We start from the raw sequence: 140123 nt of genomic DNA on the forward strand, positions 1-140123 counted from the left end.
TGCCTGCACCCCATTGGACTTACCTGTGTGGGTTAAATCCGGGTTATTTGACAACCTATGGCGGTGATGGTTCTGCTCAGGCAGAGCAGTGCTGATGCTCCTCATAAAGCTGTCGCTGCTGTGAAGGTTCTAGGTGACATCACAAATCCCTATGGTTACATACACAACAAAGCTGGGTTGTTGTTGTTTACACTCTGCAAGGCCTGTGGAAGTGAGTGACATCATAGCACTGTAGTTCTGAGGGTTCAAGATGGATGCAACAATCTCCTGTTGCTTCTATGAAGGCCGTAATAGACGACATCACCAAACAGCTCCATAGTCACATACACAGCAAAGGAGAGATGTTGTTTACACCTAGTGATGTCAGTGGTATTGAGTGACATCACAGCACAGTGCTAAGGCTCCTGGGCCTGGACACAGCAGCGGCTGCAATATCTCAACGGAGAATACGTTTATATCTATGTGTGTGTGTGCGCATATATATATATATATATATATATATATATATATATATATATATTTCTCCGCCGAAATCACTTTTAAACCCATTTCCACCTTTTTTTCCCTTCTCTTCCTCTTACTTTTTTTTCACGTTTTTTTACGTTTTTCTCCTTTTCGCCTCTTTTCTGGGCGTATTATTCTTCTTTTTCTTCTTTTTTTTCGTCTAATGCATACCCCATCAGTGCAGCAATGCTTATTCAATACCGCCAGCAGATGGAGACACTGGGGGATAATTTTCTAAGGATTTATACTGATTTTTCCTGTCTGAATTTGTCGCACAGAAAGTTGCAGGCCAAATATGTGTGACATTTCTGCGACTTTAGCTTCTAGAGCATTTTTACAACATTATACATAGGTGCTGAATACATAAAAAGCGACTGTTCAGCGACAGACAAGTCGCATCGGCTGAAAGTAGGCCAGAATGTCAGTCCATGTTGGAGCAGGTTTAGATACAGTCTAAAGCATAGATCTCAAAGTCTGTGCACAGAATTTAGCAAGGGCCTCGCACCTTCTGATGCATCAGGTAGGTGCACAATAGCATAGCCTAACCCTCTGTACTTTGGTCTATATTGATGCGGGACATAGACAGCCAGCTGATGACCAATCCATTAGTGCAATGGATGGCTGGAAGCATTTGTCTTTGCCTTTGCAATACCACAGAAGCAATGCATGGTCAATGTACAGCAATGACACACCTGTGTGAACAGCCAGGAGACCCCCCCCCCCCCCATGTTATGTTACATAGTTACATAGTTAGTACGGTCGAAAAAAGACATATGTCCATCAAGTTCAACCAGGGAATTAAGGGGTAGGGGTGTGGCGCGATATTGGGGAAGGGATGAGATTTTATATTTCTTCATAAGCATTAATCTTATTTTGTCAATTAGGAACATTCAGCACCCACCCGCTATCAAGGCAGCTGCCTATCATGTCATGCCCTACCTGCACAGGTGTGCTGGCTACTCAAATGATCCAATTAAGGAGGCCATTTAGTCAGCAGCAGCAGAAGTCCTGTGCCTGGACGCTCCAACAGGGGCCAGACACAAGCAGAAGCAGAAGCAGCAGAAGCAGCAGCAGCACCACCTTTTGTTTTTTGGCTGCAGCAGCAGCAAGGCCCACAGGGCTGGCTAGCTGGCTAGCCAGCAAGCAGGTAGCAATGAAAGTAGGAATCTTTCTTTTTAACCCTGTAAGGGGGTGGTGCACTGTACCCGAAGATACTGCCATATCGGGTCAATGCATAGGGCGACGGAAGCAAGCTTCGAAATCGGCCCCCGTTCTCAAAAATCCATTTAATATATGGTCCCCAGATAGGGGACGTATCAGATATTAAACTGATAAGAACAGATTTTTTTTTAATCTAAAGCCGAGGAACGTGCTTTCGATTCACCCAAAGTGCAAGAAAAAGTGCAAACGTGTTACACTAAAAAAACGTGCACAAAGGATGCGGTCTATCGCAAGCCCTTCTCCGATAGGAGAGAGGCCCCCCAACAAACCTTACCCTTTGCCTCCGGACCAAAAGGTACCTGCGAGGTTCCAGGTTCGATGTCCCTTTTCGCCGAAGCTACTAGGGGACCACAAATGCTCCCGGCATCCCCCTTGGCGTTAGCCAAGGTATCTGCCCGCAGAGCCGATTACGGTAGGTACCCTGCCAAAGCAGGAGTACCCGGGGTGTTTGCAGGGAGGTGCGGAACCTAATGGCCACACACACCTCCCCTAGACCGCCAGGAGGGACACCCAGAAGGGCTACCGCATCCTGACAAATCCTGTGAACACACAACACGCAAAAAGTGACACAGTGAGACAAAAAAAGAAATAAATAAGTGAATGTGAACTGATAAGAACAGATACTACACTTGATCTTAGCCAAAAGGCCGAGAAGCGATAACCGTGAAAGGGGCGGGCCCAACAAGGTCCCCTTCATGGGCACTATCACTGCTTGCTGTCAGGGAGGCTGCCAGACAATTTTCCATGCACACTCTGGGCTGGGGGGCAGTCAACCACCAGTACACACAGCAGAACCTAAACCCATACCATTATTGCTAAGCAGCAAGACAGGGGCCCATTGCACTCCCACGGGGCCTTTTTAAATGCAATCCATAACCCGGATTTGCCAGGAACCCTTCTTACTCCTACTACTTGCATGTGACACTGGGCTTAGGATCTGCATAGGAAACACACACACAAGCACACACCTACCTTTGTTGCCTGCAGATGCCTCCTTGGCTGTCCCCAAACGGTATCAAACCAACACCCACGGGAAGCTGTAAGCATAGAGGACATGCCTGCACCCCATTGGACTTACCTGTGTGGGTTAAATCCGGGTTATTTGACAACCTATGGCGGTGATGGTTCTGCTCAGGCAGAGCAGTGCTGATGCTCCTCATAAAGCTGTCGCTGCTGTGAAGGTTCTAGGTGACATCACAAATCCCTATGGTTACATACACAACAAAGCTGGGTTGTTGTTGTTTACACTCTGCAAGGCCTGTGGAAGTGAGTGACATCATAGCACTGTAGTTCTGAGGGTTCAAGATGGATGCAACAATCTCCTGTTGCTTCTATGAAGGCCGTAATAGACGACATCACCAAACAGCTCCATAGTCACATACACAGCAAAGGAGAGATGTTGTTTACACCTAGTGATGTCAGTGGTATTGAGTGACATCACAGCACAGTGCTAAGGCTCCTGGGCCTGGACACAGCAGCGGCTGCAATATCTCAACGGAGAATACGTTTATATCTATGTGTGTGTGTGCGCATATATATATATATATATATATATATATATATATATATATATTCTCCGCCGAAATCACTTTTAAACCCATTTCCACCTTTTTTTCCCTTCTCTTCCTCTTACTTTTTTTTCACGTTTTTTTACGTTTTTCTCCTTTTCGCCTCTTTTCTGGGCGTATTATTCTTCTTTTTCTTCTTTTTTTTTCGTCTAATGCATATCCCATCAGTGCAGCAATGCTTATTCAATACCGCCAGCAGATGGAGACACTGGGGGATAATTTTCTAAGGATTTATACTGATTTTTCCTGTCTGAATTTGTCGCACAGAAAGTTGCAGGCCAAATATGTGTGACATTTCTGCGACTTTAGCTTCTAGAGCATTTTTACAACATTATACATAGGTGCTGAATACATAAAAAGCGACTGTTCAGCGACAGACAAGTCGCATCGGCTGAAAGTAGGCCAGAATGTCAGTCCATGTTGGAGCAGGTTTAGATACAGTCTAAAGCATAGATCTCAAAGTCTGTGCACAGAATTTAGCAAGGGCCTCGCACCTTCTGATGCATCAGGTAGGTGCACAATAGCATAGCCTAACCCTCTGTACTTTGGTCTATATTGATGCGGGACATAGACAGCCAGCTGATGACCAATCCATTAGTGCAATGGATGGCTGGAAGCATTTGTCTTTGCCTTTGCAATACCACAGAAGCAATGCATGGTCAATGTACAGCAATGACACACCTGTGTGAACAGCCAGGAGACCCCCCCCCCCCATGTTATGTTACATAGTTACATAGTTAGTACGGTCGAAAAAAGACATATGTCCATCAAGTTCAACCAGGGAATTAAGGGGTAGGGGTGTGGCGCGATATTGGGGAAGGGATGAGATTTTATATTTCTTCATAAGCATTAATCTTATTTTGTCAATTAGGAACATTCAGCACCCACCCGCTATCAAGGCAGCTGCCTATCATGTCATGCCCTACCTGCACAGGTGTGCTGGCTACTCAAATGATCCAATTAAGGAGGCCATTTAGTCAGCAGCAGCAGAAGTCCTGTGCCTGGACGCTCCAACAGGGGCCAGACACAAGCAGAAGCAGAAGCAGCAGAAGCAGCAGCAGCACCACCTTTTGTTTTTTGGCTGCAGCAGCAGCAAGGCCCACAGGGCTGGCTAGCTGGCTAGCCAGCAAGCAGGTAGCAATGAAAGTAGGAATCTTTCTTTTTAACCCTGTAAGGGGGTGGTGCACTGTACCCGAAGATACTGCCATATCGGGTCAATGCATAGGGCGACGGAAGCAAGCTTCGAAATCGGCCCCCGTTCTCAAAAATCCATTTAATATATGGTCCCCAGATAGGGGACGTATCAGATATTAAACTGATAAGAACAGATACTACACTTGATCTTAGCCAAAAGGCCGAGAAGCGATAACCGTGAAAGGGGCGGGCCCAACAAGGTCCCCTTCATGGGCACTATCACTGCTTGCTGTCAGGGAGGCTGCCAGACAATTTTCCATGCACACTCTGGGCTGGGGGGCAGTCAACCACCAGTACACACAGCAGAACCTAAACCCATACCATTATTGCTAAGCAGCAAGACAGGGGCCCATTGCACTCCCACGGGGCCTTTTTAAATGCAATCCATAACCCGGATTTGCCAGGAACCCTTCTTACTCCTCCTACTTGCATGTGACACTGGGCTTAGGATCTGCATAGGAAACACACACACAAGCACACACCTACCTTTGTTGCCTGCAGATGCCTCCTTGGCTGTCCCCAAACGGTATCAAACCAACACCCACGGGAAGCTGTAAGCATAGAGGACATGCCTGCACCCCATTGGACTTACCTGTGTGGGTTAAATCCGGGTTATTTGACAACCTATGGCGGTGATGGTTCTGCTCAGGCAGAGCAGTGCTGATGCTCCTCATAAAGCTGTCGCTGCTGTGAAGGTTCTAGGTGACATCACAAATCCCTATGGTTACATACACAACAAAGCTGGGTTGTTGTTGTTTACACTCTGCAAGGCCTGTGGAAGTGAGTGACATCATAGCACTGTAGTTCTGAGGGTTCAAGATGGATGCAACAATCTCCTGTTGCTTCTATGAAGGCCGTAATAGACGACATCACCAAACAGCTCCATAGTCACATACACAGCAAAGGAGAGATGTTGTTTACACCTAGTGATGTCAGTGGTATTGAGTGACATCACAGCACAGTGCTAAGGCTCCTGGGCCTGGACACAGCAGCGGCTGCAATATCTCAACGGAGAATACGTTTATATCTATGTGTGTGTGTGCGCATATATATATATATATATATATATATATATATTTCTCCGCCGAAATCACTTTTAAACCCATTTCCACCTTTTTTTCCCTTCTCTTCCTCTTACTTTTTTTTCACGTTTTTTTACGTTTTTCTCCTTTTCGCCTCTTTTCTGGGCGTATTATTCTTCTTTTTCTTCTTTTTTTTCGTCTAATGCATACCCCATCAGTGCAGCAATGCTTATTCAATACCGCCAGCAGATGGAGACACTGGGGGATAATTTTCTAAGGATTTATACTGATTTTTCCTGTCTGAATTTGTCGCACAGAAAGTTGCAGGCCAAATATGTGTGACATTTCTGCGACTTTAGCTTCTAGAGCATTTTTACAACATTATACATAGGTGCTGAATACATAAAAAGCGACTGTTCAGCGACAGACAAGTCGCATCGGCTGAAAGTAGGCCAGAATGTCAGTCCATGTTGGAGCAGGTTTAGATACAGTCTAAAGCATAGATCTCAAAGTCTGTGCACAGAATTTAGCAAGGGCCTCGCACCTTCTGATGCATCAGGTAGGTGCACAATAGCATAGCCTAACCCTCTGTACTTTGGTCTATATTGATGCGGGACATAGACAGCCAGCTGATGACCAATCCATTAGTGCAATGGATGGCTGGAAGCATTTGTCTTTGCCTTTGCAATACCACAGAAGCAATGCATGGTCAATGTACAGCAATGACACACCTGTGTGAACAGCCAGGAGACCCCCCCCCCCCATGTTATGTTACATAGTTACATAGTTAGTACGGTCGAAAAAAGACATATGTCCATCAAGTTCAACCAGGGAATTAAGGGGTAGGGGTGTGGCGCGATATTGGGGAAGGGATGAGATTTTATATTTCTTCATAAGCATTAATCTTATTTTGTCAATTAGGAACATTCAGCACCCACCCGCTATCAAGGCAGCTGCCTATCATGTCATGCCCTACCTGCACAGGTGTGCTGGCTACTCAAATGATCCAATTAAGGAGGCCATTTAGTCAGCAGCAGCAGAAGTCCTGTGCCTGGACGCTCCAACAGGGGCCAGACACAAGCAGAAGCAGAAGCAGCAGAAGCAGCAGCAGCACCACCTTTTGTTTTTTGGCTGCAGCAGCAGCAAGGCCCACAGGGCTGGCTAGCTGGCTAGCCAGCAAGCAGGTAGCAATGAAAGTAGGAATCTTTCTTTTTAACCCTGTAAGGGGGTGGTGCACTGTACCCGAAGATACTGCCATATCGGGTCAATGCATAGGGCGACGGAAGCAAGCTTCGAAATCGGCCCCCGTTCTCAAAAATCCATTTAATATATGGTCCCCAGATAGGGGACGTATCAGATATTAAACTGATAAGAACAGATACTACACTTGATCTTAGCCAAAAGGCCGAGAAGCGATAACCGTGAAAGGGGCGGGCCCAACAAGGTCCCCTTCATGGGCACTATCACTGCTTGCTGTCAGGGAGGCTGCCAGACAATTTTCCATGCACACTCTGGGCTGGGGGGCAGTCAACCACCAGTACACACAGCAGAACCTAAACCCATACCATTATTGCTAAGCAGCAAGACAGGGGCCCATTGCACTCCCACGGGGCCTTTTTAAATGCAATCCATAACCCGGATTTGCCAGGAACCCTTCTTACTCCTCCTACTTGCATGTGACACTGGGCTTAGGATCTGCATAGGAAACACACACACAAGCACACACCTACCTTTGTTGCCTGCAGATGCCTCCTTGGCTGTCCCCAAACGGTATCAAACCAACACCCACGGGAAGCTGTAAGCATAGAGGACATGCCTGCACCCCATTGGACTTACCTGTGTGGGTTAAATCCGGGTTATTTGACAACCTATGGCGGTGATGGTTCTGCTCAGGCAGAGCAGTGCTGATGCTCCTCATAAAGCTGTCGCTGCTGTGAAGGTTCTAGGTGACATCACAAATCCCTATGGTTACATACACAACAAAGCTGGGTTGTTGTTGTTTACACTCTGCAAGGCCTGTGGAAGTGAGTGACATCATAGCACTGTAGTTCTGAGGGTTCAAGATGGATGCAACAATCTCCTGTTGCTTCTATGAAGGCCGTAATAGACGACATCACCAAACAGCTCCATAGTCACATACACAGCAAAGGAGAGATGTTGTTTACACCTAGTGATGTCAGTGGTATTGAGTGACATCACAGCACAGTGCTAAGGCTCCTGGGCCTGGACACAGCAGCGGCTGCAATATCTCAACGGAGAATACGTTTATATCTATGTGTGTGTGTGCGCATATATATATATATATATATATATATATATATATATATATATATATTTCTCCGCCGAAATCACTTTTAAACCCATTTCCACCTTTTTTTCCCTTCTCTTCCTCTTACTTTTTTTTCACGTTTTTTTACGTTTTTCTCCTTTTCGCCTCTTTTCTGGGCGTATTATTCTTCTTTTTCTTCTTTTTTTTCGTCTAATGCATACCCCATCAGTGCAGCAATGCTTATTCAATACCGCCAGCAGATGGAGACACTGGGGGATAATTTTCTAAGGATTTATACTGATTTTTCCTGTCTGAATTTGTCGCACAGAAAGTTGCAGGCCAAATATGTGTGACATTTCTGCGACTTTAGCTTCTAGAGCATTTTTACAACATTATACATAGGTGCTGAATACATAAAAAGCGACTGTTCAGCGACAGACAAGTCGCATCGGCTGAAAGTAGGCCAGAATGTCAGTCCATGTTGGAGCAGGTTTAGATACAGTCTAAAGCATAGATCTCAAAGTCTGTGCACAGAATTTAGCAAGGGCCTCGCACCTTCTGATGCATCAGGTAGGTGCACAATAGCATAGCCTAACCCTCTGTACTTTGGTCTATATTGATGCGGGACATAGACAGCCAGCTGATGACCAATCCATTAGTGCAATGGATGGCTGGAAGCATTTGTCTTTGCCTTTGCAATACCACAGAAGCAATGCATGGTCAATGTACAGCAATGACACACCTGTGTGAACAGCCAGGAGACCCCCCCCCCCCCATGTTATGTTACATAGTTACATAGTTAGTACGGTCGAAAAAAGACATATGTCCATCAAGTTCAACCAGGGAATTAAGGGGTAGGGGTGTGGCGCGATATTGGGGAAGGGATGAGATTTTATATTTCTTCATAAGCATTAATCTTATTTTGTCAATTAGGAACATTCAGCACCCACCCGCTATCAAGGCAGCTGCCTATCATGTCATGCCCTACCTGCACAGGTGTGCTGGCTACTCAAATGATCCAATTAAGGAGGCCATTTAGTCAGCAGCAGCAGAAGTCCTGTGCCTGGACGCTCCAACAGGGGCCAGACACAAGCAGAAGCAGCAGAAGCAGCAGCAGCACCACCTTTTGTTTTTTGGCTGCAGCAGCAGCAAGGCCCACAGGGCTGGCTAGCTGGCTAGCCAGCAAGCAGGTAGCAATGAAAGTAGGAATCTTTCTTTTTAACCCTGTAAGGGGGTGGTGCACTGTACCCGAAGATACTGCCATATCGGGTCAATGCATAGGGCGACGGAAGCAAGCTTCGAAATCGGCCCCCGTTCTCAAAAATCCATTTAATATATGGTCCCCAGATAGGGGACGTATCAGATATTAAACTGATAAGAACAGATACTACACTTGATCTTAGCCAAAAGGCCGAGAAGCGATAACCGTGAAAGGGGCGGGCCCAACAAGGTCCCCTTCATGGGCACTATCACTGCTTGCTGTCAGGGAGGCTGCCAGACAATTTTCCATGCACACTCTGGGCTGGGGGGCAGTCAACCACCAGTACACACAGCAGAACCTAAACCCATACCATTATTGCTAAGCAGCAAGACAGGGGCCCATTGCACTCCCACGGGGCCTTTTTAAATGCAATCCATAACCCGGATTTGCCAGGAACCCTTCTTACTCCTCCTACTTGCATGTGACACTGGGCTTAGGATCTGCATAGGAAACACACACACAAGCACACACCTACCTTTGTTGCCTGCAGATGCCTCCTTGGCTGTCCCCAAACGGTATCAAACCAACACCCACGGGAAGCTGTAAGCATAGAGGACATGCCTGCACCCCATTGGACTTACCTGTGTGGGTTAAATCCGGGTTATTTGACAACCTATGGCGGTGATGGTTCTGCTCAGGCAGAGCAGTGCTGATGCTCCTCATAAAGCTGTCGCTGCTGTGAAGGTTCTAGGTGACATCACAAATCCCTATGGTTACATACACAACAAAGCTGGGTTGTTGTTGTTTACACTCTGCAAGGCCTGTGGAAGTGAGTGACATCATAGCACTGTAGTTCTGAGGGTTCAAGATGGATGCAACAATCTCCTGTTGCTTCTATGAAGGCCGTAATAGACGACATCACCAAACAGCTCCATAGTCACATACACAGCAAAGGAGAGATGTTGTTTACACCTAGTGATGTCAGTGGTATTGAGTGACATCACAGCACAGTGCTAAGGCTCCTGGGCCTGGACACAGCAGCGGCTGCAATATCTCAACGGAGAATACGTTTATATCTATGTGTGTGTGTGCGCATATATATATATATATATATATATATATATATATATATATATATTTCTCCGCCGAAATCACTTTTAAACCCATTTCCACCTTTTTTTCCCTTCTCTTCCTCTTACTTTTTTTTCACGTTTTTTTACGTTTTTCTCCTTTTCGCCTCTTTTCTGGGCGTATTATTCTTCTTTTTCTTCTTTTTTTTCGTCTAATGCATACCCCATCAGTGCAGCAATGCTTATTCAATACCGCCAGCAGATGGAGACACTGGGGGATAATTTTCTAAGGATTTATACTGATTTTTCCTGTCTGAATTTGTCGCACAGAAAGTTGCAGGCCAAATATGTGTGACATTTCTGCGACTTTAGCTTCTAGAGCATTTTTACAACATTATACATAGGTGCTGAATACATAAAAAGCGACTGTTCAGCGACAGACAAGTCGCATCGGCTGAAAGTAGGCCAGAATGTCAGTCCATGTTGGAGCAGGTTTAGATACAGTCTAAAGCATAGATCTCAAAGTCTGTTTTACAGAATTTAGCAAGGGCCTCGCACCTTCTGATGCATCAGGTAGGTGCACAATAGCATAGCCTAACCCTCTGTACTTTGGTCTATATTGATGCGGGACATAGACAGCCAGCTGATGACCAATCCATTAGTGCAATGGATGGCTGGAAGCATTTGTCTTTGCAATACCACAGAAGCAATGCATGGTCAATGTACAGCAATGACACACCTGTGTGAACAGCCAGGAGACCCCCCCCCCATGTTATGTTACATAGTTACATAGTTAGTACGGTCGAAAAAAGACATATGTCCATCAAGTTCAACCAGGGAATTAAGGGGTAGGGGTGTGGCGCGATATTGGGGAAGGGATGAGATTTTATATTTCTTCATAAGCATTAATCTTATTTTGTCAATTAGGAACATTCAGCACCCACCCGCTATCAAGGCAGCTGCCTATCATGTCATGCCCTACCTGCACAGGTGTGCTGGCTACTCAAATGATCCAATTAAGGGGGCCATTTAGTCAGCAGCAGCAGAAGTCCTGTGCCTGGACGCTCCAACAGGGGCCAGACACAAGCAGAAGCAGAAGCAGCAGAAGCAGCAGCAGCACCACCTTTTGTTTTTTGGCTGCAGCAGCAGCAAGGCCCACAGGGCTGGCTAGCTGGCTAGCCAGCAAGCAGGTAGCAATGAAAGTAGGAATCTTTCTTTTTAACCCTGTAAGGGGGTGGTGCACTGTACCCGAAGATACTGCCATATCGGGTCAATGCATAGGGCGACGGAAGCAAGCTTCGAAATCGGCCCCCGTTCTCAAAAATCCATTTAATATATGGTCCCCAGATAGGGGACGTATCAGATATTAAACTGATAAGAACAGATAAGGTTTCAACAAAATTTTATTGAATAAATAAGAAACCATACAAAATTTAAAATGCAAAATAATAAAAGGTTCACAAAAGTTTTAAAATACAAATAATAAAACCAGTAATAAAAGGAGAAAAAATAAAAATGGCAGGATAAAACATTATACAAATGTCATAAAAACTGATTATACTGTTATTTCGTTCCATAGAGGCAGACACCACATGGATGCTGCCTCGCTGGCCCCCAACTGTTTCTTGTCTCTTAGGTAATAGATGTACATCTCACTCAGGGCCAGCTTTATACAGTTTTTAACATCAATAAAATCATGTTTAAAAAGTAAGATGTTCCTAACTTTCCAGATGGCATTTTTAAAACAATTAATAATCATCCAGCAGATCATCTGCTGTTTAAAATTGGGGCAGTTAAAAAGACCGTAAAAGACACATTCGTGACTAAAATCTTTTAGGCCGCAGGCCCACTTCAAAAGTGGGCCTACCTTCCTCCAAAGCTCCCGTGCAAAAGGGCAGTTCCAAAATATGTGCAGCACCGTTTCGTCCACTCCGCAGCCATCTCTCGGGCACTTGGCTCTCGCCACCAGTCCTCGCCTGTGCTGGAACTCACGAGTAGGGAGGCACTGGTGGACGATTGCCCAGGCAAGATCCCTGTGTACATTCGCCAGAAACTTCCCGTACACGTTCCGCCATACCTTTTTGGATCTTGCCTGTGTGAAATTGGACACTGCCAGGGTAACCTCACTCCGCCTGAGGACCTTTGATACCTTTCTCTGGTCCCCCAGTATGTCAGGCTCCAAATCTTGGAGACCTAGGAGCCTGACTGTCTTTTCCAACACCACATAATGTTTTGGGGGACACAGAAGCACCGGAGCGTTCAGAGGGATGCGCAACCATCTTTTAAAAACCATGCCCGCAGCGTACCTTAAAAAGCAGCTAAAAATGCCATCGGATTTAATAATTTTAAAACAGAAACAGAAATACTTTATGTAAAAGAAAGTAAAAAGGTTAGGAACATCTTTCCCGCCATTATCTTTACTTTTGTACATAAAATCACGCTTTAATTTCTCCATTTTTGAACCCCATAAAAAAGAAAAAACAATTCTAGTTACTTTTTTAATGTATAAAATAGATGGAGGAAATACCATGGCAATGTATAGCATAATAGGGAGTAAAACCATCTTTATTATTAAAATCTTCCCCTCCATGGTAAGGTTTCTAAGATTCCACATTAAAATCTTCTTCTCCATCTTAGCTATAGCTGAATCCCAGTTAGGGCTCCCATCATTGACCTGGTTAAAAACAATACCTAAAACTTTAATTTGATCCTGTTGCATTGTGACTCCTGGGGTGATGGATGAATCCCAGGAGCCAATATAAAAACAGTCACATTTATCTGTGTTTAGCTTAAAACCAGAGACCTCGCAGAAATAGCTGGTGTTCCTCAATGCCCCCCTCATGGATGGAGAGTCCGGGCACAGTATGGTGACATCATCCATGTACCCCAACACCTTTAGATGGGTCCCTCCTCCACCAGGTATCGGTACGCCTCTTACTACCCGGTCTTTTCTGAGGAGGGCCATCAGTGGTTCGATTGCGCAAATAAAAAGGAGTGGGGACAGGGGGCAGCCCTGTTTGACACCTGATAAAAGAGGAACACCGCTGGTTAAAAAGCCATTAACAGAGACTTGACTAAAACAGGATCGGTATAAAAGCATGATTCGGCTTAAAATCGTTTCAGGCACTGCCATCTTTTTAAGAACTAAAAACAGGTATTCATGGGAGACCCTATCAAAGGCTTTTTCAAAGTCTAAGGATAAAATTGCTACAGTTTGATTTCTATCCTTAAAATACCATAAAACATCTCTTAAAATATTTAGGGATTCAGCTATAGACCTTCCAGGTACCCCACAAACCTGATTTGGGTGAATTAATTTATGAATAAAAGGTTTAAAACGGACAGCTAATAACTTGGCTAAAACTTTATAATCGACATTTAAAAGTGTGATGGGGCGCCAATTTTTTAGCATATCCTTTTCACCCTTTTTAAAAAGTAATGATACAATCCCCCTCCTCCAGGAAGGGGGAAGTTCATTAACAATAAAAGTTTCTTTATACAATAAAACCATATCATCCTTTAAAATATCCCAAAAAGCTAAATAAAATTCGATGGGTAAACCATCTTCCCCAGGGGCCTTCCCACTAGAAAAACTTTTAAAAACAAATAAAAGTTCATCTAAGTTAAGATCACGGGATAAAACCTCCTGGTCTAAAACATCTAGCTTAAAATCAAGGGAATTAAGAACATGTTCTAAAAAGGATGGATTAAGATCTTTCTTATTAAAAAGAAGCTGGTAGAAGTTAAAAACTGCATCTAACATGCCTTTTGGAGTGGATTCACCCTCAAGGTTTTGGATGATATCCCTCCTATTCATCACTTTTTTAAAAAAGAAACGGGAACATTTCTCGCCCTCCTCCAGGTGCTGCACATGTGAGTTAAAAATGATTTGTTTCCCTTTCTTTTCTATGGCATGTTTTATTTCAGTTTTAAGGTTTAAAATATCATTTTCTACATCCATACCAGCTTCTTTCAATTTAAAAAGTACATTTAAACGCATGTTAAGAACATAAAACCACTGTTTTTCCATTTTTGCCTTCTTCTTACCTGCTTTGATAAAAAAAAATCTGATTTTAGATTTGGTGCCCTCCCACCAGTGCAGCATAGGCTCGTGGGGTTTTCTTTGTGATTGCCAGCATTGGTAGGTCCGCACAAACTCCTCTTTTATCTCAGGGTCCTCTAGGAGTGTGGTGTTTAATCTCCAGAGGCCCCTTTTTGCTTTTTGCTCCCCCTCTAGCTCCAGGCCCACCAAGAGGAGCTTATGATCAGAGAAGATATTCTGCTCGAGCGTGCATTTCAGGGGTTTAAAAGCTCTAGAGGAAAAAATAAAATCGATTCTGGAGCTCACTCTTCCATTGGACCATGTGGCGCCTGGGTCCTCCGGCAAGAGATCCTTCCAGCAATCTTTCAAATTAAAATCATCAATAAAATTTTTAAGCAGGTAAGAAGTGCGGTCTTTACGATTAATATCCCCACCCTGCCGGTGTTCCCCATCACGTATGCAGTTAAAATCACCTCCCACCAGCAGGGGGGAAGACCCAACACAAAACAGTGGTAAAATTTCAAATAGTTCTGCCCGCTCCTGTTTATCAGGAGGGGCATACACATTTAAAACACGAATTAAAAGTCCATTAAAATATAGATGAATTAAAAGAGCTCTGCCAGGCACAATCTCAGTTACTGTATGAATAGAAAAGGACTGGCCTCGGCAGAGCAGCCCAACACCCACAGAACGACAGTCATTTGCACCGGACCATATGGATGGGCCCAGCTTCCAGTCTTCTTTTAAGTCTTTATAGTCCATTTTACTAGGGATTCCACATTCTTGTAGCAGGCAAAGGTCAAAGTCACATGTCTCTAGATAAGAAAATAAAGCAGCCCTGCGATCAGGGCTCTTTAAGGACCTCACATTGAGTGAGGCAATTTTTACAGGGATAGGCATAGTTTATGGAGAGTCCGTGCTTGGAGAATCAAAGTCAATAATAAGCTGCGTACCGTCATCCCCCGCCTGCGGGGTCATCAGCTCCTTGATGTTCTGAGGGTCGGAGCTTGAGATCGATGATGCCCCGACCCTGAGCTCGCTCTCGTCCGAACTACGGCACGCCGCTTTCCTTTGAATGTCTTCCTCTTCTTCTTCTCTTTGTCTTTTAAATGTCACACTGCTGTCCATATCCTCTGTGTTGCTCTCACTCGATGTAATCTCTGGCCCCCGGCTGATGGATCTGCGTCTTCTTTCATCATTTGACGACTGGAACTGCTGCACAGGGGCCTGTGAGGCCTCTTTTCCGGAACCTTTGCCGCTACCTTGGGAAGTTTTCATCGCTTGTTCCCCAGCAAGCGTTGCTGAGGACTGTTGCTCCAACTTCCCCATCGATCGACGATGGCCAGTTTTACCCACCGGGTCCACTGCTGGCGGGGCAGCAAACCCTGGTTTGGCGCCACTTGTCTTCTTGGCCCTGTCCTGTATAGGCGGAGTAACAGGACCGGGCTCAGACCTGGCCACCTGGCTCCCCTTCCGGCGGGCTTTCACCGGGGCCTCTTCGTCCGGAGCAGGGCGACCCTGGGCCAAGCCAGTACCTGGCTTATGCTGCAATTTTGGGTCCACTTTTGCCCCCACCGAGGCCCGTCGGCTGCCACCCGCCACAGGTGAGCCCCCTTCAGAAGTTTCGGCGGGCTCTTGAGCCAGGTAGGAAGTCGATCGACGTCTTTCAATTTCCCGGGCAGTAAACTCGATCACCCGCCCGGGCTTCGTGGAATCCCCATGGCCTCCCCCTAGCACTACCACCGGTGGGCCCCCCGATGGAGCACCAGAGGTCTTGGGCCTGGACCCATCAGTACCTGCCATCTGGGGTTTGGGCATCTTAAAAAAGGACGTCTTTTGTCCTGTCCCCTCTTTGGGTGGGCCCAGCCTTGACCCACCCATCGTAGTTTTTGCTTTATGGGGACAGGAATTAAAATCGTGATTTTCCTCTCCGCAGAGGTTGCACCTTATCGTATGGCTACATCTTGAGGCTATGTGACCTTCTTGGCCACACCTATTGCAGCGAATCACACGCTCCGCGCCGCAGGTCTCCTGGGTGTGGCCAAACCTCAAGCAATTTCGGCAATACATAGGCATTTGAGGATAGAACAGGAAGCCCCGAACTCTCCCGATGGCAAAATTTGGGGGCGGATGGCAAAGACCCCCAATACCACCGGGATCCTTACGGAGCTTGACCCAGAACTTCCTCTTGCCGTTCCAGAACCGCACGGAGTTCAAGATTTTGTTTGCGAATCGCACCTCTTCGCAGTATCGCCGAAGAAAAGTGGCTATATCCTCCGTGGTCACATGAGGGCTGTGCATAGCCACCACCAACGGTATATGTTCCTCACCATAGAGGAACTGGAACGAAAGACCGTCGAGTCGATCGTCCCTCTGGTCCGCACCAGACAAGGTTGCATAGATGTTATCGCAACACGCCGTGGCCGTGAAGGTGACGGTATACAGGCCACGGCTTTCCTGGTCATTTAGACACAGGATGTCCTCCCTATTGAGGCGGAAGTAGTCAAGAAGAATCACCTCCGCAATGAAGCGGAGGTTCTTCAACTGACGATGGCTCTCCGACACCTCTATGCGGATGGTATTTCGCATCGACATTTCCCCAGAGGGGAAAGCCCAGGAGAACGGCATCTTCCACACCCAGGGACTAAGCCCCTTCCCCAATAGCAGCAGGGGCTCGGAATCCCGCTATAAAAGCGGAACCCTTACCCAAGGCAGAGGTCGGGGGTACCCTAGGTGCTTCCGAAGCTACAGGTAACGCTCAACGTACCGAAAATGCCTTCTGAGATACAAGGTCCCAGAGACAGGGGGATCGCAACCCGTTGTCCGTGGACTAAGCCCGCTCCCCAATAGCAGCAAGGGGGTGAAGTCCCTCCGTAAGGAGAGACAATCCCCCAAGGCCGAGAAGCGGGGTACCACAGACACCTTCCGACCAGACCAAATGCAGATACTACACTTGATCTTAGCCAAAAGGCCGAGAAGCGATAACCGTGAAAGGGGCGGGCCCAACAAGGTCCCCTTCATGGGCACTATCACTGCTTGCTGTCAGGGAGGCTGCCAGACAATTTTCCATGCACACTCTGGGCTGGGGGGCAGTCAACCACCAGTACACACAGCAGAACCTAAACCCATACCATTATTGCTAAGCAGCAAGACAGGGGCCCATTGCACTCCCACGGGGCCTTTTTAAATGCAATCCATAACCCGGATTTGCCAGGAACCCTTCTTACTCCTCCTACTTGCATGTGACACTGGGCTTAGGATCTGCATAGGAAACACACACACAAGCACACACCTACCTTTGTTGCCTGCAGATGCCTCCTTGGCTGTCCCCAAACGGTATCAAACCAACACCCACGGGAAGCTGTAAGCATAGAGGACATGCCTGCACCCCATTGGACTTACCTGTGTGGGTTAAATCCGGGTTATTTGACAACCTATGGCGGTGATGGTTCTGCTCAGGCAGAGCAGTGCTGATGCTCCTCATAAAGCTGTCGCTGCTGTGAAGGTTCTAGGTGACATCACAAATCCCTATGGTTACATACACAACAAAGCTGGGTTGTTGTTGTTTACACTCTGCAAGGCCTGTGGAAGTGAGTGACATCATAGCACTGTAGTTCTGAGGGTTCAAGATGGATGCAACAATCTCCTGTTGCTTCTATGAAGGCCGTAATAGACGACATCACCAAACAGCTCCATAGTCACATACACAGCAAAGGAGAGATGTTGTTTACACCTAGTGATGTCAGTGGTATTGAGTGACATCACAGCACAGTGCTAAGGCTCCTGGGCCTGGACACAGCAGCGGCTGCAATATCTCAACGGAGAATACGTTTATATCTATGTGTGTGTGTGCGCATATATATATATATATATATATATATATATATATATATATATATATATATTTCTCCGCCGAAATCACTTTTAAACCCATTTCCACCTTTTTTTCCCTTCTCTTCCTCTTACTTTTTTTTCACGTTTTTTTACGTTTTTCTCCTTTTCGCCTCTTTTCTGGGCGTATTATTCTTCTTTTTCTTCTTTTTTTTCGTCTAATGCATACCCCATCAGTGCAGCAATGCTTATTCAATACCGCCAGCAGATGGAGACACTGGGGGATAATTTTCTAAGGATTTATACTGATTTTTCCTGTCTGAATTTGTCGCACAGAAAGTTGCAGGCCAAATATGTGTGACATTTCTGCGACTTTAGCTTCTAGAGCATTTTTACAACATTATACATAGGTGCTGAATACATAAAAAGCGACTGTTCAGCGACAGACAAGTCGCATCGGCTGAAAGTAGGCCAGAATGTCAGTCCATGTTGGAGCAGGTTTAGATACAGTCTAAAGCATAGATCTCAAAGTCTGTGCACAGAATTTAGCAAGGGCCTCGCACCTTCTGATGCATCAGGTAGGTGCACAATAGCATAGCCTAACCCTCTGTACTTTGGTCTATATTGATGCGGGACATAGACAGCCAGCTGATGACCAATCCATTAGTGCAATGGATGGCTGGAAGCATTTGTCTTTGCCTTTGCAATACCACAGAAGCAATGCATGGTCAATGTACAGCAATGACACACCTGTGTGAACAGCCAGGAGACCCCCCCCCCCCCATGTTATGTTACATAGTTACATAGTTAGTACGGTCGAAAAAAGACATATGTCCATCAAGTTCAACCAGGGAATTAAGGGGTAGGGGTGTGGCGCGATATTGGGGAAGGGATGAGATTTTATATTTCTTCATAAGCATTAATCTTATTTTGTCAATTAGGAACATTCAGCACCCACCCGCTATCAAGGCAGCTGCCTATCATGTCATGCCCTACCTGCACAGGTGTGCTGGCTACTCAAATGATCCAATTAAGGAGGCCATTTAGTCAGCAGCAGCAGAAGTCCTCTGCCTGGACGCTCCAACAGGGGCCAGACACAAGCAGAAGCAGAAGCAGCAGAAGCAGCAGCAGCACCACCTTTTGTTTTTTGGCTGCAGCAGCAGCAAGGCCCACAGGGCTGGCTAGCTGGCTAGCCAGCAAGCAGGTAGCAATGAAAGTAGGAATCTTTCTTTTTAACCCTGTAAGGGGGTGGTGCACTGTACCCGAAGATACTGCCATATCGGGTCAATGCATAGGGCGACGGAAGCAAGCTTCGAAATCGGCCCCCGTTCTCAAAAATCCATTTAATATATGGTCCCCAGATAGGGGACGTATCAGATATTAAACTGATAAGAACAGATACTACACTTGATCTTAGCCAAAAGGCCGAGAAGCGATAACCGTGAAAGGGGCGGGCCCAACAAGGTCCCCTTCATGGGCACTATCACTGCTTGCTGTCAGGGAGGCTGCCAGACAATTTTCCATGCACACTCTGGGCTGGGGGGCAGTCAACCACCAGTACACACAGCAGAACCTAAACCCATACCATTATTGCTAAGCAGCAAGACAGGGGCCCATTGCACTCCCACGGGGCCTTTTTAAATGCAATCCATAACCCGGATTTGCCAGGAACCCTTCTTACTCCTCCTACTTGCATGTGACACTGGGCTTAGGATCTGCATAGGAAACACACACACAAGCACACACCTACCTTTGTTGCCTGCAGATGCCTCCTTGGCTGTCCCCAAACGGTATCAAACCAACACCCACGGGAAGCTGTAAGCATAGAGGACATGCCTGCACCCCATTGGACTTACCTGTGTGGGTTAAATCCGGGTTATTTGACAACCTATGGCGGTGATGGTTCTGCTCAGGCAGAGCAGTGCTGATGCTCCTCATAAAGCTGTCGCTGCTGTGAAGGTTCTAGGTGACATCACAAATCCCTATGGTTACATACACAACAAAGCTGGGTTGTTGTTGTTTACACTCTGCAAGGCCTGTGGAAGTGAGTGACATCATAGCACTGTAGTTCTGAGGGTTCAAGATGGATGCAACAATCTCCTGTTGCTTCTATGAAGGCCATAATAGACGACATCACCAAACAGCTCCATAGTCACATACACAGCAAAGGAGAGATGTTGTTTACACCTAGTGATGTCAGTGGTATTGAGTGACATCACAGCACAGTGCTAAGGCTCCTGGGCCTGGACACAGCAGCGGCTGCAATATCTCAACGGAGAATACGTTTATATCTATGTGTGTGTGTGCGCATATATATATATATATATATATATATATATATATATATTTCTCCGCCGAAATCACTTTTAAACCCATTTCTACCTTTTTTTCCCTTCTCTTCCTCTTACTTTTTTTTCACGTTTTTTTACATTTTTCTCCTTTTCGCCTCTTTTCTGGGCGTATTATTCTTCTTTTTCTTCTTTTTTTTCGTCTAATGCATACCCCATCAGTGCAGCAATGCTTATTCAATACCGCCAGCAGATGGAGACACTGGGGGATAATTTTCTAAGGATTTATACTGATTTTTCCTGTCTGAATTTGTCGCACAGAAAGTTGCAGGCCAAATATGTGTGACATTTCTGCGACTTTAGCTTCTAGAGCATTTTTACAACATTATACATAGGTGCTGAATACATAAAAAGCGACTGACTGTTCAGCGACAGACAAGTCGCATCGGCTGAAAGTAGGCCAGAATGTCAGTCCATGTTGGAGCAGGTTTAGATACAGTCTAAAGCATAGATCTCAAAGTCTGTGCACAGAATTTAGCAAGGGCCTCGCACCTTCTGATGCATCAGGTAGGTGCACAATAGCATAGCCTAACCCTCTGTACTTTGGTCTATATTGATGCGGGACATAGACAGCCAGCTGATGACCAATCCATTAGTGCAATGGATGGCTGGAAGCATTTGTCTTTGCCTTTGCAATACCACAGAAGCAATGCATGGTCAATGTACAGCAATGACACACCTGTGTGAACAGCCAGGAGACCCCCCCCCCCCATGTTATGTTACATAGTTACATAGTTAGTACGGTCGAAAAAAGACATATGTCCATCAAGTTCAACCAGGGAATTAAGGGGTAGGGGTGTGGCGCGATATTGGGGAAGGGATGAGATTTTATATTTCTTCATAAGCATTAATCTTATTTTGTCAATTAGGAACATTCAGCACCCACCCGCTATCAAGGCAGCTGCCTATCATGTCATGCCCTACCTGCACAGGTGTGCTGGCTACTCAAATGATCCAATTAAGGAGGCCATTTAGTCAGCAGCAGCAGAAGTCCTGTGCCTGGACGCTCCAACAGGGGCCAGACACAAGCAGAAGCAGCAGAAGCAGCAGCAGCACCACCTTTTGTTTTTTGGCTGCAGCAGCAGCAAGGCCCACAGGGCTGGCTAGCTGGCTAGCCAGCAAGCAGGTAGCAATGAAAGTAGGAATCTTTCTTTTTAACCCTGTAAGGGGGTGGTGCACTGTACCCGAAGATACTGCCATATCGGGTCAATGCATAGGGCGACGGAAGCAAGCTTCGAAATCGGCCCCCGTTCTCAAAAATCCATTTAATATATGGTCCCCAGATAGGGGACGTATCAGATATTAAACTGATAAGAACAGATACTACACTTGATCTTAGCCAAAAGGCCGAGAAGCGATAACCGTGAAAGGGGCGGGCCCAACAAGGTCCCCTTCATGGGCACTATCACTGCTTGCTGTCAGGGAGGCTGCCAGACAATTTTCCATGCACACTCTGGGCTGGGGGGCAGTCAACCACCAGTACACACAGCAGAACCTAAACCCATACCATTATTGCTAAGCAGCAAGACAGGGGCCCATTGCACTCCCACGGGGCCTTTTTAAATGCAATCCATAACCCGGATTTGCCAGGAACCCTTCTTACTCCTCCTACTTGCATGTGACACTGGGCTTAGGATCTGCATAGGAAACACACACACAAGCACACACCTACCTTTGTTGCCTGCAGATGCCTCCTTGGCTGTCCCCAAACGGTATCAAACCAACACCCACGGGAAGCTGTAAGCATAGAGGACATGCCTGCACCCCATTGGACTTACCTGTGTGGGTTAAATCCGGGTTATTTGACAACCTATGGCGGTGATGGTTCTGCTCAGGCAGAGCAGTGCTGATGCTCCTCATAAAGCTGTCGCTGCTGTGAAGGTTCTAGGTGACATCACAAATCCCTATGGTTACATACACAACAAAGCTGGGTTGTTGTTGTTTACACTCTGCAAGGCCTGTGGAAGTGAGTGACATCATAGCACTGTAGTTCTGAGGGTTCAAGATGGATGCAACAATCTCCTGTTGCTTCTATGAAGGCCGTAATAGACGACATCACCAAACAGCTCCATAGTCACATACACAGCAAAGGAGAGATGTTGTTTACACCTAGTGATGTCAGTGGTATTGAGTGACATCACAGCACAGTGCTAAGGCTCCTGGGCCTGGACACAGCAGCGGCTGCAATATCTCAACGGAGAATACGTTTATATCTATGTGTGTGTGTGCGCATATATATATATATATATATATATATATATATATATTTCTCCGCCGAAATCACTTTTAAACCCATTTCCACCTTTTTTTCCCTTCTCTTCCTCTTACTTTTTTTTCACGTTTTTTTACGTTTTTCTCCTTTTCGCCTCTTTTCTGGGCGTATTATTCTTCTTTTTCTTCTTTTTTTTCGTCTAATGCATACCCCATCAGTGCAGCAATGCTTATTCAATACCGCCAGCAGATGGAGACACTGGGGGATAATTTTCTAAGGATTTATACTGATTTTTCCTGTCTGAATTTGTCGCACAGAAAGTTGCAGGCCAAATATGTGTGACATTTCTGCGACTTTAGCTTCTAGAGCATTTTTACAACATTATACATAGGTGCTGAATACATAAAAAGCGACTGTTCAGCGACAGACAAGTCGCATCGGCTGAAAGTAGGCCAGAATGTCAGTCCATGTTGGAGCAGGTTTAGATACAGTCTAAAGCATAGATCTCAAAGTCTGTGCACAGAATTTAGCAAGGGCCTCGCACCTTCTGATGCATCAGGTAGGTGCACAATAGCATAGCCTAACCCTCTGTACTTTGGTCTATATTGATGCGGGACATAGACAGCCAGCTGATGACCAATCCATTAGTGCAATGGATGGCTGGAAGCATTTGTCTTTGCCTTTGCAATACCACAGAAGCAATGCATGGTCATTGTACAGCAATGACACACCTGTGTGAACAGCCAGGAGACCCCCCCCCCCATGTTATGTTACATAGTTACATAGTTAGTACGGTCGAAAAAAGACATATGTCCATCAAGTTCAACCAGGGAATTAAGGGGTAGGGGTGTGGCGCGATATTGGGGAAGGGATGAGATTTTATATTTCTTCATAAGCATTAATCTTATTTTGTCAATTAGGAACATTCAGCACCCACCCGCTATCAAGGCAGCTGCCTATCATGTCATGCCCTACCTGCACAGGTGTGCTGGCTACTCAAATGATCCAATTAAGGAGGCCATTTAGTCAGCAGCAGCAGAAGTCCTGTGCCTGGACGCTCCAACAGGGGCCAGACACAAGCAGAAGCAGAAGCAGCAGAAGCAGCAGCAGCACCACCTTTTGTTTTTTGGCTGCAGCAGCAGCAAGGCCCACAGGGCTGGCTAGCTGGCTAGCCAGCAAGCAGGTAGCAATGAAAGTAGGAATCTTTCTTTTTAACCCTGTAAGGGGGTGGTGCACTGTACCCGAAGATACTGCCATATCGGGTCAATGCATAGGGCGACGGAAGCAAGCTTCGAAATCGGCCCCCGTTCTCAAAAATCCATTTAATATATGGTCCCCAGATAGGGGACGTATCAGATATTAAACTGATAAGAACAGATACTACACTTGATCTTAGCCAAAAGGCCGAGAAGCGATAACCGTGAAAGGGGCGGGCCCAACAAGGTCCCCTTCATGGGCACTATCACTGCTTGCTGTCAGGGAGGCTGCCAGACAATTTTCCATGCACACTCTGGGCTGGGGGGCAGTCAACCACCAGTACACACAGCAGAACCTAAACCCATACCATTATTGCTAAGCAGCAAGACAGGGGCCCATTGCACTCCCACGGGGCCTTTTTAAATGCAATCCATAACCCGGATTTGCCAGGAACCCTTCTTACTCCTCCTACTTGCATGTGACACTGGGCTTAGGATCTGCATAGGAAACACACACACAAGCACACACCTACCTTTGTTGCCTGCAGATGCCTCCTTGGCTGTCCCCAAACGGTATCAAACCAACACCCACGGGAAGCTGTAAGCATAGAGGACATGCCTGCACCCCATTGGACTTACCTGTGTGGGTTAAATCCGGGTTATTTGACAACCTATGGCGGTGATGGTTCTGCTCAGGCAGAGCAGTGCTGATGCTCCTCATAAAGCTGTCGCTGCTGTGAAGGTTCTAGGTGACATCACAAATCCCTATGGTTACATACACAACAAAGCTGGGTTGTTGTTGTTTACACTCTGCAAGGCCTGTGGAAGTGAGTGACATCATAGCACTGTAGTTCTGAGGGTTCAAGATGGATGCAACAATCTCCTGTTGCTTCTATGAAGGCCGTAATAGACGACATCACCAAACAGCTCCATAGTCACATACACAGCAAAGGAGAGATGTTGTTTACACCTAGTGATGTCAGTGGTATTGAGTGACATCACAGCACAGTGCTAAGGCTCCTGGGCCTGGACACAGCAGCGGCTGCAATATCTCAACGGAGAATACGTTTATATCTATGTGTGTGTGTGCGCATATATATATATATATATATATATATATATATATATTTCTCCGCCGAAATCACTTTTAAACCCATTTCCACCTTTTTTTCCCTTCTCTTCCTCTTACTTTTTTTTCACGTTTTTTTACGTTTTTCTCCTTTTCGCCTCTTTTCTGGGCGTATTATTCTTCTTTTTCTTCTTTTTTTTCGTCTAATGCATACCCCATCAGTGCAGCAATGCTTATTCAATACCGCCAGCAGATGGAGACACTGGGGGATAATTTTCTAAGGATTTATACTGATTTTTCCTGTCTGAATTTGTCGCACAGAAAGTTGCAGGCCAAATATGTGTGACATTTCTGCGACTTTAGCTTCTAGAGCATTTTTACAACATTATACATAGGTGCTGAATACATAAAAAGCGACTGTTCAGCGACAGACAAGTCGCATCGGCTGAAAGTAGGCCAGAATGTCAGTCCATGTTGGAGCAGGTTTAGATACAGTCTAAAGCATAGATCTCAAAGTCTGTGCACAGAATTTAGCAAGGGCCTCGCACCATCTGATGCATCAGGTAGGTGCACAATAGCATAGCCTAACCCTCTGTACTTTGGTCTATATTGATGCGGGACATAGACAGCCAGCTGATGACCAATCCATTAGTGCAATGGATGGCTGGAAGCATTTGTCTTTGCCTTTGCAATACCACAGAAGCAATGCATGGTCAATGTACAGCAATGACACACCTGTGTGAACAGCCAGGAGACCCCCCCCCCCATGTTATGTTACATAGTTACATAGTTAGTACGGTCGAAAAAAGACATATGTCCATCAAGTTCAACCAGGGAATTAAGGGGTAGGGGTGTGGCGCGATATTGGGGAAGGGATGAGATTTTATATTTCTTCATAAGCATTAATCTTATTTTGTCAATTAGGAACATTCAGCACCCACCCGCTATCAAGGCAGCTGCCTATCATGTCATGCCCTACCTGCACAGGTGTGCTGGCTACTCAAATGATCCAATTAAGGAGGCCATTTAGTCAGCAGCAGCAGAAGTCCTGTGCCTGGACGCTCCAACAGGGGCCAGACACAAGCAGAAGCAGAAGCAGCAGAAGCAGCAGCAGCACCACCTTTTGTTTTTTGGCTGCAGCAGCAGCAAGGCCCACAGGGCTGGCTAGCTGGCTAGCCAGCAAGCAGGTAGCAATGAAAGTAGGAATCTTTCTTTTTAACCCTGTAAGGGGGTGGTGCACTGTACCCGAAGATACTGCCATATCGGGTCAATGCATAGGGCGACGGAAGCAAGCTTCGAAATCGGCCCCCGTTCTCAAAAATCCATTTAATATATGGTCCCCAGATAGGGGACGTATCAGATATTAAACTGATAAGAACAGATACTACACTTGATCTTAGCCAAAAGGCCGAGAAGCGATAACCGTGAAAGGGGCGGGCCCAACAAGGTCCCCTTCATGGGCACTATCACTGCTTGCTGTCAGGGAGGCTGCCAGACAATTTTCCATGCACACTCTGGGCTGGGGGGCAGTCAACCACCAGTACACACAGCAGAACCTAAACCCATACCATTATTGCTAAGCAGCAAGACAGGGGCCCATTGCACTCCCACGGGGCCTTTTTAAATGCAATCCATAACCCGGATTTGCCAGGAACCCTTCTTACTCCTCCTACTTGCATGTGACACTGGGCTTAGGATCTGCATAGGAAACACACACACAAGCACACACCTACCTTTGTTGCCTGCAGATGCCTCCTTGGCTGTCCCCAAACGGTATCAAACCAACACCCACGGGAAGCTGTAAGCATAGAGGACATGCCTGCACCCCATTGGACTTACCTGTGTGGGTTAAATCCGGGTTATTTGACAACCTATGGCGGTGATGGTTCTGCTCAGGCAGAGCAGTGCTGATGCTCCTCATAAAGCTGTCGCTGCTGTGAAGGTTCTAGGTGACATCACAAATCCCTATGGTTACATACACAACAAAGCTGGGTTGTTGTTGTTTACACTCTGCAAGGCCTGTGGAAGTGAGTGACATCATAGCACTGTAGTTCTGAGGGTTCAAGATGGATGCAACAATCTCCTGTTGCTTCTATGAAGGCCGTAATAGACGACATCACCAAACAGCTCCATAGTCACATACACAGCAAAGGAGAGATGTTGTTTACACCTAGTGATGTCAGTGGTATTGAGTGACATCACAGCACAGTGCTAAGGCTCCTGGGCCTGGACACAGCAGCGGCTGCAATATCTCAACGGAGAATACGTTTATATCTATGTGTGTGTGTGCGCATATATATATATATATATATATATATATATATATATATATATATATATATATATTTCTCCGCCGAAATCACTTTTAAACCCATTTCCACCTTTTTTTCCCTTCTCTTCCTCTTACTTTTTTTTCACGTTTTTTTACGTTTTTCTCCTTTTCGCCTCTTTTCTGGGCGTATTATTCTTCTTTTTCTTCTTTTTTTTCGTCTAATGCATACCCCATCAGTGCAGCAATGCTTATTCAATACCGCCAGCAGATGGAGACACTGGGGGATAATTTTCTAAGGATTTATACTGATTTTTCCTGTCTGAATTTGTCGCACAGAAAGTTGCAGGCCAAATATGTGTGACATTTCTGCGACTTTAGCTTCTAGAGCATTTTTACAACATTATACATAGGTGCTGAATACATAAAAAGCGACTGTTCAGCGACAGACAAGTCGCATCGGCTGAAAGTAGGCCAGAATGTCAGTCCATGTTGGAGCAGGTTTAGATACAGTCTAAAGCATAGATCTCAAAGTCTGTGCACAGAATTTAGCAAGGGCCTCGCACCTTCTGATGCATCAGGTAGGTGCACAATAGCATAGCCTAACCCTCTGTACTTTGGTCTATATTGATGCGGGACATAGACAGCCAGCTGATGACCAATCCATTAGTGCAATGGATGGCTGGAAGCATTTGTCTTTGCCTTTGCAATACCACAGAAGCAATGCATGGTCAATGTACAGCAATGACACACCTGTGTGAACAGCCAGGAGACCCCCCCCCCCATGTTATGTTACATAGTTACATAGTTAGTACGGTCGAAAAAAGACATATGTCCATCAAGTTCAACCAGGGAATTAAGGGGTAGGGGTGTGGCGCGATATTGGGGAAGGGATGAGATTTTATATTTCTTCATAAGCATTAATCTTATTTTGTCAATTAGGAACATTCAGCACCCACCCGCTATCAAGGCAGCTGCCTATCATGTCATGCCCTACCTGCACAGGTGTGCTGGCTACTCAAATGATCCAATTAAGGAGGCCATTTAGTCAGCAGCAGCAGAAGTCCTGTGCCTGGACGCTCCAACAGGGGCCAGACACAAGCAGAAGCAGAAGCAGCAGAAGCAGCAGCAGCACCACCTTTTGTTTTTTGGCTGCAGCAGCAGCAAGGCCCACAGGGCTGGCTAGCTGGCTAGCCAGCAAGCAGGTAGCAATGAAAGTAGGAATCTTTCTTTTTAACCCTGTAAGGGGGTGGTGCACTGTACCCGAAGATACTGCCATATCGGGTCAATGCATAGGGCGACGGAAGCAAGCTTCGAAATCGGCCCCCGTTCTCAAAAATCCATTTAATATATGGTCCCCAGATAGGGGACGTATCAGATATTAAACTGATAAGAACAGATACTACACTTGATCTTAGCCAAAAGGCCGAGAAGCGATAACCGTGAAAGGGGCGGGCCCAACAAGGTCCCCTTCATGGGCACTATCACTGCTTGCTGTCAGGGAGGCTGCCAGACAATTTTCCATGCACACTCTGGGCTGGGGGGCAGTCAACCACCAGTACACACAGCAGAACCTAAACCCATACCATTATTGCTAAGCAGCAAGACAGGGGCCCATTGCACTCCCACGGGGCCTTTTTAAATGCAATCCATAACCCGGATTTGCCAGGAACCCTTCTTACTCCTCCTACTTGCATGTGACACTGGGCTTAGGATCTGCATAGGAAACACACACACAAGCACACACCTACCTTTGTTGCCTGCAGATGCCTCCTTGGCTGTCCCCAAACGGTATCAAACCAACACCCACGGGAAGCTGTAAGCATAGAGGACATGCCTGCACCCCATTGGACTTACCTGTGTGGGTTAAATCCGGGTTATTTGACAACCTATGGCGGTGATGGTTCTGCTCAGGCAGAGCAGTGCTGATGCTCCTCATAAAGCTGTCGCTGCTGTGAAGGTTCTAGGTGACATCACAAATCCCTATGGTTACATACACAACAAAGCTGGGTTGTTGTTGTTTACACTCTGCAAGGCCTGTGGAAGTGAGTGACATCATAGCACTGTAGTTCTGAGGGTTCTAGATGGATGCAACAATCTCCTGTTGCTTCTATGAAGGCCGTAATAGACGACATCACCAAACAGCTCCATAGTCACATACACAGCAAAGGAGAGATGTTGTTTACACCTAGTGATGTCAGTGGTATTGAGTAACATCACAGCACAGTGCTAAGGCTCCTGGGCCTGGACACAGCAGCGGCTGCAATATCTCAACGGAGAATACGTTTATATCTATGTGTGTGTGTGCGCATATATATATATATATATATATATATATATATATATATATATATATTTCTCCGCCGAAATCACTTTTAAACCCATTTCCACCTTTTTTTCCCTTCTCTTCCTCTTACTTTTTTTTCACGTTTTTTTACGTTTTTCTCCTTTTCGCCTCTTTTCTGGGCGTATTATTCTTCTTTTTCTTCTTTTTTTTCGTCTAATGCATACCCCATCAGTGCAGCAATGCTTATTCAATACCGCCAGCAGATGGAGACACTGGGGGATAATTTTCTAAGGATTTATACTGATTTTTCCTGTCTGAATTTGTCGCACAGAAAGTTGCAGGCCAAATATGTGTGACATTTCTGCGACTTTAGCTTCTAGAGCATTTTTACAACATTATACATAGGTGCTGAATACATAAAAAGCGACTGTTCAGCGACAGACAAGTCGCATCGGCTGAAAGTAGGCCAGAATGTCAGTCCATGTTGGAGCAGGTTTAGATACAGTCTAAAGCATAGATCTCAAAGTCTGTGCACAGAATTTAGCAAGGGCCTCGCACCTTCTGATGCATCAGGTAGGTGCACAATAGCATAGCCTAACCCTCTGTACTTTGGTCTATATTGATGCGGGACATAGACAGCCAGCTGATGACCAATCCATTAGTGCAATGGATGGCTGGAAGCATTTGTCTTTGCCTTTGCAATACCACAGAAGCAATGCATGGTCAATGTACAGCAATGACACACCTGTGTGAACAGCCAGGAGACCCCCCCCCCCCATGTTATGTTACATAGTTACATAGTTAGTACGGTCGAAAAAAGACATATGTCCATCAAGTTCAACCAGGGAATTAAGGGGTAGGGGTGTGGCGCGATATTGGGGAAGGGATGAGATTTTATATTTCTTCATAAGCATTAATCTTATTTTGTCAATTAGGAACATTCAGCACCCACCCGCTATCAAGGCAGCTGCCTATCATGTCATGCCCTACCTGCACAGGTGTGCTGGCTACTCAAATGATCCAATTAAGGAGGCCATTTAGTCAGCAGCAGCAGAAGTCCTGTGCCTGGACGCTCCAACAGGGGCCAGACACAAGCAGAAGCAGAAGCAGCAGAAGCAGCAGCAGCACCACCTTTTGTTTTTTGGCTGCAGCAGCAGCAAGGCCCACAGGGCTGGCTAGCTGGCTAGCCAGCAAGCAGGTAGCAATGAAAGTAGGAATCTTTCTTTTTAACCCTGTAAGGGGGTGGTGCACTGTACCCGAAGATACTGCCATATCGGGTCAATGCATAGGGCGACGGAAGCAAGCTTCGAAATCGGCCCCCGTTCTCAAAAATCTATTTAATATATGGTCCCCAGATAGGGGACGTATCAGATATTAAACTGATAAGAACAGATACTACACTTGATCTTAGCCAAAAGGCCGAGAAGCGATAACCGTGAAAGGGGCAGGCCCAACAAGGTCCCCTTCATGGGCACTATCACTGCTTGCTGTCAGGGAGGCTGCCAGACAATTTTCCATGCACACTCTGGGCTGGGGGGCAGTCAACCACCAGTACACACAGCAGAACCTAAACCCATACCATTATTGCTAAGCAGCAAGACAGGGGCCCATTGCACTCCCACGGGGCCTTTTTAAATGCAATCCATAACCCGGATTTGCCAGGAACCCTTCTTACTCCTCCTACTTGCATGTGACACTGGGCTTAGGATCTGCATAGGAAACACACACACAAGCACACACCTACCTTTGTTGCCTGCAGATGCCTCCTTGGCTGTCCCCAAACGGTATCAAACCAACACCCACGGGAAGCTGTAAGCATAGAGGACATGCCTGCACCCCATTGGACTTACCTGTGTGGGTTAAATCCGGGTTATTTGACAACCTATGGCGGTGATGGTTCTGCTCAGGCAGAGCAGTGCTGATGCTCCTCATAAAGCTGTCGCTGCTGTGAAGGTTCTAGGTGACATCACAAATCCCTATGGTTACATACACAACAAAGCTGGGTTGTTGTTGTTTACACTCTGCAAGGCCTGTGGAAGTGAGTGACATCATAGCACTGTAGTTCTGAGGGTTCAAGATGGATGCAACAATCTCCTGTTGCTTCTATGAAGGCCGTAATAGACGACATCACCAAACAGCTCCATAGTCACATACACAGCAAAGGAGAGATGTTGTTTACACCTAGTGATGTCAGTGGTATTGAGTGACATCACAGCACAGTGCTAAGGCTCCTGGGCCTGGACACAGCAGCGGCTGCAATATCTCAACGGAGAATACGTTTATATCTATGTGTGTGTGTGCGCATATATATATATATATATATATATATATATATATATATATATATATATATTTCTCCGCCGAAATCACTTTTAAACCCATTTCCACCTTTTTTTCCCTTCTCTTCCTCTTACTTTTTTTTCACGTTTTTTTACGTTTTTCTCCTTTTCGCCTCTTTTCTGGGCGTATTATTCTTCTTTTTCTTCTTTTTTTTCGTCTAATGCATACCCCATCAGTGCAGCAATGCTTATTCAATACCGCCAGCAGATGGAGACACTGGGGGATAATTTTCTAAGGATTTATACTGATTTTTCCTGTCTGAATTTGTCGCACAGAAAGTTGCAGGCCAAATATGTGTGACATTTCTGCGACTTTAGCTTCTAGAGCATTTTTACAACATTATACATAGGTGCTGAATACATAAAAAGCGACTGTTCAGCGACAGACAAGTCGCATCGGCTGAAAGTAGGCCAGAATGTCAGTCCATGTTGGAGCAGGTTTAGATACAGTCTAAAGCATAGATCTCAAAGTCTGTGCACAGAATTTAGCAAGGGCCTCGCACCTTCTGATGCATCAGGTAGGTGCACAATAGCATAGCCTAACCCTCTGTACTTTGGTCTATATTGATGCGGGACATAGACAGCCAGCTGATGACCAATCCATTAGTGCAATGGATGGCTGGAAGCATTTGTCTTTGCCTTTGCAATACCACAGAAGCAATGCATGGTCAATGTACAGCAATGACACACCTGTGTGAACAGCCAGGAGACCCCCCCCCCCCCCATGTTATGTTACATAGTTACATAGTTAGTACGGTCGAAAAAAGACATATGTCCATCAAGTTCAACCAGGGAATTAAGGGGTAGGGGTGTGGCGCGATATTGGGGAGGGGATGAGATTTTATATTTCTTCATAAGCATTAATCTTATTTTGTCAATTAGGAACATTCAGCACCCACCCGCTATCAAGGCAGCTGCCTATCATGTCATGCCCTACCTGCACAGGTGTGCTGGCTACTCAAATGATCCAATTAAGGAGGCCATTTAGTCAGCAGCAGCAGAAGTCCTGTGCCTGGACGCTCCAACAGGGGCCAGACACAAGCAGAAGCAGAAGCAGCAGAAGCAGCAGCAGCACCACCTTTTGTTTTTTGGCTGCAGCAGCAGCAAGGCCCACAGGGCTGGCTAGCTGGCTAGCCAGCAAGCAGGTAGCAATGAAAGTAGGAATCTTTCTTTTTAACCCTGTAAGGGGGTGGTGCACTGTACCCGAAGATACTGCCATATCGGGTCAATGCATAGGGCGACGGAAGCAAGCTTCGAAATCGGCCCCCGTTCTCAAAAATCCATTTAATATATGGTCCCCAGATAGGGGACGTATCAGATATTAAACTGATAAGAACAGATACTACACTTGATCTTAGCCAAAAGGCCGAGAAGCGATAACCGTGAAAGGGGCGGGCCCAACAAGGTCCCCTTCATGGGCACTATCACTGCTTGCTGTCAGGGAGGCTGCCAGACAATTTTCCATGCACACTCTGGGCTGGGGGGCAGTCAACCACCAGTACACACAGCAGAACCTAAACCCATACCATTATTGCTAAGCAGCAAGACAGGGGCCCATTGCACTCCCACGGGGCCTTTTTAAATGCAATCCATAACCCGGATTTGCCAGGAACCCTTCTTACTCCTCCTACTTGCATGTGACACTGGGCTTAGGATCTGCATAGGAAACACACACACAAGCACACACCTACCTTTGTTGCCTGCAGATGCCTCCTTGGCTGTCCCCAAACGGTATCAAACCAACACCCACGGGAAGCTGTAAGCATAGAGGACATGCCTGCACCCCATTGGACTTACCTGTGTGGGTTAAATCCGGGTTATTTGACAACCTATGGCGGTGATGGTTCTGCTCAGGCAGAGCAGTGCTGATGCTCCTCATAAAGCTGTCGCTGCTGTGAAGGTTCTAGGTGACATCACAAATCCCTATGGTTACATACACAACAAAGCTGGGTTGTTGTTGTTTACACTCTGCAAGGCCTGTGGAAGTGAGTGACATCATAGCACTGTAGTTCTGAGGGTTCAAGATGGATGCAACAATCTCCTGTTGCTTCTATGAAGGCCGTAATAGACGACATCACCAAACAGCTCCATAGTCACATACACAGCAAAGGAGAGATGTTGTTTACACCTAGTGATGTCAGTGGTATTGAGTGACATCACAGCACAGTGCTAAGGCTCCTGGGCCTGGACACAGCAGCGGCTGCAATATCTCAACGGAGAATACGTTTATATCTATGTGTGTGTGTGCGCATATATATATATATATATATATATATATATATATATATATATATTTCTCCGCCGAAATCACTTTTAAACCCATTTCCACCTTTTTTTCCCTTCTCTTCCTCTTACTTTTTTTTCACGTTTTTTTACGTTTTTCTCCTTTTCGCCTCTTTTCTGGGCGTATTATTCTTCTTTTTCTTCTTTTTTTTCGTCTAATGCATACCCCATCAGTGCAGCAATGCTTATTCAATACCGCCAGCAGATGGAGACACTGGGGGATAATTTTCTAAGGATTTATACTGATTTTTCCTGTCTGAATTTGTCGCACAGAAAGTTGCAGGCCAAATATGTGTGACATTTCTGCGACTTTAGCTTCTAGAGCATTTTTACAACATTATACATAGGTGCTGAATACATAAAAAGCGACTGTTCAGCGACAGACAAGTCGCATCGGCTGAAAGTAGGCCAGAATGTCAGTCCATGTTGGAGCAGGTTTAGATACAGTCTAAAGCATAGATCTCAAAGTCTGTGCACAGAATTTAGCAAGGGCCTCGCACCTTCTGATGCATCAGGTAGGTGCACAATAGCATAGCCTAACCCTCTGTACTTTGGTCTATATTGATGCGGGACATAGACAGCCAGCTGATGACCAATCCATTAGTGCAATGGATGGCTGGAAGCATTTGTCTTTGCCTTTGCAATACCACAGAAGCAATGCATGGTCAATGTACAGCAATGACACACCTGTGTGAACAGCCAGGAGACCCCCCCCCCCCATGTTATGTTACATAGTTACATAGTTAGTACGGTCGAAAAAAGACATATGTCCATCAAGTTCAACCAGGGAATTAAGGGGTAGGGGTGTGGCGCGATATTGGGGAAGGGATGAGATTTTATATTTCTTCATAAGCATTAATCTTATTTTGTCAATTAGGAACATTCAGCACCCACCCGCTATCAAGGCAGCTGCCTATCATGTCATGCCCTACCTGCACAGGTGTGCTGGCTACTCAAATGATCCAATTAAGGAGGCCATTTAGTCAGCAGCAGCAGAAGTCCTGTGCCTGGACGCTCCAACAGGGGCCAGACACAAGCAGAAGCAGAAGCAGCAGAAGCAGCAGCAGCACCACCTTTTGTTTTTTGGCTGCAGCAGCAGCAAGGCCCACAGGGCTGGCTAGCCAGCAAGCAGGTAGCAATGAAAGTAGGAATCTTTCTTTTTAACCCTGTAAGGGGGTGGTGCACTGTACCCGAAGATACTGCCATATCGGGTCAATGCATAGGGCGACGGAAGCAAGCTTCGAAATCGGCCCCCGTTCTCAAAAATCCATTTAATATATGGTCCCCAGATAGGGGACGTATCAGATATTAAACTGATAAGAACAGATACTACACTTGATCTTAGCCAAAAGGCCGAGAAGCGATAACCGTGAAAGGGGCGGGCCCAACAAGGTCCCCTTCATGGGCACTATCACTGCTTGCTGTCAGGGAGGCTGCCAGACAATTTTCCATGCACACTCTGGGCTGGGGGGCAGTCAACCACCAGTACACACAGCAGAACCTAAACCCATACCATTATTGCTAAGCAGCAAGACAGGGGCCCATTGCACTCCCACGGGGCCTTTTTAAATGCAATCCATAACCCGGATTTGCCAGGAACCCTTCTTACTCCTCCTACTTGCATGTGACACTGGGCTTAGGATCTGCATAGGAAACACACACACAAGCACACACCTACCTTTGTTGCCTGCAGATGCCTCCTTGGCTGTCCCCAAACGGTATCAAACCAACACCCACGGGAAGCTGTAAGCATAGAGGACATGCCTGCACCCCATTGGACTTACCTGTGTGGGTTAAATCCGGGTTATTTGACAACCTATGGCGGTGATGGTTCTGCTCAGGCAGAGCAGTGCTGATGCTCCTCATAAAGCTGTCGCTGCTGTGAAGGTTCTAGGTGACATCACAAATCCCTATGGTTACATACACAACAAAGCTGGGTTGTTGTTGTTTACACTCTGCAAGGCCTGTGGAAGTGAGTGACATCATAGCACTGTAGTTCTGAGGGTTCAAGATGGATGCAACAATCTCCTGTTGCTTCTATGAAGGCCGTAATAGACGACATCACCAAACAGCTCCATAGTCACATACACAGCAAAGGAGAGATGTTGTTTACACCTAGTGATGTCAGTGGTATTGAGTGACATCACAGCACAGTGCTAAGGCTCCTGGGCCTGGACACAGCAGCGGCTGCAATATCTCAACGGAGAATACGTTTATATCTATGTGTGTGTGTGCGCATATATATATATATATATATATATATATATATATATATATATATTTCTCCGCCGAAATCACTTTTAAACCCATTTCCACCTTTTTTTCCCTTCTCTTCCTCTTACTTTTTTTTCACGTTTTTTTACGTTTTTCTCCTTTTCGCCTCTTTTCTGGGCGTATTATTCTTCTTTTTCTTCTTTTTTTTCGTCTAATGCATACCCCATCAGTGCAGCAATGCTTATTCAATACCGCCAGCAGATGGAGACACTGGGGGATAATTTTCTAAGGATTTATACTGATTTTTCCTGTCTGAATTTGTCGCACAGAAAGTTGCAGGCCAAATATGTGTGACATTTCTGCGACTTTAGCTTCTAGAGCATTTTTACAACATTATACATAGGTGCTGAATACATAAAAAGCGACTGTTCAGCGACAGACAAGTCGCATCGGCTGAAAGTAGGCCAGAATGTCAGTCCATGTTGGAGCAGGTTTAGATACAGTCTAAAGCATAGATCTCAAAGTCTGTGCACAGAATTTAGCAAGGGCCTCGCACCTTCTGATGCATCAGGTAGGTGCACAATAGCATAGCCTAACCCTCTGTACTTTGGTCTATATTGATGCGGGACATAGACAGCCAGCTGATGACCAATCCATTAGTTCAATGGATGGCTGGAAGCATTTGTCTTTGCCTTTGCAATACCACAGAAGCAATGCATGGTCAATGTACAGCAATGACACACCTGTGTGAACAGCCAGGAGACCCCCCCCCCCCATGTTATGTTACATAGTTACATAGTTAGTACGGTCGAAAAAAGACATATGTCCATCAAGTTCAACCAGGGAATTAAGGGGTAGGGGTGTGGCGCGATATTGGGGAAGGGATGAGATTTTATATTTCTTCATAAGCATTAATCTTATTTTGTCAATTAGGAACATTCAGCACCCACCCGCTATCAAGGCAGCTGCCTATCATGTCATGCCCTACCTGCACAGGTGTGCTGGCTACTCAAATGATCCAATTAAGGAGGCCATTTAGTCAGCAGCAGCAGAAGTCCTGTGCCTGGACGCTCCAACAGGGGCCAGACACAAGCAGAAGCAGAAGCAGCAGAAGCAGCAGCAGCACCACCTTTTGTTTTTTGGCTGCAGCAGCAGCAAGGCCCACAGGGCTGGCTAGCTGGCTAGCCAGCAAGCAGGTAGCAATGAAAGTAGGAATCTTTCTTTTTAACCCTGTAAGGGGGTGGTGCACTGTACCCGAAGATACTGCCATATCGGGTCAATGCATAGGGCGACGGAAGCAAGCTTCGAAATCGGCCCCCGTTCTCAAAAATCCATTTAATATATGGTCCCCAGATAGGGGACGTATCAGATATTAAACTGATAAGAACAGATACTACACTTGATCTTAGCCAAAAGGCCGAGAAGCGATAACCGTGAAAGGGGCGGGCCCAACAAGGTCCCCTTCATGGGCACTATCACTGCTTGCTGTCAGGGAGGCTGCCAGACAATTTTCCATGCACACTCTGGGCTGGGGGGCAGTCAACCACCAGTACACACAGCAGAACCTAAACCCATACCATTATTGCTAAGCAGCAAGACAGGGGCCCATTGCACTCCCACGGGGCCTTTTTAAATGCAATCCATAACCCGGATTTGCCAGGAACCCTTCTTACTCCTCCTACTTGCATGTGACACTGGGCTTAGGATCTGCATAGGAAACACACACACAAGCACACACCTACCTTTGTTGCCTGCAGATGCCTCCTTGGCTGTCCCCAAACGGTATCAAACCAACACCCACGGGAAGCTGTAAGCATAGAGGACATGCCTGCACCCCATTGGACTTACCTGTGTGGGTTAAATCCGGGTTATTTGACAACCTATGGCGGTGATGGTTCTGCTCAGGCAGAGCAGTGCTGATGCTCCTCATAAAGCTGTCGCTGCTGTGAAGGTTCTAGGTGACATCACAAATCCCTATGGTTACATACACAACAAAGCTGGGTTGTTGTTGTTTACACTCTGCAAGGCCTGTGGAAGTGAGTGACATCATAGCACTGTAGTTCTGAGGGTTCAAGATGGATGCAACAATCTCCTGTTGCTTCTATGAAGGCCGTAATAGACGACATCACCAAACAGCTCCATAGTCACATACACAGCAAAGGAGAGATGTTGTTTACACCTAGTGATGTCAGTGGTATTGAGTGACATCACAGCACAGTGCTAAGGCTCCTGGGCCTGGACACAGCAGCGGCTGCAATATCTCAACGGAGAATACGTTTATATCTATGTGTGTGTGTGCGCATATATATATATATATATATATATATATATATATATATATATATATTTCTCCGCCGAAATCACTTTTAAACCCATTTCCACCTTTTTTTCCCTTCTCTTCCTCTTACTTTTTTTTCACGTTTTTTTACGTTTTTCTCCTTTTCGCCTCTTTTCTGGGCGTATTATTCTTCTTTTTCTTCTTTTTTTCGTCTAATGCATACCCCATCAGTGCAGCAATGCTTATTCAATACCGCCAGCAGATGGAGACACTGGGGGATAATTTTCTAAGGATTTATACAGATTTTTCCTGTCTGAATTTGTCGCACAGAAAGTTGCAGGCCAAATATGTGTGACATTTCTGCGACTTTAGCTTCTAGAGCATTTTTACAACATTATACATAGGTGCTGAATACATAAAAAGCGACTGTTCAGCGACAGACAAGTCGCATCGGCTGAAAGTAGGCCAGAATGTCAGTCCATGTTGGAGCAGGTTTAGATACAGTCTAAAGCATAGATCTCAAAGTCTGTGCACAGAATTTAGCAAGGGCCTCGCACCTTCTGATGCATCAGGTAGGTGCACAATAGCATAGCCTAACCCTCTGTACTTTGGTCTATATTGATGCGGGACATAGACAGCCAGCTGATGACCAATCCATTAGTGCAATGGATGGCTGGAAGCATTTGTCTTTGCCTTTGCAATACCACAGAAGCAATGCATGGTCAATGTACAGCAATGACACACCTGTGTGAACAGCCAGGAGACCCCCCCCCCCCATGTTATGTTACATAGTTAGTACGGTCGAAAAAAGACATATGTCCATCAAGTTCAACCAGGGAATTAAGGGGTAGGGGTGTGGCGCGATATTGGGGAAGGGATGAGATTTTATATTTCTTCATAAGCATTAATCTTATTTTGTCAATTAGGAACATTCAGCACCCACCCGCTATCAAGGCAGCTGCCTATCATGTCATGCCCTACCTGCACAGGTGTGCTGGCTACTCAAATGATCCAATTAAGGAGGCCATTTAGTCAGCAGCAGCAGAAGTCCTGTGCCTGGACGCTCCAACAGGGGCCAGACACAAGCAGAAGCAGAAGCAGCAGAAGCAGCAGCAGCACCACCTTTTGTTTTTTGGCTGCAGCAGCAGCAAGGCCCACAGGGCTGGCTAGCTGGCTAGCCAGCAAGCAGGTAGCAATGAAAGTAGGAATCTTTCTTTTTAACCCTGTAAGGGGGTGGTGCACTGTACCCGAAGATACTGCCATATCGGGTCAATGCATAGGGCGACGGAAGCAAGCTTCGAAATCGGCCCCCGTTCTCAAAAATCCATTTAATATATGGTCCCCAGATAGGGGACGTATCAGATATTAAACTGATAAGAACAGATACTACACTTGATCTTAGCCAAAAGGCCGAGAAGCGATAACCGTGAAAGGGGCGGGCCCAACAAGGTCCCCTTCATGGGCACTATCACTGCTTGCTGTCAGGGAGGCTGCCAGACAATTTTCCATGCACACTCTGGGCTGGGGGGCAGTCAACCACCAGTACACACAGCAGAACCTAAACCCATACCATTATTGCTAAGCAGCAAGACAGGGGCCCATTGCACTCCCACGGGGCCTTTTTAAATGCAATCCATAACCCGGATTTGCCAGGAACCCTTCTTACTCCTCCTACTTGCATGTGACACTGGGCTTAGGATCTGCATAGGAAACACACACACAAGCACACACCTACCTTTGTTGCCTGCAGATGCCTCCTTGGCTGTCCCCAAACGGTATCAAACCAACACCCACGGGAAGCTGTAAGCATAGAGGACATGCCTGCACCCCATTGGACTTACCTGTGTGGGTTAAATCCGGGTTATTTGACAACCTATGGCGGTGATGGTTCTGCTCAGGCAGAGCAGTGCTGATGCTCCTCATAAAGCTGTCGCTGCTGTGAAGGTTCTAGGTGACATCACAAATCCCTATGGTTACATACACAACAAAGCTGGGTTGTTGTTGTTTACACTCTGCAAGGCCTGTGGAAGTGAGTGACATCATAGCACTGTAGTTCTGAGGGTTCAAGATGGATGCAACAATCTCCTGTTGCTTCTATGAAGGCCGTAATAGACGACATCACCAAACAGCTCCATAGTCACATACACAGCAAAGGAGAGATGTTGTTTACACCTAGTGATGTCAGTGGTATTGAGTGACATCACAGCACAGTGCTAAGGCTCCTGGGCCTGGACACAGCAGCGGCTGCAATATCTCAACGGAGAATACGTTTATATCTATGTGTGTGTGTGCGCATATATATATACATATATATATATATATATATATATATATATATATATATATATATTTCTCCGCCGAAATCACTTTTAAACCCATTTCCACCTTTTTTTCCCTTCTCTTCCTCTTACTTTTTTTTCACGTTTTTTTACGTTTTTCTCCTTTTCGCCTCTTTTCTGGGCGTATTATTCTTCTTTTTCTTCTTTTTTTTCGTCTAATGCATACCCCATCAGTGCAGCAATGCTTATTCAATACCGCCAGCAGATGGAGACACTGGGGGATAATTTTCTAAGGATTTATACTGATTTTTCCTGTCTGAATTTGTCGCACAGAAAGTTGCAGGCCAAATATGTGTGACATTTCTGCGACTTTAGCTTCTAGAGCATTTTTACAACATTATACATAGGTGCTGAATACATAAAAAGCGACTGTTCAGCGACAGACAAGTCGCATCGGCTGAAAGTAGGCCAGAATGTCAGTCCATGTTGGAGCAGGTTTAGATACAGTCTAAAGCATAGATCTCAAAGTCTGTGCACAGAATTTAGCAAGGGCCTCGCACCTTCTGATGCATCAGGTAGGTGCACAATAGCATAGCCTAACCCTCTGTACTTTGGTCTATATTGATGCGGGACATAGACAGCCAGCTGATGACCAATCCATTAGTGCAATGGATGGCTGGAAGCATTTGTCTTTGCCTTTGCAATACCACAGAAGCAATGCATGGTCAATGTACAGCAATGACACACCTGTGTGAACAGCCAGGAGACCCCCCCCCCCCCCATGTTATGTTACATAGTTACATAGTTAGTACGGTCGAAAAAAGACATATGTCCATCAAGTTCAACCAGGGAATTAAGGGGTAGGGGTGTGGCGCGATATTGGGGAAGGGATGAGATTTTATATTTCTTCATAAGCATTAATCTTATTTTGTCAATTAGGAACATTCAGCACCCACCCGCTATCAAGGCAGCTGCCTATCATGTCATGCCCTACCTGCACAGGTGTGCTGGCTACTCAAATGATCCAATTAAGGAGGCCATTTAGTCAGCAGCAGCAGAAGTCCTGTGCCTGGACGCTCCAACAGGGGCCAGACACAAGCAGAAGCAGAAGCAGCAGAAGCAGCAGCAGCACCACCTTTTGTTTTTTGGCTGCAGCAGCAGCAAGGCCCACAGGGCTGGCTAGCTGGCTAGCCAGCAAGCAGGTAGCAATGAAAGTAGGAATCTTTCTTTTTAACCCTGTAAGGGGGTGGTGCACTGTACCCGAAGATACTGCCATATCGGGTCAATGCATAGGGCGACGGAAGCAAGCTTCGAAATCGGCCCCCGTTCTCAAAAATCCATTTAATATATGGTCCCCAGATAGGGGACGTATCAGATATTAAACTGATAAGAACAGATACTACACTTGATCTTAGCCAAAAGGCCGAGAAGCGATAACCGTGAAAGGGGCGGGCCCAACAAGGTCCCCTTCATGGGCACTATCACTGCTTGCTGTCAGGGAGGCTGCCAGACAATTTTCCATGCACACTCTGGGCTGGGGGGCAGTCAACCACCAGTACACACAGCAGAACCTAAACCCATACCATTATTGCTAAGCAGCAAGACAGGGGCCCATTGCACTCCCACGGGGCCTTTTTAAATGCAATCCATAACCCGGATTTGCCAGGAACCCTTCTTACTCCTCCTACTTGCATGTGACACTGGGCTTAGGATCTGCATAGGAAACACACACACAAGCACACACCTACCTTTGTTGCCTGCAGATGCCTCCTTGGCTGTCCCCAAACGGTATCAAACCAACACCCACGGGAAGCTGTAAGCATAGAGGACATGCCTGCACCCCATTGGACTTACCTGTGTGGGTTAAATCCGGGTTATTTGACAACCTATGGCGGTGATGGTTCTGCTCAGGCAGAGCAGTGCTGATGCTCCTCATAAAGCTGTCGCTGCTGTGAAGGTTCTAGGTGACATCACAAATCCCTATGGTTACATACACAACAAAGCTGGGTTGTTGTTGTTTACACTCTGCAAGGCCTGTGGAAGTGAGTGACATCATAGCACTGTAGTTCTGAGGGTTCAAGATGGATGCAACAATCTCCTGTTGCTTCTATGAAGGCCGTAATAGACGACATCACCAAACAGCTCCATAGTCACATACACAGCAAAGGAGAGATGTTGTTTACACCTAGTGATGTCAGTGGTATTGAGTGACATCACAGCACAGTGCTAAGGCTCCTGGGCCTGGACACAGCAGCGGCTGCAATATCTCAACGGAGAATACGTTTATATCTATGTGTGTGTGTGCGCATATATATATATATATATATATATATATATATATATATATATATATTTCTCCGCCGAAATCACTTTTAAACCCATTTCCACCTTTTTTTCCCTTCTCTTCCTCTTACTTTTTTTTCACGTTTTTTTACGTTTTTCTCCTTTTCGCCTCTTTTCTGGGCGTATTATTCTTCTTTTTCTTCTTTTTTTTCGTCTAATGCATACCCCATCAGTGCAGCAATGCTTATTCAATACCGCCAGCAGATGGAGACACTGGGGGATAATTTTCTAAGGATTTATACTGATTTTTCCTGTCTGAATTTGTCGCACAGAAAGTTGCAGGCCAAATATGTGTGACATTTCTGCGACTTTAGCTTCTAGAGCATTTTTACAACATTATACATAGGTGCTGAATACATAAAAAGCGACTGTTCAGCGACAGACAAGTCGCATCGGCTGAAAGTAGGCCAGAATGTCAGTCCATGTTGGAGCAGGTTTAGATACAGTCTAAAGCATAGATCTCAAAGTCTGTGCACAGAATTTAGCAAGGGCCTCGCACCTTCTGATGCATCAGGTAGGTGCACAATAGCATAGCCTAACCCTCTGTACTTTGGTCTATATTGATGCGGGACATAGACAGCCAGCTGATGACCAATCCATTAGTGCAATGGATGGCTGGAAGCATTTGTCTTTGCCTTTGCAATACCACAGAAGCAATGCATGGTCAATGTACAGCAATGACACACCTGTGTGAACAGCCAGGAGACCCCCCCCCCCCCCATGTTATGTTACATAGTTACATAGTTAGTACGGTCGAAAAAAGACATATGTCCATCAAGTTCAACCAGGGAATTAAGGGGTAGGGGTGTGGCGCGATATTGGGGAAGGGATGAGATTTTATATTTCTTCATAAGCATTAATCTTATTTTGTCAATTAGGAACATTCAGCACCCACCCGCTATCAAGGCAGCTGCCTATCATGTCATGCCCTACCTGCACAGGTGTGCTGGCTACTCAAATGATCCAATTAAGGAGGCCATTTAGTCAGCAGCAGCAGAAGTCCTGTGCCTGGACGCTCCAACAGGGGCCAGACACAAGCAGAAGCAGAAGCAGCAGAAGCAGCAGCAGCACCACCTTTTGTTTTTTGGCTGCAGCAGCAGCAAGGCCCACAGGGCTGGCTAGCTGGCTAGCCAGCAAGCAGGTAGCAATGAAAGTAGGAATCTTTCTTTTTAACCCTGTAAGGGGGTGGTGCACTGTACCCGAAGATACTGCCATATCGGGTCAATGCATAGGGCGACGGAAGCAAGCTTCGAAATCGGCCCCCGTTCTCAAAAATCCATTTAATATATGGTCCCCAGATAGGGGACGTATCAGATATTAAACTGATAAGAACAGATACTACACTTGATCTTAGCCAAAAGGCCGAGAAGCGATAACCGTGAAAGGGGCGGGCCCAACAAGGTCCCCTTCATGGGCACTATCACTGCTTGCTGTCAGGGAGGCTGCCAGACAATTTTCCATGCACACTCTGGGCTGGGGGGCAGTCAACCACCAGTACACACAGCAGAACCTAAACCCATACCATTATTGCTAAGCAGCAAGACAGGGGCCCATTGCACTCCCACGGGGCCTTTTTAAATGCAATCCATAACCCGGATTTGCCAGGAACCCTTCTTACTCCTCCTACTTGCATGTGACACTGGGCTTAGGATCTGCATAGGAAACACACACACAAGCACACACCTACCTTTGTTGCCTGCAGATGCCTCCTTGGCTGTCCCCAAACGGTATCAAACCAACACCCACGGGAAGCTGTAAGCATAGAGGACATGCCTGCACCCCATTGGACTTACCTGTGTGGGTTAAATCCGTGTTATTTGACAACCTATGGCGGTGATGGTTCTGCTCAGGCAGAGCAGTGCTGATGCTCCTCATAAAGCTGTCGCTGCTGTGAAGGTTCTAGGTGACATCACAAATCCCTATGGTTACATACACAACAAAGCTGGGTTGTTGTTGTTTACACTCTGCAAGGCCTGTGGAAGTGAGTGACATCATAGCACTGTAGTTCTGAGGGTTCAAGATGGATGCAACAATCTCCTGTTGCTTCTATGAAGGCCGTAATAGACGACATCACCAAACAGCTCCATAGTCACATACACAGCAAAGGAGAGATGTTGTTTACACCTAGTGATGTCAGTGGTATTGAGTGACATCACAGCACAGTGCTAAGGCTCCTGGGCCTGGACACAGCAGCGGCTGCAATATCTCAACGGAGAATACGTTTATATCTATGTGTGTGTGTGCGCATATATATATATATATATATATATATATATATATATATATATATATATTTCTCCGCCGAAATCACTTTTAAACCCATTTCCACCTTTTTTTCCCTTCTCTTCCTCTTACTTTTTTTTCACGTTTTTTTACGTTTTTCTCCTTTTCGCCTCTTTTCTGGGCGTATTATTCTTCTTTTTCTTCTTTTTTTTCGTCTAATGCATACCCCATCAGTGCAGCAATGCTTATTCAATACCGCCAGCAGATGGAGACACTGGGGGATAATTTTCTAAGGATTTATACTGATTTTTCCTGTCTGAATTTGTCGCACAGAAAGTTGCAGGCCAAATATGTGTGACATTTCTGCGACTTTAGCTTCTAGAGCATTTTTACAACATTATACATAGGTGCTGAATACATAAAAAGCGACTGTTCAGCGACAGACAAGTCGCATCGGCTGAAAGTAGGCCAGAATGTCAGTCCATGTTGGAGCAGGTTTAGATACAGTCTAAAGCATAGATCTCAAAGTCTGTGCACAGAATTTAGCAAGGGCCTCGCACCTTCTGATGCATCAGGTAGGTGCACAATAGCATAGCCTAACCCTCTGTACTTTGGTCTATATTGATGCGGGACATAGACAGCCAGCTGATGACCAATCCATTAGTGCAATGGATGGCTGGAAGCATTTGTCTTTGCCTTTGCAATACCACAGAAGCAATGCATGGTCAATGTACAGCAATGACACACCTGTGTGAACAGCCAGGAGACCCCCCCCCCCATGTTATGTTACATAGTTACATAGTTAGTACGGTCGAAAAAAGACATATGTCCATCAAGTTCAACCAGGGAATTAAGGGGTAGGGGTGTGGCGCGATATTGGGGAAGGGATGAGATTTTATATTTCTTCATAAGCATTAATCTTATTTTGTCAATTAGGAACATTCAGCACCCACCCGCTATCAAGGCAGCTGCCTATCATGTCATGCCCTACCTGCACAGGTGTGCTGGCTACTCAAATGATCCAATTAAGGAGGCCATTTAGTCAGCAGCAGCAGAAGTCCTGTGCCTGGACGCTCCAACAGGGGCCAGACACAAGCAGAAGCAGAAGCAGCAGAAGCAGCAGCAGCACCACCTTTTGTTTTTTGGCTGCAGCAGCAGCAAGGCCCACAGGGCTGGCTAGCTGGCTAGCCAGCAAGCAGGTAGCAATGAAAGTAGGAATCTTTCTTTTTAACCCTGTAAGGGGGTGGTGCACTGTACCCGAAGATACTGCCATATCGGGTCAATGCATAGGGCGACGGAAGCAAGCTTCGAAATCGGCCCCCGTTCTCAAAAATCCATTTAATATATGGTCCCCAGATAAGGGACGTATCAGATATTAAACTGATAAGAACAGATTTTTTTTTTTTTTTTTTTTTTTTTTTTTTTTTTTTTTTATCTAAAGCCGAGGAACGTGCTTTCGATTCACCCAAAGTGCAAGAAAAAGTGCAAACGTGTTACACTAAAAAAAACGTGCACAAAGGATGCGGTCTATCGCAAGCCCTTCTCCGATAGGAGAGAGGCCCCCCAACAAACCTTACCCTTCGCCTCCGGACCAAAAGGTACCTGCGAGGTTCCAGGTTCGATGTCCCTTTTCGCCGAAGCTACTAGGGGACCACAAATGCTCCCGGCATCCCCCTTGGCGTTAGCCAAGGTATCTGCCCGCAGAGCCGATTACGGTAGGTACCCTGCCAAAGCAGGAGTACCCGGGGTGTTTGCAGGGAGGTGCGGAACCTAATGGCCACACACACCTCCCCTAGACCGCCAGGAGGGACACCCAGAAGGGCTACCGCATCCTGACAAATCCTGTGAACACACAACACGCAAAAAGTGACACAGTGAGACAAAAAATAAATAAATAAGTGAATGTGTGCAGATATACTGCCCGGACATCCGGCCGGATCTATAAAAATTTCTCTGATCCTAGCCAGAAGGCCGGGAATCAAGAGGTGAGTGCCACAAGGTGAAGAGATTATGGTGCCCGTGCTTCAACTCAGTGAGTTTCGGCACCTCGGGGTCACCACTCCCCGAGGCACAAAAGTACCTCGGCTCTAGACCCTCTCAGCCTCATGGCGAGACCCGAAGGGAACAGGTCACATCGGGGCAGCCGTCGAGCTGATTCCTCAGAACCAGCCCCGGAAAGCCCTGGTACACCTGCATCCTCCATGCAGCACCCATCCCCACCAGCATGAAAACTGATAAGAACAGATACTACACTTGATCTTAGCCAAAAGGCCGAGAAGCGATAACCGTGAAAGGGGCGGGCCCAACAAGGTCCCCTTCATGGGCACTATCACTGCTTGCTGTCAGGGAGGCTGCCAGACAATTTTCCATGCACACTCTGGGCTGGGGGGCAGTCAACCACCAGTACACACAGCAGAACCTAAACCCATACCATTATTGCTAAGCAGCAAGACAGGGGCCCATTGCACTCCCACGGGGCCTTTTTAAATGCAATCCATAACCCGGATTTGCCAGGAACCCTTCTTACTCCTCCTACTTGCATGTGACACTGGGCTTAGGATCTGCATAGGAAACACACACACAAGCACACACCTACCTTTGTTGCCTGCAGATGCCTCCTTGGCTGTCCCCAAACGGTATCAAACCAACACCCACGGGAAGCTGTAAGCATAGAGGACATGCCTGCACCCCATTGGACTTACCTGTGTGGGTTAAATCCGGGTTATTTGACAACCTATGGCGGTGATGGTTCTGCTCAGGCAGAGCAGTGCTGATGCTCCTCATAAAGCTGTCGCTGCTGTGAAGGTTCTAGGTGACATCACAAATCCCTATGGTTACATACACAACAAAGCTGGGTTGTTGTTGTTTACACTCTGCAAGGCCTGTGGAAGTGAGTGACATCATAGCACTGTAGTTCTGAGGGTTCAAGATGGATGCAACAATCTCCTGTTGCTTCTATGAAGGCCGTAATAGACGACATCACCAAACAGCTCCATAGTCACATACACAGCAAAGGAGAGATGTTGTTTACACCTAGTGATGTCAGTGGTATTGAGTGACATCACAGCACAGTGCTAAGGCTCCTGGGCCTGGACACAGCAGCGGCTGCAATATCTCAACGGAGAATACGTTTATATCTATGTGTGTGTGTGCGCATATATATATATATATATATATATATATATATATATATATATATATATTTCTCCGCCGAAATCACTTTTAAACCCATTTCCACCTTTTTTTCCCTTCTCTTCCTCTTACTTTTTTTTCACGTTTTTTTACGTTTTTCTCCTTTTCGCCTCTTTTCTGGGCGTATTATTCTTCTTTTTCTTCTTTTTTTTCGTCTAATGCATACCCCATCAGTGCAGCAATGCTTATTCAATACCGCCAGCAGATGGAGACACTGGGGGATAATTTTCTAAGGATTTATACTGATTTTTCCTGTCTGAATTTGTCGCACAGAAAGTTGCAGGCCAAATATGTGTGACATTTCTGCGACTTTAGCTTCTAGAGCATTTTTACAACATTATACATAGGTGCTGAATACATAAAAAGCGACTGTTCAGCGACAGACAAGTCGCATCGGCTGAAAGTAGGCCAGAATGTCAGTCCATGTTGGAGCAGGTTTAGATACAGTCTAAAGCATAGATCTCAAAGTCTGTGCACAGAATTTAGCAAGGGCCTCGCACCTTCTGATGCATCAGGTAGGTGCACAATAGCATAGCCTAACCCTCTGTACTTTGGTCTATATTGATGCGGGACATAGACAGCCAGCTGATGACCAATCCATTAGTGCAATGGATGGCTGGAAGCATTTGTCTTTGCCTTTGCAATACCACAGAAGCAATGCATGGTCAATGTACAGCAATGACACACCTGTGTGAACAGCCAGGAGACCCCCCCCCCCATGTTATGTTACATAGTTACATAGTTAGTACGGTCGAAAAAAGACATATGTCCATCAAGTTCAACCAGGGAATTAAGGGGTAGGGGTGTGGCGCGATATTGGGGAAGGGATGAGATTTTATATTTCTTCATAAGCATTAATCTTATTTTGTCAATTAGGAACATTCAGCACCCACCCGCTATCAAGGCAGCTGCCTATCATGTCATGCCCTACCTGCACAGGTGTGCTGGCTACTCAAATGATCCAATTAAGGAGGCCATTTAGTCAGCAGCAGCAGAAGTCCTGTGCCTGGACGCTCCAACAGGGGCCAGACACAAGCAGAAGCAGAAGCAGCAGAAGCAGCAGCAGCACCACCTTTTGTTTTTTGGCTGCAGCAGCAGCAAGGCCCACAGGGCTGGCTAGCTGGCTAGCCAGCAAGCAGGTAGCAATGAAAGTAGGAATCTTTCTTTTTAACCCTGTAAGGGGGTGGTGCACTGTACCCGAAGATACTGCCATATCGGGTCAATGCATAGGGCGACGGAAGCAAGCTTCGAAATCGGCCCCCGTTCTCAAAAATCCATTTAATATATGGTCCCCAGATAAGGGACGTATCAGATATTAAACTGATAAGAACAGATAAGGTTTCAACAAAATTTTATTGAATAAATAAGAAACCATACAAAATTTAAAATGCAAAATAATAAAAGGTTCACAAAAGTTTTAAAATACAAATAATAAAACCAGTAATAAAAGGAGAAAAAATAAAAATGGCAGGATAAAACATTATACAAATGTCATAAAAACTGATTATACTGTTATTTCGTTCCATAGAGGCAGACACCACATGGATGCTGCCTCGCTGGCCCCCAACTGTTTCTTGTCTCTTAGGTAATAGATGTACATCTCACTCAGGGCCAGCTTTATACAGTTTTTAACATCAATAAAATCATGTTTAAAAAGTAAGATGTTCCTAACTTTCCAGATGGCATTTTTAAAACAATTAATAATCATCCAGCAGATCATCTGCTGTTTAAAATTGGGGCAGTTAAAAAGACCGTAAAAGACACATTCGTGATTAAAATCTTTTAGGCCGCAGGCCCACTTCAAAAGTGGGCCTACCTTCCTCCAAAGCTCCCGTGCAAAAGGGCAGTTCCAAAATATGTGCAGCACCGTTTCGTCCACTCCGCAGCCATCTCTCGGGCACTTGGCTCTCGCCACCAGTCCTCGCCTGTGCTGGAACTCACGAGTAGGGAGGCACTGGTGGACGATTGCCCAGGCAAGATCCCTGTGTACATTCGCCAGAAACTTCCCGTACACGTTCCGCCATACCTTTTTGGATCTTGCCTGTGTGAAATTGGACACTGCCAGGGTAACCTCACTCCGCCTGAGGACCTTTGATACCTTTCTCTGGTCCCCCAGTATGTCAGGCTCCAAATCTTGGAGACCTAGGAGCCTGACTGTCTTTTCCAACACCACATAATGTTTTGGGGGACACAGAAGCACCGGAGCGTTCAGAGGGATGCGCAACCATCTTTTAAAAACCATGCCCGCAGCGTACCTTAAAAAGCAGCTAAAAATGCCATCGGATTTAATAATTTTAAAACAGAAACAGAAATACTTTATGTAAAAAAAAGTAAAAAGGTTAGGAACATCTTTCCCGCCATTATCTTTACTTTTGTACATAAAATCACGCTTTAATTTCTCCATTTTTGAACCCCATAAAAAAGAAAAAACAATTCTAGTTACTTTTTTAATGTATAAAATAGATGGAGGAAATACCATGGCAATGTATAGCATAATAGGGAGTAAAACCATCTTTATTATTAAAATCTTCCCCTCCATGGTAAGGTTTCTAAGATTCCACATTAAAATCTTCTTCTCCATCTTAGCTATAGCTGAATCCCAGTTAGGGCTCCCATCATTGACCTGGTTAAAAACAATACCTAAAACTTTAATTTGATCCTGTTGCATTGTGACTCCTGGGGTGATGGATGAATCCCAGGAGCCAATATAAAAACAGTCACATTTATCTGTGTTTAGCTTAAAACCAGAGACCTCGCAGAAATAGCTGGTGTTCCTCAATGCCCCCCTCATGGATGGAGAGTCCGGGCACAGTATGGTGACATCATCCATGTACCCCAACACCTTTAGATGGGTCCCTCCTCCACCAGGTATCGGTACGCCTCTTACTACCCGGTCTTTTCTGAGGAGGGCCATCAGTGGTTCGATTGCGCAAATAAAAAGGAGTGGGGACAGGGGGCAGCCCTGTTTGACACCTGATAAAAGAGGAACACCGCTGGTTAAAAAGCCATTAACAGAGACTTGACTAAAACAGGATCGGTATAAAAGCATGATTCGGCTTAAAATCGTTTCAGGCACTGCCATCTTTTTAAGAACTAAAAACAGGTATTCATGGGAGACCCTATCAAAGGCTTTTTCAAAGTCTAAGGATAAAATTGCTACAGTTTGATTTCTATCCTTAAAATACCATAAAACATCTCTTAAAATATTTAGGGATTCAGCTATAGACCTTCCAGGTACCCCACAAACCTGATTTGGGTGAATTAATTTATGAATAAAAGGTTTAAAACGGACAGCTAATAACTTGGCTAAAACTTTATAATCGACATTTAAAAGTGTGATGGGGCGCCAATTTTTTAGCATATCCTTTTCACCCTTTTTAAAAAGTAATGATACAATCCCCCTCCTCCAGGAAGGGGGAAGTTCATTAACAATAAAAGTTTCTTTATACAATAAAACCATATCATCCTTTAAAATATCCCAAAAAGCTAAATAAAATTCGATGGGTAAACCATCTTCCCCAGGGGCCTTCCCACTAGAAAAACTTTTAAAAACAAATAAAAGTTCATCTAAGTTAAGATCACGGGATAAAACCTCCTGGTCTAAAACATCTAGCTTAAAATCAAGGGAATTAAGAACATGTTCTAAAAAGGATGGATTAAGATCTTTCTTATTAAAAAGAAGCTGGTAGAAGATAAAAACTGCATCTAACATGCCTTTTGGAGTGGATTCACCCTCAAGGTTTTGGATGATATCCCTCCTATTCATCACTTTTTTAAAAAAGAAACGGGAACATTTCTCGCCCTCCTCCAGGTGCTGCACATGTGAGTTAAAAATGATTTGTTTCCCTTTCTTTTCTATGGCATGTTTTATTTCAGTTTTAAGGTTTAAAATATCATTTTCTACATCCATACCAGCTTCTTTCAATTTAAAAAGTACATTTAAACGCATGTTAAGAACATAAAACCACTGTTTTTCCATTTTTGCCTTCTTCTTACCTGCTTTGATAAAAAAAAATCTGATTTTAGATTTGGTGCCCTCCCACCAGTGCAGCATAGGCTCGTGGGGTTTTCTTTGTGATTGCCAGCATTGGTAGGTCCGCACAAACTCCTCTTTTATCTCAGGGTCCTCTAGGAGTGTGGTGTTTAATCTCCAGAGGCCCCTTTTTGCTTTTTGCTCCCCCTCTAGCTCCAGGCCCACCAAGAGGAGCTTATGATCAGAGAAGATATTCTGCTCGAGCGTGCATTTCAGGGGTTTAAAAGCTCTAGAGGAAAAAATAAAATCGATTCTGGAGCTCACTCTTCCATTGGACCATGTGGCGCCTGGGTCCTCCGGCAAGAGATCCTTCCAGCAATCTTTCAAATTAAAATCATCAATAAAATTTTTAAGCAGGTAAGAAGTGCGGTCTTTACGATTAATATCCCCACCCTGCCGGTGTTCCCCATCACGTATGCAGTTAAAATCACCTCCCACCAGCAGGGGGGAAGACCCAACACAAAACAGTGGTAAAATTTCAAATAGTTCTGCCCGCTCCTGTTTATCAGGAGGGGCATACACATTTAAAACACGAATTAAAAGTCCATTAAAATATAGATGAATTAAAAGAGCTCTGCCAGGCACAATCTCAGTTACTGTATGAATAGAAAAGGACTGGCCTCGGCAGAGCAGCCCAACACCCACAGAACGACAGTCATTTGCACCGGACCATATGGATGGGCCCAGCTTCCAGTCTTCTTTTAAGTCTTTATAGTCCATTTTACTAGGGATTCCACATTCTTGTAGCAGGCAAAGGTCAAAGTCACATGTCTCTAGATAAGAAAATAAAGCAGCCCTGCGATCAGGGCTCTTTAAGGACCTCACATTGAGTGAGGCAATTTTTACAGGGATAGGCATAGTTTATGGAGAGTCCGTGCTTGGAGAATCAAAGTCAATAATAAGCTGCGTACCGTCATCCCCCGCCTGCGGGGTCATCAGCTCCTTGATGTTCTGAGGGTCGGAGCTTGAGATCGATGATGCCCCGACCCTGAGCTCGCTCTCGTCCGAACTACGGCACGCCGCTTTCCTTTGAATGTCTTCCTCTTCTTCTTCTCTTTGTCTTTTAAATGTCACACTGCTGTCCATATCCTCTGTGTTGCTCTCACTCGATGTAATCTCTGGCCCCCGGCTGATGGATCTGCGTCTTCTTTCATCATTTGACGACTGGAACTGCTGCACAGGGGCCTGTGAGGCCTCTTTTCCGGAACCTTTGCCGCTACCTTGGGAAGTTTTCATCGCTTGTTCCCCAGCAAGCGTTGCTGAGGACTGTTGCTCCAACTTCCCCATCGATCGACGATGGCCAGTTTTACCCACCGGGTCCACTGCTGGCGGGGCAGCAAACCCTGGTTTGGCGCCACTTGTCTTCTTGGCCCTGTCCTGTATAGGCGGAGTAACAGGACCGGGCTCAGACCTGGCCACCTGGCTCCCCTTCCGGCGGGCTTTCACCGGGGCCTCTTCGTCCGGAGCAGGGCGACCCTGGGCCAAGCCAGTACCTGGCTTATGCTGCAATTTTGGGTCCACTTTTGCCCCCACCGAGGCCCGTCGGCTGCCACCCGCCACAGGTGAGCCCCCTTCAGAAGTTTCGGCGGGCTCTTGAGCCAGGTAGGAAGTCGATCGACGTCTTTCAATTTCCCGGGCAGTAAACTCGATCACCCGCCCGGGCTTCGTGGAATCCCCATGGCCTCCCCCTAGCACTACCACCGGTGGGCCCCCCGATGGAGCACCAGAGGTCTTGGGCCTGGACCCATCAGTACCTGCCATCTGGGGTTTGGGCATCTTAAAAAAGGACGTCTTTTGTCCTGTCCCCTCTTTGGGTGGGCCCAGCCTTGACCCACCCATCGTAGTTTTTGCTTTATGGGGACAGGAATTAAAATCGTGATTTTCCTCTCCGCAGAGGTTGCACCTTATCGTATGGCTACATCTTGAGGCTATGTGACCTTCTTGGCCACACCTATTGCAGCGAATCACACGCTCCGCGCCGCAGGTCTCCTGGGTGTGGCCAAACCTCAAGCAATTTCGGCAATACATAGGCATTTGAGGATAGAACAGGAAGCCCCGAACTCTCCCGATGGCAAAATTTGGGGGCGGATGGCAAAGACCCCCAATACCACCGGGATCCTTACGGAGCTTGACCCAGAACTTCCTCTTGCCGTTCCAGAACCGCACGGAGTTCAAGATTTTGTTTGCGAATCGCACCTCTTCGCAGTATCGCCGAAGAAAAGTGGCTATATCCTCCGTGGTCACATGAGGGCTGTGCATAGCCACCACCAACGGTATATGTTCCTCACCATAGAGGAACTGGAACGAAAGACCGTCGAGTCGATCGTCCCTCTGGTCCGCACCAGACAAGGTTGCATAGATGTTATCGCAACACGCCGTGGCCGTGAAGGTGACGGTATACAGGCCACGGCTTTCCTGGTCATTTAGACACAGGATGTCCTCCCTATTGAGGCGGAAGTAGTCAAGAAGAATCACCTCCGCAATGAAGCGGAGGTTCTTCAACTGACGATGGCTCTCCGACACCTCTATGCGGATGGTATTTCGCATCGACATTTCCCCAGAGGGGAAAGCCCAGGAGAACGGCATCTTCCACACCCAGGGACTAAGCCCCTTCCCCAATAGCAGCAGGGGCTCGGAATCCCGCTATAAAAGCGGAACCCTTACCCAAGGCAGAGGTCGGGGGTACCCTAGGTGCTTCCGAAGCTACAGGTAACGCTCAACGTACCGAAAATGCCTTCTGAGACACAAGGTCCCAGAGACAGGGGGATCGCAACCCGTTGTCCGTGGACTAAGCCCGCTCCCCAATAGCAGCAAGGGGGTGAAGTCCCTCCGTAAGGAGAGACAATCCCCCAAGGCCGAGAAGCGGGGTACCACAGACACCTTCCGACCAGACCAAATGCAGATACTACACTTGATCTTAGCCAAAAGGCCGAGAAGCGATAACCGTGAAAGGGGCGGGCCCAACAAGGTCCCCTTCATGGGCACTATCACTGCTTGCTGTCAGGGAGGCTGCCAGACAATTTTCCATGCACACTCTGGGCTGGGGGGCAGTCAACCACCAGTACACACAGCAGAACCTAAACCCATACCATTATTGCTAAGCAGCAAGACAGGGGCCCATTGCACTCCCACGGGGCCTTTTTAAATGCAATCCATAACCCGGATTTGCCAGGAACCCTTCTTACTCCTCCTACTTGCATGTGACACTGGGCTTAGGATCTGCATAGGAAACACACACACAAGCACACACCTACCTTTGTTGCCTGCAGATGCCTCCTTGGCTGTCCCCAAACGGTATCAAACCAACACCCACGGGAAGCTGTAAGCATAGAGGACATGCCTGCACCCCATTGGACTTACCTGTGTGGGTTAAATCCGGGTTATTTGACAACCTATGGCGGTGATGGTTCTGCTCAGGCAGAGCAGTGCTGATGCTCCTCATAAAGCTGTCGCTGCTGTGAAGGTTCTAGGTGACATCACAAATCCCTATGGTTACATACACAACAAAGCTGGGTTGTTGTTGTTTACACTCTGCAAGGCCTGTGGAAGTGAGTGACATCATAGCACTGTAGTTCTGAGGGTTCAAGATGGATGCAACAATCTCCTGTTGCTTCTATGAAGGCCGTAATAGACGACATCACCAAACAGCTCCATAGTCACATACACAGCAAAGGAGAGATGTTGTTTACACCTAGTGATGTCAGTGGTATTGAGTGACATCACAGCACAGTGCTAAGGCTCCTGGGCCTGGACACAGCAGCGGCTGCAATATCTCAACGGAGAATACGTTTATATCTATGTGTGTGTGTGCGCATATATATATATATATATATATATATTTCTCCGCCGAAATCACTTTTAAACCCATTTCCACCTTTTTTTCCCTTCTCTTCCTCTTACTTTTTTTTCACGTTTTTTTACGTTTTTCTCCTTTTCGCCTCTTTTCTGGGCGTATTATTCTTCTTTTTCTTCTTTTTTTTCGTCTAATGCATACCCCATCAGTGCAGCAATGCTTATTCAATACCGCCAGCAGATGGAGACACTGGGGGATAATTTTCTAAGGATTTATACTGATTTTTCCTGTCTGAATTTGTCGCACAGAAAGTTGCAGGCCAAATATGTGTGACATTTCTGCGACTTTAGCTTCTAGAGCATTTTTACAACATTATACATAGGTGCTGAATACATAAAAAGCGACTGTTCAGCGACAGACAAGTCGCATCGGCTGAAAGTAGGCCAGAATGTCAGTCCATGTTGGAGCAGGTTTAGATACAGTCTAAAGCATAGATCTCAAAGTCTGTGCACAGAATTTAGCAAGGGCCTCGCACCTTCTGATGCATCAGGTAGGTGCACAATAGCATAGCCTAACCCTCTGTACTTTGGTCTATATTGATGCGGGACATAGACAGCCAGCTGATGACCAATCCATTAGTGCAATGGATGGCTGGAAGCATTTGTCTTTGCAATACCACAGAAGCAATGCATGGTCAATGTACAGCAATGACACACCTGTGTGAACAGCCAGGAGACCCCCCCCCCCATGTTATGTTACATAGTTACATAGTTAGTACGGTCGAAAAAAGACATATGTCCATCAAGTTCAACCAGGGAATTAAGGGGTAGGGGTGTGGCGCGATATTGGGGAAGGGATGAGATTTTATATTTCTTCATAAGCATTAATCTTATTTTGTCAATTAGGAACATTCAGCACCCACCCGCTATCAAGGCAGCTGCCTATCATGTCATGCCCTACCTGCACAGGTGTGCTGGCTACTCAAATGATCCAATTAAGGAGGCCATTTAGTCAGCAGCAGCAGAAGTCCTGTGCCTGGACGCTCCAACAGGGGCCAGACACAAGCAGAAGCAGAAGCAGCAGAAGCAGCAGCAGCACCACCTTTTGTTTTTTGGCTGCAGCAGCAGCAAGGCCCACAGGGCTGGCTAGCTGGCTAGCCAGCAAGCAGGTAGCAATGAAAGTAGGAATCTTTCTTTTTAACCCTGTAAGGGGGTGGTGCACTGTACCCGAAGATACTGCCATATCGGGTCAATGCATAGGGCGACGGAAGCAAGCTTCGAAATCGGCCCCCGTTCTCAAAAATCCATTTAATATATGGTCCCCAGATAGGGGACGTATCAGATATTAAACTGATAAGAACAGATACTACACTTGATCTTAGCCAAAAGGCCGAGAAGCGATAACCGTGAAAGGGGCGGGCCCAACAAGGTCCCCTTCATGGGCACTATCACTGCTTGCTGTCAGGGAGGCTGCCAGACAATTTTCCATGCACACTCTGGGCTGGGGGGCAGTCAACCACCAGTACACACAGCAGAACCTAAACCCATACCATTATTGCTAAGCAGCAAGACAGGGGCCCATTGCACTCCCACGGGGCCTTTTTAAATGCAATCCATAACCCGGATTTGCCAGGAACCCTTCTTACTCCTCCTACTTGCATGTGACACTGGGCTTAGGATCTGCATAGGAAACACACACACAAGCACACACCTACCTTTGTTGCCTGCAGATGCCTCCTTGGCTGTCCCCAAACGATATCAAACCAACACCCACGGGAAGCTGTAAGCATAGAGGACATGCCTGCACCCCATTGGACTTACCTGTGTGGGTTAAATCCGGGTTATTTGACAACCTATGGCGGTGATGGTTCTGCTCAGGCAGAGCAGTGCTGATGCTCCTCATAAAGCTGTCGCTGCTGTGAAGGTTCTAGGTGACATCACAAATCCCTATGGTTACATACACAACAAAGCTGGGTTGTTGTTGTTTACACTCTGCAAGGCCTGTGGAAGTGAGTGACATCATAGCACTGTAGTTCTGAGGGTTCAAGATGGATGCAACAATCTCCTGTTGCTTCTATGAAGGCCGTAATAGACGACATCACCAAACAGCTCCATAGTCACATACACAGCAAAGGAGAGATGTTGTTTACACCTAGTGATGTCAGTGGTATTGAGTGACATCACAGCACAGTGCTAAGGCTCCTGGGCCTGGACACAGCAGCGGCTGCAATATCTCAACGGAGAATACGTTTATATCTATGTGTGTGTGTGCGCATATATATATATATATATATATATATATATATATATATATATATTTCTCCGCCGAAATCACTTTTAAACCCATTTCCACCTTTTTTTCCCTTCTCTTCCTCTTACTTTTTTTTCACGTTTTTTTACGTTTTTCTCCTTTTCGCCTCTTTTCTGGGCGTATTATTCTTCTTTTTCTTCTTTTTTTTCGTCTAATGCATACCCCATCAGTGCAGCAATGCTTATTCAATACCGCCAGCAGATGGAGACACTGGGGGATAATTTTCTAAGGATTTATACTGATTTTTCCTGTCTGAATTTGTCGCACAGAAAGTTGCAGGCCAAATATGTGTGACATTTCTGCGACTTTAGCTTCTAGAGCATTTTTACAACATTATACATAGGTGCTGAATACATAAAAAGCGACTGTTCAGCGACAGACAAGTCGCATCGGCTGAAAGTAGGCCAGAATGTCAGTCCATGTTGGAGCAGGTTTAGATACAGTCTAAAGCATAGATCTCAAAGTCTGTGCACAGAATTTAGCAAGGGCCTCGCACCTTCTGATGCATCAGGTAGGTGCACAATAGCATAGCCTAACCCTCTGTACTTTGGTCTATATTGATGCGGGACATAGACAGCCAGCTGATGACCAATCCATTAGTGCAATGGATGGCTGGAAGCATTTGTCTTTGCCTTTGCAATACCACAGAAGCAATGCATGGTCAATGTACAGCAATGACACACCTGTGTGAACAGCCAGGAGACCCCCCCCCCCATGTTATGTTACATAGTTACATAGTTAGTACGGTCGAAAAAAGACATATGTCCATCAAGTTCAACCAGGGAATTAAGGGGTAGGGGTGTGGCGCGATATTGGGGAAGGGATGAGATTTTATATTTCTTCATAAGCATTAATCTTATTTTGTCAATTAGGAACATTCAGCACCCACCCGCTATCAAGGCAGCTGCCTATCATGTCATGCCCTACCTGCACAGGTGTGCTGGCTACTCAAATGATCCAATTAAGGAGGCCATTTAGTCAGCAGCAGCAGAAGTCCTGTGCCTGGACGCTCCAACAGGGGCCAGACACAAGCAGAAGCAGAAGCAGCAGAAGCAGCAGTAGCACCACCTTTTGTTTTTTGGCTGCAGCAGCAGCAAGGCCCACAGGGCTGGCTAGCTGGCTAGCCAGCAAGCAGGTAGCAATGAAAGTAGGAATCTTTCTTTTTAACCCTGTAAGGGGGTGGTGCACTGTACCCGAAGATACTGCCATATCGGGTCAATGCATAGGGCGACGGAAGCAAGCTTCGAAATCGGCCCCCGTTCTCAAAAATCCATTTAATATATGGTCCCCAGATAGGGGACGTATCAGATATTAAACTGATAAGAACAGATTTTTTTTTTAACTTGGCTACCCCTGAGGGGTATCTTTTTATTTAGAATTCATAACATTTTACAAAGTGCATTACGATTTATAAATATAATTTTTTTCAATAAAAACAAATTTTGATAATAAAATCACATATAACAATAAAAGTTCACATAAATACAATCATAATACACTTAAAATGGGCACTTGGTGGCTTTACAAAAGGGCGTTCCATTCATTAAAATACCATTTTCTAGCTAATAAAGGATAATATTTCTTGTCTAATAAAAAGTACTGGTACATATCACTAAAACAAAGAGCTAAAACATCATTCACAGATAAAATCTCATGTTTAAAAAGTAAAATGTTTCTGGCATTCCATAGAGCTGCTTTAACACAGTTTATGATCTTCCATGCCATTGTCTCTTGAGTCCGTATTGGGCATTCCAGACATCCATAAAAAACAGCTGCAGAGTTTAAGTCCTTTATTTCTGTTATCTTCTTCACCAGAGGGAGTATTTTAGTCCATATCCTTTTTGCATAAAAACAAGTCCAGAAAAGGTGGTACACGGTCTCGGGTTCCTGGCAGCCCTCCCTCGGGCATACTGCAGTGTTGGCCATCCTTCTTCGGTGCTGGAATGCCCGGCATGGAAGACACTCGTGTATGCAGCTCCAGGCCAGATCTTTCTGTGAATTAAAAAGATAAATCATATTTGCCATCTTCCATATTTTCCTGCATTTCTCTTCATTAAAATTATTCACAGGGGTAATAAAACCACTTTCTTTAATATATTTTAACATTTTTTTGCTATTAGTTACTTCATTAATACTTTTTCCGTTAAAGTTGTACAAGTTGAAAATTTTCTCTAAAATCTTGTATTGTTGGGGAAGATTAAAAGCATAAGGACAGCTTAAAACAGTTTTAAACCACCCATTCCTCCTCATAAAAAAACCTGTATTAAAACGGATAAAATATGACCAGTAACTATCCTTAAAAAGTGTGCTAACACACATGCTAAAAAACTTGGTAAAAAGGAACGCCCTGATGTCGGGGAAGTCCTTTCCACCCATACCTTTTGGCATCATGACGATCTCTCTTCTCAATTTTTCACTCTTGGAGCTCCATAAAAAGGTAAAACATGCTTTAATAATTTTATTTAAAATCATTTCGGGGGGTGGAAAGACCATGCCAAGATACAATAAAATGGGTAAAATCACCATCTTTGTAACTAAAACCTTCCCCTCCATCGTTAGCTTTCTCATGTTCCACATACAAATTTTTGTGTTTATTTTTTGAGCCACCAAGTCCCAGCTATTAAAACCATTGTTTGACTCACTGAAGGAGACCCCTAAAATCTGCACAGACTCAGACACAGGAATGGGTAAATCCCTTAAAAACAGTCCTCCTATATTTAAAACACTGCTTTTATTAAAATTTACCTTAAAACCGGAGGCACAACAAAAAAATTCAACTTGCTTTAGGGCTTTTTGAAGCGATGGGGTGTCCCTTCCGAGCACTGCCACATCGTCCATGTACCCCACTACTTTAGCCTCTAGTCCCCCTCCTCCCGGCAGGGGGACCCCTCTTATTTGCTTATCTCTCCTCAAGGTGCATAGTAGAGGCTCAAGCGCACATATGAAAAGTAGTGGGGACAAAGGACACCCCTGCTTCACTCCGGAATTTAAAATCACATCCTGTGTCTTAAAACCGTTAACTAAAATCTTGCTTGTGCAGTTTTTATAAAAGGCCTTAAGAGACAATAAAAAGCCTTCAGGTATACCCATTTTCTCTAAAACCTTAAAAAGATAAAAATGTGACACTCTGTCAAAAGCCTTCTCGAAGTCTAAGGATAAAATGGCTAGTTTTCCGTTTCTAGACTTTGTGTCACTAATCACATCTTTTAAAAGGTTAAGATTTTCCCATATGCTCCTCCCAGGCACCCCACAGACCTGATTTGAATGGATTATTTTCTCTATTACACTTTTTAATCTATTTGCGCACAGTTTTGCCATCACTTTGTAGTCACAGTTGAGGAGGGTGATTGGTCTCCAGTTCTTTAGATCTGACCGGTCTCCCTTTTTGAACAGCAGGGAGACATCACCCTTCCTCCATGAACCTGGGAGGGCTTTTGTTTTAAATACTTCTGTAAAAAGGGAAAAAAGGTCATCTTTTAAAACACCATAAAAAATGACATAAAACTCAATGGGTATACCGTCAGGACCAGGCACCTTACCGGATTTAAAACTCCTGATCGTCTCTAAAACCTCCTGTTCCGAGATCTCCCTCTGTAAAAGAGACTGGGACACAGGGTCTAAAACATTGGTAATCTCCTTCAATGAGTCATTCATAAAATCAATATCAATATTTTTTGTATTAAAAAGATCCGCATAAAATGAATGTACCCTTTTTAAAATACCCTGTACATCTTTTTCTCCTTGTATATTATCAATTAAAACCTTTTTATCCGTTACTTTCTTAAAAAAGTACCTGGAGCAGGTCTCGTTCTCTTCAAGGTGCTTTATTTTGGATCTGAAAATTATCTCTTTTCCCTTCTGCTCCAGGCACTGTTTTATTTCTTTTTTTAAGTCAGTAATTTCTCTATAAACCTCTATACCATTGTCTCTGAATTTGTACAGGGTTTGCAGACGGGTATTTAGAAGGGAGTAAAACTCACGCTTCTCTTTAGCTCTAGAGATCCCTACTCTAATAAAAAACTCTTTTATTTTTATTTTCATTTTCTCCCACCATATACTGATGGGAGTGTTAGGATCTCTTACCCGTCTGCAGTCCTTGTAGAAGTTGATAAAATCGGATAAAACCTGCGGATCTTCTAAAAGGGATACATTCATCTTCCAGGCATTCCTCCCAGTCTTTTTTCTAAAATCACTCTTCACCTTAAAAGATAAAAGTTTGTGATCAGAAAAAACATTGGTTAAAACATCACACTTAAAAGGCAGTACTTGATAAGAACAGAAGATAAAATCGATCCTGGAGCTGCAGTTTGCGTTGCTCCAGGTCACACCGTCTCTTTCTGGTAAAATACTATTGCATTTCTTAAAAACATCAGTAAGTCTAAAATCAATAATCATATTTTTTAACATAGAAGATGTTTTATCATAGTTTCTACTTACTGAATTGGTAAAACGGTGCTCCCCCCTTAAAATACAATTAAAATCACCTGCTAAAATAAGAGGTTCAGAATCATTGATAAAAAGGGGTAAAATCTCTAACATCCGTGCTCTATCATTTTTATTGGGTGAACCATAAAAATTTAAAAACTGCCATTTAATACCATCAATAAAAGCTTTAACCAATAAAATTCTGCCTGGTAAAATCTCATGAATAAAATCAATAAAAGCATTTCCTTTAAAAAGTATGGCGACCCCTGCTGATCCGGATTCGTTAGATCCAGAGCAGACTGATGGACCGTGTACCCAATCTTTTTTATACTTTTCATAATTTAAACTATGCGGGATGCCGCACTCCTGCAGGAAAACCACAGAAGCAGCAAAAATAGACAAGTAGTTAAAAAGGGCAACCCGTTTCGCTCGTGAACTTATACTTCTTACATTCATAGACAATCCGGACAACTCAGCCATTGGAGATGTAAAAAAAAGGGAGGCTCAGATAACAAACTAAAAACCAGATTGCGCACTGGAGCTCTCGTTACCCCCCACCTCTGACTCTACCGTACACATAGAGGAAGCCGGAGAGGAACCACCATCGCTCGAGCAGCCCCCCTCTTCCAAGACCACAGGTGTATAGACGGAGTACATTGGTAAGAACAGCTTCTGGGCTCCATTCTCTTTTTCGGCGTCCACCTCTTGCCCCTCCATAGGGGTCGGGTGCGTACTTAGGTCCGTTTCCGGGACCTCGGAGATGGTCACCCCTGAAACCTCCTCCTGGCTGGGAGGAGGAGGGGTATCCACCGCTGGGACCTGTGGAGGAGCTTCACTTGGAGCCCCCGTCACGACAGGAACTTCCATCTGCTCCTCCTGGACCACCTCCGAGTCCGGACGCCCTTTGGAGCCCCTTCGTCTTTTCACCTTTGCTACTCCGTCCGGGTTTTCACACTCAGGGGGACCCCGAGCAGGAGGACCTTCCGGGGTGGAATCGGGCACCTCTCGCTCTTCCACCTTCTCTGAGGTATCTGCCCGATCCCCTCTCGCATTTCTCTTCCCCGGCCTCCTCTCATTTGGGGTCCCCCTTTCCACCTGTGCCTCTTTCTCCTGGGGTTCTTTTGGGGGGGCCGTGGTCTCCATCTCACAGCTTACCTCTTCTTGTGGGGGGTGCTCCTCCTCTCTGGCTTTTCCCCAGGCTGGTCTCCGGACGTCTCTCTTGGGTTGCCCTTGCTGTTCTGTGGTTTTTTTTGGTCTGTGGGGACAGAAAGCATACACGTGACCAAAGTGACGGCAAAAATTACATCTCAAACCCTTATCACATTTTTCTGTTTCATGTTGCATGCTTCCACATTTCTTATAGGAACTTTCACAATTTTCCTTTATGTGCCCATAACGTTGGCACCTTCTGCAGAAGTTTGGCATTCCCGCAAAAAAGAGGTCGCCACACACATTGTTTAATTTAAAACGAGCAGGCGGTAATAGTATCCCCCCTGGGAGGGTGGGGTCTTTGTTGCACGTGACTTGATATCGCCATTTTGAGGTCCAGACACCACAGTCGTTCATGATTTTTCCTCTGAACTCCACCTTTTTAAAGTAGGCTGCCAGGAACCCATCGATCTCTCTCTGATTTACAAAAGGGGAGTACATCTTCACGACAATCAACTTGGTTTCATCTAGGACGTGCTCGACAATTTGGATACCCTTAAGCCTCGGATCATCTTGCTTTGGAATTTTCATTACTGCATCTAAGAATACGCCTTCCCCTATGAAAGTGCAGTCGTAGATCCTCCGCTTAGGGTAATCCTGGATGGCCAAAATCTCTCGCTTACGAACATTAAGAATCTTGTCGAGCACGTCCTCTATCACGAACCTCATGCCACGTGCATCCGCCGCATCACCTGTGAGAATGACCCGCACAGTGTGTTTAATCCGGGCATAAGCCGGTACCGAACCAGGATCTAGATCTTCATCCATGGTTCATTCGTGTTTTGGTCTGGTTCTCTCCGCTCCAACCAACCAGCCAATTCGCTCAAACCTCTCTCCACCCAAAGGCTTTGAGAGGCGATCGCAACCCGTCACCCTGGGACTAAGCCCTCTCCCCAATAGCAACAAGTGGGTGAAGCCCAGGCAATAAACCTGGGCGATCCCACAAGGCCGAGGAGAGGGGTACCCGAGTACCTTCTGACCAGATCTCCTGTATTACTACACTTGATCTTAGCCAAAAGGCCGAGAAGCGATAACCGTGAAAGGGGCGGGCCCAACAAGGTCCCCTTCATGGGCACTATCACTGCTTGCTGTCAGGGAGGCTGCCAGACAATTTTCCATGCACACTCTGGGCTGGGGGGCAGTCAACCACCAGTACACACAGCAGAACCTAAACCCATACCATTATTGCTAAGCAGCAAGACAGGGGCCCATTGCACTCCCACGGGGCCTTTTTAAATGCAATCCATAACCCGGATTTGCCAGGAACCCTTCTTACTCCTCCTACTTGCATGTGACACTGGGCTTAGGATCTGCATAGGAAACACACACACAAGCACACACCTACCTTTGTTGCCTGCAGATGCCTCCTTGGCTGTCCCCAAACGGTATCAAACCAACACCCACGGGAAGCTGTAAGCATAGAGGACATGCCTGCACCCCATTGGACTTACCTGTGTGGGTTAAATCCGGGTTATTTGACAACCTATGGCGGTGATGGTTCTGCTCAGGCAGAGCAGTGCTGATGCTCCTCATAAAGCTGTCGCTGCTGTGAAGGTTCTAGGTGACATCACAAATCCCTATGGTTACATACACAACAAAGCTGGGTTGTTGTTGTTTACACTCTGCAAGGCCTGTGGAAGTGAGTGACATCATAGCACTGTAGTTCTGAGGGTTCAAGATGGATGCAACAATCTCCTGTTGCTTCTATGAAGGCCGTAATAGACGACATCACCAAACAGCTCCATAGTCACATACACAGCAAAGGAGAGATGTTGTTTACACCTAGTGATGTCAGTGGTATTGAGTGACATCACAGCACAGTGCTAAGGCTCCTGGGCCTGGACACAGCAGCGGCTGCAATATCTCAACGGAGAATACGTTTATATCTATGTGTGTGTGTGCGCATATATATATATATATATATATATATATATATATATATATTTCTCCGCCGAAATCACTTTTAAACCCATTTCCACCTTTTTTTCCCTTCTCTTCCTCTTACTTTTTTTTCACGTTTTTTTACGTTTTTCTCCTTTTCGCCTCTTTTCTGGGCGTATTATTCTTCTTTTTCTTCTTTTTTTTCGTCTAATGCATACCCCATCAGTGCAGCAATGCTTATTCAATACCGCCAGCAGATGGAGACACTGGGGGATAATTTTCTAAGGATTTATACTGATTTTTCCTGTCTGAATTTGTCGCACAGAAAGTTGCAGGCCAAATATGTGTGACATTTCTGCGACTTTAGCTTCTAGAGCATTTTTACAACATTATACATAGGTGCTGAATACATAAAAAGCGACTGTTCAGCGACAGACAAGTCGCATCGGCTGAAAGTAGGCCAGAATGTCAGTCCATGTTGGAGCAGGTTTAGATACAGTCTAAAGCATAGATCTCAAAGTCTGTGCACAGAATTTAGCAAGGGCCTCGCACCTTCTGATGCATCAGGTAGGTGCACAATAGCATAGCCTAACCCTCTGTACTTTGGTCTATATTGATGCGGGACATAGACAGCCAGCTGATGACCAATCCATTAGTGCAATGGATGGCTGGAAGCATTTGTCTTTGCCTTTGCAATACCACAGAAGCAATGCATGGTCAATGTACAGCAATGACACACCTGTGTGAACAGCCAGGAGACCCCCCCCCCCCATGTTATGTTACATAGTTACATAGTTAGTACGGTCGAAAAAAGACATATGTCCATCAAGTTCAACCAGGGAATTAAGGGGTAGGGGTGTGGCGCGATATTGGGGAAGGGATGAGATTTTATATTTCTTCATAAGCATTAATCTTATTTTGTCAATTAGGAACATTCAGCACCCACCCGCTATCAAGGCAGCTGCCTATCATGTCATGCCCTACCTGCACAGGTGTGCTGGCTACTCAAATGATCCAATTAAGGAGGCCATTTAGTCAGCAGCAGCAGAAGTCCTGTGCCTGGACGCTCCAACAGGGGCCAGACACAAGCAGAAGCAGAAGCAGCAGAAGCAGCAGCAGCACCACCTTTTGTTTTTTGGCTGCAGCAGCAGCAAGGCCCACAGGGCTGGCTAGCTGGCTAGCCAGCAAGCAGGTAGCAATGAAAGTAGGAATCTTTCTTTTTAACCCTGTAAGGGGGTGGTGCACTGTACCCGAAGATACTGCCATATCGGGTCAATGCATAGGGCGACGGAAGCAAGCTTCGAAATCGGCCCCCGTTCTCAAAAATCCATTTAATATATGGTCCCCAGATAGGGGACGTATCAGATATTAAACTGATAAGAACAGATACTACACTTGATCTTAGCCAAAAGGCCGAGAAGCGATAACCGTGAAAGGGGCGGGCCCAACAAGGTCCCCTTCATGGGCACTATCACTGCTTGCTGTCAGGGAGGCTGCCAGACAATTTTCCATGCACACTCTGGGCTGGGGGGCAGTCAACCACCAGTACACACAGCAGAACCTAAACCCATACCATTATTGCTAAGCAGCAAGACAGGGGCCCATTGCACTCCCACGGGGCCTTTTTAAATGCAATCCATAACCCGGATTTGCCAGGAACCCTTCTTACTCCTCCTACTTGCATGTGACACTGGGCTTAGGATCTGCATAGGAAACACACACACAAGCACACACCTACCTTTGTTGCCTGCAGATGCCTCCTTGGCTGTCCCCAAACGGTATCAAACCAACACCCACGGGAAGCTGTAAGCATAGAGGACATGCCTGCACCCCATTGGACTTACCTGTGTGGGTTAAATCCGGGTTATTTGACAACCTATGGCGGTGATGGTTCTGCTCAGGCAGAGCAGTGCTGATGCTCCTCATAAAGCTGTCGCTGCTGTGAAGGTTCTAGGTGACATCACAAATCCCTATGGTTACATACACAACAAAGCTGGGTTGTTGTTGTTTACACTCTGCAAGGCCTGTGGAAGTGAGTGACATCATAGCACTGTAGTTCTGAGGGTTCAAGATGGATGCAACAATCTCCTGTTGCTTCTATGAAGGCCGTAATAGACGACATCACCAAACAGCTCCATAGTCACATACACAGCAAAGGAGAGATGTTGTTTACACCTAGTGATGTCAGTGGTATTGAGTGACATCACAGCACAGTGCTAAGGCTCCTGGGCCTGGACACAGCAGCGGCTGCAATATCTCAACGGAGAATACGTTTATATCTATGTGTGTGTGTGCGCATATATATATATATATATATATATATATATATATATATATATATTTCTCCGCCGAAATCACTTTTAAACCCATTTCCACCTTTTTTTCCCTTCTCTTCCTCTTACTTTTTTTTCACGTTTTTTTACGTTTTTCTCCTTTTCGCCTCTTTTCTGGGCGTATTATTCTTCTTTTTCTTCTTTTTTTTCGTCTAATGCATACCCCATCAGTGCAGCAATGCTTATTCAATACCGCCAGCAGATGGAGACACTGGGGGATAATTTTCTAAGGATTTATACTGATTTTTCCTGTCTGAATTTGTCGCACAGAAAGTTGCAGGCCAAATATGTGTGACATTTCTGCGACTTTAGCTTCTAGAGCATTTTTACAACATTATACATAGGTGCTGAATACATAAAAAGCGACTGTTCAGCGACAGACAAGTCGCATCGGCTGAAAGTAGGCCAGAATGTCAGTCCATGTTGGAGCAGGTTTAGATACAGTCTAAAGCATAGATCTCAAAGTCTGTGCACAGAATTTAGCAAGGGCCTCGCACCTTCTGATGCATCAGGTAGGTGCACAATAGCATAGCCTAACCCTCTGTACTTTGGTCTATATTGATGCGGGACATAGACAGCCAGCTGATGACCAATCCATTAGTGCAATGGATGGCTGGAAGCATTTGTCTTTGCCTTTGCAATACCACAGAAGCAATGCATGGTCAATGTACAGCAATGACACACCTGTGTGAACAGCCAGGAGACCCCCCCCCCCCATGTTATGTTACATAGTTACATAGTTAGTACGGTCGAAAAAAGACATATGTCCATCAAGTTCAACCAGGGAATTAAGGGGTAGGGGTGTGGCGCGATATTGGGGAAGGGATGAGATTTTATATTTCTTCATAAGCATTAATCTTATTTTGTCAATTAGGAACATTCAGCACCCACCCGCTATCAAGGCAGCTGCCTATCATGTCATGCCCTACCTGCACAGGTGTGCTGGCTACTCAAATGATCCAATTAAGGAGGCCATTTAGTCAGCAGCAGCAGAAGTCCTGTGCCTGGACGCTCCAACAGGGGCCAGACACAAGCAGAAGCAGAAGCAGCAGAAGCAGCAGCAGCACCACCTTTTGTTTTTTGGCTGCAGCAGCAGCAAGGCCCACAGGGCTGGCTAGCTGGCTAGCCAGCAAGCAGGTAGCAATGAAAGTAGGAATCTTTCTTTTTAACCCTGTAAGGGGGTGGTGCACTGTACCCGAAGATACTGCCATATCGGGTCAATGCATAGGGCGACGGAAGCAAGCTTCGAAATCGGCCCCCGTTCTCAAAAATCCATTTAATATATGGTCCCCAGATAGGGGACGTATCAGATATTAAACTGATAAGAACAGATACTACACTTGATCTTAGCCAAAAGGCCGAGAAGCGATAACCGTGAAAGGGGCGGGCCCAACAAGGTCCCCTTCATGGGCACTATCACTGCTTGCTGTCAGGGAGGCTGCCAGACAATTTTCCATGCACACTCTGGGCTGGGGGGCAGTCAACCACCAGTACACACAGCAGAACCTAAACCCATACCATTATTGCTAAGCAGCAAGACAGGGGCCCATTGCACTCCCACGGGGCCTTTTTAAATGCAATCCATAACCCGGATTTGCCAGGAACCCTTCTTACTCCTCCTACTTGCATGTGACACTGGGCTTAGGATCTGCATAGGAAACACACACACAAGCACACACCTACCTTTGTTGCCTGCAGATGCCTCCTTGGCTGTCCCCAAACGGTATCAAACCAACACCCACGGGAAGCTGTAAGCATAGAGGACATGCCTGCACCCCATTGGACTTACCTGTGTGGGTTAAATCCGGGTTATTTGACAACCTATGGCGGTGATGGTTCTGCTCAGGCAGAGCAGTGCTGATGCTCCTCATAAAGCTGTCGCTGCTGTGAAGGTTCTAGGTGACATCACAAATCCCTATGGTTACATACACAACAAAGCTGGGTTGTTGTTGTTTACACTCTGCAAGGCCTGTGGAAGTGAGTGACATCATAGCACTGTAGTTCTGAGGGTTCAAGATGGATGCAACAATCTCCTGTTGCTTCTATGAAGGCCGTAATAGACGACATCACCAAACAGCTCCATAGTCACATACACAGCAAAGGAGAGATGTTGTTTACACCTAGTGATGTCAGTGGTATTGAGTGACATCACAGCACAGTGCTAAGGCTCCTGGGCCTGGACACAGCAGCGGCTGCAATATCTCAACGGAGAATACGTTTATATCTATGTGTGTGTGTGCGCATATATATATATATATATATATATATATATATATATATATATATTTCTCCGCCGAAATCACTTTTAAACCCATTTCCACCTTTTTTTCCCTTCTCTTCCTCTTACTTTTTTTTCACGTTTTTTTACGTTTTTCTCCTTTTCGCCTCTTTTCTGGGCGTATTATTCTTCTTTTTCTTCTTTTTTTTCGTCTAATGCATACCCCATCAGTGCAGCAATGCTTATTCAATACCGCCAGCAGATGGAGACACTGGGGGATAATTTTCTAAGGATTTATACTGATTTTTCCTGTCTGAATTTGTCGCACAGAAAGTTGCAGGCCAAATATGTGTGACATTTCTGCGACTTTAGCTTCTAGAGCATTTTTACAACATTATACATAGGTGCTGAATACATAAAAAGCGACTGTTCAGCGACAGACAAGTCGCATCGGCTGAAAGTAGGCCAGAATGTCAGTCCATGTTGGAGCAGGTTTAGATACAGTCTAAAGCATAGATCTCAAAGTCTGTGCACAGAATTTAGCAAGGGCCTCGCACCTTCTGATGCATCAGGTAGGTGCACAATAGCATAGCCTAACCCTCTGTACTTTGGTCTATATTGATGCGGGACATAGACAGCCAGCTGATGACCAATCCATTAGTGCAATGGATGGCTGGAAGCATTTGTCTTTGCCTTTGCAATACCACAGAAGCAATGCATGGTCAATGTACAGCAATGACACACCTGTGTGAACAGCCAGGAGACCCCCCCCCCCATGTTATGTTACATAGTTACATAGTTAGTACGGTCGAAAAAAGACATATGTCCATCAAGTTCAACCAGGGAATTAAGGGGTAGGGGTGTGGCGCGATATTGGGGAAGGGATGAGATTTTATATTTCTTCATAAGCATTAATCTTATTTTGTCAATTAGGAACATTCAGCACCCACCCGCTATCAAGGCAGCTGCCTATCATGTCATGCCCTACCTGCACAGGTGTGCTGGCTACTCAAATGATCCAATTAAGGAGGCCATTTAGTCAGCAGCAGCAGAAGTCCTGTGCCTGGACGCTCCAACAGGGGCCAGACACAAGCAGAAGCAGAAGCAGCAGAAGCAGCAGCAGCACCACCTTTTCTTTTTTGGCTGCAGCAGCAGCAAGGCCCACAGGGCTGGCTAGCTGGCTAGCCAGCAAGCAGGTAGCAATGAAAGTAGGAATCTTTCTTTTTAACCCTGTAAGGGGGTGGTGCACTGTACCCGAAGATACTGCCATATCGGGTCAATGCATAGGGCGACGGAAGCAAGCTTCGAAATCGGCCCCCGTTCTCAAAAATCCATTTAATATATGGTCCCCAGATAGGGGACGTATCAGATATTAAACTGATAAGAACAGATACTACACTTGATCTTAGCCAAAAGGCCGAGAAGCGATAACCGTGAAAGGGGCGGGCCCAACAAGGTCCCCTTCATGGGCACTATCACTGCTTGCTGTCAGGGAGGCTGCCAGACAATTTTCCATGCACACTCTGGGCTGGGGGGCAGTCAACCACCAGTACACACAGCAGAACCTAAACCCATACCATTATTGCTAAGCAGCAAGACAGGGGCCCATTGCACTCCCACGGGGCCTTTTTAAATGCAATCCATAACCCGGATTTGCCAGGAACCCTTCTTACTCCTCCTACTTGCATGTGACACTGGGCTTAGGATCTGCATAGGAAACACACACACAAGCACACACCTACCTTTGTTGCCTGCAGATGCCTCCTTGGCTGTCCCCAAACGGTATCAAACCAACACCCACGGGAAGCTGTAAGCATAGAGGACATGCCTGCACCCCATTGGACTTACCTGTGTGGGTTAAATCCGGGTTATTTGACAACCTATGGCGGTGATGGTTCTGCTCAGGCAGAGCAGTGCTGATGCTCCTCATAAAGCTGTCGCTGCTGTGAAGGTTCTAGGTGACATCACAAATCCCTATGGTTACATACACAACAAAGCTGGGTTGTTGTTGTTTACACTCTGCAAGGCCTGTGGAAGTGAGTGACATCATAGCACTGTAGTTCTGAGGGTTCAAGATGGATGCAACAATCTCCTGTTGCTTCTATGAAGGCCGTAATAGACGACATCACCAAACAGCTCCATAGTCACATACACAGCAAAGGAGAGATGTTGTTTACACCTAGTGATGTCAGTGGTATTGAGTGACATCACAGCACAGTGCTAAGGCTCCTGGGCCTGGACACAGCAGCGGCTGCAATATCTCAACGGAGAATACGTTTATATCTATGTGTGTGTGTGCGCATATATATATATATATATATATATATATATATATATATTTCTCCGCCGAAATCACTTTTAAACCCATTTCCACCTTTTTTTCCCTTCTCTTCCTCTTACTTTTTTTTCACGTTTTTTTACGTTTTTCTCCTTTTCGCCTCTTTTCTGGGCGTATTATTCTTCTTTTTCTTCTTTTTTTTCGTCTAATGCATACCCCATCAGTGCAGCAATGCTTATTCAATACCGCCAGCAGATGGAGACACTGGGGGATAATTTTCTAAGGATTTATACTGATTTTTCCTGTCTGAATTTGTCGCACAGAAAGTTGCAGGCCAAATATGTGTGACATTTCTGCGACTTTAGCTTCTAGAGCATTTTTACAACATTATACATAGGTGCTGAATACATAAAAAGCGACTGTTCAGCGACAGACAAGTCGCATCGGCTGAAAGTAGGCCAGAATGTCAGTCCATGTTGGAGCAGGTTTAGATACAGTCTAAAGCATAGATCTCAAAGTCTGTGCACAGAATTTAGCAAGGGCCTCGCACCTTCTGATGCATCAGGTAGGTGCACAATAGCATAGCCTAACCCTCTGTACTTTGGTCTATATTGATGCGGGACATAGACAGCCAGCTGATGACCAATCCATTAGTGCAATGGATGGCTGGAAGCATTTGTCTTTGCCTTTGCAATACCACAGAAGCAATGCATGGTCAATGTACAGCAATGACACACCTGTGTGAACAGCCAGGAGACCCCCCCCCCATGTTATGTTACATAGTTACATAGTTAGTACGGTCGAAAAAAGACATATGTCCATCAAGTTCAACCAGGGAATTAAGGGGTAGGGGTGTGGCGCGATATTGGGGAAGGGATGAGATTTTATATTTCTTCATAAGCATTAATCTTATTTTGTCAATTAGGAACATTCAGCACCCACCCGCTATCAAGGCAGCTGCCTATCATGTCATGCCCTACCTGCACAGGTGTGCTGGCTACTCAAATGATCCAATTAAGGAGGCCATTTAGTCAGCAGCAGCAGAAGTCCTGTGCCTGGACGCTCCAACAGGGGCCAGACACAAGCAGAAGCAGAAGCAGCAGAAGCAGCAGCAGCACCACCTTTTGTTTTTTGGCTGCAGCAGCAGCAAGGCCCACAGGGCTGGCTAGCTGGCTAGCCAGCAAGCAGGTAGCAATGAAAGTAGGAATCTTTCTTTTTAACCCTGTAAGGGGGTGGTGCACTGTACCCGAAGATACTGCCATATCGGGTCAATGCATAGGGCGACGGAAGCAAGCTTCGAAATCGGCCCCCGTTCTCAAAAATCCATTTAATATATGGTCCCCAGATAGGGGACGTATCAGATATTAAACTGATAAGAACAGATACTACACTTGATCTTAGCCAAAAGGCCGAGAAGCGATAACCGTGAAAGGGGCGGGCCCAACAAGGTCCCCTTCATGGGCACTATCACTGCTTGCTGTCAGGGAGGCTGCCAGACAATTTTCCATGCACACTCTGGGCTGGGGGGCAGTCAACCACCAGTACACACAGCAGAACCTAAACCCATACCATTATTGCTAAGCAGCAAGACAGGGGCCCATTGCACTCCCACGGGGCCTTTTTAAATGCAATCCATAACCCGGATTTGCCAGGAACCCTTCTTACTCCTCCTACTTGCATGTGACACTGGGCTTAGGATCTGCATAGGAAACACACACACAAGCACACACCTACCTTTGTTGCCTGCAGATGCCTCCTTGGCTGTCCCCAAACGGTATCAAACCAACACCCACGGGAAGCTGTAAGCATAGAGGACATGCCTGCACCCCATTGGACTTACCTGTGTGGGTTAAATCCGGGTTATTTGACAACCTATGGCGGTGATGGTTCTGCTCAGGCAGAGCAGTGCTGATGCTCCTCATAAAGCTGTCGCTGCTGTGAAGGTTCTAGGTGACATCACAAATCCCTATGGTTACATACACAACAAAGCTGGGTTGTTGTTGTTTACACTCTGCAAGGCCTGTGGAAGTGAGTGACATCATAGCACTGTAGTTCTGAGGGTTCAAGATGGATGCAACAATCTCCTGTTGCTTCTATGAAGGCCGTAATAGACGACATCACCAAACAGCTCCATAGTCACATACACAGCAAAGGAGAGATGTTGTTTACACCTAGTGATGTCAGTGGTATTGAGTGACATCACAGCACAGTGCTAAGGCTCCTGGGCCTGGACACAGCAGCGGCTGCAATATCTCAACGGAGAATACGTTTATATCTATGTGTGTGTGTGCGCATATATATATATATATATATATATATATATATATATATATATATATTTCTCCGCCGAAATCACTTTTAAACCCATTTCCACCTTTTTTTCCCTTCTCTTCCTCTTACTTTTTTTTCACGTTTTTTTACGTTTTTCTCCTTTTCGCCTCTTTTCTGGGCGTATTATTCTTCTTTTTCTTCTTTTTTTTCGTCTAATGCATACCCCATCAGTGCAGCAATGCTTATTCAATACCGCCAGCAGATGGAGACACTGGGGGATAATTTTCTAAGGATTTATACTGATTTTTCCTGTCTGAATTTGTCGCACAGAAAGTTGCAGGCCAAATATGTGTGACATTTCTGCGACTTTAGCTTCTAGAGCATTTTTACAACATTATACATAGGTGCTGAATACATAAAAAGCGACTGTTCAGCGACAGACAAGTCGCATCGGCTGAAAGTAGGCCAGAATGTCAGTCCATGTTGGAGCAGGTTTAGATACAGTCTAAAGCATAGATCTCAAAGTCTGTGCACAGAATTTAGCAAGGGCCTCGCACCTTCTGATGCATCAGGTAGGTGCACAATAGCATAGCCTAACCCTCTGTACTTTGGTCTATATTGATGCGGGACATAGACAGCCAGCTGATGACCAATCCATTAGTGCAATGGATGGCTGGAAGCATTTGTCTTTGCCTTTGCAATACCACAGAAGCAATGCATGGTCAATGTACAGCAATGACACACCTGTGTGAACAGCCAGGAGAACCCCCCCCCCCATGTTATGTTACATAGTTACATAGTTAGTACGGTCGAAAAAAGACATATGTCCATCAAGTTCAACCAGGGAATTAAGGGGTAGGGGTGTGGCGCGATATTGGGGAAGGGATGAGATTTTATATTTCTTCATAAGCATTAATCTTATTTTGTCAATTAGGAACATTCAGCACCCACCCGCTATCAAGGCAGCTGCCTATCATGTCATGCCCTACCTGCACAGGTGTGCTGGCTACTCAAATGATCCAATTAAGGAGGCCATTTAGTCAGCAGCAGCAGAAGTCCTGTGCCTGGACGCTCCAACAGGGGCCAGACACAAGCAGAAGCAGAAGCAGCAGAAGCAGCAGCAGCACCACCTTTTGTTTTTTGGCTGCAGCAGCAGCAAGGCCCACAGGGCTGGCTAGCTGGCTAGCCAGCAAGCAGGTAGCAATGAAAGTAGGAATCTTTCTTTTTAACCCTGTAAGGGGGTGGTGCACTGTACCCGAAGATACTGCCATATCGGGTCAATGCATAGGGCAACGGAAGCAAGCTTCGAAATCGGCCCCCGTTCTCAAAAATCCATTTAATATATGGTCCCCAGATAGGGGACGTATCAGATATTAAACTGATAAGAACAGATACTACACTTGATCTTTGCCAAAAGGCCGAGAAGCGATAACCGTGAAAGGGGCGGGCCCAACAAGGTCCCCTTCATGGGCACTATCACTGCTTGCTGTCAGGGAGGCTGCCAGACAATTTTCCATGCACACTCTGGGCTGGGGGGCAGTCAACCACCAGTACACACAGCAGAACCTAAACCCATACCATTATTGCTAAGCAGCAAGACAGGGGCCCATTGCACTCCCACGGGGCCTTTTTAAATGCAATCCATAACCCGGATTTGCCAGGAACCCTTCTTACTCCTCCTACTTGCATGTGACACTGGGCTTAGGATCTGCATAGGAAACACACACACAAGCACACACCTACCTTTGTTGCCTGCAGATGCCTCCTTGGCTGTCCCCAAACGGTATCAAACCAACACCCACGGGAAGCTGTAAGCATAGAGGACATGCCTGCACCCCATTGGACTTACCTGTGTGGGTTAAATCCGGGTTATTTGACAACCTATGGCGGTGATGGTTCTGCTCAGGCAGAGCAGTGCTGATGCTCCTCATAAAGCTGTCGCTGCTGTGAAGGTTCTAGGTGACATCACAAATCCCTATGGTTACATACACAACAAAGCTGGGTTGTTGTTGTTTACACTCTGCAAGGCCTGTGGAAGTGAGTGACATCATAGCACTGTAGTTCTGAGGGTTCAAGATGGATGCAACAATCTCCTGTTGCTTCTATGAAGGCCGTAATAGACGACATCACCAAACAGCTCCATAGTCACATACACAGCAAAGGAGAGATGTTGTTTACACCTAGTGATGTCAGTGGTATTGAGTGACATCACAGCACAGTGCTAAGGCTCCTGGGCCTGGACACAGCAGCGGCTGCAATATCTCAACGGAGAATACGTTTATATCTATGTGTGTGTGTGCGCATATATATATATATATATATATATATATATATATATATATATATATATATTTCTCCGCCGAAATCACTTTTAAACCCATTTCCACCTTTTTTTCCCTTCTCTTCCTCTTACTTTTTTTTCACGTTTTTTTACGTTTTTCTCCTTTTCGCCTCTTTTCTGGGCGTATTATTCTTCTTTTTCTTCTTTTTTTTCGTCTAATGCATACCCCATCAGTGCAGCAATGCTTATTCAATACCGCCAGCAGATGGAGACACTGGGGGATAATTTTCTAAGGATTTATACTGATTTTTCCTGTCTGAATTTGTCGCACAGAAAGTTGCAGGCCAAATATGTGTGACATTTCTGCGACTTTAGCTTCTAGAGCATTTTTACAACATTATACATAGGTGCTGAATACATAAAAAGCGACTGTTCAGCGACAGACAAGTCGCATCGGCTGAAAGTAGGCCAGAATGTCAGTCCATGTTGGAGCAGGTTTAGATACAGTCTAAAGCATAGATCTCAAAGTCTGTGCACAGAATTTAGCAAGGGCCTCGCACCTTCTGATGCATCAGGTAGGTGCACAATAGCATAGCCTAACCCTCTGTACTTTGGTCTATATTGATGCGGGACATAGACAGCCAGCTGATGACCAATCCATTAGTGCAATGGATGGCTGGAAGCATTTGTCTTTGCCTTTGCAATACCACAGAAGCAATGCATGGTCAATGTACAGCAATGACACACCTGTGTGAACAGCCAGGAGACCCCCCCCCCCCCATGTTATGTTACATAGTTACATAGTTAGTACGGTCGAAAAAAGACATATGTCCATCAAGTTCAACCAGGGAATTAAGGGGTAGGGGTGTGGCGCGATATTGGGGAAGGGATGAGATTTTATATTTCTTCATAAGCATTAATCTTATTTTGTCAATTAGGAACATTCAGCACCCACCCGCTATCAAGGCAGCTGCCTATCATGTCATGCCCTACCTGCACAGGTGTGCTGGCTACTCAAATGATCCAATTAAGGAGGCCATTTAGTCAGCAGCAGCAGAAGTCCTGTGCCTGGACGCTCCAACAGGGGCCAGACACAAGCAGAAGCAGAAGCAGCAGAAGCAGCAGCAGCACCACCTTTTGTTTTTTGGCTGCAGCAGCAGCAAGGCCCACAGGGCTGGCTAGCTGGCTAGCCAGCAAGCAGGTAGCAATGAAAGTAGGAATCTTTCTTTTTAACCCTGTAAGGGGGTGGTGCACTGTACCCGAAGATACTGCCATATCGGGTCAATGCATAGGGCGACGGAAGCAAGCTTCGAAATCGGCCCCCGTTCTCAAAAATCCATTTAATATATGGTCCCCAGATAGGGGACGTATCAGATATTAAACTGATAAGAACAGATACTACACTTGATCTTAGCCAAAAGGCCGAGAAGCGATAACCGTGAAAGGGGCGGGCCCAACAAGGTCCCCTTCATGGGCACTATCACTGCTTGCTGTCAGGGAGGCTGCCAGACAATTTTCCATGCACACTCTGGGCTGGGGGGCAGTCAACCACCAGTACACACAGCAGAACCTAAACCCATACCATTATTGCTAAGCAGCAAGACAGGGGCCCATTGCACTCCCACGGGGCCTTTTTAAATGCAATCCATAACCCGGATTTGCCAGGAACCCTTCTTACTCCTCCTACTTGCATGTGACACTGGGCTTAGGATCTGCATAGGAAACACACACACAAGCACACACCTACCTTTGTTGCCTGCAGATGCCTCCTTGGCTGTCCCCAAACGGTATCAAACCAACACCCACGGGAAGCTGTAAGCATAGAGGACATGCCTGCACCCCATTGGACTTACCTGTGTGGGTTAAATCCGGGTTATTTGACAACCTATGGCGGTGATGGTTCTGCTCAGGCAGAGCAGTGCTGATGCTCCTCATAAAGCTGTCGCTGCTGTGAAGGTTCTAGGTGACATCACAAATCCCTATGGTTACATACACAACAAAGCTGGGTTGTTGTTGTTTACACTCTGCAAGGCCTGTGGAAGTGAGTGACATCATAGCACTGTAGTTCTGAGGGTTCAAGATGGATGCAACAATCTCCTGTTGCTTCTATGAAGGCCGTAATAGACGACATCACCAAACAGCTCCATAGTCACATACACAGCAAAGGAGAGATGTTGTTTACACCTAGTGATGTCAGTGGTATTGAGTGACATCACAGCACAGTGCTAAGGCTCCTGGGCCTGGACACAGCAGCGGCTGCAATATCTCAACGGAGAATACGTTTATATCTATGTGTGTGTGTGCGCATATATATATATATATATATATATATATATATATATATATATATATTTCTCCGCCGAAATCACTTTTAAACCCATTTCCACCTTTTTTTCCCTTCTCTTCCTCTTACTTTTTTTTCACGTTTTTTTACGTTTTTCTCCTTTTCGCCTCTTTTCTGGGCGTATTATTCTTCTTTTTCTTCTTTTTTTTCGTCTAATGCATACCCCATCAGTGCAGCAATGCTTATTCAATACCGCCAGCAGATGGAGACACTGGGGGATAATTTTCTAAGGATTTATACTGATTTTTCCTGTCTGAATTTGTCGCACAGAAAGTTGCAGGCCAAATATGTGTGACATTTCTGCGACTTTAGCTTCTAGAGCATTTTTACAACATTATACATAGGTGCTGAATACATAAAAAGCGACTGTTCAGCGACAGACAAGTCGCATCGGCTGAAAGTAGGCCAGAATGTCAGTCCATGTTGGAGCAGGTTTAGATACAGTCTAAAGCATAGATCTCAAAGTCTGTGCACAGAATTTAGCAAGGGCCTCGCACCTTCTGATGCATCAGGTAGGTGCACAATAGCATAGCCTAACCCTCTGTACTTTGGTCTATATTGATGCGGGACATAGACAGCCAGCTGATGACCAATCCATTAGTGCAATGGATGGCTGGAAGCATTTGTCTTTGCCTTTGCAATACCACAGAAGCAATGCATGGTCAATGTACAGCAATGACACACCTGTGTGAACAGCCAGGAGACCCCCCCCCCCCCCATGTTATGTTACATAGTTACATAGTTAGTACGGTCGAAAAAAGACATATGTCCATCAAGTTCAACCAGGGAATTAAGGGGTAGGGGTGTGGCGCGATATTGGGGAAGGGATGAGATTTTATATTTCTTCATAAGCATTAATCTTATTTTGTCAATTAGGAACATTCAGCACCCACCCGCTATCAAGGCAGCTGCCTATCATGTCATGCCCTACCTGCACAGGTGTGCTGGCTACTCAAATGATCCAATTAAGGAGGCCATTTAGTCAGCAGCAGCAGAAGTCCTGTGCCTGGACGCTCCAACAGGGGCCAGACACAAGCAGAAGCAGAAGCAGCAGAAGCAGCAGAAGCAGCAGCAGCACCACCTTTTGTTTTTTGGCTGCAGCAGCAGCAAGGCCCACAGGGCTGGCTAGCTGGCTAGCCAGCAAGCAGGTAGCAATGAAAGTAGGAATCTTTCTTTTTAACCCTGTAAGGGGGTGGTGCACTGTACCCGAAGATACTGCCATATCGGGTCAATGCATAGGGCAACGGAAGCAAGCTTCGAAATCGGCCCCCGTTCTCAAAAATCCATTTAATATATGGTCCCCAGATAGGGGACGTATCAGATATTAAACTGATAAGAACAGATTTTTTTTTTTTTTTTTTTTTTTTTAAAGCCGAGGAACGTGCTTTCGATTCACCCAAAGTGCAAGAAAAAGTGCAAACGTGTTACACTAAAAAAAACGTGCACAAAGGATGCGGTCTATCGCAAGCCCTTCTCCGATAGGAGAGAGGCCCCCCAACAAACCTTACCCTTCGCCTCCGGACCAAAAGGTACCTGCGAGGTTCCAGGTTCGATGTCCCTTTTCGCCGAAGCTACTAGGGGACCACAAATGCTCCCGGCATCCCCCTTGGCGTTAGCCAAGGTATCTGCCCGCAGAGCCGATTACGGTAGGTACCCTGCCAAAGCAGGAGTACCCGGGGTGTTTGCAGGGAGGTGCGGAACCTAATGGCCACACACACCTCCCCTAGACCGCCAGGAGGGACACCCAGAAGGGCTACCGCATCCTGACCAATCCTGTGAACACACAACACGCAAAAAGTGACACAGTGAGACAAAAAAAAAAGAAATAAATAAGTGAATGTGTGCAGATATACTGCCCGGACATCCGGCCGGATCTATAAAAATTTCTCTGATCCTAGCCAGAAGGCCGGGAATCAAGAGGTGAGTGCCACAAGGTGAAGAGATTATGGTGCCCGTGCTTCAACTCAGTGAGCCTATTCTCCCAGTGAGTTTCGGCACCTCGGGGTCACCACTCCCCGAGGCACAAAGTACCTCGGCTCTAGACCCTCTCAGCCTCATGGCGAGACCCGGAGGGAACAGGTCACATCGGGGCAGCCGTCGAGCTGATTCCTCAGAACCAGCCCCGGAAAGCCCTGGTACACCTGCTCCTCCATGCAGCACCCATCCCCACCAGCCCCATACCGGCGTTACTATACACCGGCATGAAAAACTGATAAGAACAGATACTACACTTGATCTTAGCCAAAAGGCCGAGAAGCGATAACCGTGAAAGGGGCGGGCCCAACAAGGTCCCCTTCATGGGCACTATCACTGCTTGCTGTCAGGGAGGCTGCCAGACAATTTTCCATGCACACTCTGGGCTGGGGGGCAGTCAACCACCAGTACACACAGCAGAACCTAAACCCATACCATTATTGCTAAGCAGCAAGACAGGGGCCCATTGCACTCCCACGGGGCCTTTTTAAATGCAATCCATAACCCGGATTTGCCAGGAACCCTTCTTACTCCTCCTACTTGCATGTGACACTGGGCTTAGGATCTGCATAGGAAACACACACACAAGCACACACCTACCTTTGTTGCCTGCAGATGCCTCCTTGGCTGTCCCCAAACGGTATCAAACCAACACCCACGGGAAGCTGTAAGCATAGAGGACATGCCTGCACCCCATTGGACTTACCTGTGTGGGTTAAATCCGGGTTATTTGACAACCTATGGCGGTGATGGTTCTGCTCAGGCAGAGCAGTGCTGATGCTCCTCATAAAGCTGTCGCTGCTGTGAAGGTTCTAGGTGACATCACAAATCCCTATGGTTACATACACAACAAAGCTGGGTTGTTGTTGTTTACACTCTGCAAGGCCTGTGGAAGTGAGTGACATCATAGCACTGTAGTTCTGAGGGTTCAAGATGGATGCAACAATCTCCTGTTGCTTCTATGAAGGCCGTAATAGACGACATCACCAAACAGCTCCATAGTCACATACACAGCAAAGGAGAGATGTTGTTTACACCTAGTGATGTCAGTGGTATTGAGTGACATCACAGCACAGTGCTAAGGCTCCTGGGCCTGGACACAGCAGCGGCTGCAATATCTCAACGGAGAATACGTTTATATCTATGTGTGTGTGTGCGCATATATATATATATATATATATATATATATATATATATTTCTCCGCCGAAATCACTTTTAAACCCATTTCCACCTTTTTTTCCCTTCTCTTCCTCTTACTTTTTTTTCACGTTTTTTTACGTTTTTCTCCTTTTCGCCTCTTTTCTGGGCGTATTATTCTTCTTTTTCTTCTTTTTTTTCGTCTAATGCATACCCCATCAGTGCAGCAATGCTTATTCAATACCGCCAGCAGATGGAGACACTGGGGGATAATTTTCTAAGGATTTATACTGATTTTTCCTGTCTGAATTTGTCGCACAGAAAGTTGCAGGCCAAATATGTGTGACATTTCTGCGACTTTAGCTTCTAGAGCATTTTTACAACATTATACATAGGTGCTGAATACATAAAAAGCGACTGTTCAGCGACAGACAAGTCGCATCGGCTGAAAGTAGGCCAGAATGTCAGTCCATGTTGGAGCAGGTTTAGATACAGTCTAAAGCATAGATCTCAAAGTCTGTGCACAGAATTTAGCAAGGGCCTCGCACCTTCTGATGCATCAGGTAGGTGCACAATAGCATAGCCTAACCCTCTGTACTTTGGTCTATATTGATGCGGGACATAGACAGCCAGCTGATGACCAATCCATTAGTGCAATGGATGGCTGGAAGCATTTGTCTTTGCCTTTGCAATACCACAGAAGCAATGCATGGTCAATGTACAGCAATGACACACCTGTGTGAACAGCCAGGAGACCCCCCCCCCCCCCATGTTATGTTACATAGTTACATAGTTAGTACGGTCGAAAAAAGACATATGTCCATCAAGTTCAACCAGGGAATTAAGGGGTAGGGGTGTGGCGCGATATTGGGGAAGGGATGAGATTTTATATTTCTTCATAAGCATTAATCTTATTTTGTCAATTAGGAACATTCAGCACCCACCCGCTATCAAGGCAGCTGCCTATCATGTCATGCCCTACCTGCACAGGTGTGCTGGCTACTCAAATGATCCAATTAAGGAGGCCATTTAGTCAGCAGCAGCAGAAGTCCTGTGCCTGGACGCTCCAACAGGGGCCAGACACAAGCAGAAGCAGAAGCAGCAGAAGCAGCAGCAGCACCACCTTTTGTTTTTTGGCTGCAGCAGCAGCAAGGCCCACAGGGCTGGCTAGCTGGCTAGCCAGCAAGCAGGTAGCAATGAAAGTAGGAATCTTTCTTTTTAACCCTGTAAGGGGGTGGTGCACTGTACCCGAAGATACTGCCATATCGGGTCAATGCATAGGGCGACGGAAGCAAGCTTCGAAATCGGCCCCCGTTCTCAAAAATCCATTTAATATATGGTCCCCAGATAGGGGACGTATCAGATATTAAACTGATAAGAACAGATACTGCACTTGATCTTAGCCAAAAGGCCGAGAAGCGATAACCGTGAAAGGGGCGGGCCCAACAAGGTCCCCTTCATGGGCACTATCACTGCTTGCTGTCAGGGAGGCTGCCAGACAATTTTCCATGCACACTCTGGGCTGGGGGGCAGTCAACCACCAGTACACACAGCAGAACCTAAACCCATACCATTATTGCTAAGCAGCAAGACAGGGGCCCATTGCACTCCCACGGGGCCTTTTTAAATGCAATCCATAACCCGGATTTGCCAGGAACCCTTCTTACTCCTCCTACTTGCATGTGACACTGGGCTTAGGATCTGCATAGGAAACACACACACAAGCACACACCTACCTTTGTTGCCTGCAGATGCCTCCTTGGCTGTCCCCAAACGGTATCAAACCAACACCCACGGGAAGCTGTAAGCATAGAGGACATGCCTGCACCCCATTGGACTTACCTGTGTGGGTTAAATCCGGGTTATTTGACAACCTATGGCCGTGATGGTTCTGCTCAGGCAGAGCAGTGCTGATGCTCCTCATAAAGCTGTCGCTGCTGTGAAGGTTCTAGGTGACATCACAAATCCCTATGGTTACATACACAACAAAGCTGGGTTGTTGTTGTTTACACTCTGCAAGGCCTGTGGAAGTGAGTGACATCATAGCACTGTAGTTCTGAGGGTTCAAGATGGATGCAACAATCTCCTGTTGCTTCTATGAAGGCCGTAATAGACGACATCACCAAACAGCTCCATAGTCACATACACAGCAAAGGAGAGATGTTGTTTACACCTAGTGATGTCAGTGGTATTGAGTGACATCACAGCACAGTGCTAAGGCTCCTGGGCCTGGACACAGCAGCGGCTGCAATATCTCAACGGAGAATACGTTTATATCTATGTGTGTGTGTGCGCATATATATATATATATATATATATATATATATATATATATATATTTCTCCGCCGAAATCACTTTTAAACCCATTTCCACCTTTTTTTCCCTTCTCTTCCTCTTACTTTTTTTTCACGTTTTTTTACGTTTTTCTCCTTTTCGCCTCTTTTCTGGGCGTATTATTCTTCTTTTTCTTCTTTTTTTTCGTCTAATGCATACCCCATCAGTGCAGCAATGCTTATTCAATACCGCCAGCAGATGGAGACACTGGGGGATAATTTTCTAAGGATTTATACTGATTTTTCCTGTCTGAATTTGTCGCACAGAAAGTTGCAGGCCAAATATGTGTGACATTTCTGCGACTTTAGCTTCTAGAGCATTTTTACAACATTATACATAGGTGCTGAATACATAAAAAGCGACTGTTCAGCGACAGACAAGTCGCATCGGCTGAAAGTAGGCCAGAATGTCAGTCCATGTTGGAGCAGGTTTAGATACAGTCTAAAGCATAGATCTCAAAGTCTGTGCACAGAATTTAGCAAGGGCCTCGCACCTTCTGATGCATCAGGTAGGTGCACAATAGCATAGCCTAACCCTCTGTACTTTGGTCTATATTGATGCGGGACATAGACAGCCAGCTGATGACCAATCCATTAGTGCAATGGATGGCTGGAAGCATTTGTCTTTGCCTTTGCAATACCACAGAAGCAATGCATGGTCAATGTACAGCAATGACACACCTGTGTGAACAGCCAGGAGACCCCCCCACCCCCATGTTATGTTACATAGTTACATAGTTAGTACGGTCGAAAAAAGACATATGTCCATCAAGTTCAACCAGGGAATTAAGGGGTAGGGGTGTGGCGCGATATTGGGGAAGGGATGAGATTTTATATTTCTTCATAAGCATTAATCTTATTTTGTCAATTAGGAACATTCAGCACCCACCCGCTATCAAGGCAGCTGCCTATCATGTCATGCCCTACCTGCACAGGTGTGCTGGCTACTCAAATGATCCAATTAAGGAGGCCATTTAGTCAGCAGCAGCAGAAGTCCTGTGCCTGGACGCTCCAACAGGGGCCAGACACAAGCAGAAGCAGAAGCAGCAGAAGCAGCAGCAGCACCACCTTTTGTTTTTTGGCTGCAGCAGCAGCAAGGCCCACAGGGCTGGCTAGCTGGCTAGCCAGCAAGCAGGTAGCAATGAAAGTAGGAATCTTTCTTTTTAACCCTGTAAGGGGGTGGTGCACTGTACCCGAAGATACTGCCATATCGGGTCAATGCATAGGGCGACGGAAGCAAGCTTCGAAATCGGCCCCCGTTCTCAAAAATCCATTTAATATATGGTCCCCAGATAGGGGACGTATCAGATATTAAACTGATAAGAACAGATACTACACTTGATCTTAGCCAAAAGGCCGAGAAGCGATAACCGTGAAAGGGGCGGGCCCAACAAGGTCCCCTTCATGGGCACTATCACTGCTTGCTGTCAGGGAGGCTGCCAGACAATTTTCCATGCACACTCTGGGCTGGGGGGCAGTCAACCACCAGTACACACAGCAGAACCTAAACCCATACCATTATTGCTAAGCAGCAAGACAGGGGCCCATTGCACTCCCACGGGGCCTTTTTAAATGCAATCCATAACCCGGATTTGCCAGGAACCCTTCTTACTCCTCCTACTTGCATGTGACACTGGGCTTAGGATCTGCATAGGAAACACACACACAAGCACACACCTACCTTTGTTGCCTGCAGATGCCTCCTTGGCTGTCCCCAAACGGTATCAAACCAACACCCACGGGAAGCTGTAAGCATAGAGGACATGCCTGCACCCCATTGGACTTACCTGTGTGGGTTAAATCCGGGTTATTTGACAACCTATGGCGGTGATGGTTCTGCTCAGGCAGAGCAGTGCTGATGCTCCTCATAAAGCTGTCGCTGCTGTGAAGGTTCTAGGTGACATCACAAATCCCTATGGTTACATACACAACAAAGCTGGGTTGTTGTTGTTTACACTCTGCAAGGCCTGTGGAAGTGAGTGACATCATAGCACTGTAGTTCTGAGGGTTCAAGATGGATGCAACAATCTCCTGTTGCTTCTATGAAGGCCGTAATAGACGACATCACCAAACAGCTCCATAGTCACATACACAGCAAAGGAGAGATGTTGTTTACACCTAGTGATGTCAGTGGTATTGAGTGACATCACAGCACAGTGCTAAGGCTCCTGGGCCTGGACACAGCAGCGGCTGCAATATCTCAACGGAGAATACGTTTATATCTATGTGTGTGTGTGCGCATATATATATATATATATATATATATATATATATATATATTTCTCCGCCGAAATCACTTTTAAACCCATTTCCACCTTTTTTTCCCTTCTCTTCCTCTTACTTTTTTTTCACGTTTTTTTACGTTTTTCTCCTTTTTGCCTCTTTTCTGGGCGTATTATTCTTCTTTTTCTTCTTTTTTTTCGTCTAATGCATACCCCATCAGTGCAGCAATGCTTATTCAATACCGCCAGCAGATGGAGACACTGGGGGATAATTTTCTAAGGATTTATACTGATTTTTCCTGTCTGAATTTGTCGCACAGAAAGTTGCAGGCCAAATATGTGTGACATTTCTGCGACTTTAGCTTCTAGAGCATTTTTACAACATTATACATAGGTGCTGAATACATAAAAAGCGACTGTTCAGCGACAGACAAGTCGCATCGGCTGAAAGTAGGCCAGAATGTCAGTCCATGTTGGAGCAGGTTTAGATACAGTCTAAAGCATAGATCTCAAAGTCTGTGCACAGAATTTAGCAAGGGCCTCGCACCTTCTGATGCATCAGGTAGGTGCACAATAGCATAGCCTAACCCTCTGTACTTTGGTCTATATTGATGCGGGACATAGACAGCCAGCTGATGACCAATCCATTAGTGCAATGGATGGCTGGAAGCATTTGTCTTTGCCTTTGCAATACCACAGAAGCAATGCATGGTCAATGTACAGCAATGACACACCTGTGTGAACAGCCAGGAGACCCCCCCCCCCCCATGTTATGTTACATAGTTACATAGTTAGTACGGTCGAAAAAAGACATATGTCCATCAAGTTCAACCAGGGAATTAAGGGGTAGGGGTGTGGCGCGATATTGGGGAAGGGATGAGATTTTATATTTCTTCATAAGCATTAATCTTATTTTGTCAATTAGGAACATTCAGCACCCACCCGCTATCAAGGCAGCTGCCTATCATGTCATGCCCTACCTGCACAGGTGTGCTGGCTACTCAAATGATCCAATTAAGGAGGCCATTTAGTCAGCAGCAGCAGAAGTCCTGTGCCTGGACGCTCCAACAGGGGCCAGACACAAGCAGAAGCAGAAGCAGCAGAAGCAGCAGCAGCACCACCTTTTGTTTTTTGGCTGCAGCAGCAGCAAGGCCCACAGGGCTGGCTAGCTGGCTAGCCAGCAAGCAGGTAGCAATGAAAGTAGGAATCTTTCTTTTTAACCCTGTAAGGGGGTGGTGCACTGTACCCGAAGATACTGCCATATCGGGTCAATGCATAGGGCGACGGAAGCAAGCTTCGAAATCGGCCCCCGTTCTCAAAAATCCATTTAATATATGGTCCCCAGATAGGGGACGTATCAGATATTAAACTGATAAGAACAGATACTACACTTGATCTTAGCCAAAAGGCCGAGAAGCGATAACCGTGAAAGGGGCGGGCCCAACAAGGTCCCCTTCATGGGCACTATCACTGCTTGCTGTCAGGGAGGCTGCCAGACAATTTTCCATGCACACTCTGGGCTGGGGGGCAGTCAACCACCAGTACACACAGCAGAACCTAAACCCATACCATTATTGCTAAGCAGCAAGACAGGGGCCCATTGCACTCCCACGGGGCCTTTTTAAATGCAATCCATAACCCGGATTTGCCAGGAACCCTTCTTACTCCTCCTACTTGCATGTGACACTGGGCTTAGGATCTGCATAGGAAACACACACACAAGCACACACCTACCTTTGTTGCCTGCAGATGCCTCCTTGGCTGTCCCCAAACGGTATCAAACCAACACCCACGGGAAGCTGTAAGCATAGAGGACATGCCTGCACCCCATTGGACTTACCTGTGTGGGTTAAATCCGGGTTATTTGACAACCTATGGCGGTGATGGTTCTGCTCAGGCAGAGCAGTGCTGATGCTCCTCATAAAGCTGTCGCTGCTGTGAAGGTTCTAGGTGACATCACAAATCCCTATGGTTACATACACAACAAAGCTGGGTTGTTGTTGTTTACACTCTGCAAGGCCTGTGGAAGTGAGTGACATCATAGCACTGTAGTTCTGAGGGTTCAAGATGGATGCAACAATCTCCTGTTGCTTCTATGAAGGCCGTAATAGACGACATCACCAAACAGCTCCATAGTCACATACACAGCAAAGGAGAGATGTTGTTTACACCTAGTGATGTCAGTGGTATTGAGTGACATCACAGCACAGTGCTAAGGCTCCTGGGCCTGGACACAGCAGCGGCTGCAATATCTCAACGGAGAATACGTTTATATCTATGTGTGTGTGTGCGCATATATATATATATATATATATATATATATATATATATATATATTTCTCCGCCGAAATCACTTTTAAACCCATTTCCACCTTTTTTTCCCTTTTCTTCCTCTTACTTTTTTTTCACGTTTTTTACGTTTTTCTCCTTTTCGCCTCTTTTCTGGGCGTATTATTCTTCTTTTTCTTCTTTTTTTTCGTCTAATGCATACCCCATCAGTGCAGCAATGCTTATTCAATACCGCCAGCAGATGGAGACACTGGGGGATAATTTTCTAAGGATTTATACTGATTTTTCCTGTCTGAATTTGTCGCACAGAAAGTTGCAGGCCAAATATGTGTGACATTTCTGCGACTTTAGCTTCTAGAGCATTTTTACAACATTATACATAGGTGCTGAATACATAAAAAGCGACTGTTCAGCGACAGACAAGTCGCATCGGCTGAAAGTAGGCCAGAATGTCAGTCCATGTTGGAGCAGGTTTAGATACAGTCTAAAGCATAGATCTCAAAGTCTGTGCACAGAATTTAGCAAGGGCCTCGCACCTTCTGATGCATCAGGTAGGTGCACAATAGCATAGCCTAACCCTCTGTACTTTGGTCTATATTGATGCGGGACATAGACAGCCAGCTGATGACCAATCCATTAGTGCAATGGATGGCTGGAAGCATTTGTCTTTGCCTTTGCAATACCACAGAAGCAATGCATGGTCAATGTACAGCAATGACACACCTGTGTGAACAGCCAGGGGACCCCCCCCCCCATGTTATGTTACATAGTTACATAGTTAGTACGGTCGAAAAAAGACATATGTCCATCAAGTTCAACCAGGGAATTAAGGGGTAGGGGTGTGGCGCGATATTGGGGAAGGGATGAGATTTTATATTTCTTCATAAGCATTAATCTTATTTTGTCAATTAGGAACATTCAGCACCCACCCGCTATCAAGGCAGCTGCCTATCATGTCATGCCCTACCTGCACAGGTGTGCTGGCTACTCAAATGATCCAATTAAGGAGGCCATTTAGTCAGCAGCAGCAGAAGTCCTGTGCCTGGACGCTCCAACAGGGGCCAGACACAAGCAGAAGCAGAAGCAGCAGAAGCAGCAGCAGCACCACCTTTTGTTTTTTGGCTGCAGCAGCAGCAAGGCCCACAGGGCTGGCTAGCTGGCTAGCCAGCAAGCAGGTAGCAATGAAAGTAGGAATCTTTCTTTTTAACCCTGTAAGGGGGTGGTGCACTGTACCCGAAGATACTGCCATATCGGGTCAATGCATAGGGCGACGGAAGCAAGCTTCGAAATCGGCCCCCGTTCTCAAAAATCCATTTAATATATGGTCCCCAGATAGGGGACGTATCAGATATTAAACTGATAAGAACAGATACTACACTTGATCTTAGCCAAAAGGCCGAGAAGCGATAACCGTGAAAGGGGCGGGCCCAACAAGGTCCCCTTCATGGGCACTATCACTGCTTGCTGTCAGGGAGGCTGCCAGACAATTTTCCATGCACACTCTGGGCTGGGGGGCAGTCAACCACCAGTACACACAGCAGAACCTAAACCCATACCATTATTGCTAAGCAGCAAGACAGGGGCCCATTGCACTCCCACGGGGCCTTTTTAAATGCAATCCATAACCCGGATTTGCCAGGAACCCTTCTTACTCCTCCTACTTGCATGTGACACTGGGCTTAGGATCTGCATAGGAAACACACACACAAGCACACACCTACCTTTGTTGCCTGCAGATGCCTCCTTGGCTGTCCCCAAACGGTATCAAACCAACACCCACGGGAAGCTGTAAGCATAGAGGACATGCCTGCACCCCATTGGACTTACCTGTGTGGGTTAAATCCGGGTTATTTGACAACCTATGGCGGTGATGGTTCTGCTCAGGCAGAGCAGTGCTGATGCTCCTCATAAAGCTGTCGCTGCTGTGAAGGTTCTAGGTGACATCACAAATCCCTATGGTTACATACACAACAAAGCTGGGTTGTTGTTGTTTACACTCTGCAAGGCCTGTGGAAGTGAGTGACATCATAGCACTGTAGTTCTGAGGGTTCAAGATGGATGCAACAATCTCCTGTTGCTTCTATGAAGGCCGTAATAGACGACATCACCAAACAGCTCCATAGTCACATACACAGCAAAGGAGAGATGTTGTTTACACCTAGTGATGTCAGTGGTATTGAGTGACATCACAGCACAGTGCTAAGGCTCCTGGGCCTGGACACAGCAGCGGCTGCAATATCTCAACGGAGAATACGTTTATATCTATGTGTGTGTGTGCGCATATATATATATATATATATATATATATATATATATATATATATATTTCTCCGCCGAAATCACTTTTAAACCCATTTCCACCTTTTTTTCCCTTCTCTTCCTCTTACTTTTTTTTCACGTTTTTTTACGTTTTTCTCCTTTTCGCCTCTTTTCTGGGCGTATTATTCTTCTTTTTCTTCTTTTTTTTCGTCTAATGCATACCCCATCAGTGCAGCAATGCTTATTCAATACCGCCAGCAGATGGAGACACTGGGGGATAATTTTCTAAGGATTTATACTGATTTTTCCTGTCTGAATTTGTCGCACAGAAAGTTGCAGGCCAAATATGTGTGACATTTCTGCGACTTTAGCTTCTAGAGCATTTTTACAACATTATACATAGGTGCTGAATACATAAAAAGCGACTGTTCAGCGACAGACAAGTCGCATCGGCTGAAAGTAGGCCAGAATGTCAGTCCATGTTGGAGCAGGTTTAGATACAGTCTAAAGCATAGATCTCAAAGTCTGTGCACAGAATTTAGCAAGGGCCTCGCACCTTCTGATGCATCAGGTAGGTGCACAATAGCATAGCCTAACCCTCTGTACTTTGGTCTATATTGATGCGGGACATAGACAGCCAGCTGATGACCAATCCATTAGTGCAATGGATGGCTGGAAGCATTTGTCTTTGCCTTTGCAATACCACAGAAGCAATGCATGGTCAATGTACAGCAATGACACACCTGTGTGAACAGCCAGGAGACCCCCCCCCCCATGTTATGTTACATAGTTACATAGTTAGTACGGTCGAAAAAAGACATATGTCCATCAAGTTCAACCAGGGAATTAAGGGGTAGGGGTGTGGCGCGATATTGGGGAAGGGATGAGATTTTATATTTCTTCATAAGCATTAATCTTATTTTGTCAATTAGGAACATTCAGCACCCACCCGCTATCAAGGCAGCTGCCTATCATGTCATGCCCTACCTGCACAGGTGTGCTGGCTACTCAAATGATCCAATTAAGGAGGCCATTTAGTCAGCAGCAGCAGAAGTCCTGTGCCTGGACGCTCCAACAGGGGCCAGACACAAGCAGAAGCAGAAGCAGCAGAAGCAGCAGCAGCACCACCTTTTGTTTTTTGGCTGCAGCAGCAGCAAGGCCCACAGGGCTGGCTAGCTGGCTAGCCAGCAAGCAGGTAGCAATGAAAGTAGGAATCTTTCTTTTTAACCCTGTAAGGGGGTGGTGCACTGTACCCGAAGATACTGCCATATCGGGTCAATGCATAGGGCGACGGAAGCAAGCTTCGAAATCGGCCCCCGTTCTCAAAAATCCATTTAATATATGGTCCCCAGATAGGGGACGTATCAGATATTAAACTGATAAGAACAGATACTACACTTGATCTTAGCCAAAAGGCCGAGAAGCGATAACCGTGAAAGGGGCGGGCCCAACAAGGTCCCCTTCATGGGCACTATCACTGCTTGCTGTCAGGGAGGCTGCCAGACAATTTTCCATGCACACTCTGGGCTGGGGGGCAGTCAACCACCAGTACACACAGCAGAACCTAAACCCATACCATTATTGCTAAGCAGCAAGACAGGGGCCCATTGCACTCCCACGGGGCCTTTTTAAATGCAATCCATAACCCGGATTTGCCAGGAACCCTTCTTACTCCTCCTACTTGCATGTGACACTGGGCTTAGGATCTGCATAGGAAACACACACACAAGCACACACCTACCTTTGTTGCCTGCAGATGCCTCCTTGGCTGTCCCCCAAACGGTATCAAACCAACACCCACGGGAAGCTGTAAGCATAGAGGACATGCCTGCACCCCATTGGACTTACCTGTGTGGGTTAAATCCGGGTTATTTGACAACCTATGGCGGTGATGGTTCTGCTCAGGCAGAGCAGTGCTGATGCTCCTCATAAAGCTGTCGCTGCTGTGAAGGTTCTAGGTGACATCACAAATCCCTATGGTTACATACACAACAAAGCTGGGTTGTTGTTGTTTACACTCTGCAAGGCCTGTGGAAGTGAGTGACATCATAGCACTGTAGTTCTGAGGGTTCAAGATGGATGCAACAATCTCCTGTTGCTTCTATGAAGGCCGTAATAGACGACATCACCAAACAGCTCCATAGTCACATACACAGCAAAGGAGAGATGTTGTTTACACCTAGTGATGTCAGTGGTATTGAGTGACATCACAGCACAGTGCTAAGGCTCCTGGGGCCTGGACACAGCAGCGGCTGCAATATCTCAACGGAGAATACGTTTTATATCTATGTGTGTGTGTGCGCATATATATATATATATATATATATATATATATATATATAATTCTCCGCCGAAATCACTTTTAAACCATTTCCACCTTTTTTTCCCTTCTCTTCCTCTTACTTTTTTTTCACGTTTTTTTACGTTTTTCTCCTTTTTGCCTCTTTTCTGGGCGTATTATTCTTCTTTTTCTTCTTTTTTTTCGTCTAATGCATACCCCATCAGTGCAGCAATGCTTATTCAATACGCCAGCAGATGGAGACACTGGGGGATAATTTTCTAAGGATTTATACTGATTTTTCCTGTCTGAATTTGTCGCACAGAAAGTTGCAGGCCAAATATGTGTGACATTTCTGCGACTTTAGCTTCTAGAGCATTTTTACAACATTATACATAGGTGCTGAATACATAAAAAGCGACTGTTCAGCGACAGACAAGTCGCATCGGCTGAAAGTAGGCCAGAATGTCAGTCCATGTTGGAGCAGGTTTAGATACAGTCTAAAGCATAGATCTCAAAGTCTGTGCACAGAATTTAGCAAGGGGCCTCGCACCTTCTGATGCATCAGGTAGGTGCACAATAGCATAGCCTAACCCTCTGTACTTTGGTCTATATTGATGCGGGACATAGACAGCCAGCTGATGACCAATCCATTAGTGCAATGGATGGCTGGAAGCATTTGTCTTTGCCTTTGCAAATACCACAGAAGCAATGCATGGTCAATGTACAGCAATGACACACCTGTGTGAACAGCCAGGAGACCCCCCCCCCCATGTTATGTTACATAGTTACATAGTTAGTACGGTCGAAAAAAGACATATGTCCATCAAGTTCAACCAGGGAATTAAGGGGTAGGGGTGTGGCGCGATATTGGGGAAGGGATGAGATTTTATATTTCTTCATAAGGCATTAATCTTATTTTGTCAATTAGGAACATTCAGCACCCACCCGCTATCAAGGCAGCTGCCTATCATGTCATGCCCTACCTGCACAGGTGTGCTGGCTACTCAAATGATCCAATTAAGGAGGCCATTTAGTCAGCAGCAGCAGAAGTCCTGTGCCTGGACGCTCCAACAGGGGCCAGACACAAGCAGAAGCAGAAGCAGCAGAAGCAGCAGCAGCACCACCTTTTGTTTTTTGGCTGCAGCAGCAGCAAGGCCCACAGGGCTGGCTAGCTGGCTAGCCAGCAAGCAGGTAGCAATGAAAGTAGGAATCTTTCTTTTTAACCCTGTAAGGGGGTGGTGCACTGTACCGAAGATACTGCCATATCGGGTCAATGCATAGGGCGACGGAAGCAAGCTTCGAAATCGGCCCCCGTTCTCAAAAATCCATTTAATATATGGTCCCCAGATAGGGGACGTATCAGATATTAAACTGATAAGAACAGATACTACACTTGATCTTAGCCAAAAGGCCGAGAAGCGATAACCGTGAAAGGGGCGGGGCCCAACAAGGTCCCCTTCATGGGCACTATCACTGCTTGCTGTCAGGGAGGCTGCCAGACAATTTTCCATGCACACTCTGGGCTGGGGGGCAGTCAACCACCAGTACACACAGCAGAACCTAAACCCATACCATTATTGCTAAGCAGCAAGACAGGGGGCCCATTGCACTCCACGGGGCCTTTTTAAATGCAATCCATAACCCGGATTTGCCAGGAACCCTTCTTACTCCTCCTACTTGCATGTGACACTGGGCTTAGGATCTGCATAGGAAACACACACACAAGCACACACCTACCTTTGTTGCCTGCAGATGCCTCCTTGGCTGTCCCCAAACGGTATCAAACCAACACCCACGGGAAGCTGTAAGCATAGAGGACATGCCTGCACCCCATTGGACTTACCTGTGTGGGTTAAATCCGGGTTATTTGACAACCTATGGCGGTGATGGTTCTGCTCAGGCAGAGCAGTGCTGATGCTCCTCATAAAGCTGTCGCTGCTGTGAAGGTTCTAGGTGACATCACAAATCCCTATGGTTACATACACAACAAAGCTGGGTTGTTGTTGTTTACACTCTGCAAGGCCTGTGGAAGTGAGTGACATCATAGCACTGTAGTTCTGAGGGTTCAAGATGGATGCAACAATCTCCTGTTGCTTCTATGAAGGCCGCAATAGACGACATCACCAAACAGCTCCATAGTCACATACACAGCAAAGGAGAGATGTTGTTTACACCTAGTGATGTCAGTGGTATTGAGTGACATCACAGCACAGTGCTAAGGCTCCTGGGCCTGGACACAGCAGCGGCTGCAATATCTCAACGGAGAATACGTTTATATCTATGTGTGTGTGTGCGCATATATATATATATATTATATATATATATATATATATATAATTCTCCGCCGAAATCACTTTTAAACCCATTTCCACCTTTTTTTCCCTTTTCTTCCTCTTACTTTTTTTTCACGTTTTTTACGTTTTTCTCCTTTTCGCCTCTTTTCTGGGCGTATTATTCTTCTTTTTCTTCTTTTTTTTCGTCTAATGCATACCCCATCAGTGCAGCAATGCTTATTCAATACCGCCAGCAGATGGAGACACTGGGGGATAATTTTCTAAGGATTTATACTGATTTTTCCTGTCTGAATTTGTCGCACAGAAAGTTGCAGGCCAAATATGTGTGACATTTCTGCGACTTTAGCTTCTAGAGCATTTTTTACACATTATACATAGGTGCTGAATACATAAAAAGCGACTGTTCAGCGACAGACAAGTCGCATCGGCTGAAAGTAGGCCAGAATGTCAGTCCATGTTGGAGCAGGTTTAGATACAGTCTAAAGCATAGATCTCAAAGTCTGTGCACAGAATTTAGCAAGGGCCTCGCACCTTCTGATGCATCAGGTAGGTGCACAATAGCATAGCCTAACCCTCTGTACTTTGGTCTATATTGATGCGGGACATAGACAGCCAGCTGATGACCAATCCATTAGTGCAATGGATGGCTGGAAGCATTTGTCTTTGCCTTTGCAATACCACAGAAGCAATGCATGGTCAATGTACAGCAATGACACACCTGTGTGAACAGCCAGGGGGACCCCCCCCCCCATGTTATGTTACATAGTTACATAGTTAGTACGGTCGAAAAAAGACATATGTCCATCAAGTTCAACCAGGGAATTAAGGGGTAGGGGTGTGGCGCGATATTGGGGAAGGGATGAGATTTTATATTTCTTCATAAGCATTAATCTTATTTTGTCAATTAGGAACATTCAGCACCCACCCGCTATCAAGGCAGCTGCCTATCATGTCATGCCCTACCTGCACAGGTGTGCTGGCTACTCAAATGATCCAATTAAGGAGGCCATTTAGTCAGCAGCAGCAGAAGTCCTGTGCCTGGACGCTCCAACAGGGGCCAGACACAAGCAGAAGCAGAAGCAGCAGAAGCAGCAGCAGCACCACCTTTTGTTTTTTGGCTGCAGCAGCAGCAAGGCCCACAGGGCTGGCTAGCTGGCTAGCCAGCAAGCAGGTAGCAATGAAAGTAGGAATCTTTCTTTTTAACCCTGTAAGGGGGTGGTGCACTGTACCCGAAGATACTGCCATATCGGGTCAATGCATAGGGCGACGGAAGCAAGCTTCGAAATCGGCCCCCGTTCTCAAAAATCCATTTAATATATGGTCCCCAGATAGGGGACGTATCAGATATTAAACTGATAAGAACAGATACTACACTTGATCTTAGCCAAAAGGCCGAGAAGCGATAACCGTGAAAGGGGCGGGCCCAACAAGGTCCCCTTCATGGGCACTATCACTGCTTGCTGTCAGGGAGGCTGCCAGACAATTTTCCATGCACACTCTGGGCTGGGGGGCAGTCAACCACCAGTACACACAGCAGAACCTAAACCCATACCATTATTGCTAAGCAGCAAGACAGGGGCCCATTGCACTCCCACGGGGCCTTTTTAAATGCAATCCATAACCCGGATTTGCCAGGAACCCTTCTTACTCCTCCTACTTGCATGTGACACTGGGCTTAGGATCTGCATAGGAAACACACACACAAGCACACACCTACCTTTGTTGCCTGCAGATGCCTCCTTGGCTGTCCCCAAACGGTATCAAACCAACACCCACGGGAAGCTGTAAGCATAGAGGACATGCCTGCACCCCATTGGACTTACCTGTGTGGGTTAAATCCGGGTTATTTGACAACCTATGGCGGTGATGGTTCTGCTCAGGCAGAGCAGTGCTGATGCTCCTCATAAAGCTGTCGCTGCTGTGAAGGTTCTAGGTGACATCACAAATCCCTATGGTTACATACACAACAAAGCTGGGTTGTTGTTGTTTACACTCTGCAAGGCCTGTGGAAGTGAGTGACATCATAGCACTGTAGTTCTGAGGGTTCAAGATGGATGCAACAATCTCCTGTTGCTTCTATGAAGGCCGTAATAGACGACATCACCAAACAGCTCCATAGTCACATACACAGCAAAGGAGAGATGTTGTTTACACCTAGTGATGTCAGTGGTATTGAGTGACATCACAGCACAGTGCTAAGGCTCCTGGGCCTGGACACAGCAGCGGCTGCAATATCTCAACGGAGAATACGTTTATATCTATGTGTGTGTGTGCGCATATATATATATATATATATATATATATATATATATATATATATATATTTCTCCGCCGAAATCACTTTTAAACCCATTTCCACCTTTTTTTCCCTTCTCTTCCTCTTACTTTTTTTTCACGTTTTTTTACGTTTTTCTCCTTTTCGCCTCTTTTCTGGGCGTATTATTCTTCTTTTTCTTCTTTTTTTTCGTCTAATGCATACCCCATCAGTGCAGCAATGCTTATTCAATACCGCCAGCAGATGGAGACACTGGGGGATAATTTTCTAAGGATTTATACTGATTTTTCCTGTCTGAATTTGTCGCACAGAAAGTTGCAGGCCAAATATGTGTGACATTTCTGCGACTTTAGCTTCTAGAGCATTTTTACAACATTATACATAGGTGCTGAATACATAAAAAGCGACTGTTCAGCGACAGACAAGTCGCATCGGCTGAAAGTAGGCCAGAATGTCAGTCCATGTTGGAGCAGGTTTAGATACAGTCTAAAGCATAGATCTCAAAGTCTGTGCACAGAATTTAGCAAGGGCCTCGCACCTTCTGATGCATCAGGTAGGTGCACAATAGCATAGCCTAACCCTCTGTACTTTGGTCTATATTGATGCGGGACATAGACAGCCAGCTGATGACCAATCCATTAGTGCAATGGATGGCTGGAAGCATTTGTCTTTGCCTTTGCAATACCACAGAAGCAATGCATGGTCAATGTACAGCAATGACACACCTGTGTGAACAGCCAGGAGACCCCCCCCCCATGTTATGTTACATAGTTACATAGTTAGTACGGTCGAAAAAAGACATATGTCCATCAAGTTCAACCAGGGAATTAAGGGGTAGGGGTGTGGCGCGATATTGGGGAAGGGATGAGATTTTATATTTCTTCATAAGCATTAATCTTATTTTGTCAATTAGGAACATTCAGCACCCACCCGCTATCAAGGCAGCTGCCTATCATGTCATGCCCTACCTGCACAGGTGTGCTGGCTACTCAAATGATCCAATTAAGGAGGCCATTTAGTCAGCAGCAGCAGAAGTCCTGTGCCTGGACGCTCCAACAGGGGCCAGACACAAGCAGAAGCAGAAGCAGCAGAAGCAGCAGCAGCACCACCTTTTGTTTTTTGGCTGCAGCAGCAGCAAGGCCCACAGGGCTGGCTAGCTGGCTAGCCAGCAAGCAGGTAGCAATGAAAGTAGGAATCTTTCTTTTTAACCCTGTAAGGGGGTGGTGCACTGTACCCGAAGATACTGCCATATCGGGTCAATGCATAGGGCGACGGAAGCAAGCTTCGAAATCGGCCCCCGTTCTCAAAAATCCATTTAATATATGGTCCCCAGATAGGGGACGTATCAGATATTAAACTGATAAGAACAGATACTACACTTGATCTTAGCCAAAAGGCCGAGAAGCGATAACCGTGAAAGGGGCGGGCCCAACAAGGTCCCCTTCATGGGCACTATCACTGCTTGCTGTCAGGGAGGCTGCCAGACAATTTTCCATGCACACTCTGGGCTGGGGGGCAGTCAACCACCAGTACACACAGCAGAACCTAAACCCATACCATTATTGCTAAGCAGCAAGACAGGGGCCCATTGCACTCCCACGGGGCCTTTTTAAATGCAATCCATAACCCGGATTTGCCAGGAACCCTTCTTACTCCTCCTACTTGCATGTGACACTGGGCTTAGGATCTGCATAGGAAACACACACACAAGCACACACCTACCTTTGTTGCCTGCAGATGCCTCCTTGGCTGTCCCCAAACGGTATCAAACCAACACCCACGGGAAGCTGTAAGCATAGAGGACATGCCTGCACCCCATTGGACTTACCTGTGTGGGTTAAATCCGGGTTATTTGACAACCTATGGCGGTGATGGTTCTGCTCAGGCAGAGCAGTGCTGATGCTCCTCATAAAGCTGTCGCTGCTGTGAAGGTTCTAGGTGACATCACAAATCCCTATGGTTACATACACAACAAAGCTGGGTTGTTGTTGTTTACACTCTGCAAGGCCTGTGGAAGTGAGTGACATCATAGCACTGTAGTTCTGAGGGTTCAAGATGGATGCAACAATCTCCTGTTGCTTCTATGAAGGCCGTAATAGACGACATCACCAAACAGCTCCATAGTCACATACACAGCAAAGGAGAGATGTTGTTTACACCTAGTGATGTCAGTGGTATTGAGTGACATCACAGCACAGTGCTAAGGCTCCTGGGCCTGGACACAGCAGCGGCTGCAATATCTCAACGGAGAATACGTTTATATCTATGTGTGTGTGTGCGCATATATATATATATATATATATATATATATATATATATATATATTTCTCCGCCGAAATCACTTTTAAACCCATTTCCACCTTTTTTTCCCTTCTCTTCCTCTTACTTTTTTTTCACGTTTTTTTACGTTTTTCTCCTTTTCGCCTCTTTTCTGGGCGTATTAGTCTTCTTTTTCTTCTTTTTTTTCGTCTAATGCATACCCCATCAGTGCAGCAATGCTTATTCAATACCGCCAGCAGATGGAGACACTGGGGGATAATTTTCTAAGGATTTATACTGATTTTTCCTGTCTGAATTTGTCGCACAGAAAGTTGCAGGCCAAATATGTGTGACATTTCTGCGACTTTAGCTTCTAGAGCATTTTTACAACATTATACATAGGTGCTGAATACATAAAAAGCGACTGTTCAGCGACAGACAAGTCGCATCGGCTGAAAGTAGGCCAGAATGTCAGTCCATGTTGGAGCAGGTTTAGATACAGTCTAAAGCATAGATCTCAAAGTCTGTGCACAGAATTTAGCAAGGGCCTCGCACCTTCTGATGCATCAGGTAGGTGCACAATAGCATAGCCTAACCCTCTGTACTTTGGTCTATATTGATGCGGGACATAGACAGCCAGCTGATGACCAATCCATTAGTGCAATGGATGGCTGGAAGCATTTGTCTTTGCCTTTGCAATACCACAGAAGCAATGCATGGTCAATGTACAGCAATGATACACCTGTGTGAACAGCCAGGAGACCCCCCCCCCCCCCCATGTTATGTTACATAGTTACATAGTTAGTACGGTCGAAAAAAGACATATGTCCATCAAGTTCAACCAGGGAATTAAGGGGTAGGGGTGTGGCGCGATATTGGGGAAGGGATGAGATTTTATATTTCTTCATAAGCATTAATCTTATTTTGTCAATTAGGAACATTCAGCACCCACCCGCTATCAAGGCAGCTGCCTATCATGTCATGCCCTACCTGCACAGGTGTGCTGGCTACTCAAATGATCCAATTAAGGAGGCCATTTAGTCAGCAGCAGCAGAAGTCCTGTGCCTGGACGCTCCAACAGGGGCCAGACACAAGCAGAAGCAGAAGCAGCAGAAGCAGCAGCAGCACCACCTTTTGTTTTTTGGCTGCAGCAGCAGCAAGGCCCACAGGGCTGGCTAGCTGGCTAGCCAGCAAGCAGGTAGCAATGAAAGTAGGAATCTTTCTTTTTAACCCTGTAAGGGGGTGGTGCACTGTACCCGAAGATACTGCCATATCGGGTCAATGCATAGGGCGACGGAAGCAAGCTTCGAAATCGGCCCCCGTTCTCAAAAATCCATTTAATATATGGTCCCCAGATAGGGGACGTATCAGATATTAAACTGATAAGAACAGATACTACACTTGATCTTAGCCAAAAGGCCGAGAAGCGATAACCGTGAAAGGGGCGGGCCCAACAAGGTCCCCTTCATGGGCACTATCACTGCTTGCTGTCAGGGAGGCTGCCAGACAATTTTCCATGCACACTCTGGGCTGGGGGGCAGTCAACCACCAGTACACACAGCAGAACCTAAACCCATACCATTATTGCTAAGCAGCAAGACAGGGGCCCATTGCACTCCCACGGGGCCTTTTTAAATGCAATCCATAACCCGGATTTGCCAGGAACCCTTCTTACTCCTCCTACTTGCATGTGACACTGGGCTTAGGATGTGCATAGGAAACACACACACAAGCACACACCTACCTTTGTTGCCTGCAGATGCCTCCTTGGCTGTCCCCAAACGGTATCAAACCAACACCCACGGGAAGCTGTAAGCATAGAGGACATGCCTGCACCCCATTGGACTTACCTGTGTGGGTTAAATCCGGGTTATTTGACAACCTATGGCGGTGATGGTTCTGCTCAGGCAGAGCAGTGCTGATGCTCCTCATAAAGCTGTCGCTGCTGTGAAGGTTCTAGGTGACATCACAAATCCCTATGGTTACATACACAACAAAGCTGGGTTGTTGTTGTTTACACTCTGCAAGGCCTGTGGAAGTGAGTGACATCATAGCACTGTAGTTCTGAGGGTTCAAGATGGATGCAACAATCTCCTGTTGCTTCTATGAAGGCCGTAATAGACGACATCACCAAACAGCTCCATAGTCACATACACAGCAAAGGAGAGATGTTGTTTACACCTAGTGATGTCAGTGGTATTGAGTGACATCACAGCACAGTGCTAAGGCTCCTGGGCCTGGACACAGCAGCGGCTGCAATATCTCAATGGAGAATACGTTTATATCTATGTGTGTGTGTGCGCATATATATATATATATATATATATATATATATATATATATATATATATTTCTCCGCCAAAATCACTTTTAAACCCATTTCCACCTTTTTTTCCCTTCTCTTCCTCTTACTTTTTTTTCACGTTTTTTTACGTTTTTCTCCTTTTCGCCTCTTTTCTGGGCGTATTATTCTTCTTTTTCTTCTTTTTTTTCGTCTAATGCATACCCCATCAGTGCAGCAATGCTTATTCAATACCGCCAGCAGATGGAGACACTGGGGGATAATTTTCTAAGGATTTATACTGATTTTTCCTGTCTGAATTTGTCGCACAGAAAGTTGCAGGCCAAATATGTGTGACATTTCTGCGACTTTAGCTTCTAGAGCATTTTTACAACATTATACATAGGTGCTGAATACATAAAAAGCGACTGTTCAGCGACAGACAAGTCGCATCGGCTGAAAGTAGGCCAGAATGTCAGTCCATGTTGGAGCAGGTTTAGATACAGTCTAAAGCATAGATCTCAAAGTCTGTGCACAGAATTTAGCAAGGGCCTCGCACCTTCTGATGCATCAGGTAGGTGCACAATAGCATAGCCTAACCCTCTGTACTTTGGTCTATATTGATGCGGGACATAGACAGCCAGCTGATGACCAATCCATTAGTGCAATGGATGGCTGGAAGCATTTGTCTTTGCCTTTGCAATACCACAGAAGCAATGCATGGTCAATGTACAGCAATGACACACCTGTGTGAACAGCCAGGAGACCCCCCCCCCCCCATGTTATGTTACATAGTTACATAGTTAGTACGGTCGAAAAAAGACATATGTCCATCAAGTTCAACCAGGGAATTAAGGGGTAGGGGTGTGGCGCGATATTGGGGAAGGGATGAGATTTTATATTTCTTCATAAGCATTAATCTTATTTTGTCAATTAGGAACATTCAGCACCCACCCGCTATCAAGGCAGCTGCCTATCATGTCATGCCCTACCTGCACAGGTGTGCTGGCTACTCAAATGATCCAATTAAGGAGGCCATTTAGTCAGCAGCAGCAGAAGTCCTGTGCCTGGACGCTCCAACAGGGGCCAGACACAAGCAGAAGCAGAAGCAGCAGAAGCAGCAGCAGCACCACCTTTTGTTTTTTGGCTGCAGCAGCAGCAAGGCCCACAGGGCTGGCTAGCTGGCTAGCCAGCAAGCAGGTAGCAATGAAAGTAGGAATCTTTCTTTTTAACCCTGTAAGGGGGTGGTGCACTGTACCCGAAGATACTGCCATATCGGGTCAATGCATAGGGCGACGGAAGCAAGCTTCGAAATCGGCCCCCGTTCTCAAAAATCCATTTAATATATGGTCCCCAGATAGGGGACGTATCAGATATTAAACTGATAAGAACAGATACTACACTTGATCTTAGCCAAAAGGCCGAGAAGCGATAACCGTGAAAGGGGCGGGCCCAACAAGGTCCCCTTCATGGGCACTATCACTGCTTGCTGTCAGGGAGGCTGCCAGACAATTTTCCATGCACACTCTGGGCTGGGGGGCAGTCAACCACCAGTACACACAGCAGAACCTAAACCCATACCATTATTGCTAAGCAGCAAGACAGGGGCCCATTGCACTCCCACGGGGCCTTTTTAAATGCAATCCATAACCCGGATTTGCCAGGAACCCTTGTTACTCCTCCTACTTGCATGTGACACTGGGCTTAGGATCTGCATAGGAAACACACACACAAGCACACACCTACCTTTGTTGCCTGCAGATGCCTCCTTGGCTGTCCCCAAACGGTATCAAACCAACACCCACGGGAAGCTGTAAGCATAGAGGACATGCCTGCACCCCATTGGACTTACCTGTGTGGGTTAAATCCGGGTTATTTGACAACCTATGGCGGTGATGGTTCTGCTCAGGCAGAGCAGTGCTGATGCTCCTCATAAAGCTGTCGCTGCTGTGAAGGTTCTAGGTGACATCACAAATCCCTATGGTTACATACACAACAAAGCTGGGTTGTTGTTGTTTACACTCTGCAAGGCCTGTGGAAGTGAGTGACATCATAGCACTGTAGTTCTGAGGGTTCAAGATGGATGCAACAATCTCCTGTTGCTTCTATGAAGGCCGTAATAGACGACATCACCAAACAGCTCCATAGTCACATACACAGCAAAGGAGAGATGTTGTTTACACCTAGTGATGTCAGTGGTATTGAGTGACATCACAGCACAGTGCTAAGGCTCCTGGGCCTGGACACAGCAGCGGCTGCAATATCTCAACGGAGAATACGTTTATATCTATGTGTGTGTGTGCGCATATATATATATATATATATATATATATATATATATATATATTTCTCCGCCGAAATCACTTTTAAACCCATTTCCACCTTTTTTTCCCTTCTCTTCCTCTTACTTTTTTTTCACGTTTTTTTACGTTTTTCTCCTTTTCGCCTCTTTTCTGGGCGTATTATTCTTCTTTTTCTTCTTTTTTTTCGTCTAATGCATACCCCATCAGTGCAGCAATGCTTATTCAATACCGCCAGCAGATGGAGACACTGGGGGATAATTTTCTAAGGATTTATACTGATTTTTCCTGTCTGAATTTGTCGCACAGAAAGTTGCAGGCCAAATATGTGTGACATTTCTGCGACTTTAGCTTCTAGAGCATTTTTACAACATTATACATAGGTGCTGAATACATAAAAAGCGACTGTTCAGCGACAGACAAGTCGCATCGGCTGAAAGTAGGCCAGAATGTCAGTCCATGTTGGAGCAGGTTTAGATACAGTCTAAAGCATAGATCTCAAAGTCTGTGCACAGAATTTAGCAAGGGCCTCGCACCTTCTGATGCATCAGGTAGGTGCACAATAGCATAGCCTAACCCTCTGTACTTTGGTCTATATTGATGCGGGACATAGACAGCCAGCTGATGACCAATCCATTAGTGCAATGGATGGCTGGAAGCATTTGTCTTTGCCTTTGCAATACCACAGAAGCAATGCATGGTCAATGTACAGCAATGACACACCTGTGTGAACAGCCAGGAGACCCCCCCCCCCCATGTTATGTTACATAGTTACATAGTTAGTACGGTCGAAAAAAGACATATGTCCATCAAGTTCAACCAGGGAATTAAGGGGTAGGGGTGTGGCGCGATATTGGGGAAGGGATGAGATTTTATATTTCTTCATAAGCATTAATCTTATTTTGTCAATTAGGAACATTCAGCACCCACCCGCTATCAAGGCAGCTGCCTATCATGTCATGCCCTACCTGCACAGGTGTGCTGGCTACTCAAATGATCCAATTAAGGAGGCCATTTAGTCAGCAGCAGCAGAAGTCCTGTGCCTGGACGCTCCAACAGGGGCCAGACACAAGCAGAAGCAGAAGCAGCAGAAGCAGCAGCAGCACCACCTTTTGTTTTTTGGCTGCAGCAGCAGCAAGGCCCACAGGGCTGGCTAGCTGGCTAGCCAGCAAGCAGGTAGCAATGAAAGTAGGAATCTTTCTTTTTAACCCTGTAAGGGGGTGGTGCACTGTACCCGAAGATACTGCCATATCGGGTCAATGCATAGGGCGACGGAAGCAAGCTTCGAAATCGGCCCCCGTTCTCAAAAATCCATTTAATATATGGTCCCCAGATAGGGGACGTATCAGATATTAAACTGATAAGAACAGATACTACACTTGATCTTAGCCAAAAGGCCGAGAAGCGATAACCGTGAAAGGGGCGGGCCCAACAAGGTCCCCTTCATGGGCACTATCACTGCTTGCTGTCAGGGAGGCTGCCAGACAATTTTCCATGCACACTCTGGGCTGGGGGGCAGTCAACCACCAGTACACACAGCAGAACCTAAACCCATACCATTATTGCTAAGCAGCAAGACAGGGGCCCATTGCACTCCCACGGGGCCTTTTTAAATGCAATCCATAACCCGGATTTGCCAGGAACCCTTCTTACTCCTCCTACTTGCATGTGACACTGGGCTTAGGATCTGCATAGGAAACACACACACAAGCACACACCTACCTTTGTTGCCTGCAGATGCCTCCTTGGCTGTCCCCAAACGGTATCAAACCAACACCCACGGGAAGCTGTAAGCATAGAGGACATGCCTGCACCCCATTGGACTTACCTGTGTGGGTTAAATCCGGGTTATTTGACAACCTATGGCGGTGATGGTTCTGCTCAGGCAGAGCAGTGCTGATGCTCCTCATAAAGCTGTCGCTGCTGTGAAGGTTCTAGGTGACATCACAAATCCCTATGGTTACATACACAACAAAGCTGGGTTGTTGTTGTTTACACTCTGCAAGGCCTGTGGAAGTGAGTGACATCATAGCACTGTAGTTCTGAGGGTTCAAGATGGATGCAACAATCTCCTGTTGCTTCTATGAAGGCCGTAATAGACGACATCACCAAACAGCTCCATAGTCACATACACAGCAAAGGAGAGATGTTGTTTACACCTAGTGATGTCAGTGGTATTGAGTGACATCACAGCACAGTGCTAAGGCTCCTGGGCCTGGACACAGCAGCGGCTGCAATATCTCAACGGAGAATACGTTTATATCTATGTGTGTGTGTGCGCATATATATATATATATATATATATATATATATATATTTCTCCGCCAAAATCACTTTTAAACCCATTTCCACCTTTTTTTCCCTTCTCTTCCTCTTACTTTTTTTTCACGTTTTTTTACGTTTTTCTCCTTTTCGCCTCTTTTCTGGGCGTATTATTCTTCTTTTTCTTCTTTTTTTTCGTCTAATGCATACCCCATCAGTGCAGCAATGCTTATTCAATACCGCCAGCAGATGGAGACACTGGGGGATAATTTTCTAAGGATTTATACTGATTTTTCCTGTCTGAATTTGTCGCACAGAAAGTTGCAGGCCAAATATGTGTGACATTTCTGCGACTTTAGCTTCTAGAGCATTTTTACAACATTATACATAGGTGCTGAATACATAAAAAGCGACTGTTCAGCGACAGACAAGTCGCATCGGCTGAAAGTAGGCCAGAATGTCAGTCCATGTTGGAGCAGGTTTAGATACAGTCTAAAGCATAGATCTCAAAGTCTGTGCACAGAATTTAGCAAGGGCCTCGCACCTTCTGATGCATCAGGTAGGTGCACAATAGCATAGCCTAACCCTCTGTACTTTGGTCTATATTGATGCGGGACATAGACAGCCAGCTGATGACCAATCCATTAGTGCAATGGATGGCTGGAAGCATTTGTCTTTGCCTTTGCAATACCACAGAAGCAATGCATGGTCAATGTACAGCAATGACACACCTGTGTGAACAGCCAGGAGACCCCCCCCCCCCCCATGTTATGTTACATAGTTACATAGTTAGTACGGTCGAAAAAAGACATATGTCCATCAAGTTCAACCAGGGAATTAAGGGGTAGGGGTGTGGCGCGATATTGGGGAAGGGATGAGATTTTATATTTCTTCATAAGCATTAATCTTATTTTGTCAATTAGGAACATTCAGCACCCACCCGCTATCAAGGCAGCTGCCTATCATGTCATGCCCTACCTGCACAGGTGTGCTGGCTACTCAAATGATCCAATTAAGGAGGCCATTTAGTCAGCAGCAGCAGAAGTCCTGTGCCTGGACGCTCCAACAGGGGCCAGACACAAGCAGAAGCAGAAGCAGCAGAAGCAGCAGCAGCACCACCTTTTGTTTTTTGGCTGCAGCAGCAGCAAGGCCCACAGGGCTGGCTAGCTGGCTAGCCAGCAAGCAGGTAGCAATGAAAGTAGGAATCTTTCTTTTTAACCCTGTAAGGGGGTGGTGCACTGTACCCGAAGATACTGCCATATCGGGTCAATGCATAGGGCGACGGAAGCAAGCTTCGAAATCGGCCCCCGTTCTCAAAAATCCATTTAATATATGGTCCCCAGATAGGGGACGTATCAGATATTAAACTGATAAGAACAGATACTACACTTGATCTTAGCCAAAAGGCCGAGAAGCGATAACCGTGAAAGGGGCGGGCCCAACAAGGTCCCCTTCATGGGCACTATCACTGCTTGCTGTCAGGGAGGCTGCCAGACAATTTTCCATGCACACTCTGGGCTGGGGGGCAGTCAACCACCAGTACACACAGCAGAACCTAAACCCATACCATTATTGCTAAGCAGCAAGACAGGGGCCCATTGCACTCCCACGGGGCCTTTTTAAATGCAATCCATAACCCGGATTTGCCAGGAACCCTTCTTACTCCTCCTACTTGCATGTGACACTGGGCTTAGGATCTGCATAGGAAACACACACACAAGCACACACCTACCTTTGTTGCCTGCAGATGCCTCCTTGGCTGTCCCCAAACGGTATCAAACCAACACCCACGGGAAGCTGTAAGCATAGAGGACATGCCTGCACCCCATTGGACTTACCTGTGTGGGTTAAATCCGGGTTATTTGACAACCTATGGCGGTGATGGTTCTGCTCAGGCAGAGCAGTGCTGATGCTCCTCATAAAGCTGTCGCTGCTGTGAAGGTTCTAGGTGACATCACAAATCCCTATGGTTACATACACAACAAAGCTGGGTTGTTGTTGTTTACACTCTGCAAGGCCTGTGGAAGTGAGTGACATCATAGCACTGTAGTTCTGAGGGTTCAAGATGGATGCAACAATCTCCTGTTGCTTCTATGAAGGCCGTAATAGACGACATCACCAAACAGCTCCATAGTCACATACACAGCAAAGGAGAGATGTTGTTTACACCTAGTGATGTCAGTGGTATTGAGTGACATCACAGCACAGTGCTAAGGCTCCTGGGCCTGGACACAGCAGCGGCTGCAATATCTCAACGGAGAATACGTTTATATCTATGTGTGTGTGTGCGCATATATATATATATATATATATATATATATATATATATATATATTTCTCCGCCGAAATCACTTTTAAACCCATTTCCACCTTTTTTTCCCTTCTCTTCCTCTTACTTTTTTTTCACGTTTTTTTACGTTTTTCTCCTTTTCGCCTCTTTTCTGGGCGTATTATTCTTCTTTTTCTTCTTTTTTTTCGTCTAATGCATACCCCATCAGTGCAGCAATGCTTATTCAATACCGCCAGCAGATGGAGACACTGGGGGATAATTTTCTAAGGATTTATACTGATTTTTCCTGTCTGAATTTGTCGCACAGAAAGTTGCAGGCCAAATATGTGTGACATTTCTGCGACTTTAGCTTCTAGAGCATTTTTACAACATTATACATAGGTGCTGAATACATAAAAAGCGACTGTTCAGCGACAGACAAGTCGCATCGGCTGAAAGTAGGCCAGAATGTCAGTCCATGTTGGAGCAGGTTTAGATACAGTCTAAAGCATAGATCTCAAAGTCTGTGCACAGAATTTAGCAAGGGCCTCGCACCTTCTGATGCATCAGGTAGGTGCACAATAGCATAGCCTAACCCTCTGTACTTTGGTCTATATTGATGCGGGACATAGACAGCCAGCTGATGACCAATCCATTAGTGCAATGGATGGCTGGAAGCATTTGTCTTTGCCTTTGCAATACCACAGAAGCAATGCATGGTCAATGTACAGCAATGACACACCTGTGTGAACAGCCAGGAGACCCCCCCCCCCCCCCATGTTATGTTACATAGTTACATAGTTAGTACGGTCGAAAAAAGACATATGTCCATCAAGTTCAACCAGGGAATTAAGGGGTAGGGGTGTGGCGCGATATTGGGGAAGGGATGAGATTTTATATTTCTTCATAAGCATTAATCTTATTTTGTCAATTAGGAACATTCAGCACCCACCCGCTATCAAGGCAGCTGCCTATCATGTCATGCCCTACCTGCACAGGTGTGCTGGCTACTCAAATGATCCAATTAAGGAGGCCATTTAGTCAGCAGCAGCAGAAGTCCTGTGCCTGGACGCTCCAACAGGGGCCAGACACAAGCAGAAGCAGAAGCAGCAGAAGCACCACCTTTTGTTTTTTGGCTGCAGCAGCAGCAAGGCCCACAGGGCTGGCTAGCTGGCTAGCCAGCAAGCAGGTAGCAATGAAAGTAGGAATCTTTCTTTTTAACCCTGTAAGGGGGTGGTGCACTGTACCCGAAGATACTGCCATATCGGGTCAATGCATAGGGCGACGGAAGCAAGCTTCGAAATCGGCCCCCGTTCTCAAAAATCCATTTAATATATGGTCCCCAGATAGGGGACGTATCAGATATTAAACTGATAAGAACAGATACTACACTTGATCTTAGCCAAAAGGCCGAGAAGCGATAACCGTGAAAGGGGCGGGCCCAACAAGGTCCCCTTCATGGGCACTATCACTGCTTGCTGTCAGGGAGGCTGCCAGACAATTTTCCATGCACACTCTGGGCTGGGGGGCAGTCAACCACCAGTACACACAGCAGAACCTAAACCCATACCATTATTGCTAAGCAGCAAGACAGGGGCCCATTGCACTCCCACGGGGCCTTTTTAAATGCAATCCATAACCCGGATTTGCCAGGAACCCTTCTTACTCCTCCTACTTGCATGTGACACTGGGCTTAGGATCTGCATAGGAAACACACACACAAGCACACACCTACCTTTGTTGCCTGCAGATGCCTCCTTGGCTGTCCCCAAACGGTATCAAACCAACACCCACGGGAAGCTGTAAGCATAGAGGACATGCCTGCACCCCATTGGACTTACCTGTGTGGGTTAAATCCGGGTTATTTGACAACCTATGGCGGTGATGGTTCTGCTCAGGCAGAGCAGTGCTGATGCTCCTCATAAAGCTGTCGCTGCTGTGAAGGTTCTAGGTGACATCACAAATCCCTATGGTTACATACACAACAAAGCTGGGTTGTTGTTGTTTACACTCTGCAAGGCCTGTGGAAGTGAGTGACATCATAGCACTGTAGTTCTGAGGGTTCAAGATGGATGCAACAATCTCCTGTTGCTTCTATGAAGGCCGTAATAGACGACATCACCAAACAGCTCCATAGTCACATACACAGCAAAGGAGAGATGTTGTTTACACCTAGTGATGTCAGTGGTATTGAGTGACATCACAGCACAGTGCTAAGGCTCCTGGGCCTGGACACAGCAGCGGCTGCAATATCTCAACGGAGAATACGTTTATATCTATGTGTGTGTGTGCGCATATATATATATATATATATATATATATATATATATATATATATATATTTCTCCGCCGAAATCACTTTTAAACCCATTTCCACCTTTTTTTCCCTTCTCTTCCTCTTACTTTTTTTTCACGTTTTTTTACGTTTTTCTCCTTTTCGCCTCTTTTCTGGGCGTATTATTCTTCTTTTTCTTCTTTTTTTTCGTCTAATGCATACCCCATCAGTGCAGCAATGCTTATTCAATACCGCCAGCAGATGGAGACACTGGGGGATAATTTTCTAAGGATTTATACTGATTTTTCCTGTCTGAATTTGTCGCACAGAAAGTTGCAGGCCAAATATGTGTGACATTTCTGCGACTTTAGCTTCTAGAGCATTTTTACAACATTATACATAGGTGCTGAATACATAAAAAGCGACTGTTCAGCGACAGACAAGTCGCATCGGCTGAAAGTAGGCCAGAATGTCAGTCCATGTTGGAGCAGGTTTAGATACAGTCTAAAGCATAGATCTCAAAGTCTGTGCACAGAATTTAGCAAGGGCCTCGCACCTTCTGATGCATCAGGTAGGTGCACAATAGCATAGCCTAACCCTCTGTACTTTGGTCTATATTGATGCGGGACATAGACAGCCAGCTGATGACCAATCCATTAGTGCAATGGATGGCTGGAAGCATTTGTCTTTGCCTTTGCAATACCACAGAAGCAATGCATGGTCAATGTACAGCAATGACACACCTGTGTGAACAGCCAGGAGACCCCCCCCCCCATGTTATGTTACATAGTTACATAGTTAGTACGGTCGAAAAAAGACATATGTCCATCAAGTTCAACCAGGGAATTAAGGGGTAGGGGTGTGGCGCGATATTGGGGAAGGGATGAGATTTTATATTTCTTCATAAGCATTAATCTTATTTTGTCAATTAGGAACATTCAGCACCCACCCGCTATCAAGGCAGCTGCCTATCATGTCATGCCCTACCTGCACAGGTGTGCTGGCTACTCAAATGATCCAATTAAGGAGGCCATTTAGTCAGCAGCAGCAGAAGTCCTGTGCCTGGACGCTCCAACAGGGGCCAGACACAAGCAGAAGCAGAAGCAGCAGAAGCACCACCTTTTGTTTTTTGGCTGCAGCAGCAGCAAGGCCCACAGGGCTGGCTAGCTGGCTAGCCAGCAAGCAGGTAGCAATGAAAGTAGGAATCTTTCTTTTTAACCCTGTAAGGGGGTGGTGCACTGTACCCGAAGATACTGCCATATCGGGTCAATGCATAGGGCGACGGAAGCAAGCTTCGAAATCGGCCCCCGTTCTCAAAAATCCATTTAATATATGGTCCCCAGATAGGGGACGTATCAGATATTAAACTGATAAGAACAGATACTACACTTGATCTTAGCCAAAAGGCCGAGAAGCGATAACCGTGAAAGGGGCGGGCCCAACAAGGTCCCCTTCATGGGCACTATCACTGCTTGCTGTCAGGGAGGCTGCCAGACAATTTTCCATGCACACTCTGGGCTGGGGGGCAGTCAACCACCAGTACACACAGCAGAACCTAAACCCATACCATTATTGCTAAGCAGCAAGACAGGGGCCCATTGCACTCCCACGGGGCCTTTTTAAATGCAATCCATAACCCGGATTTGCCAGGAACCCTTCTTACTCCTCCTACTTGCATGTGACACTGGGCTTAGGATCTGCATAGGAAACACACACACAAGCACACACCTACCTTTGTTGCCTGCAGATGCCTCCTTGGCTGTCCCCAAACGGTATCAAACCAACACCCACGGGAAGCTGTAAGCATAGAGGACATGCCTGCACCCCATTGGACTTACCTGTGTGGGTTAAATCCGGGTTATTTGACAACCTATGGCGGTGATGGTTCTGCTCAGGCAGAGCAGTGCTGATGCTCCTCATAAAGCTGTCGCTGCTGTGAAGGTTCTAGGTGACATCACAAATCCCTATGGTTACATACACAACAAAGCTGGGTTGTTGTTGTTTACACTCTGCAAGGCCTGTGGAAGTGAGTGACATCATAGCACTGTAGTTCTGAGGGTTCAAGATGGATGCAACAATCTCCTGTTGCTTCTATGAAGGCCGTAATAGACGACATCACCAAACAGCTCCATAGTCACATACACAGCAAAGGAGAGATGTTGTTTACACCTAGTGATGTCAGTGGTATTGAGTGACATCACAGCACAGTGCTAAGGCTCCTGGGCCTGGACACAGCAGCGGCTGCAATATCTCAACGGAGAATACGTTTATATCTATGTGTGTGTGTGCGCATATATATATATATATATATATATATATATATATATATATATATATTTCTCCGCCGAAATCACTTTTAAACCCATTTCCACCTTTTTTTCCCTTCTCTTCCTCTTACTTTTTTTTCACGTTTTTTTACGTTTTTCTCCTTTTCGCCTCTTTTCTGGGCGTATTATTCTTCTTTTTCTTCTTTTTTTTCGTCTAATGCATACCCCATCAGTGCAGCAATGCTTATTCAATACCGCCAGCAGATGGAGACACTGGGGGATAATTTTCTAAGGATTTATACTGATTTTTCCTGTCTGAATTTGTCGCACAGAAAGTTGCAGGCCAAATATGTGTGACATTTCTGCGACTTTAGCTTCTAGAGCATTTTTACAACATTATACATAGGTGCTGAATACATAAAAAGCGACTGTTCAGCGACAGACAAGTCGCATCGGCTGAAAGTAGGCCAGAATGTCAGTCCATGTTGGAGCAGGTTTAGATACAGTCTAAAGCATAGATCTCAAAGTCTGTGCACAGAATTTAGCAAGGGCCTCGCACCTTCTGATGCATCAGGTAGGTGCACAATAGCATAGCCTAACCCTCTGTACTTTGGTCTATATTGATGCGGGACATAGACAGCCAGCTGATGACCAATCCATTAGTGCAATGGATGGCTGGAAGCATTTGTCTTTGCCTTTGCAATACCACAGAAGCAATGCATGGTCAATGTACAGCAATGACACACCTGTGTGAACAGCCAGGAGACCCCCCCCCCATGTTATGTTACATAGTTACATAGTTAGTACGGTCGAAAAAAGACATATGTCCATCAAGTTCAACCAGGGAATTAAGGGGTAGGGGTGTGGCGCGATATTGGGGAAGGGATGAGATTTTATATTTCTTCATAAGCATTAATCTTATTTTGTCAATTAGGAACATTCAGCACCCACCCGCTATCAAGGCAGCTGCCTATCATGTCATGCCCTACCTGCACAGGTGTGCTGGCTACTCAAATGATCCAATTAAGGAGGCCATTTAGTCAGCAGCAGCAGAAGTCCTGTGCCTGGACGCTCCAACAGGGGCCAGACACAAGCAGAAGCAGAAGCAGCAGAAGCAGCAGCAGCACCACCTTTTGTTTTTTGGCTGCAGCAGCAGCAAGGCCCACAGGGCTGGCTAGCTGGCTAGCCAGCAAGCAGGTAGCAATGAAAGTAGGAATCTTTCTTTTTAACCCTGTAAGGGGGTGGTGCACTGTACCCGAAGATACTGCCATATCGGGTCAATGCATAGGGCGACGGAAGCAAGCTTCGAAATCGGCCCCCGTTCTCAAAAATCCATTTAATATATGGTCCCCAGATAGGGGACGTATCAGATATTAAACTGATCAGAACAGATACTACACTTGATCTTAGCCAAAAGGCCGAGAAGCGATAACCGTGAAAGGGGCGGGCCCAACAAGGTCCCCTTCATGGGCACTATCACTGCTTGCTGTCAGGGAGGCTGCCAGACAATTTTCCATGCACACTCTGGGCTGGGGGGCAGTCAACCACCAGTACACACAGCAGAACCTAAACCCATACCATTATTGCTAAGCAGCAAGACAGGGGCCCATTGCACTCCCACGGGGCCTTTTTAAATGCAATCCATAACCCGGATTTGCCAGGAACCCTTCTTACTCCTCCTACTTGCATGTGACACTGGGCTTAGGATCTGCATAGGAAACACACACACAAGCACACACCTACCTTTGTTGCCTGCAGATGCCTCCTTGGCTGTCCCCAAACGGTATCAAACCAACACCCACGGGAAGCTGTAAGCATAGAGGACATGCCTGCACCCCATTGGACTTACCTGTGTGGGTTAAATCCGGGTTATTTGACAACCTATGGCGGTGATGGTTCTGCTCAGGCAGAGCAGTGCTGATGCTCCTCATAAAGCTGTCGCTGCTGTGAAGGTTCTAGGTGACATCACAAATCCCTATGGTTACATACACAACAAAGCTGGGTTGTTGTTGTTTACACTCTGCAAGGCCTCCTGTGGAAGTGAGTGACATCATAGCACTGTAGTTCTGAGGGTTCAAGATGGATGCAACAATCTCCTGTTGCTTCTATGAAGGCCGTAATAGACGACATCACCAAACAGCTCCATAGTCACATACACAGCAAAGGAGAGATGTTGTTTACACCTAGTGATGTCAGTGGTATTGAGTGACATCACAGCACAGTGCTAAGGCTCCTGGGCCTGGACACAGCAGCGGCTGCAATATCTCAACGGAGAATACGTTTATATCTATGTGTGTGTGTGCGCATATATATATATATATATATATATATATATATTTCTCCGCCGAAATCACTTTTAAACCCATTTCCACCTTTTTTTCCCTTCTCTTCCTCTTACTTTTTTTTCACGTTTTTTTACGTTTTTCTCCTTTTCGCCTCTTTTCTGGGCGTATTATTCTTCTTTTTCTTCTTTTTTTTCGTCTAATGCATACCCCATCAGTGCAGCAATGCTTATTCAATACCGCCAGCAGATGGAGACACTGGGGGATAATTTTCTAAGGATTTATACTGATTTTTCCTGTCTGAATTTGTCGCACAGAAAGTTGCAGGCCAAATATGTGTGACATTTCTGCGACTTTAGCTTCTAGAGCATTTTTACAACATTATACATAGGTGCTGAATACATAAAAAGCGACTGTTCAGCGACAGACAAGTCGCATCGGCTGAAAGTAGGCCAGAATGTCAGTCCATGTTGGAGCAGGTTTAGATACAGTCTAAAGCATAGATCTCAAAGTCTGTGCACAGAATTTAGCAAGGGCCTCGCACCTTCTGATGCATCAGGTAGGTGCACAATAGCATAGCCTAACCCTCTGTACTTTGGTCTATATTGATGCGGGACATAGACAGCCAGCTGATGACCAATCCATTAGTGCAATGGATGGCTGGAAGCATTTGTCTTTGCCTTTGCAATACCACAGAAGCAATGCATGGTCAATGTACAGCAATGACACACCTGTGTGAACAGCCAGGAGACCCCCCCCCCCATGTTATGTTACATAGTTACATAGTTAGTACGGTCGAAAAAAGACATATGTCCATCAAGTTCAACCAGGGAATTAAGGGGTAGGGGTGTGGCGCGATATTGGGGAAGGGATGAGATTTTATATTTCTTCATAAGCATTAATCTTATTTTGTCAATTAGGAACATTCAGCACCCACCCGCTATCAAGGCAGCTGCCTATCATGTCATGCCCTACCTGCACAGGTGTGCTGGCTACTCAAATGATCCAATTAAGGAGGCCATTTAGTCAGCAGCAGCAGAAGTCCTGTGCCTGGACGCTCCAACAGGGGCCAGACACAAGCAGAAGCAGAAGCAGCAGAAGCAGCAGCAGCACCACCTTTTGTTTTTTGGCTGCAGCAGCAGCAAGGCCCACAGGGCTGGCTAGCTGGCTAGCCAGCAAGCAGGTAGCAATGAAAGTAGGAATCTTTCTTTTTAACCCTGTAAGGGGGTGGTGCACTGTACCCGAAGATACTGCCATATCGGGTCAATGCATAGGGCGACGGAAGCAAGCTTCGAAATCGGCCCCCGTTCTCAAAAATCCATTTAATATATGGTCCCCAGATAGGGGACGTATCAGATATTAAACTGATAAGAACAGATACTACACTTGATCTTAGCCAAAAGGCCGAGAAGCGATAACCGTGAAAGGGGCGGGCCCAACAAGGTCCCCTTCATGGGCACTATCACTGCTTGCTGTCAGGGAGGCTGCCAGACAATTTTCCATGCACACTCTGGGCTGGGGGGCAGTCAACCACCAGTACACACAGCAGAACCTAAACCCATACCATTATTGCTAAGCAGCAAGACAGGGGCCCATTGCACTCCCACGGGGCCTTTTTAAATGCAATCCATAACCCGGATTTGCCAGGAACCCTTCTTACTCCTCCTACTTGCATGTGACACTGGGCTTAGGATCTGCATAGGAAACACACACACAAGCACACACCTACCTTTGTTGCCTGCAGATGCCTCCTTGGCTGTCCCCAAACGGTATCAAACCAACACCCACGGGAAGCTGTAAGCATAGAGGACATGCCTGCACCCCATTGGACTTACCTGTGTGGGTTAAATCCGGGTTATTTGACAACCTATGGCGGTGATGGTTCTGCTCAGGCAGAGCAGTGCTGATGCTCCTCATAAAGCTGTCGCTGCTGTGAAGGTTCTAGGTGACATCACAAATCCCTATGGTTACATACACAACAAAGCTGGGTTGTTGTTGTTTACACTCTGCAAGGCCTGTGGAAGTGAGTGACATCATAGCACTGTAGTTCTGAGGGTTCAAGATGGATGCAACAATCTCCTGTTGCTTCTATGAAGGCCGTAATAGACGACATCACCAAACAGCTCCATAGTCACATACACAGCAAAGGAGAGATGTTGTTTACACCTAGTGATGTCAGTGGTATTGAGTGACATCACAGCACAGTGCTAAGGCTCCTGGGCCTGGACACAGCAGCGGCTGCAATATCTCAACGGAGAATACGTTTATATCTATGTGTGTGTGTGCGCATATATATATATATATATATATATATATATATATATATATATATATATATATTTCTCCGCCGAAATCACTTTTAAACCCATTTCCACCTTTTTTTCCCTTCTCTTCCTCTTACTTTTTTTTCACGTTTTTTTACGTTTTTCTCCTTTTCGCCTCTTTTCTGGGCGTATTATTCTTCTTTTTCTTCTTTTTTTTCGTCTAATGCATACCCCATCAGTGCAGCAATGCTTATTCAATACCGCCAGCAGATGGAGACACTGGGGGATAATTTTCTAAGGATTTATACTGATTTTTCCTGTCTGAATTTGTCGCACAGAAAGTTGCAGGCCAAATATGTGTGACATTTCTGCGACTTTAGCTTCTAGAGCATTTTTACAACATTATACATAGGTGCTGAATACATAAAAAGCGACTGTTCAGCGACAGACAAGTCGCATCGGCTGAAAGTAGGCCAGAATGTCAGTCCATGTTGGAGCAGGTTTAGATACAGTCTAAAGCATAGATCTCAAAGTCTGTGCACAGAATTTAGCAAGGGCCTCGCACCTTCTGATGCATCAGGTAGGTGCACAATAGCATAGCCTAACCCTCTGTACTTTGGTCTATATTGATGCAGGACATAGACAGCCAGCTGATGACCAATCCATTAGTGCAATGGATGGCTGGAAGCATTTGTCTTTGCCTTTGCAATACCACAGAAGCAATGCATGGTCAATGTACAGCAATGACACACCTGTGTGAACAGCCAGGAGACCCCCCCCCATGTTATGTTACATAGTTACATAGTTAGTACGGTCGAAAAAAGACATATGTCCATCAAGTTCAACCAGGGAATTAAGGTGTAGGGGTGTGGCGCGATATTGGGGAAGGGATGAGATTTTATATTTCTTCATAAGCATTAATCTTATTTTGTCAATTAGGAACATTCAGCACCCACCCGCTATCAAGGCAGCTGCCTATCATGTCATGCCCTACCTGCACAGGTGTGCTGGCTACTCAAATGATCCAATTAAGGAGGCCATTTAGTCAGCAGCAGCAGAAGTCCTGTGCCTGGACGCTCCAACAGGGGCCAGACACAAGCAGAAGCAGAAGCAGCAGAAGCAGCAGCAGCACCACCTTTTGTTTTTTGGCTGCAGCAGCAGCAAGGCCCACAGGGCTGGCTAGCTGGCTAGCCAGCAAGCAGGTAGCAATGAAAGTAGGAATCTTTCTTTTTAACCCTGTAAGGGGGTGGTGCACTGTACCCGAAGATACTGCCATATCGGGTCAATGCATAGGGCGACGGAAGCAAGCTTCGAAATCGGCCCCCGTTCTCAAAAATCCATTTAATATATGGTCCCCAGATAGGGGACGTATCAGATATTAAACTGATAAGAACAGATACTACACTTGATCTTAGCCAAAAGGCCGAGAAGCGATAACCGTGAAAGGGGCGGGCCCAACAAGGTCCCCTTCATGGGCACTATCACTGCTTGCTGTCAGGGAGGCTGCCAGACAATTTTCCATGCACACTCTGGGCTGGGGGGCAGTCAACCACCAGTACACACAGCAGAACCTAAACCCATACCATTATTGCTAAGCAGCAAGACAGGGGCCCATTGCACTCCCACGGGGCCTTTTTAAATGCAATCCATAACCCGGATTTGCCAGGAACCCTTCTTACTCCTCCTACTTGCATGTGACACTGGGCTTAGGATCTGCATAGGAAACACACACACAAGCACACACCTACCTTTGTTGCCTGCAGATGCCTCCTTGGCTGTCCCCAAACGGTATCAAACCAACACCCACGGGAAGCTGTAAGCATAGAGGACATGCCTGCACCCCATTGGACTTACCTGTGTGGGTTAAATCCGGGTTATTTGACAACCTATGGCGGTGATGGTTCTGCTCAGGCAGAGCAGTGCTGATGCTCCTCATAAAGCTGTCGCTGCTGTGAAGGTTCTAGGTGACATCACAAATCCCTATGGTTACATACACAACAAAGCTGGGTTGTTGTTGTTTACACTCTGCAAGGCCTGTGGAAGTGAGTGACATCATAGCACTGTAGTTCTGAGGGTTCAAGATGGATGCAACAATCTCCTGTTGCTTCTATGAAGGCCGTAATAGACGACATCACCAAACAGCTCCATAGTCACATACACAGCAAAGGAGAGATGTTGTTTACACCTAGTGATGTCAGTGGTATTGAGTGACATCACAGCACAGTGCTAAGGCTCCTGGGCCTGGACACAGCAGCGGCTGCAATATCTCAACGGAGAATACGTTTATATCTATGTGTGTGTGTGCGCATATATATATATATATATATATATATATATATATATATATTTCTCCGCCGAAATCACTTTTAAACCCATTTCCACCTTTTTTTCCCTTCTCTTCCTCTTACTTTTTTTTCACGTTTTTTTACGTTTTTCTCCTTTTCGCCTCTTTTCTGGGCGTATTATTCTTCTTTTTCTTCTTTTTTTTCGTCTAATGCATACCCCATCAGTGCAGCAATGCTTATTCAATACCGCCAGCAGATGGAGACACTGGGGGATAATTTTCTAAGGATTTATACTGATTTTTCCTGTCTGAATTTGTCGCACAGAAAGTTGCAGGCCAAATATGTGTGACATTTCTGCGACTTTAGCTTCTAGAGCATTTTTACAACATTATACATAGGTGCTGAATACATAAAAAGCGACTGTTCAGCGACAGACAAGTCGCATCGGCTGAAAGTAGGCCAGAATGTCAGTCCATGTTGGAGCAGGTTTAGATACAGTCTAAAGCATAGATCTCAAAGTCTGTGCACAGAATTTAGCAAGGGCCTCGCACCTTCTGATGCATCAGGTAGGTGCACAATAGCATAGCCTAACCCTCTGTACTTTGGTCTATATTGATGCGGGACATAGACAGCCAGCTGATGACCAATCCATTAGTGCAATGGATGGCTGGAAGCATTTGTCTTTGCCTTTGCAATACCACAGAAGCAATGCATGGTCAATGTACAGCAATGACACACCTGTGTGAACAGCCAGGAGACCCCCCCCCCCCATGTTATGTTACATAGTTACATAGTTAGTACGGTCGAAAAAAGACATATGTCCATCAAGTTCAACCAGGGAATTAAGGGGTAGGGGTGTGGCGCGATATTGGGGAAGGGATGAGATTTTATATTTCTTCATAAGCATTAATCTTATTTTGTCAATTAGGAACATTCAGCACCCACCCGCTATCAAGGCAGCTGCCTATCATGTCATGCCCTACCTGCACAGGTGTGCTGGCTACTCAAATGATCCAATTAAGGAGGCCATTTAGTCAGCAGCAGCAGAAGTCCTGTGCCTGGACGCTCCAACAGGGGCCAGACACAAGCAGAAGCAGAAGCAGCAGAAGCAGCAGCAGCACCACCTTTTGTTTTTTGGCTGCAGCAGCAGCAAGGCCCACAGGGCTGGCTAGCTGGCTAGCCAGCAAGCAGGTAGCAATGAAAGTAGGAATCTTTCTTTTTAACCCTGTAAGGGGGTGGTGCACTGTACCCGAAGATACTGCCATATCGGGTCAATGCATAGGGCGACGGAAGCAAGCTTCGAAATCGGCCCCCGTTCTCAAAAATCCATTTAATATATGGTCCCCAGATAGGGGACGTATCAGATATTAAACTGATAAGAACAGATACTACACTTGATCTTAGCCAAAAGGCCGAGAAGCGATAACCGTGAAAGGGGCGGGCCCAACAAGGTCCCCTTCATGGGCACTATCACTGCTTGCTGTCAGGGAGGCTGCCAGACAATTTTCCATGCACACTCTGGGCTGGGGGGCAGTCAACCACCAGTACACACAGCAGAACCTAAACCCATACCATTATTGCTAAGCAGCAAGACAGGGGCCCATTGCACTCCCACGGGGCCTTTTTAAATGCAATCCATAACCCGGATTTGCCAGGAACCCTTCTTACTCCTCCTACTTGCATGTGACACTGGGCTTAGGATCTGCATAGGAAACACACACACAAGCACACACCTACCTTTGTTGCCTGCAGATGCCTCCTTGGCTGTCCCCAAACGGTATCAAACCAACACCCACGGGAAGCTGTAAGCATAGAGGACATGCCTGCACCCCATTGGACTTACCTGTGTGGGTTAAATCCGGGTTATTTGACAACCTATGGCGGTGATGGTTCTGCTCAGGCAGAGCAGTGCTGATGCTCCTCATAAAGCTGTCGCTGCTGTGAAGGTTCTAGGTGACATCACAAATCCCTATGGTTACATACACAACAAAGCTGGGTTGTTGTTGTTTACACTCTGCAAGGCCTGTGGAAGTGAGTGACATCATAGCACTGTAGTTCTGAGGGTTCTAGATGGATGCAACAATCTCCTGTTGCTTCTATGAAGGCCATAATAGACGACATCACCAAACAGCTCCATAGTCACATACACAGCAAAGGAGAGATGTTGTTTACACCTAGTGATGTCAGTGGTATTGAGTGACATCACAGCACAGTGCTAAGGCTCCTGGGCCTGGACACAGCAGCGGCTGCAATATCTCAACGGAGAATACGTTTATATCTATGTGTGTGTGTGCGCATATATATATATATATATATATATATATATATATATATATATATTTCTCCGCCGAAATCACTTTTAAACCCATTTCCACCTTTTTTTCCCTTCTCTTCCTCTTACTTTTTTTTCACGTTTTTTTACGTTTTTCTCCTTTTCGCCTCTTTTCTGGGCGTATTATTCTTCTTTTTCTTCTTTTTTTTCGTCTAATGCATACCCCATCAGTGCAGCAATGCTTATTCAATACCGCCAGCAGATGGAGACACTGGGGGATAATTTTCTAAGGATTTATACTGATTTTTCCTGTCTGAATTTGTCGCACAGAAAGTTGCAGGCCAAATATGTGTGACATTTCTGCGACTTTAGCTTCTAGAGCATTTTTACAACATTATACATAGGTGCTGAATACATAAAAAGCGACTGTTCAGCGACAGACAAGTCGCATCGGCTGAAAGTAGGCCAGAATGTCAGTCCATGTTGGAGCAGGTTTAGATACAGTCTAAAGCATAGATCTCAAAGTCTGTGCACAGAATTTAGCAAGGGCCTCGCACCTTCTGATGCATCAGGTAGGTGCACAATAGCATAGCCTAACCCTCTGTACTTTGGTCTATATTGATGCGGGACATAGACAGCCAGCTGATGACCAATCCATTAGTGCAATGGATGGCTGGAAGCATTTGTCTTTGCCTTTGCAATACCACAGAAGCAATGCATGGTCAATGTACAGCAATGACACACCTGTGTGAACAGCCAGGAGACCCCCCCCCCATGTTATGTTACATAGTTACATAGTTAGTACGGTCGAAAAAAGACATATGTCCATCAAGTTCAACCAGGGAATTAAGGGGTAGGGGTGTGGCGCGATATTGGGGAAGGGATGAGATTTTATATTTCTTCATAAGCATTAATCTTATTTTGTCAATTAGGAACATTCAGCACCCACCCGCTATCAAGGCAGCTGCCTATCATGTCATGCCCTACCTGCACAGGTGTGCTGGCTACTCAAATGATCCAATTAAGGAGGCCATTTAGTCAGCAGCAGCAGAAGTCCTGTGCCTGGACGCTCCAACAGGGGCCAGACACAAGCAGAAGCAGCAGAAGCAGCAGCAGCACCACCTTTTGTTTTTTGGCTGCAGCAGCAGCAAGGCCCACAGGGCTGGCTAGCTGGCTAGCCAGCAAGCAGGTAGCAATGAAAGTAGGAATCTTTCTTTTTAACCCTGTAAGGGGGTGGTGCACTGTACCCGAAGATACTGCCATATCGGGTCAATGCATAGGGCGACGGAAGCAAGCTTCGAAATCGGCCCCCGTTCTCAAAAATCCATTTAATATATGGTCCCCAGATAGGGGACGTATCAGATATTAAACTGATAAGAACAGATACTACACTTGATCTTAGCCAAAAGGCCGAGAAGCGATAACCGTGAAAGGGGCGGGCCCAACAAGGTCCCCTTCATGGGCACTATCACTGCTTGCTGTCAGGGAGGCTGCCAGACAATTTTCCATGCACACTCTGGGCTGGGGGGCAGTCAACCACCAGTACACACAGCAGAACCTAAACCCATACCATTATTGCTAAGCAGCAAGACAGGGGCCCATTGCACTCCCACGGGGCCTTTTTAAATGCAATCCATAACCCGGATTTGCCAGGAACCCTTCTTACTCCTCCTACTTGCATGTGACACTGGGCTTAGGATCTGCATAGGAAACACACACACAAGCACACACCTACCTTTGTTGCCTGCAGATGCCTCCTTGGCTGTCCCCAAACGGTATCAAACCAACACCCACGGGAAGCTGTAAGCATAGAGGACATGCCTGCACCCCATTGGACTTACCTGTGTGGGTTAAATCCGGGTTATTTGACAACCTATGGCGGTGATGGTTCTGCTCAGGCAGAGCAGTGCTGATGCTCCTCATAAAGCTGTCGCTGCTGTGAAGGTTCTAGGTGACATCACAAATCCCTATGGTTACATACACAACAAAGCTGGGTTGTTGTTGTTTACACTCTGCAAGGCCTGTGGAAGTGAGTGACATCATAGCACTGTAGTTCTGAGGGTTCAAGATGGATGCAACAATCTCCTGTTGCTTCTATGAAGGCCGTAATAGACGACATCACCAAACAGCTCCATAGTCACATACACAGCAAAGGAGAGATGTTGTTTACACCTAGTGATGTCAGTGGTATTGAGTGACATCACAGCACAGTGCTAAGGCTCCTGGGCCTGGACACAGCAGCGGCTGCAATATCTCAACGGAGAATACGTTTATATCTATGTGTGTGTGTGCGCATATATATATATATATATATATATATATATATATATATATATATTTCTCCGCCGAAATCACTTTTAAACCCATTTCCACCTTTTTTTCCCTTCTCTTCCTCTTACTTTTTTTTCACGTTTTTTTACGTTTTTCTCCTTTTCGCCTCTTTTCTGGGCGTATTATTCTTCTTTTTCTTCTTTTTTTTCGTCTAATGCATACCCCATCAGTGCAGCAATGCTTATTCAATACCGCCAGCAGATGGAGACACTGGGGGATAATTTTCTAAGGATTTATACTGATTTTTCCTGTCTGAATTTGTCGCACAGAAAGTTGCAGGCCAAATATGTGTGACATTTCTGCGACTTTAGCTTCTAGAGCATTTTTACAACATTATACATAGGTGCTGAATACATAAAAAGCGACTGTTCAGCGACAGACAAGTCGCATCGGCTGAAAGTAGGCCAGAATGTCAGTCCATGTTGGAGCAGGTTTAGATACAGTCTAAAGCATAGATCTCAAAGTCTGTGCACAGAATTTAGCAAGGGCCTCGCACCTTCTGATGCATCAGGTAGGTGCACAATAGCATAGCCTAACCCTCTGTACTTTGGTCTATATTGATGCGGGACATAGACAGCCAGCTGATGACCAATCCATTAGTGCAATGGATGGCTGGAAGCATTTGTCTTTGCCTTTGCAATACCACAGAAGCAATGCATGGTCAATGTACAGCAATGACACACCTGTGTGAACAGCCAGGAGACCCCCCCCCCCCATGTTATGTTACATAGTTACATAGTTAGTACGGTCGAAAAAAGACATATGTCCATCAAGTTCAACCAGGGAATTAAGGGGTAGGGGTGTGGCGCGATATTGGGGAAGGGATGAGATTTTATATTTCTTCATAAGCATTAATCTTATTTTGTCAATTAGGAACATTCAGCACCCACCCGCTATCAAGGCAGCTGCCTATCATGTCATGCCCTACCTGCACAGGTGTGCTGGCTACTCAAATGATCCAATTAAGGAGGCCATTTAGTCAGCAGCAGCAGAAGTCCTGTGCCTGGACGCTCCAACAGGGGCCAGACACAAGCAGAAGCAGAAGCAGCAGAAGCAGCAGCAGCACCACCTTTTGTTTTTTGGCTGCAGCAGCAGCAAGGCCCACAGGGCTGGCTAGCTGGCTAGCCAGCAAGCAGGTAGCAATGAAAGTAGGAATCTTTCTTTTTAACCCTGTAAGGGGGTGGTGCACTGTACCCGAAGATACTGCCATATCGGGTCAATGCATAGGGCGACGGAAGCAAGCTTCGAAATCGGCCCCCGTTCTCAAAAATCCATTTAATATATGGTCCCCAGATAGGGGACGTATCAGATATTAAACTGATAAGAACAGATTTTTTTTTTATCTAAAGCCGAGGAACGTGCTTTCGATTCACCCAAAGTGCAAGAAAAAGTGCAAACGTGTTACACTAAAAAAACGTGCACAAAGGATGCGGTCTATCGCAAGCCCTTCTCCGATAGGAGAGAGGCCCCCCAACAAACCTTACCCTTCGCCTCCGGACCAAAAGGTACCTGCGAGGTTCCAGGTTCGATGTCCCTTTTCGCCGAAGCTACTAGGGGACCACAAATGCTCCCGGCATCCCCCTTGGCGTTAGCCAAGGTATCTGCCCGCAGAGCCGATTACGGTAGGTACCCTGCGAAGCAGGAGTACCCGGGGTGTTTGCAGGGAGGTGCGGAACCTAATGGCCACACACACCTCCCCTAGACCGCCAGGAGGGACACCCAAAAGGGCTACCGCATCCTGACAAATCCTGTGAACACACAACACGCAAAAAGTGACACAGTGAGACAAAAAATAAATAAATAAGTGAATGTGTGCAGATATACTGCCCGGACATCCGGCCGGATCTATAAAAATTTCTCTGATCCTAGCCAGAAGGCCGGGAATCAAGAGGTGAGTGCCACAAGGTGAAGAGATTATGGTGCCCGTGCTTCAACTCAGTGAGCCTATTCTCCCAGTGAGTTTCGGCACCTCGGGGTCACCACTCCCCGAGGCACAAAAGTACCTCGGCTCTAGACCCTCTCAGCCTCATGGCGAGACCCGGAGGGAACAGGTCACATCGGGGCAGCCGTCGAGCTGATTCCTCAGAACCAGCCCCGGAAAGCCCTGGTACACCTGCATCCTCCATGCAGCACCCATCCCCACCAGCATGAAAACTGATAAGAACAGATACTACACTTGATCTTAGCCAAAAGGCCGAGAAGCGATAACCGTGAAAGGGGCGGGCCCAACAAGGTCCCCTTCATGGGCACTATCACTGCTTGCTGTCAGGGAGGCTGCCAGACAATTTTCCATGCACACTCTGGGCTGGGGGGCAGTCAACCACCAGTACACACAGCAGAACCTAAACCCATACCATTATTGCTAAGCAGCAAGACAGGGGCCCATTGCACTCCCACGGGGCTTTTTTAAATGCAATCCATAACCCGGATTTGCCAGGAACCCTTCTTACTCCTCCTACTTGCATGTGACACTGGGCTTAGGATCTGCATAGGAAACACACACACAAGCACACACCTACCTTTGTTGCCTGCAGATGCCTCCTTGGCTGTCCCCAAACGGTATCAAACCAACACCCACGGGAAGCTGTAAGCATAGAGGACATGCCTGCACCCCATTGGACTTACCTGTGTGGGTTAAATCCGGGTTATTTGACAACCTATGGCGGTGATGGTTCTGCTCAGGCAGAGCAGTGCTGATGCTCCTCATAAAGCTGTCGCTGCTGTGAAGGTTCTAGGTGACATCACAAATCCCTATGGTTACATACACAACAAAGCTGGGTTGTTGTTGTTTACACTCTGCAAGGCCTGTGGAAGTGAGTGACATCATAGCACTGTAGTTCTGAGGGTTCAAGATGGATGCAACAATCTCCTGTTGCTTCTATGAAGGCCGTAATAGACGACATCACCAAACAGCTCCATAGTCACATACACAGCAAAGGAGAGATGTTGTTTACACCTAGTGATGTCAGTGGTATTGAGTGACATCACAGCACAGTGCTAAGGCTCCTGGGCCTGGACACAGCAGCGGCTGCAATATCTCAACGGAGAATACGTTTATATCTATGTGTGTGTGTGCGCATATATATATATATATATATATATATATATATATATATATATATATATATATTTCTCCGCCGAAATCACTTTTAAACCCATTTCCACCTTTTTTTCCCTTCTCTTCCTCTTACTTTTTTTTCACGTTTTTTTACGTTTTTCTCCTTTTCGCCTCTTTTCTGGGCGTATTATTCTTCTTTTTCTTCTTTTTTTTCGTCTAATGCATACCCCATCAGTGCAGCAATGCTTATTCAATACCGCCAGCAGATGGAGACACTGGGGGATAATTTTCTAAGGATTTATACTGATTTTTCCTGTCTGAATTTGTCGCACAGAAAGTTGCAGGCCAAATATGTGTGACATTTCTGCGACTTTAGCTTCTAGAGCATTTTTACAACATTATACATAGGTGCTGAATACATAAAAAGCGACTGTTCAGCGACAGACAAGTCGCATCGGCTGAAAGTAGGCCAGAATGTCAGTCCATGTTGGAGCAGGTTTAGATACAGTCTAAAGCATAGATCTCAAAGTCTGTGCACAGAATTTAGCAAGGGCCTCGCACCTTCTGATGCATCAGGTAGGTGCACAATAGCATAGCCTAACCCTCTGTACTTTGGTCTATATTGATGCGGGACATAGACAGCCAGCTGATGACCAATCCATTAGTGCAATGGATGGCTGGAAGCATTTGTCTTTGCCTTTGCAATACCACAGAAGCAATGCATGGTCAATGTACAGCAATGACACACCTGTGTGAACAGCCAGGAGACCCCCCCCCCCATGTTATGTTACATAGTTACATAGTTAGTACGGTCGAAAAAAGACATATGTCCATCAAGTTCAACCAGGGAATTAAGGGGTAGGGGTGTGGCGCGATATTGGGGAAGGGATGAGATTTTATATTTCTTCATAAGCATTAATCTTATTTTGTCAATTAGGAACATTCAGCACCCACCCGCTATCAAGGCAGCTGCCTATCATGTCATGCCCTACCTGCACAGGTGTGCTGGCTACTCAAATGATCCAATTAAGGAGGCCATTTAGTCAGCAGCAGCAGAAGTCCTGTGCCTGGACGCTCCAACAGGGGCCAGACACAAGCAGAAGCAGAAGCAGCAGAAGCAGCAGCAGCACCACCTTTTGTTTTTTGGCTGCAGCAGCAGCAAGGCCCACAGGGCTGGCTAGCTGGCTAGCCAGCAAGCAGGTAGCAATGAAAGTAGGAATCTTTCTTTTTAACCCTGTAAGGGGGTGGTGCACTGTACCCGAAGATACTGCCATATCGGGTCAATGCATAGGGCGACGGAAGCAAGCTTCGAAATCGGCCCCCGTTCTCAAAAATCCATTTAATATATGGTCCCCAGATAGGGGACGTATCAGATATTAAACTGATAAGAACAGATACTACACTTGATCTTAGCCAAAAGGCCGAGAAGCGATAACCGTGAAAGGGGCGGGCCCAACAAGGTCCCCTTCATGGGCACTATCACTGCTTGCTGTCAGGGAGGCTGCCAGACAATTTTCCATGCACACTCTGGGCTGGGGGGCAGTCAACCACCAGTACACACAGCAGAACCTAAACCCATACCATTATTGCTAAGCAGCAAGACAGGGGCCCATTGCACTCCCACGGGGCCTTTTTAAATGCAATCCATAACCCGGATTTGCCAGGAACCCTTCTTACTCCTCCTACTTGCATGTGACACTGGGCTTAGGATCTGCATAGGAAACACACACACAAGCACACACCTACCTTTGTTGCCTGCAGATGCCTCCTTGGCTGTCCCCAAACGGTATCAAACCAACACCCACGGGAAGCTGTAAGCATAGAGGACATGCCTGCACCCCATTGGACTTACCTGTGTGGGTTAAATCCGGGTTATTTGACAACCTATGGCGGTGATGGTTCTGCTCAGGCAGAGCAGTGCTGATGCTCCTCATAAAGCTGTCGCTGCTGTGAAGGTTCTAGGTGACATCACAAATCCCTATGGTTACATACACAACAAAGCTGGGTTGTTGTTGTTTACACTCTGCAAGGCCTGTGGAAGTGAGTGACATCATAGCACTGTAGTTCTGAGGGTTCAAGATGGATGCAACAATCTCCTGTTGCTTCTATGAAGGCCGTAATAGACGACATCACCAAACAGCTCCATAGTCACATACACAGCAAAGGAGAGATGTTGTTTACACCTAGTGATGTCAGTGGTATTGAGTGACATCACAGCACAGTGCTAAGGCTCCTGGGCCTGGACACAGCAGCGGCTGCAATATCTCAACGGAGAATACGTTTATATCTATGTGTGTGTGTGCGCATATATATATATATATATATATATATATATATATATATATATTTCTCCGCCGAAATCACTTTTAAACCCATTTCCACCTTTTTTTCCCTTCTCTTCCTCTTACTTTTTTTTCACGTTTTTTTACGTTTTTCTCCTTTTCGCCTCTTTTCTGGGCGTATTATTCTTCTTTTTCTTCTTTTTTTTCGTCTAATGCATACCCCATCAGTGCAGCAATGCTTATTCAATACCGCCAGCAGATGGAGACACTGGGGGATAATTTTCTAAGGATTTATACTGATTTTTCCTGTCTGAATTTGTCGCACAGAAAGTTGCAGGCCAAATATGTGTGACATTTCTGCGACTTTAGCTTCTAGAGCATTTTTACAACATTATACATAGGTGCTGAATACATAAAAAGCGACTGTTCAGCGACAGACAAGTCGCATCGGCTGAAAGTAGGCCAGAATGTCAGTCCATGTTGGAGCAGGTTTAGATACAGTCTAAAGCATAGATCTCAAAGTCTGTGCACAGAATTTAGCAAGGGCCTCGCACCTTCTGATGCATCAGGTAGGTGCACAATAGCATAGCCTAACCCTCTGTACTTTGGTCTATATTGATGCGGGACATAGACAGCCAGCTGATGACCAATCCATTAGTGCAATGGATGGCTGGAAGCATTTGTCTTTGCCTTTGCAATACCACAGAAGCAATGCATGGTCAATGTACAGCAATGACACACCTGTGTGAACAGCCAGGAGACCCCCCCCCCCCCATGTTATGTTACATAGTTACATAGTTAGTACGGTCGAAAAAAGACATATGTCCATCAAGTTCAACCAGGGAATTAAGGGGTAGGGGTGTGGCGCGATATTGGGGAAGGGATGAGATTTTATATTTCTTCATAAGCATTAATCTTATTTTGTCAATTAGGAACATTCAGCACCCACCCGCTATCAAGGCAGCTGCCTATCATGTCATGCCCTACCTGCACAGGTGTGCTGGCTACTCAAATGATCCAATTAAGGAGGCCATTTAGTCAGCAGCAGCAGAAGTCCTGTGCCTGGACGCTCCAACAGGGGCCAGACACAAGCAGAAGCAGAAGCAGCAGAAGCAGCAGCAGCACCACCTTTTGTTTTTTGGCTGCAGCAGCAGCAAGGCCCACAGGGCTGGCTAGCTGGCTAGCCAGCAAGCAGGTAGCAATGAAAGTAGGAATCTTTCTTTTTAACCCTGTAAGGGGGTGGTGCACTGTACCCGAAGATACTGCCATATCGGGTCAATGCATAGGGCGACGGAAGCAAGCTTCGAAATCGGCCCCCGTTCTCAAAAATCCATTTAATATATGGTCCCCAGATAGGGGACGTATCAGATATTAAACTGATAAGAACAGATACTACACTTGATCTTAGCCAAAAGGCCGAGAAGCGATAACCGTGAAAGGGGCGGGCCCAACAAGGTCCCCTTCATGGGCACTATCACTGCTTGCTGTCAGGGAGGCTGCCAGACAATTTTCCATGCACACTCTGGGCTGGGGGGCAGTCAACCACCAGTACACACAGCAGAACCTAAACCCATACCATTATTGCTAAGCAGCAAGACAGGGGCCCATTGCACTCCCACGGGGCCTTTTTAAATGCAATCCATAACCCGGATTTGCCAGGAACCCTTCTTACTCCTCCTACTTGCATGTGACACTGGGCTTAGGATCTGCATAGGAAACACACACACAAGCACACACCTACCTTTGTTGCCTGCAGATGCCTCCTTGGCTGTCCCCAAACGGTATCAAACCAACACCCACGGGAAGCTGTAAGCATAGAGGACATGCCTGCACCCCATTGGACTTACCTGTGTGGGTTAAATCCGGGTTATTTGACAACCTATGGCGGTGATGGTTCTGCTCAGGCAGAGCAGTGCTGATGCTCCTCATAAAGCTGTCGCTGCTGTGAAGGTTCTAGGTGACATCACAAATCCCTATGGTTACATACACAACAAAGCTGGGTTGTTGTTGTTTACACTCTGCAAGGCCTGTGGAAGTGAGTGACATCATAGCACTGTAGTTCTGAGGGTTCTAGATGGATGCAACAATCTCCTGTTGCTTCTATGAAGGCCATAATAGACGACATCACCAAACAGCTCCATAGTCACATACACAGCAAAGGAGAGATGTTGTTTACACCTAGTGATGTCAGTGGTATTGAGTGACATCACAGCACAGTGCTAAGGCTCCTGGGCCTGGACACAGCAGCGGCTGCAATATCTCAACGGAGAATACGTTTATATCTATGTGTGTGTGTGCGCATATATATATATATATATATATATATATATATATATATATATATATTTCTCCGCCGAAATCACTTTTAAACCCATTTCCACCTTTTTTTCCCTTCTCTTCCTCTTACTTTTTTTTCACGTTTTTTTACGTTTTTCTCCTTTTCGCCTCTTTTCTGGGCGTATTATTCTTCTTTTTCTTCTTTTTTTTCGTCTAATGCATACCCCATCAGTGCAGCAATGCTTATTCAATACCGCCAGCAGATGGAGACACTGGGGGATAATTTTCTAAGGATTTATACTGATTTTTCCTGTCTGAATTTGTCGCACAGAAAGTTGCAGGCCAAATATGTGTGACATTTCTGCGACTTTAGCTTCTAGAGCATTTTTACAACATTATACATAGGTGCTGAATACATAAAAAGCGACTGTTCAGCGACAGACAAGTCGCATCGGCTGAAAGTAGGCCAGAATGTCAGTCCATGTTGGAGCAGGTTTAGATACAGTCTAAAGCATAGATCTCAAAGTCTGTGCACAGAATTTAGCAAGGGCCTCGCACCTTCTGATGCATCAGGTAGGTGCACAATAGCATAGCCTAACCCTCTGTACTTTGGTCTATATTGATGCGGGACATAGACAGCCAGCTGATGACCAATCCATTAGTGCAATGGATGGCTGGAAGCATTTGTCTTTGCCTTTGCAATACCACAGAAGCAATGCATGGTCAATGTACAGCAATGACACACCTGTGTGAACAGCCAGGAGACCCCCCCCCCCATGTTATGTTACATAGTTACATAGTTAGTACGGTCGAAAAAAGACATATGTCCATCAAGTTCAACCAGGGAATTAAGGGGTAGGGGTGTGGCGCGATATTGGGGAAGGGATGAGATTTTATATTTCTTCATAAGCATTAATCTTATTTTGTCAATTAGGAACATTCAGCACCCACCCGCTATCAAGGCAGCTGCCTATCATGTCATGCCCTACCTGCACAGGTGTGCTGGCTACTCAAATGATCCAATTAAGGAGGCCATTTAGTCAGCAGCAGCAGAAGTCCTGTGCCTGGACGCTCCAACAGGGGCCAGACACAAGCAGAAGCAGCAGAAGCAGCAGCAGCACCACCTTTTGTTTTTTGGCTGCAGCAGCAGCAAGGCCCACAGGGCTGGCTAGCTGGCTAGCCAGCAAGCAGGTAGCAATGAAAGTAGGAATCTTTCTTTTTAACCCTGTAAGGGGGTGGTGCACTGTACCCGAAGATACTGCCATATCGGGTCAATGCATAGGGCGACGGAAGCAAGCTTCGAAATCGGCCCCCGTTCTCAAAAATCCATTTAATATATGGTCCCCAGATAGGGGACGTATCAGATATTAAACTGATAAGAACAGATACTACACTTGATCTTAGCCAAAAGGCCGAGAAGCGATAACCGTGAAAGGGGCGGGCCCAACAAGGTCCCCTTCATGGGCACTATCACTGCTTGCTGTCAGGGAGGCTGCCAGACAATTTTCCATGCACACTCTGGGCTGGGGGGCAGTCAACCACCAGTACACACAGCAGAACCTAAACCCATACCATTATTGCTAAGCAGCAAGACAGGGGCCCATTGCACTCCCACGGGGCCTTTTTAAATGCAATCCATAACCCGGATTTGCCAGGAACCCTTCTTACTCCTCCTACTTGCATGTGACACTGGGCTTAGGATCTGCATAGGAAACACACACACAAGCACACACCTACCTTTGTTGCCTGCAGATGCCTCCTTGGCTGTCCCCAAACGGTATCAAACCAACACCCACGGGAAGCTGTAAGCATAGAGGACATGCCTGCACCCCATTGGACTTACCTGTGTGGGTTAAATCCGGGTTATTTGACAACCTATGGCGGTGATGGTTCTGCTCAGGCAGAGCAGTGCTGATGCTCCTCATAAAGCTGTCGCTGCTGTGAAGGTTCTAGGTGACATCACAAATCCCTATGGTTACATACACAACAAAGCTGGGTTGTTGTTGTTTACACTCTGCAAGGCCTGTGGAAGTGAGTGACATCATAGCACTGTAGTTCTGAGGGTTCAAGATGGATGCAACAATCTCCTGTTGCTTCTATGAAGGCCGTAATAGACGACATCACCAAACAGCTCCATAGTCACATACACAGCAAAGGAGAGATGTTGTTTACACCTAGTGATGTCAGTGGTATTGAGTGACATCACAGCACAGTGCTAAGGCTCCTGGGCCTGGACACAGCAGCGGCTGCAATATCTCAACGGAGAATACGTTTATATCTATGTGTGTGTGTGCGCATATATATATATATATATATATATATATATATATATATATATTTCTCCGCCGAAATCACTTTTAAACCCATTTCCACCTTTTTTTCCCTTCTCTTCCTCTTACTTTTTTTTCACGTTTTTTTACGTTTTTCTCCTTTTCGCCTCTTTTCTGGGCGTATTATTCTTCTTTTTCTTCTTTTTTTTCGTCTAATGCATACCCCATCAGTGCAGCAATGCTTATTCAATACCGCCAGCAGATGGAGACACTGGGGGATAATTTTCTAAGGATTTATACTGATTTTTCCTGTCTGAATTTGTCGCACAGAAAGTTGCAGGCCAAATATGTGTGACATTTCTGCGACTTTAGCTTCTAGAGCATTTTTACAACATTATACATAGGTGCTGAATACATAAAAAGCGACTGTTCAGCGACAGACAAGTCGCATCGGCTGAAAGTAGGCCAGAATGTCAGTCCATGTTGGAGCAGGTTTAGATACAGTCTAAAGCATAGATCTCAAAGTCTGTGCACAGAATTTAGCAAGGGCCTCGCACCTTCTGATGCATCAGGTAGGTGCACAATAGCATAGCCTAACCCTCTGTACTTTGGTCTATATTGATGCGGGACATAGACAGCCAGCTGATGACCAATCCATTAGTGCAATGGATGGCTGGAAGCATTTGTCTTTGCCTTTGCAATACCACAGAAGCAATGCATGGTCAATGTACAGCAATGACACACCTGTGTGAACAGCCAGGAGACCCCCCCCCCCCATGTTATGTTACATAGTTACATAGTTAGTACGGTCGAAAAAAGACATATGTCCATCAAGTTCAACCAGGGAATTAAGGGGTAGGGGTGTGGCGCGATATTGGGGAAGGGATGAGATTTTATATTTCTTCATAAGCATTAATCTTATTTTGTCAATTAGGAACATTCAGCACCCACCCGCTATCAAGGCAGCTGCCTATCATGTCATGCCCTACCTGCACAGGTGTGCTGGCTACTCAAATGATCCAATTAAGGAGGCCATTTAGTCAGCAGCAGCAGAAGTCCTGTGCCTGGACGCTCCAACAGGGGCCAGACACAAGCAGAAGCAGAAGCAGCAGAAGCAGCAGCAGCACCACCTTTTGTTTTTTGGCTGCAGCAGCAGCAAGGCCCACAGGGCTGGCTAGCTGGCTAGCCAGCAAGCAGGTAGCAATGAAAGTAGGAATCTTTCTTTTTAACCCTGTAAGGGGGTGGTGCACTGTACCCGAAGATACTGCCATATCGGGTCAATGCATAGGGCGACGGAAGCAAGCTTCGAAATCGGCCCCCGTTCTCAAAAATCCATTTAATATATGGTCCCCAGATAGGGGACGTATCAGATATTAAACTGATAAGAACAGATTTTTTTTTTATCTAAAGCCGAGGAACGTGCTTTCGATTCACCCAAAGTGCAAGAAAAAGTGCAAACGTGTTACACTAAAAAAACGTGCACAAAGGATGCGGTCTATCGCAAGCCCTTCTCCGATAGGAGAGAGGCCCCCCAACAAACCTTACCCTTCGCCTCCGGACCAAAAGGTACCTGCGAGGTTCCAGGTTCGATGTCCCTTTTCGCCGAAGCTACTAGGGGACCACAAATGCTCCCGGCATCCCCCTTGGCGTTAGCCAAGGTATCTGCCCGCAGAGCCGATTACGGTAGGTACCCTGCGAAGCAGGAGTACCCGGGGTGTTTGCAGGGAGGTGCGGAACCTAATGGCCACACACACCTCCCCTAGACCGCCAGGAGGGACACCCAAAAGGGCTACCGCATCCTGACAAATCCTGTGAACACACAACACGCAAAAAGTGACACAGTGAGACAAAAAATAAATAAATAAGTGAATGTGTGCAGATATACTGCCCGGACATCCGGCCGGATCTATAAAAATTTCTCTGATCCTAGCCAGAAGGCCGGGAATCAAGAGGTGAGTGCCACAAGGTGAAGAGATTATGGTGCCCGTGCTTCAACTCAGTGAGCCTATTCTCCCAGTGAGTTTCGGCACCTCGGGGTCACCACTCCCCGAGGCACAAAAGTACCTCGGCTCTAGACCCTCTCAGCCTCATGGCGAGACCCGGAGGGAACAGGTCACATCGGGGCAGCCGTCGAGCTGATTCCTCAGAACCAGCCCCGGAAAGCCCTGGTACACCTGCATCCTCCATGCAGCACCCATCCCCACCAGCATGAAAACTGATAAGAACAGATACTACACTTGATCTTAGCCAAAAGGCCGAGAAGCGATAACCGTGAAAGGGGCGGGCCCAACAAGGTCCCCTTCATGGGCACTATCACTGCTTGCTGTCAGGGAGGCTGCCAGACAATTTTCCATGCACACTCTGGGCTGGGGGGCAGTCAACCACCAGTACACACAGCAGAACCTAAACCCATACCATTATTGCTAAGCAGCAAGACAGGGGCCCATTGCACTCCCACGGGGCTTTTTTAAATGCAATCCATAACCCGGATTTGCCAGGAACCCTTCTTACTCCTCCTACTTGCATGTGACACTGGGCTTAGGATCTGCATAGGAAACACACACACAAGCACACACCTACCTTTGTTGCCTGCAGATGCCTCCTTGGCTGTCCCCAAACGGTATCAAACCAACACCCACGGGAAGCTGTAAGCATAGAGGACATGCCTGCACCCCATTGGACTTACCTGTGTGGGTTAAATCCGGGTTATTTGACAACCTATGGCGGTGATGGTTCTGCTCAGGCAGAGCAGTGCTGATGCTCCTCATAAAGCTGTCGCTGCTGTGAAGGTTCTAGGTGACATCACAAATCCCTATGGTTACATACACAACAAAGCTGGGTTGTTGTTGTTTACACTCTGCAAGGCCTGTGGAAGTGAGTGACATCATAGCACTGTAGTTCTGAGGGTTCAAGATGGATGCAACAATCTCCTGTTGCTTCTATGAAGGCCGTAATAGACGACATCACCAAACAGCTCCATAGTCACATACACAGCAAAGGAGAGATGTTGTTTACACCTAGTGATGTCAGTGGTATTGAGTGACATCACAGCACAGTGCTAAGGCTCCTGGGCCTGGACACAGCAGCGGCTGCAATATCTCAACGGAGAATACGTTTATATCTATGTGTGTGTGTGCGCATATATATATATATATATATATATATATATATATATATATATATATATATTTCTCCGCCGAAATCACTTTTAAACCCATTTCCACCTTTTTTTCCCTTCTCTTCCTCTTACTTTTTTTTCACGTTTTTTTACGTTTTTCTCCTTTTCGCCTCTTTTCTGGGCGTATTATTCTTCTTTTTCTTCTTTTTTTTCGTCTAATGCATACCCCATCAGTGCAGCAATGCTTATTCAATACCGCCAGCAGATGGAGACACTGGGGGATAATTTTCTAAGGATTTATACTGATTTTTCCTGTCTGAATTTGTCGCACAGAAAGTTGCAGGCCAAATATGTGTGACATTTCTGCGACTTTAGCTTCTAGAGCATTTTTACAACATTATACATAGGTGCTGAATACATAAAAAGCGACTGTTCAGCGACAGACAAGTCGCATCGGCTGAAAGTAGGCCAGAATGTCAGTCCATGTTGGAGCAGGTTTAGATACAGTCTAAAGCATAGATCTCAAAGTCTGTGCACAGAATTTAGCAAGGGCCTCGCACCTTCTGATGCATCAGGTAGGTGCACAATAGCATAGCCTAACCCTCTGTACTTTGGTCTATATTGATGCGGGACATAGACAGCCAGCTGATGACCAATCCATTAGTGCAATGGATGGCTGGAAGCATTTGTCTTTGCCTTTGCAATACCACAGAAGCAATGCATGGTCAATGTACAGCAATGACACACCTGTGTGAACAGCCAGGAGACCCCCCCCCCCATGTTATGTTACATAGTTACATAGTTAGTACGGTCGAAAAAAGACATATGTCCATCAAGTTCAACCAGGGAATTAAGGGGTAGGGGTGTGGCGCGAT

The 140123-nt window shown here is 46.0% G+C and overlaps 51 non-coding genes and 9 pseudogenes across 51 annotated transcripts; all 60 read right to left on the minus strand.

Moving 5' to 3' along the window:
• Positions 1 to 1693: 1693 nt before the first annotated feature.
• Positions 1694 to 1876, minus strand: LOC130349434 (U2 spliceosomal RNA). Its single transcript, XR_008886758.1, has one exon. It is a non-coding gene; the product is annotated as a U2 spliceosomal RNA (small nuclear RNA).
• A 415-nt stretch (positions 1877 to 2291) lies between these two features.
• LOC130349374 (U2 spliceosomal RNA) lies at positions 2292 to 2384 on the minus strand (annotated as a pseudogene).
• Positions 2385 to 4469: 2085 nt separating this feature from the next.
• LOC130349392 (U2 spliceosomal RNA) lies at positions 4470 to 4660 on the minus strand. Its single transcript, XR_008886720.1, has one exon. It is a non-coding gene; the product is annotated as a U2 spliceosomal RNA (small nuclear RNA).
• A 2075-nt stretch (positions 4661 to 6735) lies between these two features.
• Positions 6736 to 6926, minus strand: LOC130349405 (U2 spliceosomal RNA). Its single transcript, XR_008886731.1, has one exon. It is a non-coding gene; the product is annotated as a U2 spliceosomal RNA (small nuclear RNA).
• Positions 6927 to 9010: 2084 nt separating this feature from the next.
• Positions 9011 to 9201, minus strand: LOC130349417 (U2 spliceosomal RNA). The gene has a single exon (XR_008886742.1). It is a non-coding gene; the product is annotated as a U2 spliceosomal RNA (small nuclear RNA).
• Positions 9202 to 11281: 2080 nt separating this feature from the next.
• On the minus strand, positions 11282 to 11467 carry LOC130349432 (U2 spliceosomal RNA). Its single transcript, XR_008886756.1, has one exon. It is a non-coding gene; the product is annotated as a U2 spliceosomal RNA (small nuclear RNA).
• A 5528-nt stretch (positions 11468 to 16995) lies between these two features.
• On the minus strand, positions 16996 to 17074 carry LOC130349380 (U2 spliceosomal RNA; annotated as a pseudogene).
• Positions 17075 to 19168: 2094 nt separating this feature from the next.
• On the minus strand, positions 19169 to 19359 carry LOC130349429 (U2 spliceosomal RNA). Its single transcript, XR_008886753.1, has one exon. It is a non-coding gene; the product is annotated as a U2 spliceosomal RNA (small nuclear RNA).
• Positions 19360 to 21438: 2079 nt separating this feature from the next.
• LOC130349373 (U2 spliceosomal RNA) lies at positions 21439 to 21629 on the minus strand. The gene has a single exon (XR_008886710.1). It is a non-coding gene; the product is annotated as a U2 spliceosomal RNA (small nuclear RNA).
• A 2078-nt stretch (positions 21630 to 23707) lies between these two features.
• LOC130349383 (U2 spliceosomal RNA) lies at positions 23708 to 23898 on the minus strand. Its single transcript, XR_008886711.1, has one exon. It is a non-coding gene; the product is annotated as a U2 spliceosomal RNA (small nuclear RNA).
• Positions 23899 to 25976: 2078 nt separating this feature from the next.
• LOC130349384 (U2 spliceosomal RNA) lies at positions 25977 to 26167 on the minus strand. The gene has a single exon (XR_008886712.1). It is a non-coding gene; the product is annotated as a U2 spliceosomal RNA (small nuclear RNA).
• Positions 26168 to 28263: 2096 nt separating this feature from the next.
• LOC130349385 (U2 spliceosomal RNA) lies at positions 28264 to 28454 on the minus strand. Its single transcript, XR_008886713.1, has one exon. It is a non-coding gene; the product is annotated as a U2 spliceosomal RNA (small nuclear RNA).
• Positions 28455 to 30543: 2089 nt separating this feature from the next.
• On the minus strand, positions 30544 to 30734 carry LOC130349366 (U2 spliceosomal RNA). The gene has a single exon (XR_008886705.1). It is a non-coding gene; the product is annotated as a U2 spliceosomal RNA (small nuclear RNA).
• Positions 30735 to 32829: 2095 nt separating this feature from the next.
• Positions 32830 to 33020, minus strand: LOC130349386 (U2 spliceosomal RNA). The gene has a single exon (XR_008886714.1). It is a non-coding gene; the product is annotated as a U2 spliceosomal RNA (small nuclear RNA).
• Positions 33021 to 35099: 2079 nt separating this feature from the next.
• On the minus strand, positions 35100 to 35290 carry LOC130349387 (U2 spliceosomal RNA). The gene has a single exon (XR_008886715.1). It is a non-coding gene; the product is annotated as a U2 spliceosomal RNA (small nuclear RNA).
• A 2087-nt stretch (positions 35291 to 37377) lies between these two features.
• LOC130349388 (U2 spliceosomal RNA) lies at positions 37378 to 37568 on the minus strand. Its single transcript, XR_008886716.1, has one exon. It is a non-coding gene; the product is annotated as a U2 spliceosomal RNA (small nuclear RNA).
• A 2080-nt stretch (positions 37569 to 39648) lies between these two features.
• LOC130349389 (U2 spliceosomal RNA) lies at positions 39649 to 39839 on the minus strand. The gene has a single exon (XR_008886717.1). It is a non-coding gene; the product is annotated as a U2 spliceosomal RNA (small nuclear RNA).
• Positions 39840 to 41940: 2101 nt separating this feature from the next.
• Positions 41941 to 42131, minus strand: LOC130349390 (U2 spliceosomal RNA). The gene has a single exon (XR_008886718.1). It is a non-coding gene; the product is annotated as a U2 spliceosomal RNA (small nuclear RNA).
• Positions 42132 to 44222: 2091 nt separating this feature from the next.
• Positions 44223 to 44413, minus strand: LOC130349391 (U2 spliceosomal RNA). Its single transcript, XR_008886719.1, has one exon. It is a non-coding gene; the product is annotated as a U2 spliceosomal RNA (small nuclear RNA).
• A 2090-nt stretch (positions 44414 to 46503) lies between these two features.
• LOC130349372 (U2 spliceosomal RNA) lies at positions 46504 to 46708 on the minus strand (annotated as a pseudogene).
• A 677-nt stretch (positions 46709 to 47385) lies between these two features.
• LOC130349375 (U2 spliceosomal RNA) lies at positions 47386 to 47545 on the minus strand (annotated as a pseudogene).
• Positions 47546 to 49635: 2090 nt separating this feature from the next.
• On the minus strand, positions 49636 to 49821 carry LOC130349433 (U2 spliceosomal RNA). The gene has a single exon (XR_008886757.1). It is a non-coding gene; the product is annotated as a U2 spliceosomal RNA (small nuclear RNA).
• Positions 49822 to 55210: 5389 nt separating this feature from the next.
• On the minus strand, positions 55211 to 55428 carry LOC130349379 (U2 spliceosomal RNA; annotated as a pseudogene).
• A 2062-nt stretch (positions 55429 to 57490) lies between these two features.
• Positions 57491 to 57681, minus strand: LOC130349394 (U2 spliceosomal RNA). The gene has a single exon (XR_008886721.1). It is a non-coding gene; the product is annotated as a U2 spliceosomal RNA (small nuclear RNA).
• Positions 57682 to 59767: 2086 nt separating this feature from the next.
• Positions 59768 to 59954, minus strand: LOC130349367 (U2 spliceosomal RNA). Its single transcript, XR_008886706.1, has one exon. It is a non-coding gene; the product is annotated as a U2 spliceosomal RNA (small nuclear RNA).
• A 5169-nt stretch (positions 59955 to 65123) lies between these two features.
• LOC130349381 (U2 spliceosomal RNA) lies at positions 65124 to 65256 on the minus strand (annotated as a pseudogene).
• A 2083-nt stretch (positions 65257 to 67339) lies between these two features.
• On the minus strand, positions 67340 to 67530 carry LOC130349395 (U2 spliceosomal RNA). Its single transcript, XR_008886722.1, has one exon. It is a non-coding gene; the product is annotated as a U2 spliceosomal RNA (small nuclear RNA).
• Positions 67531 to 69617: 2087 nt separating this feature from the next.
• On the minus strand, positions 69618 to 69808 carry LOC130349396 (U2 spliceosomal RNA). Its single transcript, XR_008886723.1, has one exon. It is a non-coding gene; the product is annotated as a U2 spliceosomal RNA (small nuclear RNA).
• A 2086-nt stretch (positions 69809 to 71894) lies between these two features.
• Positions 71895 to 72085, minus strand: LOC130349397 (U2 spliceosomal RNA). The gene has a single exon (XR_008886724.1). It is a non-coding gene; the product is annotated as a U2 spliceosomal RNA (small nuclear RNA).
• Positions 72086 to 74164: 2079 nt separating this feature from the next.
• Positions 74165 to 74355, minus strand: LOC130349398 (U2 spliceosomal RNA). Its single transcript, XR_008886725.1, has one exon. It is a non-coding gene; the product is annotated as a U2 spliceosomal RNA (small nuclear RNA).
• A 2089-nt stretch (positions 74356 to 76444) lies between these two features.
• Positions 76445 to 76635, minus strand: LOC130349428 (U2 spliceosomal RNA). The gene has a single exon (XR_008886752.1). It is a non-coding gene; the product is annotated as a U2 spliceosomal RNA (small nuclear RNA).
• A 2094-nt stretch (positions 76636 to 78729) lies between these two features.
• LOC130349399 (U2 spliceosomal RNA) lies at positions 78730 to 78920 on the minus strand. The gene has a single exon (XR_008886726.1). It is a non-coding gene; the product is annotated as a U2 spliceosomal RNA (small nuclear RNA).
• A 2100-nt stretch (positions 78921 to 81020) lies between these two features.
• LOC130349370 (U2 spliceosomal RNA) lies at positions 81021 to 81207 on the minus strand. Its single transcript, XR_008886709.1, has one exon. It is a non-coding gene; the product is annotated as a U2 spliceosomal RNA (small nuclear RNA).
• Positions 81208 to 81981: 774 nt separating this feature from the next.
• Positions 81982 to 82091, minus strand: LOC130349378 (U2 spliceosomal RNA; annotated as a pseudogene).
• A 2083-nt stretch (positions 82092 to 84174) lies between these two features.
• Positions 84175 to 84365, minus strand: LOC130349427 (U2 spliceosomal RNA). The gene has a single exon (XR_008886751.1). It is a non-coding gene; the product is annotated as a U2 spliceosomal RNA (small nuclear RNA).
• Positions 84366 to 86453: 2088 nt separating this feature from the next.
• Positions 86454 to 86644, minus strand: LOC130349400 (U2 spliceosomal RNA). Its single transcript, XR_008886727.1, has one exon. It is a non-coding gene; the product is annotated as a U2 spliceosomal RNA (small nuclear RNA).
• Positions 86645 to 88728: 2084 nt separating this feature from the next.
• LOC130349401 (U2 spliceosomal RNA) lies at positions 88729 to 88919 on the minus strand. The gene has a single exon (XR_008886728.1). It is a non-coding gene; the product is annotated as a U2 spliceosomal RNA (small nuclear RNA).
• Positions 88920 to 91004: 2085 nt separating this feature from the next.
• On the minus strand, positions 91005 to 91195 carry LOC130349402 (U2 spliceosomal RNA). Its single transcript, XR_008886729.1, has one exon. It is a non-coding gene; the product is annotated as a U2 spliceosomal RNA (small nuclear RNA).
• Positions 91196 to 93283: 2088 nt separating this feature from the next.
• On the minus strand, positions 93284 to 93474 carry LOC130349403 (U2 spliceosomal RNA). The gene has a single exon (XR_008886730.1). It is a non-coding gene; the product is annotated as a U2 spliceosomal RNA (small nuclear RNA).
• A 2086-nt stretch (positions 93475 to 95560) lies between these two features.
• LOC130349431 (U2 spliceosomal RNA) lies at positions 95561 to 95750 on the minus strand. Its single transcript, XR_008886755.1, has one exon. It is a non-coding gene; the product is annotated as a U2 spliceosomal RNA (small nuclear RNA).
• A 2084-nt stretch (positions 95751 to 97834) lies between these two features.
• Positions 97835 to 98025, minus strand: LOC130349406 (U2 spliceosomal RNA). The gene has a single exon (XR_008886732.1). It is a non-coding gene; the product is annotated as a U2 spliceosomal RNA (small nuclear RNA).
• A 2089-nt stretch (positions 98026 to 100114) lies between these two features.
• LOC130349407 (U2 spliceosomal RNA) lies at positions 100115 to 100305 on the minus strand. The gene has a single exon (XR_008886733.1). It is a non-coding gene; the product is annotated as a U2 spliceosomal RNA (small nuclear RNA).
• A 2090-nt stretch (positions 100306 to 102395) lies between these two features.
• Positions 102396 to 102586, minus strand: LOC130349408 (U2 spliceosomal RNA). Its single transcript, XR_008886734.1, has one exon. It is a non-coding gene; the product is annotated as a U2 spliceosomal RNA (small nuclear RNA).
• A 2092-nt stretch (positions 102587 to 104678) lies between these two features.
• On the minus strand, positions 104679 to 104869 carry LOC130349409 (U2 spliceosomal RNA). Its single transcript, XR_008886735.1, has one exon. It is a non-coding gene; the product is annotated as a U2 spliceosomal RNA (small nuclear RNA).
• A 2085-nt stretch (positions 104870 to 106954) lies between these two features.
• LOC130349410 (U2 spliceosomal RNA) lies at positions 106955 to 107145 on the minus strand. The gene has a single exon (XR_008886736.1). It is a non-coding gene; the product is annotated as a U2 spliceosomal RNA (small nuclear RNA).
• A 2081-nt stretch (positions 107146 to 109226) lies between these two features.
• Positions 109227 to 109417, minus strand: LOC130349411 (U2 spliceosomal RNA). The gene has a single exon (XR_008886737.1). It is a non-coding gene; the product is annotated as a U2 spliceosomal RNA (small nuclear RNA).
• Positions 109418 to 111498: 2081 nt separating this feature from the next.
• Positions 111499 to 111689, minus strand: LOC130349412 (U2 spliceosomal RNA). Its single transcript, XR_008886738.1, has one exon. It is a non-coding gene; the product is annotated as a U2 spliceosomal RNA (small nuclear RNA).
• A 2081-nt stretch (positions 111690 to 113770) lies between these two features.
• LOC130349413 (U2 spliceosomal RNA) lies at positions 113771 to 113961 on the minus strand. Its single transcript, XR_008886739.1, has one exon. It is a non-coding gene; the product is annotated as a U2 spliceosomal RNA (small nuclear RNA).
• Positions 113962 to 116048: 2087 nt separating this feature from the next.
• Positions 116049 to 116239, minus strand: LOC130349430 (U2 spliceosomal RNA). Its single transcript, XR_008886754.1, has one exon. It is a non-coding gene; the product is annotated as a U2 spliceosomal RNA (small nuclear RNA).
• A 2077-nt stretch (positions 116240 to 118316) lies between these two features.
• Positions 118317 to 118507, minus strand: LOC130349414 (U2 spliceosomal RNA). Its single transcript, XR_008886740.1, has one exon. It is a non-coding gene; the product is annotated as a U2 spliceosomal RNA (small nuclear RNA).
• A 2092-nt stretch (positions 118508 to 120599) lies between these two features.
• LOC130349416 (U2 spliceosomal RNA) lies at positions 120600 to 120790 on the minus strand. Its single transcript, XR_008886741.1, has one exon. It is a non-coding gene; the product is annotated as a U2 spliceosomal RNA (small nuclear RNA).
• Positions 120791 to 122873: 2083 nt separating this feature from the next.
• LOC130349418 (U2 spliceosomal RNA) lies at positions 122874 to 123064 on the minus strand. Its single transcript, XR_008886743.1, has one exon. It is a non-coding gene; the product is annotated as a U2 spliceosomal RNA (small nuclear RNA).
• Positions 123065 to 125143: 2079 nt separating this feature from the next.
• LOC130349419 (U2 spliceosomal RNA) lies at positions 125144 to 125334 on the minus strand. The gene has a single exon (XR_008886744.1). It is a non-coding gene; the product is annotated as a U2 spliceosomal RNA (small nuclear RNA).
• A 2087-nt stretch (positions 125335 to 127421) lies between these two features.
• Positions 127422 to 127604, minus strand: LOC130349368 (U2 spliceosomal RNA). The gene has a single exon (XR_008886707.1). It is a non-coding gene; the product is annotated as a U2 spliceosomal RNA (small nuclear RNA).
• A 685-nt stretch (positions 127605 to 128289) lies between these two features.
• LOC130349376 (U2 spliceosomal RNA) lies at positions 128290 to 128449 on the minus strand (annotated as a pseudogene).
• Positions 128450 to 130543: 2094 nt separating this feature from the next.
• On the minus strand, positions 130544 to 130734 carry LOC130349420 (U2 spliceosomal RNA). Its single transcript, XR_008886745.1, has one exon. It is a non-coding gene; the product is annotated as a U2 spliceosomal RNA (small nuclear RNA).
• Positions 130735 to 132820: 2086 nt separating this feature from the next.
• LOC130349421 (U2 spliceosomal RNA) lies at positions 132821 to 133011 on the minus strand. Its single transcript, XR_008886746.1, has one exon. It is a non-coding gene; the product is annotated as a U2 spliceosomal RNA (small nuclear RNA).
• A 2082-nt stretch (positions 133012 to 135093) lies between these two features.
• Positions 135094 to 135284, minus strand: LOC130349422 (U2 spliceosomal RNA). The gene has a single exon (XR_008886747.1). It is a non-coding gene; the product is annotated as a U2 spliceosomal RNA (small nuclear RNA).
• Positions 135285 to 137369: 2085 nt separating this feature from the next.
• LOC130349369 (U2 spliceosomal RNA) lies at positions 137370 to 137552 on the minus strand. Its single transcript, XR_008886708.1, has one exon. It is a non-coding gene; the product is annotated as a U2 spliceosomal RNA (small nuclear RNA).
• Positions 137553 to 138237: 685 nt separating this feature from the next.
• Positions 138238 to 138397, minus strand: LOC130349377 (U2 spliceosomal RNA; annotated as a pseudogene).
• Positions 138398 to 140123: the final 1726 nt, after the last annotated feature.

Source organism: Hyla sarda, unplaced genomic scaffold (assembly GCF_029499605.1).
Source record: "Hyla sarda isolate aHylSar1 unplaced genomic scaffold, aHylSar1.hap1 scaffold_913, whole genome shotgun sequence".
NCBI lineage: Eukaryota > Metazoa > Chordata > Amphibia > Anura > Hylidae > Hyla > Hyla sarda.